The 144,179-nt window shown below is 47.4% G+C and overlaps 2 protein-coding genes across 3 annotated transcripts in view; one reads left to right on the top strand and one right to left on the bottom strand.

Moving 5' to 3' along the window:
- LOC121568500 (small G protein signaling modulator 2-like) overlaps positions 1-20,161 on the top strand; it is a 148,254-nt gene extending 128,093 nt beyond the window's left edge. Inside the window, exons 14-21 of the mRNA XM_045220933.1 lie at positions 10,651-10,779; positions 11,032-11,208; positions 11,774-12,154; positions 12,550-12,674; positions 12,862-12,944; positions 17,737-17,847; positions 17,959-18,055; positions 20,075-20,161. Coding sequence (XP_045076868.1) covers positions 10,651-10,779; positions 11,032-11,208; positions 11,774-12,154; positions 12,550-12,674; positions 12,862-12,944; positions 17,737-17,847; positions 17,959-17,981 — 1,029 coding nt within the window. The 3' untranslated portion in view covers positions 17,982-18,055; positions 20,075-20,161. The remainder of the gene's footprint in view (positions 1-10,650; positions 10,780-11,031; positions 11,209-11,773; positions 12,155-12,549; positions 12,675-12,861; positions 12,945-17,736; positions 17,848-17,958; positions 18,056-20,074) is intronic.
- Positions 20,162-32,372: 12,211 nt separating this feature from the next.
- LOC121567676 (protein-tyrosine sulfotransferase 1) lies at positions 32,373-128,168 on the bottom strand. Of its 2 annotated transcripts, XM_041877887.2 has the most exons (6): positions 127,802-128,168; positions 94,864-95,932; positions 63,051-63,249; positions 34,572-34,622; positions 33,798-33,858; positions 32,373-33,035 (listed from the first exon to the last, which is right to left on the bottom strand). In XM_041877887.2, exons 2-5 carry the CDS (start codon positions 95,730-95,732, stop codon positions 33,823-33,825), a joined length of 1,155 nt encoding a protein of 384 aa, XP_041733821.1. In that variant the 5' UTR covers positions 95,733-95,932; positions 127,802-128,168; the 3' UTR covers positions 32,373-33,035; positions 33,798-33,822. The 2 variants fall into 2 exon arrangements, with proteins under 2 accessions (XP_041733821.1, XP_041733822.1); XM_041877888.2 differs by lacking the exon at positions 34,572-34,622.
- Between the last annotated feature and the right edge of the window lie 16,011 nt (positions 128,169-144,179).

Raw genomic sequence — 144,179 nt, 5'->3', positions numbered from 1 at the left:
TATCCCCCCAACTCTCTCCTGTCTCTCATAGATACCCCCAACCCTCTCCTGTCTCTCATAGATACCCCCAACCCTCTCCTGTCTCTCAGAGATACCCCCTAACCCTCTCCTGTATCTCATAGATACCCCCAACCCTCTCCTCTCTCTCATATATACCCCCAACCCTCTCTTCTCTCTCATATATACCCCCAACCCTCTCATAGATACCCCCTAACCCTCCCTCTCTCTCATAGATACCCCCAACCCTCTCCTCTCTCTCATATATACCCCCAACCCTCTCCTGTCTCTCATAGATACCCCCAACCCTCTCCTGTCTCTCATAGATACCCCCAACCCTCTCCTATCTCTTATAGATACCCCCAACCCTCTCCTGTCTCTCATAGATACCCTCAACCCTCTCCTCTCTCTCATAGATACCCCCAACCCTCTCCTCTCTCTCATAGCTACCCCCAACCCTCTCTTAACTCTCATAGATACCCCCAACCCTCTCCTGTCTCTCATAGATACCCCCAACCCTCACATATCTCTCATAGATACCACCAACCCTCTCCTCTCTCTCATAGATACCCCCAACCCTCTCATATCTCTCATAGATACCCCCAACCCTCTCCTCTCTTTCATCTCTCTTCCTCCATCCTAGTCTCATCCATCCTAGTCTCATCAATTTCATTGAAATTATGTGCAAACCAACGTTGATTTCAACCAGTGTGTGCCCAGTGGGATGTCTTCCAGTGTGTTAACACATTAGTAGATTGTCTGAAGCAGCAGTTGTAGTATATGCTGTGATGTATACATAACCACAGCTGTGATATATACATAACCACAGCTGTGATATATACATAACCACAGCTGTGATATATACATAACCAGCTGTGATATATACATAACCAGCTGTGATATATACATAACCAGCTGTGATATATACATAACCAGCTGTGATATATACATAACCAGCTGTGATATATACATAACCACAGCTGTGATATATACATAACCAGCTGTGATATATACATAACCACAGCTGTGATATATACATAACCACAGCTGTGATATATACATAACCACAGCTGTGATATATACATAACCAGCTGTGATATATACATAACCAGCTGTGATATATACATAACCACAGCTGTGATATATACATAACCACAGCTGTGATATATACATAACCAGCTGTGATATATGCATAACCACAGCTGTGATATATACATAACCACAGCTGTGATATATACATAACCAGCTGTGATATATACATAACCAGCTGTGATATATACATAACCACAGCTGTGATATATACATAACCAGCTGTGATATATACATAACCACAGCTGTGATATATACATAACCAGCTGTGATATATACATAACCAGCTGTGATATATACATAACCAGCTGTGATATATACATAACCACAGCTGTGATATATACATAACCACAGCTGTGATAGATACATAACCAGCTGTGATATATACATAACCAGCTGTGATATATACATAACCACAGCTGTGATATACAGTGAGGGAAAAAAGTATTTGATCCCCTGCTGATTTTGTACGTTTGCCCACTGACGAAGACATCATCAGTCTATAATTTTAATGGTAGGTTTATTTGAACAGTGAGAGACAGAATAACAACAAAAAAATCCAGAAAAACGCATGTCAAAAATGTTATCAATTGATTTGCATTTTAATGAGGGAAATAAGTATTTGACCCCTCTGCAAAACATTACTTAGTACTTGGTGGCAAAACCCTTGTTGGCAATCACAGAGGTCAGACGTTTCTTGTAGTTGGCCACCAGGTTTGCACACATCTCAGGAGGGATTTTGTCCCACTCCTCTTTGCAAATCTTCTCCAAGTCATTTAAGGTTTTGAGGCTGACGTTTGGCAACTCGAACATTCAGCTCCCTCCACTGATTTTCTATGGGATTAAGGTCTGGAGACTGGCTAGGCCACTCCAGGACCTTAATGTGCTTCTTCTTGAGCCACTCGTTTGTTGCCTTGGCCATGTGTTTTGGGTCATTGTCATGCTGGAATACCCATCCACGACCCATTTTCAATGCCCTGGCTGAGGGAAGGAGGTTCTCACCCAAGATTTGACGGTACATGGCCCCGTCCATCGTCCCTTTGATGCGGTGAAGTTGTCCTGTCCCCTTAGCAGAAAAACACCCCCGAAGCATAATGTTTCCACCTCCATGTTTGACGGTGGGGATGGTGTTCTTGGGGTCATAGGCAGCATTCCTCCTCCTCCAAACACCGCAAGTTAAGTTGATGCCAAAGAGCTCGATTTTGGTCTCATCTGACCACAACACTTTCACCCAGTTTCTCCTCTGAATCATTCAGACGGCCCTGTATATGTGCTTTCCTGAGCAGGGGGACCTTGCGGGCGCTGCAGGATTCCAGTCCTTCACGGCGTAGTGTGTTACCAATTGTTTTCTTGGTGACTATGGTCCCAGTTGCCTTGAGATCATTGACAAGATCCTCCCGTGTAGTTCTGGGCTGATTCCTCACCGTTCTCATGATCATTGCAACTCCACGAGGTGAGATCTTGCATGGAGCCCCAGGCCGAGGGAGATTGACAGTTATTTTGTGTTTCTTCCATTTGTGAATAATCGCACCAACTGTTGTCACCTTCTCACCAAGCTGCTTGGCGATGGTCTTGTAGCCCATTCCAGCCTTGTGTAGGTCTACAATCTTGTCCTTGACATCCTTGGAGAGCTCTTTGGTCTTGGCCATGGTGGAGAGTTTGGAATCTGATTGATTGATTGCTTCTGTGGACAGGTGTCTTTTATACAGGTAACAAGCTGAGATTAGGAGCACTCCCTTTAAGAGTGTGCTCCTAATCACAGCTCGTTACCTGTATAAAAGACACCTGGGAGCCAGAAATCTTTCTGATTGAGAGGGGGTCAAATACTTATTTCCCTCATTAAAATGCAAATCAATTTATAACATTTTTGACATATGTTTTTGTTGTTATTCTGTCTCTCACTGTTCAAATAAACCTACCATTAAAATTATAGACTGATCATTTCTTTGTCAGTGGGCAAATGTACAAAATAAGCAGGGGATCAAATACCTTTTTCCCTCACTGTATACATAACCAGCTGTGATATATACATAACCAGCTGTGATATATACATAACCAGCTGTGATATATACATAACCAGCTGTGATACATACATAACCAGCTGTGATATATACATAACCAGCTGTGATATATACATAACCAGCTGTGATATATACATAACCAGCTGTGATATATACATAACCAGCTGTGATATATACATAACCAGCTGTGATATATACATAACCAGCTCTTGATGTTAATGGAAGAACACCAGGATTATTTTATGTAGAAACACACCCCTCCTGTTGCTTTACCGTTAATTGACAGGTCACGGTCTGCACGAATCGGACCATAAAAGGTCATTGACAGGTCACGGTCTGCACGAATCGGACCATAAAATCCATAACATTTCAGGGTTTGTTAAAAGGATGGTAAGAGAGTGTGGGATTGTTAAAAGGATGGTGTACAATGTTCTTCCGTTGTATATTCCATGTGTCATTAACCCCTATGGGGGCAGTGTGCTTGTGTCATAGTTTTTTCAGCCGGTCCATGACGATGTGATATCAACAAGCATGTGTCTGGTGTACCTGATAGTCCATTCATGTGTTCCACCTGCGTCTCCAAACACTCTCTACTGATCTGTCTCTTTGTCTTGGTCTCTCTCTCTCTACTGATCTGTCTCTTTGTATCGGTCTCTCTACTGATCTGTCTCTTTGTCTTGGTCTCTCTCTCTCTACTGATCTGTCTCTTTGTATCGGTCTCTCTCTCTCTACTGATCTGTCTCTTTGTATCGGTCTCTCTCTCTCTACTGATCTGTCTCTTTGTCTTGGTCTCTCTCTCTACTGATCTGTCTCTTTGTCTTGGTCTCTCTCTCTCTACTGATCTGTCTCTTTGTATCTGTCTCTCTCTCTCTACTGATCTGTCTCTTTGTCTTGGTCTCTCTACTGATCTGTCTCTTTGTCTTGCTCTCTCTTTCTCTACTGATCTGTCTCTTTGTCTTGGTCTCTCTCTCTCTCTACTGATCTGTCTCTTTGTCTTGGTCTCTCTCTCTCTACTGATCTGTCTCTTTGTCTTGGTCTCTCTCTCTACTGATCTGTCTCTTTGTCTTGGTCTCTCTCTCTCTCTACTGATCTGTCTCTTTGTCTTGGTCTCTCTCTCTCTCTACTGATCTGTCTCTTTGTCTTGGTCTCTCTCTCTCTCTACTGATCTGTCTCTTTGTCTTGGTCTCTCTCTCTCTACTGATCTGTCTCTTTGTATCGGTCTCTCTACTGATCTGTCTCTTTGTCTTGGTCTCTCTCTCTACTGATCTGTCTCTTTGTCTTGGTCTCTCTCTCTACTGATCTGTCTCTTTGTCTTGGTCTCTCTCTCTCTACTGATCTGTCTCTTTGTCTTGGTCTCTCTTTCTCTACTGATCTGTCTCTTTGTCTTGGTCTCTTTCTCTACTGATCTGTCTCTTTGTCTTGGTCTCTCTCTACTGATCTGTCTCTTTGTCTTGGTCTCTCTGTCTCTACTGATCTGTCTCTTTGTCTTGGTCTCTCTACTGATCTGTCTCTTTGTATCGGTCTCTCTCTCTCTACTGATCTGTCTCTTTGTCTTGGTCTCTCTCTACTGATCTGTCTCTTTGTATCGGTCTCTCTCTCTCTACTGATCTGTCTCTTTGTCTTGGTCTCTCTACTGATCTGTCTCTTTGTCTTGGTCTCTCTCTCTCTACTGATCTGTCTCTTTGTCTTGGTCTCTCTCTCTACTGATCTGTCTCTTTGTCTTGGTCTCTCTCTCTCTCTACTGATCTGTCTCTTTGTCTTGGTCTCTCTCTCTCTACTGATCTGTCTCTTTGTCTTGGTCTCTCTCTCTCTACTGATATGTCTCTTTGTCTTGGTCTCTCTCTCTCTACTGATCTGTCTCTTTTTCATGGTCTCTCTCTCTCTACTGATCTGTCTCTTTGTCTTGGTCTCTCTCTACTGATCTGTCTCTTTGTATCGGTCTCTCTCTCTCTACTGATCTGTCTCTTTGTCTTGGTCTCTCTACTGATCTGTCTCTTTGTCTTGGTCTCTCTCTCTCTACTGATCTGTCTCTTTGTCTTGGTCTCTCTCTCTACTGATCTGTCTCTTTGTCTTGGTCTCTCTCTCTCTCTACTGATCTGTCTCTTTGTCTTGGTCTCTCTCTCTCTACTGATCTGTCTCTTTGTCTTGGTCTCTCTCTCTCTACTGATATGTCTCTTTGTCTTGGTCTCTCTCTCTCTACTGATCTGTCTCTTTTTCATGGTCTCTCTCTCTCTACTGATCTGTCTCTTTGTCTTGGTCTCTCTCTACTGATCTGTCACTTTTTCATGGTCTCTCTCTCTACTGATCTTTCTCTGTCTTTGTCTCTCTCTACTGATCTGTCTCTTTGTCTTGGTCTCTCTCTCTTTACTGATCTGTCTCTTTGTCTTGGTCTCTCTCTCTCTCTACTGATCTGTCTCTTTGTCTTGGTCTCTCTCTCTCTACTGATCTGTCTCTTTGTCTTGGTCTCTCTCTCTCTCTACTGATCTGTCTCTTTGTCTTGGTCTCTCTCTCTCTACTGATCTGTCTCTTTGTCTTGGTCTCTCTCTCTCTACTGATCTGTCTCTTTGTCTTGGTCTCTCTCTCTCTACTGATATGTCTCTTTGTCTTGGTCTCTCTCTCTACTGATCTGTCTCTTTTCATGGTCTCTCTCTCTCTACTGATCTGTCTCTTTGTCTTGGTCTCTCTCTACTGATCTGTCACTTTTTCATGGTCTCTCTCTCTACTGATCTTTCTCTGTCTTTGTCTCTCTCTACTGATCTGTCTCTTTGTCTTGGTCTCTCTCTCTTTACTGATCTGTCTCTTTGTCTTGGTCTCTCTCTCTCTCTACTGATCTGTCTCTTTGTCTTGGTCTCTCTCTCTCTACTGATCTGTCTCTTTGTCTTGGTCTCTCTCTCTCTCTACTGATCTGTCTCTTTGTCTTGGTCTCTCTCTCTCTACTGATCTGTCTCTTTGTCTTGGTCTCTCTCTCTCTACTGATCTGTCTCTTTTTCATGGTCTCTCTCTCTACTGATCTGTCTCTTTGTCTTGGTCTCTCTCTACTGATCTGTCTCTTTGTCTTGGTCTCTCTCTCTCTACTGATCTGTCTCTTTGTCTTGGTCTCTCTCTCTCTCTACTGATCTGTCTCTTTGTCTTGGTCTCTCTCTCTACTGATCTGTCTCTTTGTCTTGGTCTCTCTCTCTCTACTGATCTGTCTCTTTGTCTTGGTCTCTCACTCTCTACTGATCTGTCTCTTTGACTTGGTCTCTCTCTCTCTACTGATCTGTCTCTTTGTCTTGGTCTCTCACTCTCTACTGATCTGTCTCTTTGTCTTGGTCTCTCACTCTCTACTGATCTGTCTCTTTGTCTTGGTCTCTCTCTCTCTACTGATCTGTCTCTTTGTCTTGGTCTCTCACTCTCTACTGATCTGTCTCTTTGACTTGGTCTCTCTCTCTCTACTGATCTGTCTCTTTGTCTTGGTCTCTCACTCTCTACTGATCTGTCTCTTTGACTTGGTCTCTCTCGCTCTACTGATCTGTCTCTTTGTCTTGGTCTCTCTGTCTCTACTGATCTCTCTTTTTCATGGTCTCTCTCTCTACTGATCTGTCTCTTTGTCTTGGTCTCTCTCTACTGATCTGTCTCTTTGTCTTGGTCTCTCTCTCTCTACTGATCTGTCTCTTTGTCTTGGTCTCTCTCTCTCTCTACTGATCTGTCTCTTTGTCTTGGTCTCTCTCTCTCTACTGATCTGTCTCTTTGTCTTGGTCTCTCTCTCTCTACTGATCTGTCTCTTTGTCTTGGTCTCTCTTTCTCTACTGATCTGTCTCTTTGTCTTGGTCTCTTTCTCTACTGATCTGTCTCTTTGTCTTGGTCTCTCTCTCTACTGATCTGTCTCTTTGTCTTGGTCTCTCTCTACTGACCTGTCTCTTTGTATCTGTCTCTCTCTCTCTGCTGATCTGTCTCTTTGTCTTGGTCTCTCTCTACTGATCTGTCTCTTTGTATCGGTCTCTCTCTCTCTACTGATCTGTCTCTTTGTCTTGGTCTCTCTACTGATCTGTCTCTTTGTCTTGGTCTCTCTCTCTCTACTGATCTGTCTCTTTGTCTTGGTCTCTCTCTACTGATCTGTCTCTTTGTATCGGTCTCTCTCTCTCTACTGATCTGTCTCTTTGTCTTGGTCTCTCTACTGATCTGTCTCTTTGTCTTGGTCTCTCTCTCTCTACTGATCTGTCTCTTTGTCTTGGTCTCTCTACTGATCTGTCTCTTTGTCTTGGACTCTCTCTCTCTACTGATCTGTCTCTTTGTCTTGGTTTCTCTCTTTACTGATCTGTCTCTTTGTCTTGGTCTCTCTCTCTCTCTACTGATCTGTCTCTTTGTCTTGGTGTCTCTCTCTACTGATCTGTCTCTTTGTCTTGGTCTCTCTCTCTACTGATCTGTCTCTTTGTCTTGGTCTCTCTCTCTCTACTGATCTGTCTCTTTGTCTTGGTCTCTCTCTCTCTACTGATCTGTCTCTTTTTCATGGTCTCTCTCTCTACTGATATGTCTCTTTGTCTTGGTCTCTCTCTACTGATCTGTCTCTTTTTCATGGTCTCTCTCTACTGATCTGTCTCTGTCTTTGTCTCTCTCTACTGATCTGTCTCTTTGTCTTGGTCTCTCTCTCTTTACTGATCTGTCTCTTTGTCTTGGTCTCGCTCTCTCTCTACTGATCTGTCTCTTTGTCTTGGTCTCTCTCTCTCTACTGATCTGTCTCTTTGTCTTGGTCTCTCTCTCTCTACTGATCTGTCTCTTTGTCTTGGTCTCTCTGTCTCTACTGATCTCTCTTTTTCATGGTATCTCTCTCTACTGATCTGTCTCTTTGTCTTGGTCTCTCTCTACTGATCTGTCTCTTTGTCTTGGTCTCTCTCTCTCTACTGATCTGTCTCTTTGTCTTGGTCTCTCTCTCTCTCTACTGATCTGTCTCTTTGTCTTGGTCTCTCTCTCTACTGATCTGTCTCTTTTGTCTTGGTCTCTCTCTCTCTACTGATCTGTCTCTTTGTCTTGGTCTCTCACTCTCTACTGATCTGTCTCTTTGTCTTGGTCTCTCTCTGTCTACTGATCTGTCTCTTTGTCTTGGTCTCTCTCTCTCTCTACTGATCTGTCTCTTTGTCTTGGTCTCTCTCTCTCTACTGATCTGTCTCTTTGTCTTGGTCTCTCTCTCTCTACTGATCTGTCTCTTTGTCTTGGTCTCTCTGTCTCTACTGATCTCTCTTTTTCATGGTCTCTCTCTCTACTGATCTGTCTCTTTGTCTTGGTCTCTACTGATCTGTCTCTTTGTCTTGGTCTCTCTCTCTCTACTGATCTGTCTCTTTGTCTTGGTCTCTCTCTCTACTGATCTGTCTATTTGTCTTGGTCTCTCTCTCTCTCTACTGATCTGTCTCTTTGTCTTGGTCTCTCTCTCTCTACTGATCTGTCTCTTTGTCTTGGTCTCTCTCTCTACTGATCTGTCTCTTTGTCTTGGTCTCTCTCTCTCTACTGATCTGTCTCTTTGTCTTGGTCTCTCTCTCTCTACTGATCTGTCTCTTTTTCTTGGCCTCTCTCTCTCTACTGATCTGTCTCTTTGTCTTGGTCTCTCTCTACTGATCTGTCTCTTTGTCTTGGTCTCTCTCTCTACTGATCTTTCTCTGTCTTTGTCTCTCTCTACGGATCTGTCTCTTTGTCTTGGTCTCTCTCTCTACTGATCTGTCTCTTTGTCTTGGTCTCTCTCTCTCTCTCTCTACTGATCTGTCTCTTTGTCTTGGTCTCTCTCTCTCTACTGATCTGTCTCTTTGTCTTGGTCTCTCTCTCTCTACTGATCTGTCTCTTTGTCTTGGTCTCTCTCTCTTTACTGATCTGTCTCTTTGTCTTGGTCTCTCTACGGATCTGTCTCTTTGTCTTGGTCTCTCTCTCTACTGATCTTTCTCTGTCTTTGTCTCTCTCTACGGATCTGTCTCTTTGTCTTGGTCTCTCTCTCTACTGATCCTTCTATTTGTCTTGGTCTCTCTCTCTCTCTACTGATCTGTCTCTTTGTCTTGGTCTCTCTCTCTCTACTGATCTGTCTCTTTGTCTTGGTCTCTCTCTCTACTGATCTGTCTCTTTGTCTTGGTCTCTCTCTCTCTACTGATCTGTCTCTTTGTCTTGGTCTCTCTCTCTCTACTGATCTGTCTCTTTTTCATGGTCTCTCTCTCTCTACTGATCTGTCTCTTTGTCTTGGTCTCTCTCTACTGATCTGTCTCTTTGTCTTGGTCTCTCTCTCTACTGATCTTTCTCTGTCTTTGTCTCTCTCTACTGATCTGTCTCTTTGTCTTGGTCTCTCTCTCTTTACTGATCTGTCTCTTTGTCTTGGTCTCTCTCTCTCTCTACTGATCTGTCTCTTTGTCTTGGTCTCTCTCTCTCTACTGATCTGTCTCTTTGTCTTGGTCTCTCTCTCTCTACTGATCTGTCTCTTTGTCTTGGTCTCTCTGTCTCTACTGATCTGTCTCTTTGTCTTGGTCTCTCTCTCTCTACTGATCTGTCTCTTTTTCATGGTCTCTCTCTCTCTACTGATCTGTCTCTTTGTCTTGGTCTCTCTCTACTGATCTGTCTCTTTTTCATGGTCTCTCTCTCTACTGATCTGTCTCTTTGTCTTGGTCTCTCTCTACTGATCTGTCTCTTTGTCTTGGTCTCTCTCTCTACTGATCTGTCTCTTTGTCTTGGTCTCTCTCTCTCTCTACTGATCTGTCTCTTTGTCTTGGTCTCTCTCTCTACTGATCTGTCTCTTTGTCTTGGTCTCTCTCTCTCTACTGATCTGTCTCTTTGTCTTGGTCTCTCTCTCTACTGATCTTTCTCTTTGACTTGGTCTCTCTCTCTACTGATCTGTCTCTTTGTCTTGGTCTCTCTCTCTACTGATCTGTCTCTTTGTCTTGGTCTCTCTCTACTGATCTGTCTCTTTGTCTTGGTCTCTCTCTCTCTACTGATCTGTCTCTTTGTCTTGGTCTCTCTCTCTACTGACCTGTCTCTTTGTCTTGGTCTCTCTTTCTCTACTGATCTGTCTCTTTGACTTGGTCTCTCTCTCTACTGATATTTTTTATGTGGCCTGGTCTCTCTCTTTTCAACCTTCTCGCTTTATCCCTCTTTCTCTCTCTCTCCCTCTCTTTCTCCTTCTCTCTCTCTCTCTCTCTCTCTCTCTCTCTTTCCCGTTCTCTCTCTCTCCCCTCTCTCTCTCCCCTCTCGTTCTCTCTCCCTGTCTCTCTCTCTCTCTATTTCTCTCTCTCTCTCTTTCTTTCTCTACTCTATCTCTTTCTCTCCCCCTTTCCTTCTCTACTCTCTCTCTCTCTCTTCTCCTCTCTCTACTGTATATTTTTCTCTCTCCCACCCTCCCCTCTCCCCCTCTCCTCCTCTCTTGCTCTACTATATCTCTTTCTCTCTCTCCCCCTCTCTTTATTTCTCCCCCTCTCTTTATCTCTCTCTCTCTTTCTCTCTTTCTCTCTCTCTCCCCCTCTCTTTCTCTCTCTCTCTCTCACTCTCTCTCTCTCGCTCTCTCTCTTTCTCTATCGCTCTCTCTCACCCCCCTCTATAGAACTATAAGGAGTTGGAGTTGTTGTGGCTGGTGTATTATGGAGGTGTACAGCATGAGATCAGGAAGGAAGTCTGGCCCTTCCTACTGGGTCACTACAAGTTTGGCATGGGCAAGAAGGACATGAGCCAGGTAGCTAACAATACGTCTGTCTGTCTGTCTGTCTGTCTGTCTGTCTGTCTGTCTGTCTGTCTGTCTGTCTCTGTGTTTTAACACCTTGCCCATGTACTAATCCCACCGGAGACGGGGTTCAATACTTGTTTCCAGCCCTTCCTACTGTCTTCCCACTTTACTGTAACCCCCTCAGTTTCCAACTGTCTGAATAAAGCGTCAAATGTAATAAATATATTTTAAAATATCTTGTCATACCATGTTCATCTGTAGATCGATGAGAAGATCAGTGCACGGTACCAGCAGGTGATGAAGGAGTGGAAGGCCTGCGAGGTGATAGTCAAGCAGAGAGAGAAAGAGATGCAGTCGGCCATCTTTGCTAAGCTGTCTTCAGGAAGCAGCATAGACAGCCACGTCCTCCGACTCAGACAATCCACTCTCTGCAACGAGGTGGGTGACACTGATTGATTGGTTGGTTGATTAATTTGTTGGCTGGTTGGTTGATTAATTCGTTGATTGGTTGGTTGATTGATTGATTGGTTGATTGAATAAATGTTTTTCTTTTTGTCATTATAAAAACACCATAACATAAAACTAGAACGGGTTGTTTTTCTGAGGAGAAATTGTGTTTGTTGTAGCTGTTTATATAAAACCTACCTCTACCACCACCTTCTCATCCTCCTCCTCCCCACCTTCTCCCTCCTCCTCCTCCCCCCTTCTCCCTCCTCCTCCCACCTTCTCCATCCTCCTCCCCCCTTCTCCATCCTCCTCCCCCCTTCTCCCTCCTCCTCCCCCCTTCTCCCTCCTCCTCCCCTTCTCCCTCCTCCTCCCCCTTCTCCTCCTCCTCCCCCTTCTCCATCCTCCTCCCCCCTTCTCCATCCTCCTCCCCCCACCTTCTCCCTCCTCCTCCCACCTTCTCCCTCCTCCTCCCCCCTTCTCCCTCCTCCTCCTCCCACCTTCTCCCTCCTCCCCTCCCCTTCTCCCTCCTCATCCCCCCATTCCTCCCTCCTCCTAGGTGTTCATGTCAGTGGATGAGCCCGACGCGGGGGGGCAGGACACCCCTAGGGGGGGCGGAGGAGACACCCCCGGCCTCTCTACAGTTGTACCTCTTGCAGCCGGTGGAGCACTAGCTCCTGATGAGCGCCCCCTAGTGGAGTTTGACTCCCCTGACTCCGGCCTCCCGTCCTCCCGGAACTACTCTGTCACCTCCGGGATTCTCTCCTCTATCGACGACGGCACGGAGGAGGAGGAGGCCCGGACACACTCCCACAGTGAGATGGAGGAGGAGGTGCGACAGGAGTCGTTGAGTGAGGAGAGGCTGTGCAGTCAGCTGGATAAGTTGATGACCAATGGGAATGGAGGAGCAGAGGGGATGCCTTCACTGTCCTCCTATACGGTAGGCACTGGGGACAGACGCACGCACGCACGCACGCACGCACGCACGCACGCACACACACACACACACACACACACACACACACACACACACACACACACACACACACACACACACACACACACACACACACACACACACACACACACACACACACACACACACACACACACACAGGGAGATACTCAATAAAGAGTCCCTACACTCACAGGGAACATCATTGAATTGCATATCCAAACACGTAGATCACATTTTAATACTGTTCTGAATACTGTTCTGAATACTGTTCTATAAAGGCTTTACTGCATTTATATTTACTCTTCAAGTGAACTGAAGTGAATTGAAACGGATCAAATGAATTGAATTGAATTGAATTGAAGTGTGTGTGTGTGCAGATTGAGTTGTTGGACACAGTGGCTCTGAACCTCCACAGGATAGACAAGGATGTCCAGCGCTGTGATCGTAACTACTACTACTTTACGACCGCTAACCTGGAGAAACTACGCAACATCATGTGCAGGTAAACACGCGCATACACACACACACACACACACACACACACACACACACACACACACACACACACACACACACACACACACACACACACACACACTTTTATTTGCTCACTCATTATTTCATGACTCCTCTTCGTGTTTCCCCCCTCGATCCCCCTTCGATCCCCCCTCTTCCCCATCCTGTTCCAGCTATGTGTGGGAGCACCTGGAGATGGGTTATGTCCAGGGGATGTGTGACCTGCTGGCCCCGCTCATGGTCATCCTGGACGATGGTAGGAACCTCAGACACCATGGCTGCCTTCCAAATACCACCCTATTCCCTATACTGTGCACCTCTTTTGACCAGGGCCCTATGGAGCCCATAAACAGTTTGCTGTTAGCTGTTAGCTATTAGCTGTTAGCTAGCTATTAGTAATGTACCATTAAATCAAATCAAATCAAATCAATTTTTATTGGCCACATGCGCCGAATACAACAGGTGCAGACATTACAGTGAAATGCTTACTTACAGCCCTTAACCAATAGTGCATTTATTTTTAACAAAAAAAGTTAAAATAAAACAACAACAAAAAAGTGTTGAGAAAAAAGAGCAGAAGTAAAATAAAATAACAGTAGGGAGGCTATATATACAGGGGGGTACTGTGCAGAGTCAATGTGCGGGGGCACCGGCTAGTTGAGGTAGTTGAAGTAATATGTACATGTGGGTAGAGTTAAAGTGACTATGCATAAATCATTAACAGAGTAGCAGCAGCGTAAAAGGATGGGGTGGGGGGCAGTGCAAATAGTCCGGTAGCCATGATTAGCTGTTCAGGAGTCTTATGGCTTGGGGGTAGAAGCTGTTGAGAAGTCTTTTGGACCTAGACTTGGCACTCCGGTGCCGCTTGCCGTGCGGTAGCAGAGAGAACAGTCTATGACTAGGGTGGCTGGAGTCTTTGACAATTTTGAGGGCCTTCCTCTGACACCGCCTGAGTAGTAGAGGTCCTGGATGGCAGGAAGCTTGGCCCCCAGTGATGTACTGGGCCGTACGCACTACCCTCTGTAGTGCCTTGCGGTCGGAGGCCAAGCAGTTGCCATACCAGGCGGTGATGCAACCAGTCAGGATGCTCTCGATGGTGCAGCTGTATAATTTTTTGAGGATCTGAGGACCCATGCCAAATCTTTTCAGTCTCCTGAGGGGGAATAGGCTTTGTCGTGTCCTCTTCACGACTGTCTTGGTGTGTTTGGACCATGATAGTTCGTTGGTGATGTGGACACCAAGGAACTTGAAGCTCTCAACCTGTTCCACTACAGCCCCGTCGATGAGAATGGGGGCGTGCTCAGTCCTCTTTTTTTTCCTGTAGTCCACAATCATCTCCTTTGTCTTGGTCACGTTGAGGGAGAGGTTGTTGTCCTGGCACCACACGGCCAGGTCTCTGACCTCCTCCCTATAGGCTGTCTCATCGTTGTCGGTGATCAGGCCTACCACTGTTGTGTCGTCGGCAAACTTAATGATGGTGTTGGAGTCGTGCCTGGCCATGCAGTCATGGGTGAACAGGGAGTACAGGAGGGGACTGAGCACGCACCCCTGAGGGGCCCCCGTGTTGAGGATCAGTGTGGCAGATGTGTTGTTACCTACCCTTACCACCTGGGGGCGGCCCGTCAGGAAGTCCAGGATCCAGTTGCAGAGGGAGGTGTTTAGTCCCAGGATCCTTAGCTTAGTGATGAGCTTTGAGGGCACTATGGTGTTGAATGCTGAGCTGTAGTCAATGAATAGCATTCTCACGTAGGTGTTCCTCTTGTCCAGGTGGGAAAGGGAAGTGTGGAGTGCAATAGAGATTGCATCGTCTGTGGATCTGTTGGGGCGGTATGCCAATTGGAGTGGGTCTAGGGTTTCTGGGATAATGCTGTTGATGTGAGCCATGACCAGCCTTTCAAAGCACTTCATGGCTACAGACGTCAGTGCTACGGGTCGGTAGTCATTTAGGCAGGTTATCTTAGAGTCGTTGGGCACGGGGACTATGGTGGTCTGCTTGAAACATGTTGGTATTACAGACTCAGTCAGGGACATGTTGAAAATGTCAGTGAAGACACTTGCCAGTTGGTCAGCACATGCTCGGAGTACACGCCTGGTAATCCGTCTGGCCCTGCGGCCTTGTGAATGTTGACCTGCTTAAAAGTCTTACTCACATCGGCTACGGAGAGCGTGATCACATAGTCATCCGGAACAGCTGGTGCTCTCATGCATGCTTCAGTGTTGCTTGCCTCGGGCGAGCATAGAAGTGGTTTAGCTCGTCTGGTAGGCTTGTGTCACTGGGCAGCTCGCGGCTGTGCTTCCCTTTGTAGTCTGTAATAGTTTTCAAGCCCTGCCACATCTGACGAGCATCAGAGCCAGTGTAGTACGATTCAATCTTAGTCCTGTATTGACTCTTTGCCTGTTTGATGGTTCGTCGGAGGGCATAGCGGGATTTCTTATAAGCGTCCGGGTTAGAGTCCCGCTCCTTGAAAGCGGCAGCTCTACCCTTTAGCTCAGTGCGGATGTTTCCTGTAATCCATGGCTTCTGGTTGGGGTATGTACGTACGGTCACTGTGGGGACGACATCATCGATGCACTTATTGATGAAGCCAGTGACTGATGTGGTGTACTCCTCAATGCTATCCGAAGAATCCCGGAACATGTTCCAGTCTGTGCTAGCAAAACAGTCCTGTAGCTTAGCATCTGCGTCATTAGCAATTACAGTGAGGGGAAAAAAGTATTTGATCCCCTGCTGATTTTGTACGTTTGCCCACTGACAAAGAAATTATCAGTCTATAATTTTAATAGTAGGTTTATTTGAACAGTGAGAGACAGAATAACAACAACAAAATCCTGAAAAACGCATGTCAAAAATGTTATAAATTGATTTGCATTTTAATGAGGGAAATAAGTATTTGACCCCCTCTCAATCAGAAAGATTTCTGGCTCCCAGGTGTCTTTTATACAGGTAACGAGCTGAGATTAGGAGCACACTCTTAAAGGGAGTGCTCCTAATCGCAGCTTGTTACCTGTATAAAAGATACCTGTCCACAGAAGCAATCAATCAATCAGATTCCAAACTCTCCACCATGGCCAAGACCAAAGAGCTCTCAAGGATGTCAGGGACAAGATTGTAGACCCTACACACGGCTGGAATGGGCTACAAGACCATCGCCAAGCAGCTTGGTGAGAAGGTGACAACAGTTGGTGCGATTATTCGCAAATGGAAGAAACCCAAAATAACTGTCAATCTCCCTCGGCCTGGGGCTCCATGCAAGATCTCACCTCGTGGAGTTGCAATGATCATGAGAACGGTGAGGAATCAGCCCAGAACTACACGGGAGGATCTTGTCAATGATCTCAAGGCAGCTGGGACCATAGTCACCAAGAAAACTATTGGTAACACACTACGCCGTGAAGGACTGGAATCCTGCAGCGCCCGCAAGGTCCCCCTGCTCAAGAAAGCACATATACAGGCCCGTCTGAAGTTTACCAATGAACATCTGAATGATTCAGAGGGAGAACTGGGTGAAAGTGTTGTGGTCAGATGAGACCAAAATCGAGCTCTTTGGCATCAACTCAACTTCGCCGTGTTTGGAGGAGGAGGAATGCTGCCTATGACCCCAAGAACACCATCCCCACCGTCAAACATGGAGGTGGAAACATTATGCTTTGGGGGTGTTTTTCTGCTAAGGGGACAGGACAACTTCACCACATCAAAGGGACGATGGACAGCGCCATGTACCGTCAAATCTTGGGTGAGAACCTCCTTCCCTCAGCCAGGGCATTGAAAATGGGTCGTGGATGGGTATTCCAGCATGACAATGACCCAAAACACACGGCCAAGGCAACAAAGGAGTGGCTCAAGAATAAACACATTAAGGTCCTGGAGTGGCCTAGCCAGTCTCCAGACCTTAATCCCATAGGAAATCTGTGGAGGGGAGCTGAAGGTTCGAGGTTGCCAAAGCGTCAGCCTCGAAACCTTAATGACTTGGAGAAGATCTGCAAAGAGCAGTGGGACAAAATCCCTCCTGAGATGTGTGCAAACCTGGTGGCCAACTACAAGAAACGTCTGACCTCTGTGATTGCCAACAAGGGTTTTGCCACCAAGTACTAAGTCATGTTTTGCAGAGGGGTCAAATACTTATTTCCCTCATTTAAAATGCAAATCAATTTATGACATTTTTGACATGCGTTTTTCTGGATATTTTTTGTTGTTATTCTGTCTCTCACTGTTCAAATAAACCTACCATTAAAATTATAGACTGATCCTCTGTAGCTCAATTGATAGAGCATGGCGCTTGTAACGCCAGGGTAGTGGGTTCGATCCCCAGGACCACCCATACGTTAAAATGTATGCACACATGACTGTAAATCGCATTGGATAAAAGCGTCTGCTCAATGGCATATTATTATATTATATAATGTCTTTGTCAGTGGGCAAACGTACAAAATCAGCAGGGGATCAAATACTTTTTTCCCTCACTGTATAGCCATTTGCAATGAGCTTTTACCCATTAGTCGTTAGCCGTTGCATTACACAGTGATCAGTGAGTGAAGGGAAATGTATGGGTGTAATCCTTGGCCACAATAGACAGAAAAAGGACCCCCCTCTCTCCCTGTCTCCCCCATCCCTCCCTGTCTCCCCCCTCCCTGTATACCCCTCCATGTATCCCCCTCCCTCCCTGTCTCCCCCATCCCTCCCTGTCTCCCTCCCTGTCTCCCCCATCCCTCCCTGTCTCCTCCCTGTCTCCCCCCTTCCTCCTGTCTCCCCCCTCCTCCCTGTCTCCCCCCTCCTCCCTGTCTCCTCCCCTGTCTCCCCCCTCCCTCCCTGTCTCCCCCATCCCTCCCTGTCTCCCCCATCCCTCCCTGACTCCCTCCATGTCTCCCCATCCCTCCCTGTCTCCCTCCCTGTCTCCCCCCTTCCTCCCTGTCTCCCCCTCCCTCCCTGTCTCCCCCTCCCTCCCTGTCTCCTCCCCTGTCTCCCCTGTCCCTCCTCCCTGTCTCCCTCCCTGTCTCCCCTGTCCCTCCCTCCCACCTTCCCTCCCTCCCTCCCTCCCTCCCTCCATCAGAGTGTCTGAGCGTACAGCTGTTTCACCCAGCTGATGAAGAGGATGAGCCAGAACTTCCCCAACGGCGGAGCCATGGACACACACTTCGCCAACATGAGGTCCCTTATACAGGTAGGGTGTGTGTTTGTGGTGTGTGCACAGAAGTGAGTGTTCAAATGATACTAACATGACCCCTGACCTCTGGTCTCATCTGGTGTGGTCTCTGTTTGATGATGTCATCAGATCCTAGATCCGGAGCTGTTTGAGCTGATGCATCAGAATGGAGACTACACCCACTTCTATTTCTGTTACCGCTGGTTCCTGCTGGACTTCAAAAGAGGTACGATACGCTTCACAAACTACACTATTTTTATTCATTTAATTACATTTTTGAGGGGGTATTTTGAAGCTTTACTTAGACAGTTATGAAAGGAGAGGGGGTTCCAGGCAGGTAGGAGAAACAGTGTGACCATAGGGACAAAGTGGCTCAGACACCAGACGGATGTAGCAGGGACTCTGGACTCACGGATTATGAAGGGAAAGCCAGCCACGCTGCGGACAGTGATGCCTCGCTCCCGGACAAGCTAAACACCTTTTTCCCCCGCTTCGAAGACAACACAGAGCCACCGACGCGGACCACCGCCGCTCATGAGGACTGTGAGCTCTCGTTCTCCGTGGCCGACGTGTGTAAGACGTTTAAACGTGTTAACCCTCGCAAGGCTGCCAGCCCAGACAGCGTCACAATCCGCGTCCTCAGTGTATGCGCAGACCAGCTGGCTGGAGTGTTTACGGACATCCCTATCCCAGTCTGCTGTCCCCACTTGCTTTAAGATGTCCACCATTGTTCCTGTACCCAAGAAAGCAAAGGTAACTGAACTAAATGACTATCGCCCTGTAGCACTCACTTCTGTCATCATGAAGTGCTTTGAGAGACTAGTTAAGGATCATATCACCTCTACCTTACCCGACACCCTAGACCCACTACAATTTGCATACCGCCCCAACAGATCCACGGATTACGCAATCGCCCTCCCACTGCCCACTGCCCAGTACCCACTGCCCAGTACCCACTACCCACTACCCACTGCCCAGTACCCACTACCCACTACCCACTGCCCACTACCCACTACCCACTACCCACTACCCAGTACCCACTACCCACTGCCCACTGCCCACTGCCCACTACCCACTACCCACTACCCACTACCCACTACCCACTGCCCACTGCCCACTACCCACTACCCACTGCCCACTACCCACTACCCACTGCCCACTACCCACTGCCCACTACCCACTGCCCACTACCCACTACCCACTGCCCACTGCCCACTGCCCACTACCCACTGCCCACTACCCACTACCCACTACCCACTACCCACTGCCCACTGCCCAGTACCCACTACCCACTGCCCACTACCCACTACCCACTGCCCACTGCCCAGTACCCACTACCCACTGCCCACTACCCACTGCCCACTGCCCACTGCCCACTACCCACTACCCACTACCCACTACCCTATCCCATCTGGACAAGAGGAATACCTACAGTATATATTTATATTCCGGACTCATTCATGCTCATTCTGATATTTCTTAATTTCTTTCTTTTTTGTGGGGGGTATTTGTGTGTATTGTTTTGTATTGTTAGGTATTACTGCACTGTTGGAGCTAGAAACATAAGCATTTCACTGCACCTGCAATAACATCTGCAAAATATGTCTACGATACCAATCAAATTTGATTTGATTTGAACAGTGGGAAGGGTGTAATGCTGGGATTGAACCATGGTCTTCAGTGGCACAGTACTAGCTGTGCCACTAGAGATCCTGGTTCGATTCCAGGCTCTGTCGTAGCCGGCCGCGACCGGGAGACCCATGGGGCGGCGCACAATTGGCCCAGCGTCATCCAGGGTAGGGGAGGGAATGGCAGGCAGGGATGTAGCTCAGTTGGTAGAGCGTGGCGTTTGCAACGCCTGGGTTGTGGGTTCGATTCCCACGGGGGCCAGTATGAAAAAAACAAACATGTATGCACTCACTAACTGTAAGTCGCTCTGGATAAGAGCGTCTGCTAAATGACTAAAATGTAAAATGTACCAGGAGGCTCTGCACAGTAACTCAACGTTTCTATTTTCTAGTGTGGGAACATAGTACACTGGATTTCTGTATGACATTTCAGATTGGAGTTGAAATACAACTCAAGTATCTGTGTGTGTGTGTGTCCTCTGTATGTGTGTGTCTGTGTGTGGATCTCCTCTGTGTGTGTGTGTGTGTGTGTGTGTGTGTGTGTGGATCTCCTCTGTGTGTGTGTGTGGATCTCCTCTGTGTGTGTGTGTGTGTGCGTGTGTGTGTCTCCCCTCCAGAGATGCTGTACCAGGATGTGTTCTCAGTATGGGAGGTGATCTGGGTGGCCCCCCGTATCTCCTCTCAGCACTTCGTCCTGTTTCTGGCGCTGGCTCTGGTAGAGGTCTACAGGGAGATCATCAGAGATAACACCATGGACTTCACTGACATCATCACATTCTTCAATGGTGACAGACAGACAGACATACAGATGTTTAGTCCCAATTGACACCCTATTCCCTTTATAGTGCACTACTTTGGACCAGGGCCCTATGGATCCGGTCAAAGTAGTGCACGATGTAAGGAATAGGGTGCCAGTTAGGACCCCAACAAGGACATGGTCAAATGTGTTGTGATGGAGCAGAAAGGTGTAGGCAGACTGTGTTCATTGTATAAAACCATCTCCCTGACTTCCTGTGTGTATAAAACCATCTCCCTGACTTCCTGTGTGTATAAAACCATCTCCCTGACTTCCTGTGTGTATAAAACCATCTCCCTGACTTCCTGTGTGTATAAAACCATCTCCCTGACTTCCTGTGTGTATAAAACCATCTCCCTGACTTCCTGTGTGTATAAAACCATCTCCCTGACTTCCTGTGTGTATAAAACCATCACCCTGACTTCCTGTGTGTATAAAACCATCTCCCTGACTTCCTGTGTGTATAAAACCATCTCCCTGACTTCCTGTGTGTATAAAGCCATCTCCCTGACTTCCTGTGTGTATAAAACCATCTCCCTGACTTCCTGTGTGTATAAAACCATCTCCCTGACTTCCTGTGTGTATAAAACTATTTCCCTGACTTCCTGTGTGTATAAAACCATCTCCCTGACTTCCTGTGTGTATAAAACCAACTCCCTGACTTCCTGTGTGTATAAAACCATCTCCCTGACTTCCGGTGTGTATAAAACCAGTTCCCTGACTTCCGGTGTGTATAAAACCAGCTCCCTGACGTCCGGTGTGTATAAAGCCATCTCCCTGACTTCCTGTGTGTATAAAACCATCTCCCTGACTTCCTGTGTGTATAAAACCATGTCCCTGACTTCCTGTGTGTATAAAACCATCTCCCTGACTTCATGTGTGTATAAAACCATCTCCCTGACTTCCTGTGTGTATAAAACCACCTCCCTGACTTCCTGTGTGTATAAAACCATCTCCCTGACTTCCTGTGTGTATAAAACCATCTCCCTGACTTCCTGTGTGTGTTTGTATAACAGAGATGGCAGAGCGTCATGACGTGCAGCACATCCTTCAGATCGCCAGAGAGCTGGTGCACAAGGTCCAGTCTCTCATCGAGAACAAGTGATGAGGAGGAGGAGGATGAACAGGGCCAGAGGGAGGAGGAGGAGAAGAGGAGAGGTAGAGAGGAGCCAGATACCATCACAGCACCCCTGTACCTCTCCACCCCTTGATCCACCCACCCATCCTCTGCATCCAGCACAGCTCCCTCCCTCTCTTACCCCTCTTTCCCTCTCCCAAACCTGGGGAAGAGAGAGAGACATGAGCCCTCTATCCCTCCAGCCGGACCAGTGAAGGGTGAAGCTCCAGGTGACCATCCTGGCCTGGATGCAGGAGAGAACAGGGGGAAAGGGATGCTGTCTGGGCCCAGGTTTAGATCTGGTTCCAATGCTAGGTCTAGGTCTGGACCTGGTTTGTAGATGTTGTTTACAAGCACCCGGTAACAGAATGCCATGCTTGGTTGGTGGTTGCTGTCAGATGTGTGGAGTTGTCTGCATGCTGGGTAGTTTGATCACACTGTGACTGCCCCATCTTATTATTCTCCACTAAACTCCATTATCAGTACATACCCTTCTCCATAAACCAGAGACCCCTGACCTCCTCATCACAGAGACCAGAGACCCCCTGACCTCTCCATCACAGAGACCAGAGACCCATGACCTCCTCATCACAGACACCAGATACCCCTGACCTCCTCATCACAGAGACCAGAGACCCCCTGACCTCTCCATCACAGAGACCAGAGACCCCCTGACCTCTCCATCACAGAGACCAGAGACCCCCTGACCTCCTCATCACAGAGACCAGAGACCCCCTGACCTCTCCATCACAGAGACCCATGACCTCCTCATCACAGAGACCAGAGACCCCCTGACCTCTCCATCACAGAGACCAGAGACCCATGACCTCCTCATCACAGAGACCAGAGACCCCTGACCTCCTCATCACAGAGACCAGAGACCCCCTGACCTCTCCATCACAGAGACCAGAGACCCCCTGACCTCTCCATCACAGAGACCAGAGACCCATGACCTCCTCATCACAGAGACCAGAGACACCCTGACCTCTCCATCACAGAGACCAGAGACACCCTGACCTCCTCATCACAGAGACCAGAGACCCCCTGACCTCTCCATCACAGAGACCAGAGACCCCCTGACCTCCTCATCACAGAGACCAGAGACCCCCTGACCTCCTCATCACAGAGACCAGAGACCCCCTGACCTCCCCTCATCACAGAGACCAGAGACCCCCTGACCTCTCCATCACAGAGACCAGAGACCCCCTGACCTCTCAATCACAGAGACCAGAGACCCCTGACCTCCTCATCACAGAGACCAGAGACCCCCTGACCTCTCCATCACAGAGACCAGAGACCCATGACCTCCTCATCACAGAGACCAGAGACCCCTGACCTCTCCATCACAGAGACCAGAGACCCCCTGACCTCTCCATCACAGAGACCAGAGACCCCCTGACCTCTCCATCACAGAGACCAGAGACCCATGACCTCCTCATCACAGAGACCAGAGACCCCTGACCTCTCAATCACAGAGACCAGAGACCCCTGACCTCCTCATCACAGAGACCAGAGACCCCCTGACCTCTCCATCACAGAGACCAGAGACCCATGACCTCCTCATCACAGAGACCAGAGACCCCTGACCTCTCAATCACAGAGACCAGAGACCCTGACCTCCTCATCACAGAGACCAGAGACCCCCTGACCTCTCCATCACAGAGACCAGAGACCCATGACCTCCTCATCACAGAGACCAGAGACCCCTGACCTCTCCATCACAGAGACCAGAGACCCCTGACCTCCTCATCACAGAGACCAGAGACCCCCTGACCTCTCCATCACAGAGACCAGAGACCCCCTGACCTCCTCATCACAGAGACCAGAGACCCCCTGACCTCTCCATCACAGAGACCAGAGACCCCCTGACCTCCTCATCACAGAGACCAGAGACCCCCTGACCTCTCAATCACAGAGACCAGAGACACCCTGACCTCTCCATCACAGAGACCAGAGACACCCTGACCTCTCCATCACAGAGACCAGAGACCCCCTGACCTCTCCATCACAGAGACCAGAGACCCCCTGACCTCTCAATCACAGAGACCAGAGACCCATGACCTCCTCATCACAGAGACCAGAGACCCCTGACCTCTCAATCACAGAGACCAGAGACCCCTGACCTCCTCATCACAGAGACCAGAGACCCCCTGACCTCTCCATCACAGAGACCAGAGACCCATGACCTCCTCATCACAGAGACCAGAGACCCCTGACCTCTCCATCACAGAGACCAGAGACCCCCTGACCTCCTCATCACAGAGACCAGAGACCCCCTGACCTCTCCATCACAGAGACCAGAGACCCCCTGACCTCCTCATCACAGAGACCAGAGACCCCCTGACCTCTCCATCACAGAGACCAGAGACCCCTGACCTCCTCATCACAGAGACCAGAGACCCCCTGACCTCTCAATCACAGAGACCAGAGACACCCTGACCTCTCCATCACAGAGACCAGAGACACCCTGACCTCTCCATCACAGAGACCAGAGACCCTCTGACCTCTCCATCACAGAGACCAGAGACCCCCTGACCTCTCAATCACAGAGACCAGAGACCCCTGACCTCCTCATCACAGAGACCAGAGACCCCTGACCTCTCCATCACAGAGACCAGAGACCCATGACCTCCTCATCACAGAGACCAGAGACCCCTGACCTCTCCATCACAGAGACCAGAGACCCCCTGACCTCTCCATCACAGAGACCAGAGACCCCCTGACCTCTCCATCACAGAGACCAGAGACCCCTGACCTCTCCATCACAGAGACCAGAGACCCATGACCTCCTCATCACAGAGACCAGAGACCCTGACCTCTCAATCACAGAGACCAGAGACCCCTGACCTCCTCATCACAGAGACCAGAGACCCCCTGACCTCTCCATCACAGAGACCAGAGACCCCCTGACCTCTCAATCACAGAGACCAGAGACCCATGACCTCCTCATCACAGAGACCAGAGACCCCTGACCTCTCAATCACAGAGACCAGAGACCCCATGACCTCCTCATCACAGAGACCAGAGACCCTGACCTCTCCATCACAGAGACCAGAGACCCCCTGACCTCTCCATCACAGAGACCAGAGACCCCCTGACCTCTCCATCACAGAGACCAGAGACCCATGACCTCCTCATCACAGAGACCAGAGACCCCTGACCTCTCAATCACAGAGACCAGAGACCCCTGACCTCCTCATCACAGAGACCAGAGACCCCCTGACCTCTCCATCACAGAGACCAGAGACCCATGACCTCCTCATCACAGAGACCAGAGACACCCTGACCTCTCCATCACAGAGACCAGAGACCCCCTGACCTCCTCATCACAGAGACCAGAGACCCCCTGACCTCTCCATCACAGAGACCAGAGACCCCCTGACCTCCTCATCACAGAGACCAGAGACCCCCTGACCTCTCAATCACAGAGACCAGAGACACCCTGACCTCTCCATCACAGAGACCAGAGACCCCCCTGACCTCCTCATCACAGAGACCAGAGACCCCCTGCCCTCTCCATCACAGAGACCAGAGACACCCTGACCTCTCCATCACAGAGACCAGAGACCCCCTGACCTCTCCATCACAGAGACCAGAGACCCCCTGACCTCCTCATCACAGAGACCAGAGACCCCCTGCCCTCTCAATCACAGAGACCAGAGACCCCCTGACCTCCTCATCACAGAGACCAGAGACCCCCTGACCTCTCAATCACAGAGACCAGAGACCCATGACCTCCTCATCACAGAGACCAGAGACCCCTGACCTCTCCATCACAGAGACCAGAGACCCCCTGACCTCCTCATCACAGAGACCAGAGACCCCCTGACCTCTCCATCACAGAGACCCATGACCTCCTCATCACAGAGACCAGAGACCCCCTGACCTCTCCATCACAGAGACCAGAGACCCATGACCTCCTCATCACAGAGACCAGAGACCCCCTGACCTCTCCATCACAGAGACCAGAGACCCCCTGACCTCCTCATCACAGAGACCAGAGACCCCCTGACCTCTCCATCACAGAGACCAGAGACCCCCTGACCTCTCCATCACAGAGACCAGAGACCCATGACCTCCTCATCACAGAGACCAGAGACACCCTGACCTCTCCATCACAGAGACCAGAGACACCCTGACCTCTCCATCACAGAGACCAGAGACACCCTGACCTCTCCATCACAGAGACCAGAGACCCCCTGACCTCTCCATCACAGAGACCAGAGACCCCCTGACCTCTCCATCACAGAGACCAGAGACCCCCTGACCTCCTCATCACAGAGACCAGAGACCCCCTGACCTCTCCATCACAGAGACCAGAGACCCCCTGCCCTCTCAATCACAGAGACCAGAGACCCCCTGCCCTCTCCATCACAGAGACCAGAGACCCCCTGACCTCCTCATCACAGAGACCAGAGACCCATGACCTCCTCATCACAGAGACCAGAGACCCCCTGACCTCTCCATCACAGAGACCAGAGACCCCCTGACCTCCTCATCACAGAGACCAGAGACCCCCTGACCTCCTCATCACAGAGACCAGAGACCCCCTGACCTCTCCATCACAGAGACCAGAGACCCCTGACCTCCTCATCACAGACACCAGATACCCCTGACCTCCTCATCACAGAGACCAGAGACCCCCTGCCCTCTCCATCACAGAGACCAGAGACCCCCTGACCTCCTCATCACAGAGACCAGAGACACCCTGACCTCTCCATCACAGAGACCCAAGTATTTTATACCAATCAGTGAGATTGAGATTCCTCCAAGTGTTGAATTAGACTATCGGCTAAATGATATACTGTGTGTTGCTTCATCAAGTGTGACATTGCTTTAGAGTGACACAACTTTAGTGTGAATGACCAAGCAAGCTAGTAGCCAGAGACTGAGTACAGTACATTATACACTTAGTGGCCAGTTTATTAGGTACAGTGAGTCACGTGGTCTTGGCTTGCTATATAAAGCAGCCAGTCAGGCATCGAGGCATTCAGTTACTGTTCGATTGAACATTAGTGGACAAAACGAGTGACCTAAGCGATGTTGAGCGTGGTGTGATCGTCGGTGCTAGGCGCGTCAGTTTCCAGTATCTCAGAAACAGCCGGCCTCCTGGGTTTTTCACGCACGGCAGTGTCTAGGGTTTACAGAGAATGGTGCGACAAACAAAAAAACATCCAGTCAGCGGCAGTCCTGTGGGCGAAAACAGCTTGTTGGTGAGAGAGGTCGAAGGAGAATGGCAAGAATCGTGCAAGCTAACAGGCGGGCCACAAACAGGCAAATAACAGCGCAGTACAACTGGTGCAGTACAACTGGTACAGTGAGGGGAAAAAGTATTTGATCCCCTGCTGATTTTGTACGTTTGCCCATTGACAAAGAAATGATCAGTCTATAATTTTAATGGTAGGTTTATTTGAACAGTGAGAGACAGAATAACAACAACAAAATAATATAAACGCATGTCAAAAATGTTATAAATTGATTTGCATTTTAATGAGGGAAATAAGTATTTGACCCCCTCTCAATCAGAAAGATTTCTGGCTCCCAGGTGTCTTTTATACAGGTAACGAGCTGAGATTAGGAGCACACTCTTAAAGGGAGTGCTCCTAATCTCAGTTTGTTACCTGTATAAAAGACACATGTCCACAGAAGCAATCAATCAATCAGATTCCAAACTCTCCACCATGGCCAAGACCAAAGAGCTCTCCAAGGATGTCAGGGACAAGATTGTAGACCTACACACGGCTGGAATGGGCAACAAGACCATCGCCAAGCAGCTTGGTGAGAAGGTGACAACAGTTGGTGCGATTATTCGCAAATGGAAGAAACACAAAATAACTGTCAATCTCCCTCGGCCTGGGGCTCCATGCAAGATCTCACCTCGTGGAGTTGCAATAATCATGAGAACGGTGAGGAATCAGCCCAGAACTACACGGGAGTATCTTGTCAATGATCTCAACCAGCTGGGACCATAGTCACCAATAAAACAATTGGTAACACACTACGCCGTGAAGGACTGAAATCCTGCAGCGCCCGCAAGGTCCCCCTGCTCAAGAAAGCACATATACAGGCCCGTCTGAAATTTGCCAATGAACATCTGAATGATTCAGAGAAGAACTGGGTGAAAGTGTTGTGGTCAGATGAGACCAAAATCGAGCTCTTTGGCATCAACTCAACTCGCCGTGTTTGGAGGAGGAGGAATGCTGCCTATGACCCCAAGAACAGCATCCCCACCGTCAAACATGGAGGTGGAAACATTATGCTTTGGGGGTGTTTTTCTGCTAAGGGGACAGGACAACTTCACCGCATCAAAGGGACGGGGCCATGTACCGTCAAATCTTGGTGAGAACCTCCCTTCCCTCAGCCAGGGCATTGAAAATGGGTCGTGGATGGGTATTCCAGCATGACAATGACCCAAAACACACGGCCAAGGCAACAAAGGAGTGGCTCAAGAAGAAGCACATTAAGGTCCTGGAGTGGCCTAGCCAGTCTCCAGACCTTAATCCCATAGAACATCTGTGGAGGGAGCTGAAGGTTCGAGTTGCCAAACGTCAGGCTCGAAACCTTAATGACTTGGAGAAGATCTGCAAAGAGGAGTGGGACAAAATCCCTCCTGAGATGTGTGCAAACCTGGTGGCCAATTACAAGAAACGTCTGACCTCTGTGATTGCCAACAAGGGTTTTGCCACCAAGTACAAAGTCTTGTTTTGCAGAGGGGTCAAATACTTATTTCCCTCATTAAAATGCAAATAAATTCATAACATTTTTGACATGCGTTTTTCTGGATTTTTTTGTTGTTATTTTGTCTCTCACTGTTCAAATAAACCTACCATTAAAATTATAGACTGGTCATGTCTTTGTCAGTGGGCAAACGTACAAAATCAGCAGGGGATCAAATACTTTTTTCCCTCACTGTATGCAGAATGGCATCTCGGAATTCACAACTCGTCAGTCCTTGTCACAGATGGGCTATTGCAGCAGACGACCACACTGGGTTCCACTCCTATCAACTAAAAACTAGAAGAAGCTGCTCCAGTGGGCACTCGATCACCAACACTGGACAATTGAGGAGTGGAAAAACATCCGCCGTTCCGACGAATCCCAGTTCCTGTTGCCTCATACTGATGGCAGAGTCAGGAGTTAGCGTAAGCAGCATGATTCCATGGCTCCATCCTGCCTGGTGTCAACGGTACAGGTTGGTGGTGGTGGTGGTGTAATGGTGTGGGGGAATGTTTTCCTGGCACACGTTAGGTGCCAATTGATAAATGTTTGAACGCCACATCGTATCTGAACATTGTTGCTGACCAGGTGCATCCCTTCATGGCTACAGGTGGGTCCGACCCGGTACTAGATGGTTATACCCAATAAACTGGCCACTGAGTGTGTAATATCAGAGACTGGGGACAGTACAGTACATTAAATACAGTTGATGTCGGAAGTTTACATACACCTTAGCCAAATACATTTAAACTCAGTTTTTCCACAATTCCTGACATTTAATCCTAGTAAAAAATTCCCTGTTTTAGGTCAGTTAGGATCACCACTTTATTTTAAGAATGTGAATAGTAATAGTAGAGAGAATTAGTAGAGATAATTATTTATTTCAGCTTTTATTTCTTTCATCACATTCCCAGTGGGTCAGAAGTTTACATACACTCAATTAGTATTTGGTAGCATTGCCTTTAAATTGTTTAACTTGGGTCAAACGTTTCGGGTAGCCTTCCACAAGCTTCCCACAATAAGTTGGGTGAATTTTGGCCCATTCCTCCTGACAGAGCTGGTGTAACTGAGTCAGGTTTGTAGGCCTCCTTGCTCGCACACACTTTCAGTTCTACCCACACATTTTCTATAGGATTGATATCAGGGCTTTGTGATGGCCACTCCAATACCTTGACTTTGTTGTCCTTAAGCCATTTTGCCACAACTTTGGAAGTATGCTTGGGGTCATTGTCCAGTTGGAAGACCCATTTGCCACCAAGCTTCAACTTCCTGACTGATGTCTTGATGTTGCTTCAATATATCCACATAGTTTTCCTTCCTCATGATGCCATCTATTTTGTGAAGTGCACCAGTCCCTCCTGCAGCAAAACACCCCCACAGCATGATGCTGCCACCCCCGTGCTTCACGGTTGGGATGGTGTTCTTCGGCCTGCAAGCACCCCCTTTTTCCTCCAAACATAACGATGGTCATTATGGCCAAACAGTTCTATTTTTGTTTCATCAGACCAGAGGACATTTCTCCAAAAAGTACGATCTTTGTCCCCATGTGCAGTTGCAAACCGTAGTCTGGCTTTTTTATGGCGGTTTTGGAGCAGTGGCTTCTTCCTCGCTGAGCGGCCTTTCAGGTTATGTCGATATAGATACTTTTGTACCTGTTTCCTCCAGCATCTTCTAGTGGGGTGGAGGTACTGCCAAGGTGGGCTTCGTTGACTTGCAGATAGGTATTGGAGTATAGCCTTTTCCTTCCTGTCGAAATTCCATTCTATGTTGTGCTACTGACCACGACTGACCAATGAGGATAAAGTAATATTGAGTCTAATGATGATAATAGAACCAGAATCAGATTTTAGAATGATTGTGACTTTGTCTTTGTCCCAAATGACACCCTATCCACTATATAGTGCACTACTTTTGACTAGGGCCCATAGGATGGCCATTTGGGACATACACGTCCCCACTAGTCTCCAGTGGCTCCCAATAATAACCTGAACTCTTCATTCCAAAATGGCTGCCACGGAGGGGTCCGATCCATAGAAGACCCTACGTCTGTGACCACACTGCCCAGTCTTCCCCAATCCTGAGGTGTTGTGGAGAAATCAGCTTTTCAGAATGGAGAGTTACAGGCCAATGGTATTAAGGAAGGTGTTGTAGTGGAATGCTCCCAAATGACACCCCATTCCCTTTATAGTGCACTACCTTTGACCAGGGCACTGGGCAGTGGTTCTCAACCCTTTTTTTTCGTTACTGTACCACCAAGTACATTTGGTTATGCCCTGAAGTACCCCCTTATGTGCATTTGACCAGGAAGCCTACAGGCTCATGAATCTTCTCAAGTAGCCCCTGTGGATAGGCCAAGTACCCTCTGTGGGTAGGCCAAGTACCCCCTGTGGGTAGGCTAAGTAGCCCCTGTGGGTAGGCCAAGTACCCCCTGTGGGTAGGCCAAGTACCCCCTGTGGGTAGGCCAAGTACCCCCTGTGGGTAGGCCAAGTACCCCCTGTGGATAGGCCAAGTAGCCCTAGTTGAGAACCACTGGTAAAGGGAATAGGTTCTATTTGAAACACACACATGGTTTAAGTAGATCTCACTACATGTGGTAGTTTATGATTGAAGTGGGGAGGAGGGGAAAGTTTAGTAGCCTGGAATCCAAACTGACTTTGTGAGGTTTCTCCGTTGTTACAATGGTGAGCACAGTGTTTCAGTCTGGTTGAACCAGGCTAGAGTGGAGCTATTTTCTTCCAATCAGGACCACGTGTACCAAAGCCTCGAAACAGCACCCTCTGTGGCACGATGATAATGTGCAATTTAATACCGTATCTCAAAGACTGTTTACTAGGTGTAAATTTAAATATATATTATAACTACTGTGCAATTTATGTTGTTTGAAATTCTCTGAAGTCTGTAAATAAATAGAACAAAACTGTATTTCTATGAGGACGGTATATCAGGACACGTAGTGGATTTGTATGTCTATTTTTTATCTTGGTTTTAGAGCAGCGTGTATAACTGAATGCCCGTTGCTGTGTATAACTGAATGCCCGTTGCTGTGTATAACTGAATGCCCGTTGCTGTGTATAACTGAATGCCCGTTGCTGTGTATAACTGAATGCCCGTTGCTGTGTATAACTGAATGCGTGGAGCCTTTGTTACACTTAGTTGACTTATATTCTCTCAATGTCGTGCACTGCTGATGATTTAGAAAAATAATAATTTCAAAATATTATTTTGTTTTGAAAAGCCAACGTTTGAATTGCAGAGTATTGTATGTAAAAGGATGCATCTTTTGCCTTGAATGTAATGTATTACTATAAAAAGATTGTTCCTTATTATTAAAATATCTCCATGTCTATTGTAACTCATTTGAAACATACAGGGTACGTCCCAACTGTCACCCAATTCCCTATATACACTGAGTGTACAAAACATTAGGAACACCTGCTCTTTCCATGGCAGACTGACCAGGTGAAAGCTATGATCCCTTATTGGATGTCACTTGTTAAATCAGGTTAAAGAAGGATTTTTTTTAAAGCCGAAACAATTGAGAAATGGATTGTATGTGTGCCATTCAGAGGGTGAATGGGCAAGACAAAAGATTTAAGTGCCTTTGAACGGGTTATGGTAGTAGGTGCCAGGCACACCGGGTTGAGTGTGTCAAGAACTGCAACGCTGCTGGGTTTTTCCACGCTCAACCGTTTCCCGTGTTTATCAAGAATGGTCCACCACCTAATGGACCTTCAGCCAACTTGACACAACCGTGGGAAGCATTGGAGTCAGCATGGGCCAGCATCCCTGTGGAGCGCTTTCGAGTCCATGCCCCGAGGAACTGCGGCTGTTCTGAGGGCAAAAGGGGGGGTAGCAACTCAATGTTAGGAAGGTGTTCCTAATGTTTGGTATACTCAGTGTATAGTGAACTAATTTTGACAAAGGGCCCATTGGTAGTGCACTATAACGAGAATAGGTTGCCATTTGGGAAGCTTGAATTAACACATTGCCCCGATCATGTTATTGATTTTAAGCTAGCTACGGCTAAAGTTAGGGGAAGTTTGTAGTGGCCGTTTACAGAAAACCGAACGATGGATTACATTCTCCCCTGGCCCATAGGCCACTTTCAGTCTGAGGAACCATCTAACATCAAGTTGTATAATTCTGAATTTCCCCTATAACGATTTTCCCTTGTTATTTCCTCTGTCTACCTCAGCTGAAACTCCCTCCACTGCTGTGGCTTACGGCCATACCACCCTCTTTCACAATTCATCATACCATCGCCGTTAACAAAAACAAACACAGGTTACAAAATGCCATCTTTATCACTGTCAATACTTAAAAAACTGGGATCTTGTACATCAGTACTCATGGAATTGCACGAAACAAAAAGGCATGAAAAACAAAAATGTAACTTTAAAATAGATATTGCATCTTCAAAAAGCTCAATTTAAATCTATAAATACTGTATGTCCTTTTTTAGATTTACATTTTAAGTCCACTGTAGTTTCTTACAACAGAATCACAGATTTCTATATAGCCAGGAGAAATCACAAAAACTACAAATCCAGATGAGCATGGTGTGACAAGAATAGGGTTGATAAATTCTGGTAACTTTCTCAAATTTCCCAGAAATCCTGGTTGTAGGATTCCAGATGTCCTGCTGATCTCAGGAATCTTCCAACTGGGATTTCTGGAAAATCTTTTTAAAATTTGCCGGAATGTTGCAGCCCCTAGACAAGAGGAAGGAAACATGACAGCAACATTCTCTGGTCACCATTTTGTGACAAACACATCATTAGTTTACAGTACAACATCGAAGGCCAAGAGAGTTCTCCAAGTCAGGGTGGTCCGGTCCCCACTAACACAGGCCGACTGTGTGTGTGTCCATGGAAGAGGATGAGGTCCCCTAAAGGTGGTGGTGAGTTTATTGGATGTCTTCCTCTGTCCATCGGTGCCTTGTCTGGCTCTAAAACACACAGCATTAGAAGTCTCACACAGACACACACTGTATTTCACAATCCATGGAAACTACAAGAAAGATTATGAATACATCCCAAATGGCACCCTATTCCCTATGTGGTGCACTACTTTTGACCAGAGGGATAGAGAGATGGAGCGGTAGTGGGAGACTGATAGGGAGAGGTAGAGCGATGTAGAGTGAGAGGGGTAGAGAGAGAGAAGGAGAGAAGGAAAGAGGGAGAAAGAAAGAGGTAGAGAAAGAAAGAGGTAGAGGGAGGGAGAGAGGGAGATGTAGAGGGAGAGGGAGAGAGAGAGATGGAGAGGGAGAGAGAGATGTAGAGGGAGAGAGGGAGAGGTAGAGCGATGTAGAGTGAGAGGGGTAGAGAGAGAGAAGGAGAGAAGGAAAGAGGGAGAAAGAAAGAGAGGTAGAGGGAGGGAGAGAGGGAGATGTAGAGGGAGATGTAGAGGGAGAGCAGGGCATGAAGGGGTTAGTATCATAAGCTTCTTGATAACTGCTGTTTTCTAAACCCATACCAGATGTGAATCAGTACTGGAATCGATCAAGAAGGAAAATTGTTGGGGGTACTCGAGGAGAGGTTTAGGAAAAAGTATTTTAAGTAAAGCATCTACGATGAGGGCTGAATCGATTAAGTCTTATGTCCCAAATGGCACCCTGTTCCCTATATAGTACACTGCTTTTGACCAGGGCCCATATAGGGAATAGGGCGCCATTTGGGACACAAACCTATGATTGGGTTATGCTACCCACCTGCGTGGTGTGTTGGCTGCTTCTCCTAACTGGGGTTAAGTTTCTCTGGAGTCTTCTGAAGCTGGAGAGAGAAGATAGACTTTTGTTAGACTTGTAGGCATTATGGGAATTCTCTCGTCTGGGACTGGAGGAGCGGGATTGGTTCATTATGGGAGGAGGTAAAACATGATCAGTGTGGGACTGTGTGTTGTAAATCAACGGTTTGTGTCAAAAGGTATGAACTGTTGAAAGAAGTCAAATTCGTCATGGCTCTGCACTTCACAAAACCAGTATTCACATGCAGTGTTGCTGGCTGCATGTCATGTGTGCTCGCTGCCACACGGTGGCAGTAGTACTCTTCCAGAAAAACAACCATCAGTTCAGAGACAAATCAATGGGCCGACAGGAGACGGACAATGTGGCTAGCGCACAAACCGCTAATGTGAGAGGAAGCATTCCAAAAAACATGAACACAAGGTGAGAAATGAGACCATAGAACAACAGTCAGACTACAGTACAGCAGACAGCATGTTGGTGAGGAAAAGCCAGTCATAGGCAGCATGTCATCATGACCAACAACAACAAAAAAACAAGACAAGAGAGAAATTCATAACTAAAAGCAGATGGAAAATTGTAACCAGATTTCCAATGAACAGCGGCCACCATTTTGTCACTAATATAGATAGCTGCAGAACAGAACTACAAGCCACTAATATAGATAGCTGCAGAACAGAACTACAAGCCACTAATACAGATAGCTGCAGAACAGAACTACAGGCAGAATAGCTACTGTACCTGAGATTGTTCTCTTAGAAACTCAGGTAGCTGAAATTCACCTTTAAAGACCTGGGGAAACAAAGGACTGGGTTTAGAGGCTAGGTAACCTATAAAGACCTGGGGAAACAAAGGACTGGGTTTAGAGGTAGGTTATGTAAAGGAACACAAAGGACTGGGTTTAGAGGTAGGTTATGTAAAGGAACACAAAGGACTGGGTTTAGAGGTAAGTTAGGTAAAGGAACACAAAGGACTGGGTTTAGAGGTAAGTTATGTAAAGGAACACAAAGGACTAGGTTTAGAGGTAAGTTATGTAAAGGAACACAAAGGACTGGGTTTAGAGGTAAATTATGTAAAGGAACACAAAGGACTGGGTTTAGAGGTAAGTTATGTAAAGGAACACAAAGGACTGGGTTTAGAGGTAAGTTATGTAAAGGAACACAAAGGACTGGGTTTAGAGGTAAGTTAGGTAAAGGAACACAAAGGACTGGGTTTAGAGGTAAGTTATGTAAAGGAACACAAAGGACTGGGTTTAGAGGTAAGTTATGTAAAGGAACACAAAGGACTGGGTTTAGAGGTAAAGTTATGTAAAGGAACACAAAGGACTGGGTTTAGAGGTAAGTTATGTAAAGGAACACAAAGGACTGGGTTTAGAGGTAAGTTATGTAAAGGAACACAAAGGACTGGGTTTAGAGGTAAGTTATGTAAAGGAACACAAAGGACTGGGTTTAGAGGTAAGTTATGTAAAGGAACACAAAGGACTGGGTTTAGAGGTAAGTTATGTAAAGGAACACAAAGGACTGGGTTTAGAGGTAAGTTATGTAAAGGAACACAAAGAACTGGGTTTAGAGGTAAGTTATGTAACGGAACACATGGGCAGAAGATCCAGAGATCCAGACTTTCAATCTCTATCCAACTACAGAGCTAGTGCAAACTAAACTATAGATTATTTGACTTACAACCCTGATGAAAGCTAAAATCCGATAACACGTTGGTTTTGACTTTCAACAATAAAGAAGCACTCATCAACTTCCAACGTTCTCCAAGAGTTGCTGAATTTCCTCTTTACTTAAGATTATTAGACTCCACATGATTCAACCTTTCTCCTGTTATCTTGCAATCAATTATAACGCAGCCTCGGAGCTGGCGTCAATGTATCAAATGTCCATTTCCTCTCACTAAGTCCAGAAGGATGAGCAGTGTAGCTTTAACGCTGTTGTTCTGACTGACGTGTTTTTTTTCTTCCATCGCTAAGGAAACATTGACAGCCTCCTGTGACACGTTTTGGCATGTTAGTGACTTAGAAGTGTAGCATTCAGGACACATGCAAGTATGTTCCTTCCCCCCTGTCTTGGCGATGGGGAGAGCGTTTGACTGGGGACTTGGCACAGTGTTCAGAGATGACAATACAGAGAGAAGAGAGGGAGCGAGAGAGAGGAAGAGAAAGAGAGAAAAGAGAGGGAGGGGAGTTGGCCAGCACCGAAGCCCAGAACAGCAAAGGTAGGGGGAAGAGAAAGAGGCAGACAGACAGACTACAGAGAGAGGAGGAGAGTGACAGAGCCATGAAGAGGGAGAGCAGGGCATGAATGGGTTACGGTTATCCTGGTGACTGTTGACATAGGAAGCAGCCAACATGTCGACATCTGGCTGACGGAGCGTTTCAAAGTACTGTGTCCACAGGGGGACAACATCAGAGAGAGAGAGAGGAGGGAGGGAGATGGGGAGAGAAGGAGAGACTGAGGAAAGGAGGGAGAGAGGAGGGAGGGAGATGGGGAGAGAAGGAGAGACTGAGGAAAGGAGGGAGAGAGGAGGGAGGGAGATAGGGAGAGAAGGAGAGTGAGGAAAGGAGGGAGAGAGGAGGGAGGGAGATAGGGGAGAGAAGGAGAGACTGAGGAAAGGAGGGAGAGAGGAGGGAGTAGGGAGAGAAGGAGAGTGAGGAAAGGAGGGAGAGAGGAGGGAGGGAGATGGGGAGAGAAGGAGAGACTGAGGAAAGGAGGGAGAGAGGAGGGAGGGAGATGGGGAGAGAAGGAGAGAGTGAGGAAAGGAGGGAGGGGGTCAGTATCCTTAACCAGGGTCAGAGTGACCTCATATCCTGGCTTCCACTACTGGCTTCGCAGTGGGTGTGTGTGTGTGTGTATGCGTGCGAAAGTGTGCATTGCTACGTCTCAGCTGGTCGCACAGACTCATTCTAAGATGAAGGCTCTCCTGACTTAGATTACCCTTAAATAAACTCCTGGGCCAGGATTCTTAGAAACCAAAAATGGTGAGAGAGGAAGGAAAGGGTGGGGAGAGGGAGAGAGAGAGGGAGGAAGAGAGGGAGAGGAAGAGAGAGAGAGGGGGTAGTTCTGAGTATCTAGACATGGCAGACAGAGAGGGGGTAGTTCTGAGTATCTAGACATGGCAGACAGAGAGGGGGTAGTTCTGAGTATCTATCTAGACATGGCAGACAGAGAGGGGGTAGTTCTGAGTATCTAGACATGGCAGACAGAGAGGGGGTAGTTCTGAGTATCTAGACATGGCAGACAGAGAGGGGGTAGTTCTGAGTATCTAGACATGGCAGACAGAGAGGGGGTAGTTCTGAGTATCTAGACATGGCAGACAGGCAGCTGTAACAACCTCCCCTTTTGAACATGGTTCAACACTAGAACACAACATTGTCTGCTTTTCCATATGTTCTGGTGTGTTACTGTGTTTAACACAACCCCGCGGCCAGCTGTTGACAGGATGCTCTGAAGGAGAGAGATCACCGCAAGGATGCGTCCCAAATGGCACCCTATTCCCTACATAGTGCACTACTTTTGAGTAGTGGACTATATAGAGCATAAGGGCACCATTTGGAACAGCCAGAGAGCAAGGGCTCTTCTTCTCAATGCACCAGAGGCTTGGCACCAACCGCCCTCCCGCCTGCTGGATGGATTTCTCTGACCCAGCCACGAGGCACGAACCGCCTGGTGTAGCCCAGCCCTCAAGCTCCCTGTGGGTGTGGCTGCTTGACTGCCCTAGCTGGTGCCTGGTGGTGCCCAAATGGCACCATTTAGGATATATCCTGGAACTGTACCCTGGGTGAGGCTGTGCCACGGTGGAGCATCCCTCCCTCCCTCCGTGTGTCTATCTGTACTGCTCTCTGTTTATTCTGAATCTGATTCCCATGGGTGTTGGTTACCTTGTCTCTTTCTCTAGAATCTGATTCCCATGGGTGTTGGTTACCTTGTCTCTCTCTCTAGAATCTGATTCCCATGGGTGTTGGTTACCTTGTCTCTCTCTCTAGAATCTGATTCCCATGGGTGTTGGTTACCTTGTCTCTCTCTCTAGAATCTGATTCCCATGGGTGTTGGTTACCTTGTCTCTCTCTCTAGAATCTGATTCCCATGGGTGTTGGTTACCTTGTCTCTCTCTCTAGAATCTGATTCCCATGGGTGTTGGTTACCTTGTCTCTCTCTCTAGAATCTGATTCCCATGGGTGTTGGTTACCTTGTCTCTCTCTCTAGAATCTGATTCCCATGGGTGTTGGTTACCTTGTCTCTCTCTCTAGAATCTGATTCCCATGGGTGTTGGTTACCTTGTCTCTCTCTCTAGAATCTGATTCCCATGGGTGTTGGTTACCTTGTCTCTTTCTCTAGAATCTGATTCCCATGGGTGTTGGTTACCTTGTCTCTCTCTCTAGAATCTGATTCCCATGGGTGTTGGTTACCTTGTCTCTCTCTCTAGAATCTGATTCCCATGGGTGTTGGTTACCTTGTCTCTTTCTCTAGAATCTGATTCCCATGGGTGTTGGTTACCTTGTCTCTTTCTCTAGAATCTGATTCCCATGGGTGTTGGTTACCTTGTCTCTTTCTCTAGAATCTGATTCCCATGGGTGTTGGTTACCTTGTCTCTTTCTCTAGAATCTGATTCCCATGGGTGTTGGTTACCTTGTCTCTCTCTCTAGAATCTGATTCCCATGGGTGTTGGTTACCTTGTCTCTTTCTCTAGAATCTGATTCCCATGGGTGTTGGTTACCTTGTCTCTTTCTCTAGAATCTGATTCCCATGGGTGTTGGTTACTTTGTCTCTCTCGCTCTAGAATCTGATTCCCATGGGTGTTGGTTACCTTGTCTCTCGCTCTAGAATCTGATTCCCATGGGTGTTGGTTACTTTGTCTCTCTCTCTAGAATCTGATTCCCATGGGTGTTGGTTACTTTGTCTCTCGCTCTAGAATCTGATTCCCATGGGTGTTGGTTACCTTGTCTCTCGCTCTAGAATCTGATTCCCATGGGTGTTGGTTACTTTGTCTCTCTCTCTAGAATCTGATTCCCATGGGTGTTGGTTACCTTGTCTCTCTCTCTAGAATCTGATTCCCATGGGTGTTGGTTACTTTCTCTCTCTCTCTCTAGAATCTGATTCCCATGGGTGTTGGTTACTTTGTCTCTCTCTCTCTAGAATCTGATTCCCATGGGTGTTGGTTACCTTGTCTCTCGCTCTAGAATCTGATTCCCATGGGTGTTGGTTACTTTGTCTCTCTCTCTAGAATCTGATTCCCATGGGTGTTGGTTACTTTGTCTCTCTCTCTCTAGAATCTGATTCCCATGGGTGTTGGTTACTTTGTCTCTCTCTCTAGAATCTGATTCCCATGGGTGTTGGTTACTTTGGCATGTGACTAACCCAAGCCCCGTGCCCTGCTATAAAGCAACCCTCTCTCTGGTCTCACAGTAAGGGGTCTGTTGGGTCACTAATGAGTATCGCGATACTGGTATCTTTACTTTTAACCCTAGGTAATGTACTGTATAAACAAACCATACAGTCAGTTAAATGACAGGTCTTGACTTTAGAGTGGAAGTAATGATTTAAAGAAGCAGAGTCTGTACCAAATGGCACCCTATTCCCTACATAGTGCACTACTTTTGACCAGAGTCCTATGGGGACACAGCCAGAGACCTGTCAGTCAGCCAATCAGTGCACAGAGTTGGCTGCCTGCCTTTCAAGCCTTTCATCACAGTTCAGCTCTTTTCCCTCGATAGGAACAACACATCCCAAATAACACCCTATTCCCTACATAGTGCACTACTTTTGACCAGGTTCCATAGGGAATAGGGTGCCATTTGGGACACTGACTGGATCCTCTCAGCCGGCTGCGTTTCATTCAGTTTTAATAGGCTGCGCCATCGTTTTTTTATGACCTCTTTAAGGAGAGCGGTTGACAGGGAGAGGCCTTATGAACTGGACTGAAAGACTGGTCTGCAGTGGATTTGGGAATATTGTTGGGAGTGACGATGGTCCCGTTACCTTGTTCCTTGTGTTTTGGCAAGTCAATCTCTAACTGTGGATAGTCGGATACAGTCTTGAGCGTTTACTCCGGACAGACTTCCCTCTCTGTACCGGCAGTTTCCCGGGAGGACAGAAAATAAGGGGGTAGACAAGACCAGCCTCAGAATTCTGGCTCAGTTTCCACACTGCAGCGCGTTCCGAAGGGAAGATCTGTAACATCCGTAATATGTGAGGAGGCCAGAAGACCCGGACGCCTCCCCAGATCCACCTGTCAGATGGATCCATTCCAACCCCCAGCTAGCGTGTGGCTGGCGGACTGGAATAGTCCTATTCCACCTCTATGTGAATATATAGAATATCATCTATTTACCCAGACTGCATGGCGATATTACAGGCAGGACGTGCGCCCAAACCCCCAAACCCCCAGACCCCCAAACCCCAGGCCATTTCATCAAACTCTAGTTGTTATCATTCCTGAGAAGTGATGAGTAAAGAGGAAAATCAAACCGTTGACCCTACCCTGAGGCCAGTAATCATAGGGCTGAGATATACCTCTAAAGTAAACTATTTACACATGAAACCCTGACGCAAAGCAGCTCTGACAAGATACCACAGCTAACGTTGACCGTGCGCAGTAGATCATCTGCTGGGTGTCAACGAACGCTGACGATTCAACATGTAGAATAGTCAGGAAATGAACAGAAAACGACGTCCGTTGTTCTGTGGTCAGAGGCGCTGCTTTGATACCGTAGGTTAATAGGTTTCTAATTTCTCTCCAATCATTCTCAACCTCATCGTCCTGGTCTTCTCAGTGTTGCTGTGGGGCGAGCAGAGAGGTCGGAGAACACTCTGATCCCAATTGTCATCATGGGATCAGAGACAATGCAAAGTAACTTCAAATATATTGATTGTGGCTTTGGAGCTCATCCAGGAATCCATCATTTACATTTAGGAACAGACATTTAGGCCTGGGCATTTCTGAAACACCGGCACAAACATTTTTCCTCGAAGCCCCCAATATTAGCCAAACAAACGATAATTTAGATCAAGATGCCCAAACTGCCCTATAGCCAGTCTGGTTCTGTTGCCCTATAGCCAGTCTGGTTCTGTTGCCCTATAGCCAGTCTGGTTCTGTTGCCCCCCTATAGCCAGTCTGGTTCTGTTGCCCCCCTATAGCCAGTCTGGTTCTGTTGCCCCCCTATAGCCAGTCTGGTTCTGTTGCCCTATAGCCAGTCTGGTTCTGTTGCCCTATAGCCAGTCTGGTTCTGTTGCCCTATAGCCAGTCTGGTTCTGTTGCCCTATAGCCAGTCTGGTTCTGTTGCCCTATAGCCAGTCTGGTTCTGTTGCCCTATAGCCAGTCTGGTTCTGTTGCCCTATAGCCAGTCTGGTTCTGTTGCCCTATAGCCAGTCTGGTTCTGTTGCCTTATAGCCAGTCTGGTTCTGTTGCCCTATAGCCAGTCTGGTTCTGTTGCCCTATAGCCAGTCTGGTTCTGTTGCCCCCCTATAGCCAGTCTGGTTCTGTTGCCCTATAGCCAGTCTGGTTCTGTTGCCCTATAGCCAGTCTGGTTCTGTTGCCCTATAGCCAGTCTGGTTCTGTTGCTCTATAGCCAGTCTGGTTCTGTTGCTCTATAGCCAGTCTGGTTCTGTTGCCCCTATAGCCAGTCTGGTTCTGTTGCCCTATAGCCAGTCTGGTTCTGTTGCCCCCTATAGCCAGTCTGGTTCTGTTGCCCCCTATAGCCAGTCTGGTTCTGTTGCCCCCTATAGCCAGTCTGGTTCTGTTGCCCCCTATAGCCAGTCTGGTTCTGTTGCTCTATAGCCAGTCTGGTTCTGTTGCCCTATAGCCAGTCTATATCTGTTGCCCTATAGCCAGTCTGGTTCTGTTGCCCTATAGCCAGTCTGGTTCTGTTGCCCTATAGCCAGTCTGGTTCTGTTGCCCCCCTATAGCCAGTCTGGTTCTGTTACCCCCCTATAGCCAGTCTGGTTCTGTTGCTCTATAGCCAGTCTGGTTCTGTTGCCCTATAGCCAGTCTGGTTCTGTTGCCCTATAGCCAGTCTGGTTCTGTTGCCCTATAGCCAGTCTGGTTCTGTTGCCCTATAGCCAGTCTGGTTCTGTTGCCCTATAGCCAGTCTGGTTCTGTTGCCCTATAGCCAGTCTGGTTCTGTTGCCCTATAGCCAGTCTGGTTCTGTTGCCCTATAGCCAGTCTGGCCCTATAGCCAGTCTGGTTATGTTGCCCTATAGCCAGTCTGGTTCTGTTGCTCTATAGCCAGTCTGGTTCTGTTGCCCTATAGCCAGTCTGGTTCTGTTGCTCTATAGCCAGTCTGGTTATGTTGCCCTATAGCCAGTCTGGTTCTGTTGCCCTATAGCCAGTCTGGTTCTGTTGCCCTATAGCCAGTCTGGTTCTGTTGCCCTATAGCCAGTCTGGTTCTGTTGCCCTATAGCCAGTCTGGTTCTGTTGCTCTATAGCCAGTCTGGTTCTGTTGCCCTATAGCCAGTCTGGTTCTGTTGCCCTATAGCCAGTCTGGTTCTGTTGCCCTATAGCCAGTCTGGTTATGTTGCTCTATAGCCAGTCTGGTTCTGTTGCCCTATAGCCAGTCTGGTTCTGTTGCCCTATAGCCAGTCTGGTTCTGTTGCCCCTATAGCCAGTCTGGTTCTGTTGCCCCCCTATAGCCAGTCTGGTTCTGTTGCCCCCCTATAGCCAGTCTGGTTCTGTTGCTCTATAGCCAGTCTGGTTCTGTTGCCCTATAGCCAGTCTATATCTGTTGCCCTATAGCCAGTCTGGTTCTGTTGCCCTATAGCCAGTCTGGTTCTGTTGCCCTATAGCCAGTCTGGTTCTGTTGCCCTATAGCCAGTCTGGTTCTGTTGCCCCCCTATAGCCAGTCTGGTTCTGTTACCCCCCTATAGCCAGTCTGGTTCTGTTGCCCTATAGCCAGTCTGGTTCTGTTGCCCCTATAGCCAGTCTGGTTCTGTTGCCCCTATAGCCAGTCTGGTTCTGTTGCCCTATAGCCAGTCTGGTTCTGTTGCCCTATAGCCAGTCTGGTTCTGTTGCTCTATAGCCAGTCTGGTTCTGTTGCCCTATAGCCAGTCTGGTTCTGTTGCCCTATAGCCAGTCTGGTTCTGTTGCCCTATAGCCAGTCTGGTTCTGTTGCCCTATAGCCAGTCTGGCCCTATAGCCAGTCTGGTTCTGTTGCCCTATAGCCAGTCTGGTTCTGTTGCTCTATAGCCAGTCTGGTTCTGTTGCCCTATAGCCAGTCTGGTTCTGTTGCTCTATAGCCAGTCTGGTTCTGTTGCCCTATAGCCAGTCTGGTTCTGTTGCCCTATAGCCAGTCTGGTTCTGTTGCCCCCCTATAGCCAGTCTGGTTCTGTTGCCCTATAGCCAGTCTGGTTCTGTTGCCCTATAGCCAGTCTGGTTCTGTTGCTCTATAGCCAGTCTGGTTCTGTTGCCCTATAGCCAGTCTGGTTCTGTTGCCCCCCTATAGCCAGTCTGGTTCTGTTGCCCCCCTATAGCCAGTCTGGTTCTGTTGCCCTATAGCCAGTCTGGTTCTGTTGCCCTATAGCCAGTCTGGTTCTGTTGCCCTATAGCCAGTCTGGTTCTGTTGCCCTATAGCCAGTCTGGTTCTGTTGCTCTATAGCCAGTCTGGTTCTGTTGCCCTATAGCCAGTCTGGTTCTGTTGCCCTATAGCCAGTCTGGTTCTGTTGCCCCTATAGCCAGTCTGGTTCTGTTGCCCTATAGCCAGTCTGGTTCTGTTGCTCTATAGCCAGTCTGGTTCTGTTGCCCTATAGCCAGTCTGGTTCTGTTGCCCTATAGCCAGTCTGGTTCTGTTGCCCTATAGCCAGTCTGGTTCTGTTGCTCTATAGCCAGTGGAACAACCAACCAATCGCTCCTTTATTTTACTGTCCAGTGTGACTAAGGGTTCGCCTGATATGGCACCCTATTCCTCATATAGTGCACTACTTTTGATCAGATCCCTATTGGGCCCAGGTTCAAAGTAGTGCACTATGTAGGGAATAGGGTGCCATTTGGGATGCAGCCTAACGGGCCGTTGTCACACAATAAAGTGATCAATATAAATATCGATAGAGGCCAGATCATTACTAATTGAGGGTTGTTGAAGAATGTTCTTTTAAAATTATTATATTGTCAGTTTAAAGTGTAATGTTTTAACTACTTTGCAGATATGAAATAAATAGACAATCATAATATCAGTAAAAAATATACAATTCCAAGTTTATGCTTCAAAACCAATCACAGCTGGCCTGGTACATTGTCTGCTGCCGCCACCCATTAGGGATGCACCATTTCAGTTTCAATGACTCAATAGTTGGTTGGGAATGTCGATACAATCAAACTAGCCAGGGCAGTGATCACAAGTCAGTCATAACGTGGCTAGTAGGCTAGCGCACATGTGTCAAACACCAGGCCCGCGGGCCGAATAGGTCTAAATGAGTCAACAGTTGAGTCATTTACTTTATGAAATTACAGCCTGATGCGCTCGCATCTGTAAATTCAACTTCAATTGCGCTGCTTTCGTGTGTCCGGTTTACAGCGCGCAGCGGAGGGAGAGCGTACGTCGCAGTATGGCTTCGGTTTTTAAAGCTTGACAATGAATAACCAAAAAACAAAACCTGCAATAAAACACAATGCAAAAGAGAAACATGTAAAGCCTATTACAGCAACCTTTGAGCAGTAGCCTTGGCTGGCTACTCATCTACAATACATTTTGAGTGCACCATACAGCAATGCTGCGTTCAACCGCACCGGTGATCCCATTCAGTGCAAAAAAAAAATGAAAAACATGTTTTAAGTTTAAACGTTACAACAACCTGTAGCAAAATGTTTGCTATTTAGAGTTATTAGCTACTTTTTGGGGTCGCAGTATATTATGCACATCTGCAAGCATAGCAGCAAAGGCTTTTTTAATATGTTAAAATGCTATATACAGCATCCTATCTACATAGGTAGACATAAAAAGGGCCATATTTTAAAAAATAAAACAATGACCAGTTTCAGTCGCAAGTTTTTTTGTAAAAACAAATAGGTTATGTCTGGTCTGCGAATTCTTTTTTTTTTTTCTTCCAATATGGCCCGTGCGCTGATTTAGTTTGACACCCCTGGGCTAGCATATCCATTTATGGAACTAGCTATTTATTTAGCCAGCTAAAAACATGGAGCCTAATGTTAGCTAGCTAGCTAGCTGCTGGGAGGATGTCATGTCATTGGAGAAGTTGGTGAGCGACCGACTTTTCCCCCTCATATCGTTTTTTTGATGGCTACAGCTAGAGATGCTGCAGGTGTCATTTGGTTAGCTAGCAAGAAATGTGAATCGCTTTGCTAGCTAGCTGTGCTGAACTTGAACAACTGATATCCACAGTTAGCGTCTCTCTTAGTTGACAATCAAATGAACGTTAGAAAGTGCAAAACGAGTGACCTAAGCGACTTTGAGCGTGATATAATCGTCAGTTTCCAGTATCTCAGAAACGGCCGGCCTCCTGGGCTTTTCACGCACAACAGTGTCTATGGTTTACAGAGAATGGTGCGACAAACAAAAAACATCCAGTCAGCGGCAGTCCTGTGGGCAAAAACAGCTCGTTGATGAGAGGTCGAAGGAGAATGGCAAGAATCGTGCAAGCTAAAAGGCGGGCCACAAACAGGCAAATAACAGCGCAGTACAACAGTGGTGTGCAGAACGGCATCTCGGAATTCACAACTCGTCAGTCCTTGTCACAGATGGGCTATTGCAGCAGACGACCACACCGGGTTCAACTCCTATCAGCTAAAAACAAGAAGAAGCGGCTCCAGTGGGCCTGCGATCACCAACACTGGACAATTGAGGAGTGGAAAAACATCGCCTGTTTCGACAAATCCCGGTTCCTGTTGCATCATGCCGACAGCAGTCAAGATTTGGCTTCAAAACTTGAGACTTCTGAAGCATTGTGTTGTGTGACAAAATTGTCCCCAGCACAAGGTGCACCTGTGTAATGATAATGCTGTTTAATCAGATTCTTTATATGCCACACCTGTCAGGTGAATGGATTATCTTGGCAAAGGAGAAATGCTCACTAACAGGGATGTAAACACATTTGTTCACAAAATTTGAAAGAAATAAACGAAACACTTCAGTAAATAAAGGATACTAAGCATACTGAACAAAAATATAAAACACAACATGCAACAATTTTAACGATTTTACTGAGTTACAGTTCATATAAGGAAATCAGTCAATTGAAATAAATTCATTAGGCCCTAATCTATGGATTTCACATGACTGGGAATACAGATATGCATCTGTTGGTCACAGATACCGTTAAAAAAAAAAGTAGGGGCGTGGATCAGAAAACCAGTCAGTATCTGGTGTGACCACCATTTACCTCAAGCAGCGCGACATCTTTTTGATCAGGCTGTTGATTGTGGCCTGTGGAATGTTGTCCCGCTCTTCTTCAATGGCTGTGCGAAGTTGCTGGATATTGGCAGGAACTGGAACACCCTGTCGTACACGTCCATCCAGAGCATCCCAAACATGCTCAATGGGTGACATGTCTGGCCAGGGAAGAACTGGGAATTCCAGGAAGTGTGTACAGATCCTTGTGTCATGGGGCCATGCATTATCATGCTGAAACATGAGGTGATGGTGGCAGATGAATGGCACGACAATGGGCCTCAGGATCTCGTCGAGGTATCTCTGTGCATTCAAATTGCCATTGATAAAATGCAATTGTGTTCATTGTCCGTAGCTTATGGCTTCCCATACCATAACCCCACCGCCACCATGGGGCACTCTGTTCACAACGTTGCCGTCAGCAAATCTCTCGCCCACACGATGCCATACATGTGGTCTGCGGTTGTGAGGCCGGTTGGACGTACTGCCAAATTCTCTAAAACGGCTTATGGTAGAGAAATGAACATTAAATTATCTGGCAACAGTTCTGGTGGACATTCCTGCAGTCAGCATACCAATTGCATGCTCCCTAAAAACTTGAGACATCTGTGGCATTGTGTTGTGTGACAAAACTGCACATTTTAGAGTGGCCTTTTATTGTCCCCAGCACAAGGTGTACCTGTGTAATGATCATAATGTTTAATCAGCTTCTTAATATGTCACACCTGTCAGTTGGATGGATTATATTGGCAAAGAAGAAATGCTCACTAACAGGAATGTAAAAAAAATTGTGAACAACATTTTAGAGAAAAAAAAAGCCTTTTGTGCATATGGAACATTTCTGGGATCTTTTTATTTCAGCTCATAAAACATGGGACCAACACTTTCCATGTTGCGTTGATATTTCTGTTCAGTGTAGATATAGAGATATGACGTTCTATACAGTAGCTGTGGATAACCCTGTTAAAGGGGTTTGAATATGTCATGGCTATCCTTCGCATGCCTTATACATTCATCTGAAAATCCTGTACCTACTATATGTCGCCAACCACAGGGCTCAATTCATCTCAACTGTCTTTTTCGAAAACCAACTGCCCAGCTCAACTCTGACAAGCTGTGTCTGACAAGGAAGTGATTGTTTCTCCTCTCTCTTGTCATGGCCACATCCTTGGTACCTTGTTTAGGTAAGTCAGTATAAGTACAGACGGGTTTAGGAGGTCTGTATATATGCCTTGAGATCACCATAACTCCCTAGAAAACCACAGGAATCAGGGAAAACAACACTTTAGGATTACATTTAATCCAAAGGGAACATCAAAACATCAAAGCAATCATGAGACAAGACATGGAAGACTTCCCAGTCCCTTCCTCTGGTAAATGGCACCCTATTCCCCATGTAGTACAGTACTTTTTGACCAGGGCCGTGGACGACTTCCAGATCTCGTTATCTTTCCCTCTGCTTGATACATGGCCTGGTCCAACATGTCGCCGACCATAGGAGTTTGCTATACAGCACACACAGACCTGGGACCAGGCTACTAGATACACTGGTTAAATAAATGTCAAAATAAAACTACAACACTGTAGTACCCTCTGCTCAACTGCTATGTAGGCCTTTTAAAGGGTTATAATAGGTTTATCAAGGCTTCATTAAGCCTTATAAGTTGTACTGTTGTTAAAGTGTGAGTTATAAACTACATATGTTAGCAGTCAGTCCCATAGAGATGACATTGATATGAAACAGAGGGTAAATATTTGGGATGGGGCTGCCCTAGGCTCTGGGCAAGTATTCAAGACCCAGAGAGAAAGAGAGCATTTCCACATGTGGCTCGGTTCCATCATATGGTGACAGTTAAAAGCCAGATGCAACATTAACTGAGGGGGAGAGAGACTGCCCCCAATAATGACCACAGGGTATTGATCACAGCATGGATGCATCCAAAATGGCACCCTATTCCCTATATAGTGAACACTTTTGACCAGAGCCCTATGGGGTAAGTAGTGCACTATATAGGGAATAGGGTGCCATTTGAGACCGAGCCCATATTCATTGATTGCTTTGAGAGTCTTGATATATCCACCGCATTTAAATGTGGGTGGTGTGGATTCAACAGTCACTCAGTCCTGTAGGTCTAAATGCAAACCCACAGCACAGAAGGCAATATTCCTGAATATAAACGTGTGCACAGCAACTAAGTAAATCAAGCACTGATGTACAATGAGAGATTATGTATCAAATTAGTATTAATAGACATTAATCCAATTACATAGAATTAGAATACTAGAATGGACATGAACCTTCTCATTATTGTATAAAGGTCAGCCTTTTTGGTCAGGGAGTTAGTCAACCACGGTTTGCCAGTGCTGTGATAAGATAGTGTAAAATAATGAATTTGAAGAATTTATCTGCACGGTATGGTTGTTAGCTAGCTAGCCAGACAGTTTTAGAGGAATGATTCCATTTTTTTATTTTTTTATTAACTGCCAATACAGTGGGGGAAAAAAGTATTTAGTCAGCCACCAATTGTGCAAGTTCTCCCACTTAAAAAGATGAGAGGGGCCTGTAATTTTCATCATAGGTACACGTCAACTATGACAGACAAAATGAGAAAAATAAATCCACAAAATCACATTGTAGGATTTTTAATGAATTTATTTGCAAATTATGGTGGAAAATAAGTATTTGGTCAATAACAAAATTCTCTCAATACTTTGTTATATACCCTTTGTTGGCAATGACACAGGTCAAACGTTTTCTATAAGTCTTCACAAGGTTTTCACACACTGTTGCTGGTATTTTGGCCCATTCCTCCATGCAGATCTCCTCTAGAGCAGTGATGTTTTGGGGCTGTTGCTGGGCAACACGGACTTTCAACTCCCTCCAAAGATTTTCTATGGGGTTGAGATCTGGAGACTGGCTAGGCCACTCCAGGACCTTGAAATGCTTCTTACGAAGCCACTCCTTCGTTGACCGGGCGGTGTGTTTGGGATCATTGTCATGCTGAAAGACCCAGCCACGTTTCATCTTCAATGCCCTTGCTGATGGAAGGAGGTTTTCACTCAAAATCTCACGATACATGGCCCCATTCATTCTTTCCTTTACACGGATCAGTCGTCCTGGTCCCTTTGCAGAAAAAACAGCCCCAAAGCATGATGTTTCCACCCCCATGCTTCACAGTAGGTATGGTGTTCTTTGGATGCAACTCAGCATTCTTTGTCCTCCAAACACGACGAGTTTAGTTTTTACCAAAAAGTTATATTTTGGTTTCATCTGACCATATGACATTCTCCCAATCCTCTTCTGGATCATCCAAATGCACTCTAGCAAACTTCAGACGGGCCTGGACATGTACTGGCTTAAGCAGGGGGACACGTCTGGCACTGCAGGATTTGAGTCCGTGGCGGCGTAGTGTGTTACTGATGGTAGGCTTTGTTACTTTGGTCCCAGCTCTCTGCAGGTCATTCACTAGGTCCCCCCGTGTGGTTCTGGGATTTTTGCTCACCGTTCTTGTGATCATTTTGACCCCACGGGGTGAGATCTTGCGTGGAGCCACAGATCGAGGGAGATTATCAGTGGTCTTGTATGTCTTCCATTTCCTAATAATTGCTCCCATAGTTGATTTCTTCAAACCAAGCTGCTTACCTATTGCAGATTCAGTCTTCCCAGCCTGGTGCAGGTCTACAATTTTGTTTCTGGTGTCCTTTGACAGCTCTTTGGTCTTGGCCATAGTGGAGTTTGGAGTGTGACTGTTTGAGGTTGTGGACAGGTGTCTTTTATACTGATAACAAGTTCAAACAGGTGCCATTAATATAGGTAACGAGTGGAGGACAGAGGAGCCTCTTAAAGAAGAAGTTACAGGTCTGTGAGAGCCAGAAATCTTGCTTGTTTGTAGGTGACCAAATACTTATTTTCCACCATAATTTGCAAATAAATTCATTAAAAATCCTACAATGTGATTTTCTGGAATTTATTTTCTCAATTTGTCTGTCATAGTTGACGTGTACCTATGATGAAAATTACAGGCCTCTCATCTTTTTAAGTGGGAGAACTTGCACAATTGGTGGCTGACTAAATACTTATTTTCCCCACTGTATGCCAACATTCCATTCAAACAATGCAGTCAATCCACAGCTATACACTGGCTGACATCAGTAGATGATAGGTACTGATATTGTATCATACAATAGCATTCACAGCTTTCCTCAAAAATGTATTGTTTGTTTACATATATTTTAGAGGCTATTTGTACAGAAAATGTATATAAAACCCGTATAAACTGTATTTATAATTATATGACTATTGTAGGTTGACAATAATTATATTACACCATTTCTAATATATCACGTCTTACTTTTATTGTCCTGCATAGTAAAATCAGGATTCTGCCTCTACTGCCATTCATTCCAATTAGACTGGTTTGGATTTCTCCCTGACCAATATGGCTGCCATTTTCACCCCATTCTGGAACTTTAATGACATAGGGTTTATGACATAGCCCCTCTAGTAATTTAATAGGATCTCTATGGTAGCAAGGATGTATATAAACACATCATAAGATATGTACAGTGGGGAGAACAAGTATTTGATACACTGCCGATTTTGCAGGTTTTCCTACTTTACAAAGCATGTAGAGGTCTGTAATTTTTATCATAGGTACACTTCAACTGTGAGAGACATAATCTAAAACAAAAATCCAGAAAATCACATTGTATGATTTTTAAGTAATTAATTTGCATTTTATTGCAAAATTACAGACCTCTACATGCTTTGTAAGTAGGAAAACCTGCAAAATCGGCAGTGTATCAAATACTTATTCTCCCCACTGTATGTATGAGTCTGTCTCTCTGTCTGTGACCATAGCCTGTCTGTCTGTCTGCCTGTGACCATAGCCTGTCTGTCTGTCTGTCTGTGACCATAGCCTGCCTGTCTGCCTGTGACCATAGCCTGCCTGTCTGCCTGTGACCATAGCCTTCCTGTCTGCCTGTGACCATAGCCTTCCTGTCTGCCTGTGACCATAGCCTGTCTGCCTGTGACCATAGCCTGCCTGTCTGCCTGTGACCATAGCCTTCCTGTCTGCCTGTGACCATAGCCTGCCTGTCTGCCTGTGACCATAGCCTGCCTGTCTGCCTGTGACCATAGCCTGCCTGTCTGCCTGTGACCATAGCCTGCCTGTCTGTCTGTGACCATAGCCTGCCTGTCTGTCTGTGACCATAGCCTGTCTGTCTGTCTGTGACCATAGCCTGTCTGTCTGCCTGTGACCATAGCCTGTCTGCCTGTGACCATAGCCTGCCTGTCTGCCTGTGACCATAGCCTGCCTGTCTGCCTGTGACCATAGCCTGCCTGTCTGCCTGTGACCATAGCCTGTCTGTCTGCCTGTGACCATAGCCTGTCTGCCTGTGACCATAGCCTGTCTGCCTGTGACCATAGCCTGTCTGCCTGTGACCATAGCCTGTCTGCCTGTGACCATAGCCTGTCTGCCTGTGACCATAGCCTGCCTGTCTGTCTGTGACCATAGCCTGTCTGTCTGCCTGTGACCATAGCCTGCCTGTCTGCCTGTGACCATAGCCTGTCTGCCTGTGACCATAGCCTGCCTGTCTGCCTGTGACCATAGCCTGTCTGCCTGTGACCATAGCCTGTCTGTCTGCCTGTGACCATAGCCTGCCTGTCTGTCTGTGACCATAGCCTGTCTGTCTGCCTGTGACCATAGCCTGCCTGTCTGCCTGTGACCATAGCCTGTCTGCCTGTGACCATAGCCTGCCTGTCTGTCTGTGACCATAGCCTGTCTGTCTGCCTGTGACCATAGCCTGCCTGTCTGCCTGTGACCATAGCCTGCCTGTCTGCCTGTGACCATAGCCTGCCTGTCTGCCTGTGACCATAGCCTGTCTGCCTGTGACCATAGCCTGTGCCTGTGACTACAGCCTATATGGCTGCGTATGTGATGCTAAGAGCATACGTCTGTAGCCTTGGAAGAGGAGGAGGACACATCGCTTCCTGGTGACGTCAAGGCGTCGCTACAGAGGGAGGGACGACAACATCTCTCTTAAAAGACATCAGGCTCTGCTACCATGGCAACACGTTCCAGAGAACCGCCCACGTCGTCAATACAAGGATACAAGAACAGAACTAGGAGAGCTTGTTGCCGCTTCTGAAAGGTTTGAATGGTTCTCAAGGTAACCCAGGATACACATCACATCACACAGTTTCACTCTCTTCAACTACCTGTTCTGTCTCACTAATACAACCAAACAGAGAGCACCCCCTCCCTCCTGTGTAACCCATTGTCTATTAACAGAGAGCACCCCCTCCCTCCTGTGTAACCCATTGTCTATTAACAGAGAGCACCCCCTCCCTCCTGTGTAACCCATTGTCTATTAACAGAGAGCACCCCCTCCCTCCTGTGTAACCCATTGTCTATTAACAGAGAGCACCCCCCTCCCTCCTGTGTAACCCATTGTCTATTAACAGAGAGCACCCCCTCCCTCCTGTGTAACCCATTGTCTATTAACAGAGAGCACCCCCTCCCTCCTGTGTAACCCATTGTCCATTAACAGAGAGCACCCCCTCCCTCCTGTGTAACCCATTGTCTATTAACAGAGAGCACCCCCCTCCCTCCTGTGTAACCCATTGTCTATTAACAGAGAGCACCCCCTCCCTCCTGTGTAACCCATTGTCTATTAACAGAGAGCACCCCCTCCCTCCTGTGTAACCCATTGTCTATTAACAGAGAGCACCCCCTCCCTCCTGTGTAACCCATTGTCTATTAACAGAGAGCACCCCCTCCCTCCTGTGTAACCCATTGTCTACATAGCACACCCTGTTAGCAGATCTAGGGGGTTGTCTTTCTCCTGATCTAATCCACGTAGTGTACTGTAGCAGGGAGCAGGGAGGAGAGGGAGGAGAGCAGGGAGGGGAGGGAGGAGAGGTAGGAGAGAGCAGGGAGGAGAGGGAGGAGAGGGAGGAGAGAGCAGGGAGGACAGCAGGGAGGAGAGAGCAGGGAGGAGAGCAGGGAGGAGAGCAGGGAGGAGAGAGCAGGGAGGAGAGAGCAGGGAGGAGAGGGAGGAGAGGGAGGAGAGCAGGGAGGAGAGGGAGGAGAGGGAGGAGAGCAGGGAGGAGAGAGCAGGGAGGAGAGCAGGGAGGAGAGAGCAGGGAGGAGAGAGCAGGGAGGAGAGGGAGGAGAGGGAGGAGAGAGCAGGGAGGACAGCAGGGAGGAGAGCAGGGAGGAGAGAGCAGGGAGGAGAGAGCAGGGAGGAGAGAGCAGGGAGGAGAGAGCAGGGAGGAGAGAACAGGGAGGAGAGCAGGGAGGAGAGAGCAGGGAGGAGAGAACAGGGAGGAGAGCAGGGAGGAGAGAGCAGGGAGGAGAGAGCAGGGAGGAGAGCAGGGAGGACAGCAGGGAGGAGAGAGCAGGGAGGAGAGAGCAGGGAGGAGAGAACAGGGAGGAGAGAGCAGGGAGGAGAGCAGGGGAGGACAGCAGGGAGGAGAGAACAGGGAGGAGAGCAGGGAGGAGAGAACAGGGAGGACAGCAGGGAGGAGAGAACAGGGAGGAGAGAGCAGGGAGGAGAGAGCAGGGAGGACAGCAGGGAGGAGAGCAGGGAGGAGAGAACAGGGAGGACAGCAGGGAGGAGAGAGCAGGGAGGACAGCAGGGAGGAGACAGCAGGGAGGAGAGAGCAGGGAGGAGAGAACAGGGAGGAGAGAGCAGGGAGGGAGAGCAGGGAGGAGAGCAGGAGGGGAGAACAGGGAGGAGAGCAGGAGGGGAGGGAGGACAGCAGGGAGGAGAGAACAGGGAGGACAGCAGGAAGGAGAGAGCAGGGAGGACAGCAGGGAGGAGAGCAGGAGGGGAGAACAGGGAGGACAGCAGGAAGGAGAGCAGGAGGGGAGAACAGGGAGGACAGCAGAGAGGAGAGCAGGGAGGACAGCAGGGAGGAGAGCAGGGAGGACAGCAGGGAGGAGAGAACAGGGAGGACAGCAGAGAGGAGAGCAGGGAGGACAGCAGGGAAGAGAGCAGGGAGGACAGCAGGGAGGAGAGAACAGGGAGGACAGCAGGGAGGAGAGAACAGGGAGGACAGCAGAGAGGAGAGCAGGGAGGACAGCAGGGAGGAGAGAACAGGGAGGACAGCAGGGAGGAGAGAACAGGGAGGACAGCAGGGAGGAGAGAACAGGGAGGACAGCAGGGAGGAGAGCAGGAGAAGAGGGTAATAAGGAAAAAAACATGCAGCTGTGTTTGCTCTGATGGTGAAACTCTATTACTCAGCAGATGTGGTATGCACACAGGGAGGGACACACACACACATTTACATTTGAGTCATTTAGCAGATGCTCTTATCCAGAGAGACTTACAGTAGTGCGTGCATACATTTTCATACTGTTCCCCCGTGGGAATCAAACACAACCCTGACATTGCAAGCGCCATGCTCTACCAACTGAGACAGACACTCTCACACACACACACACACACACAATAGTGTGGTAGAGATGTTAACTGTAACCATGTTGGTGAGACCAGAGACAGAGCAGGGTCTAGGGAATGTGTATACACACTGAGACAGCAACATGTCAGCCTCCCACAGGCTTTACACACGTCACAGATGATGACATGAATGCACAAACACAGACTGACATATACATTTGCAGTCTGTACACAAGCATGTGCGCACACACACACACACACACACACACACACACGCACACACGCACACACGCACACACGCGCACACACACACACATTTTTGTGGAGACAAAGAGACAGGGGGTTAGTCCAGACAAAGAGACAGGGGGTTAGTCCAGGAACCAATCATTAACCCCCCCTTTTCAATTTATGAAACGTTAAAATATTTGTGACCGTGTCCAATTTCATCCAGAGCTCCTGAGTCCTCCCTCTCTGTCTCCATCGCTCCCTCTCTGTCTCCATCGCTCCCTCTCTGTCTCCATCGCTCCCTCTCTGTCTCCATCGCTCCCTCTCCTCTCTCCCTCATCTCTCTCCCTCATCTCTCCATCTCTCTCTCTCTTTGTCCATCTTTCTCTCTGTCAACCTGTCAATCATATATTACCCCTTTAACTGAGGCGTTCCAACACAACTGGGAATTCCCCCAGAAGTAGCAAAACACCTTTGATCAATACACTGGAGGGCTGTGGTCAAAACTACTGCACTAGAATAAGGAGGCTGCTGTTTGGGATGCTCCCTAGGTTAACGAAGGGTAGCTTATCTGCCCATTAGTCAATATGACAGAGTGCCTCATGCCAAAGGTGAGGGTGTATACTGTAGAACTGTGTGTGTGTGTGTGTGTGTGTGTGTGTGTGCATTGTTGATCTTTAGGAAGAAGAATTTGCCCTAGATGAACTGAATGAACTGAGAGAATGAGAACATTCTGACAGCCAGGAGGTCTGCTACATATCGGCCTTCCTCCAAACCTCCCTCCCCTCCCATCCCTCTCTCCCCCAAACTACCCCCCCCCATCAAACCTCCCCCAAACACCCTCTCTCAACCAAACTACCCCCCCATCTCCCTCAAAACTCCTCCTCTCTCCCCCTCCCCCTCTCTTCCCCTATAAACCTCTCCGACATTTGCAACATTCTTTCAATATTCAAACTCGATCTCCAGCTGTCCCATAGTAATGAACGTGTCGGGAGTTGGGACGAGACAGATAGGCAAGCAGCGTTTCTCAGCCAGTCGAAATCATGAATCAGCTGGCATCATCAGAACAGTGGTCCTCTGTAGCTCAGCTGGTAGAGCACGGCGCTTGTAACGCCAAGGTAGTGGGTTCGATCCCCGGGACCACCCATACACAAAAAAATATATATGTATGCACGCATGACTGTAAGTCGCTTTGGATAAAAGCGTCTGCTAAATGGCATATTATTATATTATTATTATTATATTTATGGATATATACAAATAAATGTCAATTGAAAAAAGGTAGTTTGCAGTCTTTCCAGCTTCAGTGTTTCAAGTGATTGTGTTCGCTGTGTTGTTGGCTAGCTCCTCTGAACAACAGTGTCCTGACGAGAGAGCACATTTTCTATGCCAGGTGAAATCGCGCCTCATTAGCTCATTGTTATGGATGTATCCAAATAAATGTCACTCGAAAACAGCTTAAACAAACGCAAATGCAGCTACTTTTGTTATTCTTTTTGACGTTTGACGTGACTGTAAGTTAGCCGTAGTTGGCTAGCTAGCAAACAAGGGATAAGAACGTTGCTAGCCAGTATGGCAATGGAACATTTAGAACGAACGACTGGGTCGCGTCCATAGATTCAGAACGACTGGGTCGCGTCCATAGATACAGAACAAAAAGACTGAACGACTGGGTCATGTCTCTGGCAACCAAACCAATAGAACGAACGACCAGCCAGCTTGGGTAGCAACCCTAGATTTGTGTCGGGACTATATCTTGTGGAAGGATGAAATAGTATGAATAAATTCATCAAAATAACGTTTTTTATTCAAATATGTCAATCATTATTTGAATAAGTTGGTAACCCGTTGTATAAAAGTGATAATGCCCTCGAAGCCGGTGTTTGGACTTCGTCTCGTGCCAATATATCCTCCAAACACCGGCTCCTCGGGCATTATCACTTAAATAAAAACACACACTAATTACACAACATGTAACAGAGGTCACTTCTTTACACCCAACTTGTTTAGAGAGGGGCATGCCCTAAACACACACGTACAAGATAGCGTGTGTGTGTGCGTAAGCATGTGTTTGCTATCGCCCAGTTTGTTCTTTGGACTTTAGCCACTAGAGAATAATCAATAATGTATCAAGACAAATGGAAAACAGATTGAGAGTTAAAGAGTAGCTGGCCATCTGATCTCCTTACTGTAATACCCTTCATACAGTTCGGTGCATCAAAACTTCACGACGCCCGTTCTCCTCTGAGAGCCAATTAGGATAACAAGAGATCAATACAGACTGTTATTAAAAAAAGGAGTGCTGCTGCATGTTGGTTTCTCAGATCATAAATTGAAGTTACTGCTCCAAGCCAACAGACCAAACCCTGTCTGCATGCCAAATGACACTCTATTCTCTATTTTGTGCACACATTTTGACCAGGAAATGGACCTCACAGTCAACTTTCAAGGCAGAACTCATCTGCAGCACAGCAGTCAGTTAGTTTGTTCAGCGGTTATAAAATGTGAGAGAGGAAGTTGTGATGTTACATTTCTCTCAAGACTACTGGGGTCACTTCTTTCTGCTGACAAGACAGAAAAACAGACACGCTAACATCAAACACTCTGACAGGCGGCTCTCTCTACCTTCCCTGGTAAAGACTCCTCTCCCTCGCCACCCTCTCTGGTAAAGACTCCTCTCCCTCGCCACCTTCCCTGGTAAAGACTCCTCGCGTTCTCACCCTCTCCCTCTTCCCTGGTAAAGACTCCTCTCGCGTTCTCTCCCTCGCCACCTTCCCTGGTAAAGACTCCTCTCCCTCTCCATCTTCCCTGGTAAAGACTCCTCTCCCTCTCCACCTTCCCTGGTAAAGACTCCTCTCCCTCGCCACCTTCCCTGGTAAAGACTCCTCTTGTGCAAAGCAGAAAACATAAAAACACTGTCTGCATCCCAAATTGCACCCTATTCCCTCTGTAGTGCACTCCTTTTGACCAGGGCCCAGAGTGTGCGATTTGGGACGAACCCACTGTGAAATACACCGTTCCCTGAGCATAGAAGGCTCTTAACTTGGATAACATCCAGATACCTTGTAAGTCTCTCTGGCTGGGGAAAATATCTAGTATATATAAATATCTAGTACAGTGGGGAAAAAAAGTATTTAGTCAGCCACCAATTGTGCAAGTTCTCCCACTTAAAAAGATGAGAGAGGCCTGTAATTTTCATCATAGGTACACCTCAACTATGACAGACAAATTGAGAAAAAAAAATCCAGAAAATCACATTGTAGGATTTTTAATGAATTTATTTGCAAATTATGGTGGAAAATAAGTATTTGGTCACCTACAAACAAGCAAGATTTCTGGCTCTCACAGACCTGTAACTTCTTCTTTAAGAGGCTCCTCTGTCCTCCACTCGTTACCTGTATTAATGGCACCTGTTTGAACTTGTTATCAGTATAAAATACACCTGTCCACAACCTCAAACAGTCACACTCCAAACTCCACTATGGCCAAGACCAAAGAGCTGTCAAAGGACACCAGAAACAAAATTGTAGACCTGCACCAGGCTGGGAAGACTGAATCTGCAATAGGTAAGCAGCTTGGTTTGAAGAAATCAACTGTGGGAGAAATTATTAGGAAATGGAAGACATACAAGACCACTGATAATCTCCCTCGATCTGGGGCTCCACGCAAGATCTCACCCTGTGGGGTCAAAATGATCACAAGAACGGTGAGCAAAAATCCCAGAACCACACGGGGGGACCTAGTGAATGACCTGCAGAGAGCTGGGACCAAAGTAACAAAGCCTACCATCAGTAACACACTACGCCGCCAGGGACTCAAATCCTGCAGTGCCAGACGTGTCCCCCTGCTTAAGCCAGTACATGTCCAGGCCCGTCTGAAGTTTGCTAGAGTGCATTTGGATGATCCAGAAGAGGATTGGGAGAATGTCATATGGTCAGATGAAACCAAAATATAACTTTTTGGTAAAAACTAAACTCGTCGTGTTTGGAGGACAAAGAATGCTGAGTTGCATCCAAAGAACACCATACCTACTGTGAAGCATAGGGGTGGAAACATCATGCTTTGGGGCTGTTTTTCTGCAAAGGGACCAGGACGACTGATCCGTGTAAAGGAAAGAATGAATGGGGCCATGTATCGTGAGATTTTGAGTGAAAACCTCCTTCCATCAGCAAGGGCATTGAAGATGAAACGTGGCTGGGTCTTTCAGCATGACAATGATCCCAAGCACACCGCCCGGGCAACGAAGGAGTGGCTTCGTAAGAAGCATTTCAAGGTCCTGGAGTGGCCTAGCCAGTCTCCAGATCTCAACCCCATAGAAAATCTTTGGAGGGAGTTGAAAGTCCGTGTTGCCCAGCGACAGCCCCAAAACATCATTGCTCTAGAGGAGATCTGCATGGAGGAATGGGCCAAAATACCAGCAACAGTGTGTGAAAACCTTGTGAAGACTTACAGAAACGTTTGACCTGTGTCATTGCCAACAAAGGGTATATAACAAAGTATTGAGAAACTTTTGTTATTGACCAAATACTTATTTTCCACCATAATTTGCAAATAAATTCATTAAAAATCCTACAATGTGATTTTCTGGAATTTTTTCCCTCATTTTGACTGTCATAGTTGACGTGTACCTATGATGAAAATTACAGGCCTCTCTCATCTTTTTAAGTGGGAGAACCTGCACAATTGGTGGCTGACTAAATACTTTTTTTCCCCCACTGTATATATAAATATACAGTATATATAAATATACAACTGCGGTGGTCTTGATGTTTAAGATTCTTTTTTTAATGATCCTTTTTCCTATTACAGCATATTGGATGACTGTCATTCATATTCCATTCACCCAGCTCAATGTAACATCGATAGGTTTAGGCTACTACATGATACTCACATTTTCCCTATACCCATCATGAGGTTGCTACAACCTAGCCTATGAATGAAAGTTTACAACGTAGGTGCACAGGTCGAGAGAAACATTTGACTAATCAAGGTGACAGACAGTGACACATTCAATACCGCCTTCCACACTCCTGCCTGCATCTAGCTGATCTAGGATGTAATCATTAGTCCAACAGTTGCAAAGAGAGTTTCTATTGGACAAATTCAGGAATGTTAATTCCCGTTTAGTTCCGTTTGCTTCCGTTTAAGAAACGTCTTTCAACAGAATCGGCGGAATGAATACACCCCTGATCACACGCAAACACAGTTCACTTTCATAGCAGCCACATACAAACAGTATGATCACATGCTCGATAATTCCTTCTCTCATCTACGCACTCTCCTCCTCCTACCTTTTCCCTTCGCTTGTGGACGTCAGTGCACAACACATCAGCTGTCTGTGACCAGGTCAAAGCCAAACCTTCATATCATAACCGCTAACCGCTACACACAGCCTACATCGTTGTCACCATATTAGCTAACGTCATAGTCAACATAGCTACTAGAACTAACGCGTTAGTAAACCCGCTACAATCATGCATTACAGTGTACAATCAGCAAGCAGTTTAGCAGTTACACCGGCGGGCCCCGGTGGCAATAAATTAATAAAACCAAAAGCTTACCTTGACTTGGAAGAGTTCCAGTGTTGGATAGCCATAGCCAGCTAGCTAACATAGCATCTCTCTCTGTTTGAGCCGGGTGTTTCAGTAGGCTAAACTAGCTAGCTTAGTGAAAGTGATACGAAATATAGCTAGCTCTCTCTCTCGCTTTTCGTTCATTTCTAAATAAATGAATTTGTTCAAAACTGTTCAACTATTGTCTCTCTCTCTCTTTGAGTCAACTACTCACTACATTTTATGCACTGCAGTGCTAGCAAGCTGAAGTTTATGGTTTCAGTACTAGACTCATTCTCTGATCCTTTGATTGGGTGGACAACATGTCAGTTCATGCTGCAAGAGCTCTGATAGGCTGGAGGACGTCTTCCGGAAGTTGTCATAATTACTGTGTAAGTCTATGGAAGGGGGTGAGAACCATGAGCCTCCTAGGTTTTGTATTGAAGTCAATGTACCCAGAGGAGGATGGAAACTAGCTTTCCTCCAGCTACACCATGGTGCTACCCTACAGAGTGCTATTGAGGCTACTGTAGACCTTCATTGCAAAACAGTGTGTTTTAATCAATTATTTGGTGACGTGAATATATTTAGTATAGTTTTATCTAAAAAGGATAACTTTAATGTTTCACTATTTGTATTTTTATGACTGAGGAGGATGCCCCCCCCCCTCCTCTTCCTCTGAGGAGCCTGCACTGTTGTACAAATACATATTTTTAAAGACTGTATAGAACCTGGAACTGAAGCCAAACAGGGTGGTGAGGTTTAGAGATCACATTCGAACATGTCGAAGGAGAGATGCTAATCAGATTAACGTTCACACCAAGACGTGTTAAGATCACACAACAAATAAAGCTGATCGCTTTTCAACACACAGGTCACTGGTCTTCTGGGGCCTACAGTACTGGAATGTATCAGTTTAAATACTGAACAAGAAACAAAAAAATAACTGCGATAGACTGAATATGTTCCATAGGCTCAGAGATATGAAAATCTAAAAAGAGGGAGGGACACCTGATACAAGGGCTCCTCGCTGAAAAAGAGTATTTAATCAAACATTCTGCTCCAGATGTGGATGGCCGTGTGCTCGTCACTTTCCAGCTACGATGATGGCTGGCTGGGTCAGTGAGTGTAGCAAAGAAGGACGTCCTAATTTAGAGCAGAAGGAGTCTCACATACAGGTCTGTCTGGTAGATGTGGAGGATGGGTTCAGACAGATGCTGTCAGCAGGAGCCATTCAAATGGGAATTCATTATTTGAATACAGCTATTAATTCAACAGGAAATTTAACTAGAGGAAGATGATTGGACAGGTCATTTAATGAGAGTCAGAGATTGGACAGGTCATCTAATTAAAAAGGGCAGCGATTGGAAATGTGATGAGAAAGACAGTCCTTAGATCTGCTTTCTGCTTCAGAGGATACTTCAGATACGTTGTGCAATGCATTGTTTGTCTGTGTGTGTGGGTGTTTAGGGTCAGTGTTTGTACATGTGTCATTGGTTAACACGTGTCCCAGTGTTTCCCAGTTCCCTACACTTGTGTGGGTGAGTGTGTTTGGGGTCTGTGTGTTCTGCGGTGAGTGTGTTTGGGGTCTGTGTTTGTGTATTCTGCGGTGAGTGTGTTTGGGGTCTGTGTTTGTGTGTTCTGGGATGACGTGTGTTTGGGGTCTGTGTTTGTGTGTTCTGGGGTGAGTGTGTTTGGGGTCTGTGTTTGTGTGTTCTGGGGTGTGTGTGTTTGGGGTCTGTGTTTGTGTGTTCTGGGGTGTGTGTGTTTGGGGTCTGTGTTTGTGTGTTCTGGGGTGACGTGTGTTTGAGGTCTGTGTTTGTGTGTTTTGGGGTGAGTGTGTTTGGGTTCTGTGTTTGTGTTCAGGGGTGACGTGTGTTTGGGGTCTGTGTTTGTGCATTCTGGGGTGACGTGTGCTTAGGGTCTGTGTTTGTGTGTTCTGGGGTTAGTGTGTTTGGGGTCTGTGTTTGTGTGTTCTGGGGTGACGTGTGTTTGGGGTCTGTGTGTTTGGGGTCTGTGTTTGTGTGTTCTGGCATGAATGTGTTTGGGGTCTGTGTTTGTGTGTTCTGGCATGAATGTGTTTGGGGACTGTGTTTGTGGTTTCTGGGGTTAGTGTGTTTGGGGTCTGTGTTTGTGTGTTCTGGGGTGTGTGTGTTTGGGGTCTGTGTTTATGTGTTCTGGGGTGTGTGTGTTTGGGGTCTGTGTTTATGTGTTGTGGGGTGAGTGTGTTTGGGGTCTGTGTTTATGTGTTGTGGGGTGAGTGTGTTTGGGGTCTGTGTTTGTGTGTTCTGGGGTGACGTGTGTTTGGGGTCTGTGTTTGTGTGTTCTGGGGTGACGTGTGTTTGGGGTCTGTGTTTGTGTGTTCTGGGGTGAGTGTGTTTGGGGTCTGTGTTTGTGTGTTCTGGGGTGAGTGTGTTTGGGGTCTGTGTTTGTGTGTTCTGGGGTGAGTGTGTTTGGGGTCTGTGTTTGTGTGTTCTGGGGTGAGTGTGTTTGGGTTCTGTGTTTGTGTTCAGGGGTGACGTGTGTTTGGGGTCTGTGTTTGTGTGTTCTGGGGTGAGTGTGTTTGGGGTCTGTGTTTGTGTGTTCTGGGGTGAGTGTGTTTGGGGTCTGTGTTTGTGTGTTCTGGGGTGAGTGTGTTTGGGGTCTGTGTTTGTGTGTTCTGGGGTGTGTATGTTCCGGTCATTCTTTTCCCTACTCACCCTCCTGGTGTTGTCCAGGACCTTGGGGTCCGGCCGGCCGTAGTTGGGAGGGTTGGCGTGGGGGTCGTACCCCAGACGGGACAACATGGGGGCGATGACGGGCATGTCCCTCAGTACGTCCGCAGGGATCTTGCCCACCCACTTGGATAAGGCCTCCACATTGACCGGCTTGATCACCTGGTCTGTAGACCTCTCCACCCTGCAGAGAGAGAGAGAGCGAGCGAGAGAGAGAAAGAGAGAGAGCGAGATAAACCACAGTTAGCAAGGAGTTAGCATTGCAGTGTGTCCCCAGAAGATCGTTGACTAGCTAACATCATTCAAGGCATCCTTGCTTGAGGTACTGGTACTCACTGATAGTTGGATTAGTGAGAGTAATGAGATGGAAACCTACTTCCTGATGACCTCTCTTGCTAGAGGAAGAAAGGCTGCTTTTTTGAAGGTGATCTAAAAGATGAACATCCACCAGCATCCTCTAAGGCACTGCTAGTTGAACAGCACCATTGTCAGCCATGTTGATAGCATGATGTTAGCATTAATAAGGAATGGTTCAACATTATCCCTTGATAGCATGATGTTAGCATTATTAAGGAATGGTTCAACATTATCCCTTGATAGCATGATGTTAGCGTTATTAAGGAATGGTTCAACATTATCCCTTCATAGCATGATGTTAGCATTATTAAGGAATGGTTCAACATTATCCCTTGATAGCATGGTTTTAGCATTATCAAGGAATGGTTCAAATTATCTCTTGATAGCATTGTTTTAGCAGTGGACCAGTGACCAGCCCTTGTCACTGCATGCAGATAACTGCAAACTAATTGGCTCTAACTGGATCATGGGACAGAATTAAAAAGATGGCCCCCAAGCTCCAGCCTCTCTCCAGCTCCAGGCCTCACAGTTCTAATGGGTTGAATGAATGGCCTCTCCATAGAGATATGGGTCTCTCACTATCAGATCACGCCCCTGTCCCCATGTCTGTCTGTCTGTCTGTCTGCCTGCCTGTCTGTCTGCCTGTCTGTCTGCCTGTCTGTCTGCCTGCCTGCCTGTCTGTCTGTCTGCCTGTCTGTCTGTCTGTCTGTCTCCATGCATCACATTTCACTCTGGACCCTTTATATGAGCACAGACACAAGACATTGGGGACATTGGGGCAGTATTACCGAGCTACGCTGAGTGCTGCTGGGCCTGAGGTTTTCCCCAATGACCCACAGATTTGGAGGAGCGATATTAAAAATGAATCAACCATTACCTCAAACTACCTTGGGTTAAATTATTCATAATTTCTGAAATATTTAATATGCGGGGGGGTAAAAGGGAACGGCCACCCAACCATGAGGTGGAACATCACTGACTTGCATAGCTCTGGATGATGCAGCAGATATCAGCAGTCATCAGTATTATAGACATACAAGACTTAAGCATTGAGCTTTAAACTGTAAGGCACAACCATTGCCATCAATTTCGTGAGTCGTTCCTCCAGCGACGAAATCCATCAATTGACAGAAATCCGTCATTTTTCATAATGTCTGTAAGTGCACATGAAAAGTTGCTTTAAATTTTGATAATGATCTGAAATAAGATTACTATTGGTTGGGAATAGGTTCCTGGGCAGTTGTCGAGTTGTTTTGTAGCAGTCGTTTGTTAAAAGGTTTTCATATAATTCCTTCCTTCATCAACATAGAATGGGCATATAACCTGAATACAGTCAGCGTACAGCATATCATATATGGATCCGCATGTAAGCCATGTTGGCCACCAGAGACTAAAATGATGATCTATAGAAAGAGAGATTCTTAGTTGAGGAGTTGTGAGAGTTTAGTGGGTGGGGAGAGACCAAAGTCTGGGGTGTAAGGACCTGCTGAACGTATTACACCATCGCTGTGAGAAAGACCAGGAGCGCACACAGACAGACTTGAAGCTGGTTGAGAGAATGCCAAGAGAGTCCAAAGCTGTCATCAAGTCAAAGGGTGGCTACTTTAAAGAATCTCAAATATAAAATATATTTTGATTTGTTTAACACTTCTTTGGTTACTACATGATTCCAGATGTGTTATTTCATAGTTTTTGATGTCTTCAGTATTATTCTACAATGTAGGTCGGAGTCATTAAATCTCGTTTTTCAACCACTCCACAAATTTCTTGTGACAACACACAGACAACACAAACACAAACTCCTACAAGAACGCTGCACGCGTGCACACATTACATGTAAGACCCGTGTTGATGAAGCCAGGCAAAGCTCTACAGACCACAGCCCCCGTTTGAAACAGCCCCCGCTCCTGCTCCTACTCCTCTTTAGAACTGACAGACAGAGTCCATATGGAGAACAGATGACAGCCGAGTTCTGTGTTCAGTTGACCCAGCACGCAGGGTCCGCGTCCCAAATAGTACCCTATTCCCTTTATAGTGCACTACTTTAGACCAGAACCCTGTGGGCCTTATCGGGTACCACCTGAGACATCCAGATGGGCTGGAGGTGTCAGCACGCTTTGGTTCGGCTGGGGCCTGGCTGAACTCGGCTAGGCGAACTGAACGACTGTGCTAGCATAGTCCCTTACAAATACCTTCGCTTGAAAAACAAAATAAAAGCGGCAATAGTACCGTTTGTCCATTTAGTTTGACGCCATAGCCTGTATACACTTCCTCAAAATGGTCAGAATTTATCTAATGTGATGTCACGAGAGGCTGTGTCCTGGAGGGACGTTACATCCCCCTGAGGTGGCTGCAAACCCAGACAGCTATGGCTCCATCTGCTGGTATGGTCGGGAACTCCACCCCTCTATGGCCAATCTTCCCACGCAGCTGAAACAAATGAGGAGCTGATGAGCTGAAGGTTTGGGAAGGGAAGAGACACAGTCTCCAAGCTGGGCTCTCTGGAGGACAAGAGTGCTGCACGTCCACTTCCAGGAGGAATATAAGGATTTGGAGATACTTACCTTTGGGGAAATACTCACCTTTGGATATATGCACCGGTGGAAATACGTGTGGGACATTTGGAAGGACGTTTTGCTGGGTTGGCCACTAGCTGCAACGTGGAATACAGTAAGACTGGGGAAAAGTTATTTGAGCGAGTGAGAGTTATGATTTTGGATGTGGAAGAGACATCCCTGAACTGTTAACCCTTAAAGAGCCACAAGAGAACAGAATTGTGTTATACTTTCGTTAGTTTCCCAAGACCTTTAATAAAATCCTTGTTTTGATTGAACCTGGTCTCCTTGCACTACTTGAGCAATCCCGCTGAAAGCTGTGTAGCCTCTCGTGACGTCACAGATGGTGGAGAATACGGGCACGCTCAAGCGTTAATAGTGCATGTCAGAGGAGGATACCGAAGGTTTGATCACCCAGTTTTCCAAGTTGGCCGTAGGCTCCCCGCCCGACTGAAATGGAGGACATATTGAAAGCCCTTGTTGCTGGCCAGCAAGCCCAGATGCAAGCAAACGTGGCTCTCTTGGAGGAGCAAAAGAAAGCCAACCTTCTGAAGGCAGAGGAGTTGCAGTTGCAGAGACAGAGGGTGGTCCAAAATACCCGCCCAATAAAGGCAAGTGACTTTATATCTAAGATGGGAGCTACCGATGACATTGAGGCATACCTGCATGCATTTGAGGCCACGGCCACTAGGGAAGCCTGGCCCAAGCAACAGTGGGTTGGTCTGTTAGCCCCCTTTCTAACCGGGGGAATCGCTGAATGCTGTCCGGGACCTGGGCCCTGACCAGGTTACTGACTATGATGCCCTGAAGTCTGAGATCCTCAGCAGATATGGACTCACAAAGTTTGGTATGGCCCAGCGCTTTCACAGCTGGACCTTCCAACCAGACCAACCTCCTCGGGCGCAGATGCATGAACTGGTCCGAATCGCAAGGAAATGGCTGGATCCGCAGAGGAATACAGCAGCGGCGGTGGTGGAGGCCGTTGTGGTGGATCGTTACCTACGCGCCCTGCCTTATGAGGCAAAACGGTTCATCAGTCAACAGGCCTTGACCACGGCTGATCTGACCGTGGAAGCTGTGGAAAAGTACCAGGCCACAGCGGAGATGCTGAATGCTTCCCGAAAAGACCCCAGGAGTGCGGCCCCACCACAAATGAAAAGAACCCGTCCAAAGGACCCCAAGGTCTCGAACCCAGCCACGTCAGGACTTATCCCGGCTCCAGGGGGAGCCAGAAACCAGGCGGGTCCAAGAAGAGTACACCAGGAGGGGGGAAACTCGACAGTGTTACCGGTGTGGGGAGATGGGACATATCTCCTGGCAGTGTGGGAAACCAGCCGATGAACCTATGCCCACTGCGGAGTCCCCCAGCTCAGCACCCACACACCGTTTTGCCTCGCTCTTGGGAGTCGTAGATGGCGGCCCAGATCGACCCCCCACCTGCCCGGTAACTGTGAATCACCATGATGTGGAGGCCTTACTGGATTCTGGTAGCCGGGCCACCCTGGTGCGTAAGGATTTGGTGGGCCCAACGTGTCTGACCCCCGGGGAAAGTCCTCCCAGTTTCCTGTGTCCATGGGGACACCAGAGAATACCCCATTACTGAACTTACAATGACCAGCACACGGGGAACCATACACACGACGGCGGGGGTGGTTGATTCCCTCCCCGTCCCTGTCCTAATTGGGACGAGACTGCCCAGCCTTTTACCCACTCTGGGAGAGTCTCAGGAGAGGATAACCCGAGTACCTCGGAACCGGAGAGGCAAGACTCATCCTGGGAAGGCTCCGGTGCAATCCTCCGAGTTACTCACTCCCGCCCGGGCTCTGATAGGGATGGCAGGTGCCCAGACCGACACAGAGACGGAGCTACAGAATCTGGACAAAGAACTGTCTGGTCTGAAGGGGACCGCTGAGAGGTATCGTTTGTTAAAGCAACAGTTAGACATGAAGACAGAAGAGTTAGATATCCTCCAGGCTAAACTCCAACAGAGCTCCTTCCATAAGCAACAGGGGGAGCTGGAGAGGCTGCGCAGGACCATCGAGGAGTGTGAGGAGACCCTGCGCAGTAGTAAGGAGGTCCAGAAGAAGGCAGAGGAGAAGTACAAGGTGTTGGAGAACAAGAGGAAGAATGCGGAGGCAGAGAGAGAGAAGGAACTGAAAGCTGCTCAACAGAAGCTAAACTCTGCTAAAACCAAGGCTGATGCGTTCAGTAAGAAACTCAAGGAGAGACAACAGGAGGCTGAGTCCCTGGTCCTAGAGGTGGAGGAGTTGAAGAGAGAGCAGGCTGGCAAGCACCACGGCAATGCGGACGCCCTCTCCCGGCGTGATGCCTGCTTCGCTGCCTTTACCCCGACGAGGACGTCGGTCCCAAGGAGGGGGATGTGTGATGTCACGAGAGGCTGTGTCCTGGAGGGACGTTACATCCCCCTGAGGTGGCTGCAAACCCAGACAGCTATGGCTCCATCTGCTGGTATGGTCGGGAACTCCACCCCTCTATGGCCAATCTTCCCACGCAGCTGAAACAAATGAGGAGCTGATGAGCTGAAGGTTTGGGAAGGGAAGAGACACAGTCTCCAAGCTGGGCTCTCTGGAGGACAAGAGTGCTGCACGTCCACTTCCAGGAGGAATATAAGGATTTGGAGATACTTACCTTTGGGGAAATACTCACCTTTGGATATATGCACCGGTGGAAATACGTGTGGGACATTTGGAAGGACGTTTTGCTGGGTTGGCCACTAGCTGCAACGTGGAATACAGTAAGACTGGGGAAAAGTTATTTGAGCGAGTGAGAGTTATGATTTTGGATGTGGAAGAGACATCCCTGAACTGTTAACCCTTAAAGAGCCACAAGAGAACAGAATTGTGTTATACTTTCGTTAGTTTCCCAAGACCTTTAATAAAATCCTTGTTTTGATTGAACCTGGTCTCCTTGCACTACTTGAGCAATCCCGCTGAAAGCTGTGTAGCCTCTCGTGACGTCACACTAAGATAACTCTGTCATTAATGTTGATGTTTTTGCCGAGATCTTAGTCTCACTAAGATATTTGGTGCAGTGTTTCTCAATGAAAAAATTTGTATGAAAATGAATCGTCTCTCGTTTAATTACAAAGACTTTATTAAAGAATCCCTACTGTTGACCAATCACTGACGAAGGGGCGTAGACTTCAGCTCTGAACTTTTGCTTGCCTCTAGAAAAACAATGTGTGCGCCCGAACAGCCGAAAAACCCTCGCCGAAGTCCAAAACTAACGAAAACGTCACAAAATGTTGTCATAATATATGCACAAACTCTTTCGAACGGTTTGGTCTGGGAAGCGGACACCTTTAGAGTTGGGTAGGGAGGGAAGGAGGGCTCTACCGTTAACTCGGCATGGTTACAGCACAGCCGGGCCTCTCCACAGCTTCTCTCTCTCTCTCTGTGTGCGCGGCGTGTGTGTGTGTGTCCAAGATCAATCTGCCTGCCACACAATGTCCTCCCTGCCAGCAGGAGAGAGAGTGGAGAGCCAACCCTAGCCTTGATTCAAATCATTTACATTTACATTTTAGTCATTTACCAGACGCTCTTATCCAGAGCGACTTACAGTTAGTGAGTGCATACATTTTTCATACTGGCCCCCCCGTGGGAATCAAATCAGCACCATGGTATTGTGAAGAAAGCTTATTTTCTCAAACCGTGTCCCAAATAGCACACTATTCCCTATGTAGTGACCTACTTTTGACAAGGGCTCTGCCATTTGGGGACGCAGACAGTCTAGATGGATTCTGGAGACGGTTGAATTCTTTTTTTTTTCCTGTTGATAATTGAGCCTATTAAGGCAAGGTCTGAGGTAGGAATCATGTTGGCATTCAGCCCGTCTGTCATAGCTTTTCTTTCTACTGTACTCTGCTGTAACGGCACGGCCACAAGCCAAGCTGTACTGTGTGTAGCTATGAGCTGGTTCCTGGTACTGTTTTGTTTTTGACTTGCCATAAGTGAATTACTCCTTCTCTACACATGGGGACCCATCAGCCGATAAAAGCTTCCTTTTTCTCATCCCTCCCTCACCATCCCAGGTGGTTTATTCTCTCTCTCTCTCTCTCTCTCTCTCTCTCTCTCTCTCTCTCTCTCTCTCTCTCTCTCTCTCTCTCTCTCTCTCTCTCTCTCTCTCTCTCTCTCTCTCTCTCTCTCTCTCTCTCTCTCTCTCTCTCTCTCTCTCTCTCTCTCTCTCTCTCTCTCTCTCTCTCTCTCACACCTCAATAATGCCTGACAATTCACTTCACTAATCCATTTACTTTGGGAATTCAATCTTTACACTGTTGAACTAGGATATGTCTCAAATGGCAACCTATCCCCTCCCCTATATAGGAGCTCTGGTCCGATGTAGTCCACTAGATAGGGAACAGGGTGCTATTTAGGACACACCCCTTACAGGGTCTACTGCATGATTAATAGACAACTGCTTTTGTTCATCTCTGGAGGAATAATATAGGGAGGAGAATAATATAGTTTCTGAAAGAGAGAGAGAGAAGAGAGAGAAGAGAGAGAAGAGAGAGAGAGAGAGAGCCTAGCAAATAAATATATTTTGAGAAACGACAAGAACGGAAAGGAAAGTGAGACTCTTCCTCCTCTCCTCGGTGATTTCAGTTAGCTACGCTGTTAAGATAACCAACAATTACCAAGAAATGACAATAAAGAAAGAAAAGAGTCTCAGCTGTGTTGTCAGCTAGCTACACTGTAAAAGTAGGTCGAAACCACAGTTAGCATTGCAGTGCATCCCCAGAAGATCATTGACTAGCTAGCGTCATTCATCCAAGCCTTCTTTTTTCCCTTGCTTGAGGTGAGTGAGGCAGCAGTCGAAAACAAAGGAGAGAGAGAGAGAGGGGGAGGTTGTTGAATGTTGAGAGGTATATAGCATAAACTGATAAGGACAGGCTCTGGGAAACAAATGTGACTCATTCTGACCAGACAGAGAGCAAGCGCGAGAGCGAGACATCTGCTTGTCCTTGGTATCTCCAGTAGCAGTGGGTGGGTAATAATCACTGGGGGAAAAAATGCCATATTCATTGCATTGTTTGCGCTATAACCTGTTAGTTCATCTGTCTTGACACCGTGATATACTGTATAGGCCTAAAGGCCGAGACAATAAGAAGACACAGTGGCAGAATAAATTCAACCAAACCTGTGTTTCACCACAAAAACCCGGAGAGCAACATCTGTCTATCCACAAAGCACATAGCAAGTAACAGACAGTCACATGACCTACATCATGGTCAAGCAAGTTAATGTTTCTGACATTTTCAGACCACTAAACAACTATTGATTTAGTACCGCGGAGAGAGTTACCGCAAGTCGCAAAGAAAACAGGAGCTGCCTCCACTATTCCAGCACCATTTCAACATCATCAAATCACCTCTGCTTAGTCTAGTACAATGACAACTAAAAAGAAACCAAAAACTATTTGGTCCAATCAACGTAAGCTAAATATGATGTGGCTGTCCATGTTTCTGATTTCTGTGTGTGTGTGTGTGTGTGTGTGTGTATGCATGCATGCATGCAAGTAGAAAAACATGTTGAAACACCAATGCCATCCTCCTCTCATGTTGACGAAACGGTCTATCACTCTGTCATACAGTACACACTTTTATTTTTTGTTGTCCTAGGCTACCTGGCTAAAATGCTTGCTCGCTAGCCTAACTTCCTTTCATGGGCAACGTTAGCTAGTTAACATTAGCCTTCTACATCCTCTCAGTCCAGGGGCACAATGTACGAATTAATGGTTGGATCAGAATCGCCGTTATAATCATTGGCCAGTAAAGAGAATTAAGTAAAAACACAAGTCCAAATCCCTATCTCCATCCATGGCTAATTTAGGAAAGGGACCATTTTAGCTAGCTAGCTAGCCACCGGAGGACAACACAACGATATGCAACAATTCAAGTTGTTTCTGTCAAATGACATTTCTCTTGATGCGATAGGAGTGAAGCAAAATCCAAACTGGCTTCCCTTGACACTTTTTTTGGTGCGCCAGGACCATTCACGCTGATTGGCTATTATTTTAATACTTTTTTTAAATCATGGGGGGCCAAATGCTCGCTGGCTTCCCTTGCATTCAATGCCACTGACGGCAACAACGTCACACTCTGTATGACCAGACAGCATCAGATAGATGCGTTGTTTCGCTCTCTCGGATGCTTTCTCCGGTGAGAAACATCTTGCTAAATGAAGGAAAATTATGAAATACAGAGACGAAAGAGAATTTTTTTTGGTACATTTTTTGGGGGAAGCCTGGCTTCCCTTGGCATCCATGAAAACACTGCACTGGGTATCTCATGAACAGATTGGAAGCCAACTAATAAAAAAATTGTGAGAAATGCCAGAGATAAAAGAAAGAGTCCCTGCCTCATCTCCTCATGATCTCAGCCACATTGTCAAAACAACTTCACTGTATGTCATGAACAGATGAACCTAGCAAATAAATACATTTCGAGAAACGACAAGAACGGAAAGGAAAGTGAGACCCTTCCTCCTCTCCTCGGTGATGTCAGTTAGCTACGCTGTTAAGATAACCAACAATTACCAAGAAATGACAATAAAGAAAGAAAGAGAGTCTCAGCTGTGTTTGTCAGCTAGCTACACTGTAAAAGTAGGTCGCATCTGGAGGCCTACTTCTTCAGGTTGTTGCCACGGCCACCATATTGGGGAGGAGCTACTGCTCATCTTGCATGTTTAAAGCACAGTCTATACATATAAAAACACAGTAGCAGTCAAACGTTTGGACACACCTACTCATTCAAGGGTTTTTCTTTATTTGTACTATTTTCTACATTGTAGAATAATAGTGAAGACATCAAAACTATGCCAAGAGTGTCCAAAGCTGTCATCAAGACAAAGGGTGGCTATTTGAAGAATATAAAATATATTTTGATTCCTTTAACACTTCTTTGGTTACTACATGATTCCATATGTGTTATTTCATGTTTTTGATGTCTTCACTATTATTCTACAATTTAGAAAATAGTAAAAATAAAGAAAACCCTTGAATGAGTAGGTGTGTCTAAACTTTTGACCGGTAGACACATACATACATACATACATTAGGTTAAACAGTTTGAAGTGAGTCTCCATGAACAAGGACTTGTGAATGGATGACACGGCGTCCTCCTTGAACAATTCAACCACCCGACTCAAGAATTTGGAATGGAAATAGAATTTAGCCTATACCTCCATGTCATTTTATGTAAATAATTATACAGTACACGTCTAAAACAGGTTAAGTACATTGTTGTACACAGTGTGACCTATTTCATCAGTGTGTGTTCTGTGTCATGGCCGTGTGTCTAAAGTCTTGTCTGGCCCTTAGGCCCAACTCCACGCTCTATCTCACTACCTCTTCATCGGGGTGTCTCTGCTCACCGTCCTGGTCTTCATGGAGCTGGGGAGTCTGTGGCTCGAAAGGTAAGACAGCTCACCTCAATGGGTTTGTGAGAAATGGTCTGTATTCTACTTTTAGGTTAAACAGTTTGAAGTGAGTGTGTCAGCTAGTAGGTACTCTGAATAGAAAGATGTGTAGACTTCTACATACTACTGAATATACACTACCGTTCAAAAGTTTGGGGTCCCACTTAGAAATGTCCTTGTTTTTTAAAGAAAAGCAATTTTTTTGTCCATTTTAAAATAACATCAAATTGATCAGAAATACAGTGTAGACATTGTTAATGTTGTAAATGGCTATTGTAGCTGGAAACGGCAGATTTTTAATGGAATATCTACATAGGCGTACAGAGGCCCATTATCAGCAACCATCAGTCCTGTGTTCCAATGGCATGTTGTGTTTGCTAATCCAAGTTTATCATTTTAAAAGGCTAATTGATCATTAGAAAACCCTTTTGCAATTATGTCAGCACAGCTGAAAACTGTTGTGCTGATTAAAGATGCAATAAAACTGGCCTTCTTGAGACTAGTTGAGTATCTGGAGCATCAGCAATTGTGGGTTCGATTACAGGCTCAAAATGGCCAGAAACAAATAACTTTCTTCTGAAACTCATCAGCCTATTCTTGTTCTGAGAAATGAAGGCTATTCCATGCGAGAAATTTCCAAGAAACTGAAGATCTCGTACAACGCTGTGTACTACTCCCTTCACAGAACAGCGCAAACTGGCTCTAACCAGAATAGAAACAGGAGTAGGAGGCCCCGGTGCACAACTGAGCAAGAGGACAAATACATTAGTGTCTAGTTTGAGAAACTGACACCTCACAGGTACTCAACTGGCAGCTTAATTAAATAGTACCCGCAAAACACCAGTCTCAACGTCAACAGTGAAGAGGCATCTCCGGGATGCTGACCTTCTAGGCAGAGTTGCAAAGAAAAAGCCATATCTCAGACTGGCCAATAAAAATAAAAGATTAAGATGGGCAAAAGAACACTGGACAGAGGAAGATTGGAAAAGTGTTATGGACAGACGAATCGAAATTTGAGGTGTTCGGATCACAAAGAATAACATTTGTGAGACGCAGACCAAATGAAAAGATGCTGGAGGAGTGCTTGATGCCATCTGTCAAGCATGGTGGAGGCAAATGTGATGGTCTGGGGGTGCTTTGGTGGTGGTAAAGTGGGAGATTTGTACAGGGTAAAAGGGATCTTGAAGAAGGAAAGCTATCACTCCATTTTGCAACGCCATGCCATACCCTGTGGACGCCGCTTGATTGGAGCCAATTTCCTCCTACAACAGGACAATGACCCAAAGCACAGCTCCAAACTATGCAAGAACTATTTAGGGAAGAAGCAGTCAGCTGGTATTCTGTCTATAATGGAGTGGCCAGCACAGTCACCGGATATCAACCCTATTGAGCTGTTGTGGGAGCAGCTTGACCGTATGGTACGTAAGAAGTGCCCATCAAGCCAATCCAACTTGTGGGAGGTGCTTCAGGAAACATGGGGTGAAATCTCTTCAGATTACCTCAACAAATTGACAACTAGAATGCCAAAGGTCTGCAAGGCTGTAATTTCTGCAAATGGAGGATTCTTTGACGAAAGCAAAGCAAATAAATGATTTATATTAAAAATCATTATTTCTAACCTCGTCAATGACTACATGTCCTATTCATTTTGCTAGATTTCCTATTCAAACTCAATTCATGTATGTTTTCATGGAAAACAAGGACATTTCTAAGTGACCCCAAACTTTGAACGGTAGTGTATATACACAAAGAGCATTCAGAAAGTATTCAGACTCCTTCCCTTTTTCCACTTTATTACTTTAGAGCCTTATTCTACAATGGATTAAATTATTGATTTTTCCTGATCAATCTACACACAACACCCCATAGTGACAAAGCGAGAACAGGTTTTCAGAAATGTTATATATGTATAAAAAAGAGATAAAACAGAAATACCTTATTTACATAAGTATTCAGGCCCTTTGCTATGACACTCAAAATTGAGCTCAGGTGCATCCTGTTTCCATTGATCATCCTTGAGATGTTTTTGCAACTTGATTGGAGTCCACCTGTGGTACATTCAATTGATTGGACATGATTTGGAAAGGCACACACCTGTCTATATAAAGGTCCCACAGTTGACAGTGCACGTCAGAGCAAAAACCAAGCCATGACCAAACCAATCCGAGACAGGATTGTGTCGAGGCACAGATCTGGGGAAGGGTACCAAAACATTTTTGCAGAATTAAAAAAGGTCCCCAAGAACACAGTGGCCTCCATCAATCTTTTAAAAAAATATATGTTTTTTGTCATTTAGCAGACGCTCTTATCCAGAGCGACTTACAGTGAGTGCATACATTTTCATACTGGCCCCCCGTGGGAAACCCACAACCCTGGCATTGCACAACCCTGGCGTTGCAAGCGCCATGCTCTACCAACTGAGCTACAGGGGACCAATGGAAGAAGTTTAGAACCACGAAGACACTTCCTAGAGCTGGCCGCCCGGCCAAACTGAGCAATCGGAAGAGAAGGGCCTTGGTCAAGGAGGTGACCAAGAACTCGATGGTCACTCTGACAGAGCTTCAGAGTTCCTCTGTGGAGATGGGAGAACCTTCCAGAAGGACAACCATCTCTGCAGCACTCCACCAATCAGGCCTTTATGGTAGAGTGGCCAGACGGAAGCCACTCCTCAGTAAAAGGCACGACAGACCGCTTGGAGTTTGCCAAAAGGCACCTAAAGGACTCTCAGACCATGAGAAACAAGATTATTTTGTCTGATGAAACCAATATTGAACTCTTTGGCCTGAATGCCAAGTGTCACGTCTGGAGGAAACCTGGCATCATCCCTACGGTTTAGCATGGTGGTGGCTGCATCATGCTGTGGATATGTTTTTCAGATGCAGGGACTGGGAGACTAGTCAGAATCGAGGGAATGATGAACGGCGCAAAGTACAGAGAGATCCTTGATGAAAACCTGCTCCAGAGCGCTCAGGAACAGCGCCGGAGAAGATGGCTGCAGTTTTACAGCCCTCTAACCAATTGTACTATTATGTGTGTTTTTCCGCGTTATTTGTAATTTATTTTGTACATAATGTTTCTGCCATCGTCTCTTATAACCAAAAAGAGCTTCTGGATATCAGGACAGCGATTACTCACCTTGTATTGGACGAAGATTTTTTCTTCAACGAGGCGGCCGCGAAGGATATCATACAGACACCCGACAAGGCCCAAATCCCTGTCATTCGCGTGAGGAAGAGACAGAGATATCGTGGACGTAGATCGGGGTGCCTTGTAAGGATCCGACGGCGAGCGAGTAAACTGCCTCTTCCATCAATCCTATTAGCCAACGTTCAATCATTTGAAAATAAATTGGATGATGTAAGATTACGGTTATCCTACCAACGGGACATTAAAAACTGTAATATCTTATGTTTCACCGAGTCGTGGCTGAACGACGACATGGATTTCATACAGCTAGCGGGCTATACGCTACATCGGCAGGATAGAACGGCTGACTCCGGTAAGACAAGGGGTGGCAGTCTGTGTATATTTGTAAACAACAGCTGGTGCACAAAATCAAATACTAAGGAAGTCTCGAGGTTTTGCTCGCCTGAGGTAGAGTATCTTATGATAAGCTGTAGACCACACTATTTACCAAGAGAGTTTTCATCTATATTTTTCATAGCTGTCTATTTACCACCACAAACCAATGCTGGCATTAAGATTGCACTGAATGAGTTGTACAAGGCCATAAATCAACAGGAAAACGCTCATCCAGATGCAGCGCTCCTAGTGGCCGGGGACTTTAATGCAGGGAAACTTACATCCGTTCTACCTAATTTCTACCAGCATGTTAAATGTGCAACCAGAGGAAAAAAAACTCTAGACCACCTTTACTCCACACACAGAGACGCATACAAAGCCCTCCATTTGGCAAATCTGACCATAACTCTATCCTCCTGATTCCTGCTTATAAGCAAAAACAAAAGCAGGAAGCACCAGTGACTCGGTTAATAAAAAAGTGGTCAGATGACGCAGATGCTAAGCTACAGGACTGTTTTGCTAGCACAGACTGGAACATGTTCCGGGATTCTTCAGACAACATTGAGGAGTACACCACATCAGTCACTGGCTTCATCAATAAGTGCATCGATGATGTCGTCCCCACAGTGACCGTACGTACATACCCCAACCAGAAGCCATGGATTACAGGAAACATCCGCACTGAGCTAAAGGGTAGAGCTGCCGCTTTCAAGGAACGGGACTCTAACCCCGGACGCTTATAAGAAATCCCGCTATGCCCTCAGACGAACCATCAAACAGGCAAAGAGTCAATACAGGACTAAGATTGAATCGTACTACACTGGCTCTGATGCTCGTCGAATGTGGCAGGGCTTGAAAACTATTACAGACTACAAAGGGAAGCACAGCCGCGAGCTGCCCAGTGACACAAGCCTACCAGACGAGCTAAACCACTTCTATGCTCGCTTCGAGGCAAGCAACACTGAAACATGCATGAGAGCACCAGCTGTTCCGGATGACTATGTGATCACGCTCTCCATAGCCGATGTGAGTAAGACTTTTAAGCAGGTCAACATTCACAAGGCCGCAGGGCCAGACGGATTACCAGGACGTGTACTCCGAGCATGTGCTGACCAACTGGCAAGTGTCTTCACTGACATTTTCAACATGTCCCTGACTGAGTCTGTAATACCAACATGTTTCAAGCAGACCACCATAGTCCCCGTGCCCAAGGACTCTAAGATAACCTGCCTAAATGACTACCGACCCGTAGCACTGACGTCTGTAGCCATGAAGTGCTTTGAAAGGCTGGTCATGGCTCACATCAACAGCATTATCCCAGAAACCCTAGACCCACTCCAATTTGCATACCGCCCCAACAGATCCACAGATGATGCAATCTCTATTGCACTCCACACTGCCTTTTCCCACCTGGACAAGAGGAACACCTACGTGAGAATGCTATTCATTGACTACAGCTCAGCATTCAACACCATAGTGCCCTCTAAGCTCATCACTAAGCTAAGGATCCTGGGACTAAACACCTCCCTCTGCAACTGGATCCTGGACTTCCTGACGGGCCGCCCCCAGGTGGTAAGGGTAGGTAACAACACATCTGCCACACTGATCCTCAACACGGGGGCCCCTCAGGGGTGCGTGCTCAGTCCCCTCCTGTACTCTCTGTTCACCCATGACTGCATGGCCAGGCACGACTCCAACACCATCATTAAGTTTGCCGACAACACAACAGTGGTAGGCCTGATCACCGACAACGATGAGACAGCCTATAGGGAGGAGGTCAGAGACCTGGCCGTGTGGTGCCAGGACAACAACCTCTCCCTCAACGTGACCAAGACAAAGGAGATGATTGTGGACTACAGGAAAAAAAGAGGACTGAGCACGCCCCCATTCTCATCGACGGGGCTGTAGTGGAACAGGTTGAGAGCTTCAAGTTCCTTGGTGTCCACATCACCAACGAACTATCATGGTCCAAACACACCAAGACAGTCGTGAAGAGGGCACGACAAAGCTTATTCCCCCTCAGGAGACTGAAAAGATTTGGCATGGGTCCTCAGATCCTCAAAAAATTCTACAGCTGCACCATCGAGAGCATCCTGACTGGTTGCATCACCGCCTGGTATGGCAACTGCTTGGCCTCCGACCGCAAGGCACTACAGAGGGTAGTGCGTACGGCTCAGTACATCACTGGGGCCAAGCTTCCTGCCATCCAGGACCTCTATACCAGGCGGTGTCAGAGGAAGGCCCTCAAAATTGTCAAAGACTCCAGCCACCCTAGTCATAGACTGTTCTCTCTGCTACCGCACGGCAAGCGGTACCGGAGTGCCAAGTCTAGGTCCAAAAGACTTCTCAACAGCTTCTACCCCCAAGCCATAAGACTCCTGAACAGCTAATCATGGCTACCCAGACTATTTGCACTGCCCCCCCACCCCATCCTTTTTACGCTGCTGCTACTCTGTTAATTATTTATGCATAGTCACTTTAACTCTACCCACATGTACATATTACCTCAACTAGCCGGTGCCCCCGCACATTGACTCTGCAACGGTACCCCCCTGTATATATAGCCTCCCTACTGTCACTTTATTTTACTTCTGCTCTTTTTTCTCTCAACACTTTTTTTGTTGTTGTTTTATTTTAACTTTTTTTGTTAAAAATAAATGCACTGTTGGTTAAGGGCTGTAAGTAAGCATTTCACTGTAATGTCTGCACCTGTTGTATTCGGCGCATGTGACCAATAAAATTTGATTTGATTTGATTTGACCTCAGACTGGGGGGGAAGGTTCACCTTCCAACAGGACAACGACCCTAAGCACACAGCCAAGACAACGCAGAAGTGGCTTCGGGACAAGTCTCTGAATGTCCTTGAGTGGCCCAGCCAGAGCCTGGACTTTAACCCGATTGAACATCTCTGGAGAGACCTGAAAATAACTGTGCAGCGACGCTCCCATCCAACCTGACAGAGCTTGCAAGGATCTGCAGAGAAGAATGGGAGAAACTCCCCAAATACAGGCGTGCCAAGCTTGCAGCGTCATACCCAAGAAGACTCGAGGCTGTAATCGCTGCCAAAGGTGCTTCAACAAAATACTGGGTAAAGGGTCTGAATACTTATGTAAATCTGATATCAGTTTTTTATATTTGAATACATTTGCTAAAAAAAAATTTAAACCTGGTTTTGCTTTGTCATTATGGGGTATTGTGTGTAGATTGATGAGGAAAAATGCCAAGGGGGGATGAATACTTTCGCAAGCCACTGTAGCAGATGCTTTTATCCAAAGTGACTTAAAGTACAGTGAGTGCATACATTTTGTTTGTTTATGTGATTCCTCTGGGAGTTGAACCCACAACCCAACTTTGCCACACAGGACCACAAGCATTGCTCCGTTCCTACTTATCAGTGCCCAGCCTTCTGCTTGCTTTCTGAGTCTGACTAAACAGCATGGTCCTCCAGGGGCAGTCTGTCTGCCATCATACCTCATCTCTAAACTGCTCCTGATATGATTTTAGGAGGGAGGAGGGCACCCACAGGGCCTCAGGGAAGCCTTTTACTAGCCTCAGCACGAGACCCCACTACGTTAACTCCAGTCACCGGGCAGAGCAGAGGGCCTCCATCTTTACCTACTAAAACCGTGCACGGGCGCTTGCGCACGCATTCGCTCAGACCCTCTGTAGTGGGCTGCGCTGGGCCCTCAGCCCCCCTCTCTCTCTCTGTCTGTCCCCCATTACCATCAATGACATGGCTGATTTAGGGAAGGAACGGCTAGGAGGGGGACCAGAGAGACCTAGCGCTCTCTTTTGACTCTCCCCTCCTCCCCCTCACCTTATTTCCCCCTACCCATCTCCCCCAGCCTAGTAGTACTGTCACGCCCTGGCTCTGGGGACTCTTAAATGTTGAGCCAGGGTGTGGAGTTTCTATGTTATATTTTCTATGTTAGTTTCTAGATCGTGTGGATCTATGTTGGCCAGGGTGGTTCCCAATCAGAGGCAGCTGTATCTCGTTGTCTCTGATTGGGGACCATACTTAGGCAGCCTGTTTGGCACTAGTCGGTGTGGGATCTTGTTCCGTAGAGGGTATGTCATTAGTCTACCTTGGACTTCACGTATCGTTTGTTTGTTGTTTTGTTTGTGTTAAGTACTTTAATAAATATGTACGCTTATCACGCTGCGCCTTGGTCCGTCTCATCCGTTGACGACCGAGACAGAAGATCCCACCAAGCCTGGATCAAGCAGTGTGATGAGGAGAGAGGATGGACTTGGGAGGAGATGAGAGAGAGTCTGGCTAGAGGGATGGAGGCCATGATCACGGGGGAGAGACACGCCCAGACATTTTTTAGGGGGGGGGGCTCACGCCGTGGATGACGAGGCTACAGGAGGCGACAAGGGAGAAGGAGAGTGTAGGGGCACGGCGAGAGGAGCTGGTTAGGCAGCAGAAGGAGCGGAGGTTTATAAGGGAACCCAGTCCCGCTCCTCGCACCAAGCAAGTGGTGTGTGTCGCCAGTCCGGTCCGGCCCGTTCCAGCTCCCCGCACCAAGCCAGTGGTGCGCGTCGCCAGCCCGGTCCGGCCTGTTCCTGCCCCTCGCACCAAGCCAGTGGTGCGCGTCGCCAGCCCGGTCCGGCCTGTTCCTGCCCCTCGCACCAACCAGTGGTGTGCGTCGCCAGCCCGGTCCGGCCCGTTCCTGCTCCCCGCACCAAGCCAGTGGTGCGCGTCGTCAGCCCGGTCCGTTGCTGCTCCCCGCACTAAGCCAGTGGTGCGCGTCGTAAGCCCGGTTCGGCCCGTTCCTGCTCCCCGCACCAAGCCAGTGGTGCGTGTGTCCAGTCCGGCACAGCCCGTGCCTGTTCCACCGGTGTCTGGTCCGGCACCGGTCAGCTGCTCCACTCCGGAGCCAGAGCAATCCACTCCACCGGGGTACGGTCCAACTCCAGTCAGCGGATCCACTCCGGAGCCAGAGCAATCCGCTCCACCGGTGTCCAGTCCAGTGGAGCAGCTGAGCCTGTACGGTTTGATCCACCGTCGTCGGGTCCAGCTCCAGTCAGCGGTGCCAGACCAGACCAGGGGCGCAACGGGGAGGTGGAGAGAAAGTGGTGGTCACGTCCGGAGCCGGATCCGCCTCCGAGGCGGAATGCCCACCCGGCCCCTACCCTGTTGTGTTTGTGTGGCGCGGTCGCAGTCCGCGCCTTGGGGGGGTACTGTCACGCCCTGGCTCTGGGGACTCTTAAATGTTGAGCCAGGGTGTGGAGTTTCTATGTTATATTTTCTATGTTAGTTTCTAGATCGTGTGGATCTATGTTGGCCAGGGTGGTTCCCAATCAGAGGCAGCTGTATCTCGTTGTCTCTGATTGGGGACCATACTTAGGCAGCCTGTTTGGCACTAGTCGGTGTGGGATCTTGTTCCGTAGAGGGTATGTCATTAGTCTACCTTGGACTTCACGTATCGTTTGTTTGTTGTTTTGTTCGTGTTAAGTACTTTAATAAATATGTACGCTTATCACGCTGCGCCTTGGTCCGTCTCATCCGTTGACGATCGTGACAAGTACACTATGTAGGGAATAGGGTGCCATTTGGGACGCAGTCTGTGTTTTGTTGTTCTGCATATGGTCGGTAGGTGGAAAGGATGGAAGATGTCTGGTGAATCCAGGCTCTGTCGTAGCCGGCCGCGACCGGGAGACCCATGGGGCGGCGCACAATTGGCCCAGCGTCGTCCAGGGTAGGGGAGGGAATGGCCGGCAGGGATGTAGCTCAGTTGGTAGAGCATGGCATTTGCAACGCCAGGGTTGTGGGTTCGATTCCAGTATAAAAAAAAAAAATGTATGCACTCACTAACTGTAAAGTCGCTCTGGATAAGAGCGTCTGCTAAATGACTAAAATGTAAATGTAAATGGTGACTCACAACCACCCAGGGGGGTGAAAGGGGGAGGGGTGAAGGGGGGGTGAAAGGGGGACAGAGGAGGGGGGATGTATGCACTCACTAACTGTAAGTCGCTCTGGATAAGAGCGTCTGCTAAATGACAAAAATGTAAAAATGGGGAGGGGGTGAAAGGGGGAGGGGTGACAGAGGAGAAGGTGGGGGTTACAGAGGTAACAGAGGAGAAGGGGGGAGGGGTGACAGAGGGGGAGGGGGTGAAAGGTCAGTTTATGACGACAACAGTGACAAACAAAACACATCTATACGTCTTTCTCTCTCACTTACCTCCTTGCTCATCTCTCTCTTGGAGGTCGTTGAGGCTGGAAAGATTTTTTCAGTTGTATTTTTTACATCTATTTGGATCTTCTCCAAGTGATTTACTGTTCAATATTCATGTCTTTCTCTCTCTGATGCCACCATTATGCCACCCTGAAGAGGGTTGATGCATTGTTCAATATTCATGCATATTATATATATATAACACACACACAGTGCATTCAGAAAGTATTCATACCCCTCGACTTTTTCCACATTTTGTTACATTACAGCCTTATTCTAAATTTGATCAATAGTGTTTTTTTCATTTTTTGTCTTATTTGTTGTTTGTTTCACAATAAAAAATATTTTGCATCTTCAAAGTGGTAGGCATGTTGTGTAAATCAAATGATACAAACCCCCAAAAAATCCATTTTAATTTCAGGTTGTAAGGCAACAAAATAGGAAAAATACAGCAATCTTTAAGTCATACTACAGATTCTCAATTGGATTGATGTCTGGGCTTTGACTAGGCCATTCCAAGACATTTAAATGTTTCACCTTAAACCACTCAAGTGTTGCTTTAGCAGTATGCTTAGGGTCATTGTCCTGCTGGAAGGTGAACCTCCGTCCCAGTCTCAAATCTCTGGAAGACTGGAAAAGGTTTCCCTCAAGAATTTCCCTATATTTAGCGCCATCCATCATTCCTTCAATTCTGACCAGTTTCCCAGTCCCTGCCGATGGCAAAACATCCCCACAGCATGATGCTGCCACCACCATGCTTCACTGTGGGGATGGTATTCTCGGGGTGATGAGAGATGTAGGGTTTGAGCCAGACATAGCGTTTTCCTTGATGGCCAAAAGGCTCAATTTTAGTCTCATCTGACCAGAGTACCTTCTTCCATATGTTTGGGGAGTCTCCCACATGCCTTTTGGCAAACACCAAACGTGTTTGCTTATTTTTTTCTTTAAGCAATGACTTTTTTCTGATCACTCTTCTGTAAAGCCCAGCTCTGTGGAGTGTACGGCTTAAAGTGGTCCTATGGACAGATACTCCAATCTCCGCTGTGGAGCTTTGCAGCTCCTTCAGGGTTATCTTTGGTCTCTTTGTTGCCTCTCTGATTAATGCCCTCCTTGCCTGGTCCGTGAGTTTTGGTGGGCGGCCCTCTCTTGACAGGTTTGTTGTGATGCCATATCCTTTCAATTTTTTAATAATGGATTTAAATGGTGCTCCGTGGGATTTTCAAAGTTTCTGATCTTTTTTTATAACCCAACCCTGTTCTGTACTTCTCCACAACTTTGTCCCTGACCTGTTTGGAGAGCTCCTTGGTCTTTATGGTGCCGCTTGCTTGGTGGTGCCCCTTTCTTAGTGGTGTTGCAGACTCTGGGGCCTTTCAGAACAGGTGTATACAGTGAGGGAAAAAAGTATTTGATCCCCTGCTGATTTTGTACGTTTGCCCACTGACAAAGAAATTATCAGTCTATAATTTTAAATGGTAGGTTTATTTGAACAGTGAGAAACAGAATAACAACAAAAAAATCCAGAAAAACGCATGTCGAAAATGTTATAAATTGATTTGCATTTTAATGAGGGAAATAAGTATTTGACCCCTCTGCAAAACCTGACTTGGTGGCAAAACCCTTGTTGGCAATCACAGAGGTCAGACGTTTCTTGTAGTTGGCCACCAGGTTTGCACACATCTCAGGAGGGATTTTGTCCCACTCCTCTTTGCAGATCTTCTCCAAGTCATTAAGGCTTCGAGGCTGACGTTTGGCAACTCGAACATTCAGCTCCCTCCACAGATTTTCTATGGGATTAAGGTCTGGAGACCGGCTAGGCCATTCCAGGACCTTAATGTGCTTTTTCTTGACCCACTCCTTTGTTGCCTTGGCCGTGTGTTTTGGGTCATTGTCATGCTGGAATACCCATCCACGACCCATTTTCAATGCCCTGGCTGAGGGAAGGAGGTTCTCACCCAAGATTTGACGGTACATGGCCCCATCCATCGTCCCTTTGATGCGGTGAAGTTGTCCTGTCCCCTTAGCAGAAAAACACCCCCAAAGCATAATGTTTCCACCTCCATGTTTGACGGTGGGGATGGTGTTCTTGGGGTCATAGGCAGCATTCCTCCTCCTCCAAACACGGCGAGTTGAGTTGATGCCAAAGAGCTCGATTTTGGTCTCATCTGACCACAACACTTTCACCCAGTTCTCCTCTGAATCATTCAGATGTTCATTGGCAAACTTCAGACGGGCCTGTATATGTGCTTTCTTGAGCAGGGGGACCTTGCGGGCGCTGCAGGATTTCAGTCCTTCACGGCGTAGTGTGTTACCAATTGTTTTATTGGTGTCTATGGTCCCAACTGCCTTGAGATCATTGACAAGATCCTCCCGTGTAGTTCTGGGCTGATTCCACACCATTCTCATGATCATTGCAACTCCACAAGGTGAGATCTTGCATGGAGCCCCAGGCCGAGGGAGAGTGACAGTTATTTTGTGTTTCTTCCATTTACGAATAATCGCACCAACTGTTGTCACCTTCTCACCAAGCTGCTTGGCGATGGTCTTTTAGCCCATTCCAGCCTTGTGTAGGTCTACAATCTTGTCCCTGACATCCTTGGAGAGCTTTTTGGTCTTGGCCATGGTGGAGAGTTTGGAATCTGATCGATTGATTGCTTCTGTGGACAGGTGTCTTTTATACAGGTAACGAGCTGAGATTAGGGGCACTCCCTTTAAGAGTGTGCTCCTAATCCCAGCTCGTTACCTGTATAAAAGACACCTGGGAGCCAGAAATCCTTCTGATTGAGAGGGGGTCAAATACTTATTTCCCTTTTTAAAATGCATTTTATAACATTTTTGACATGCGTTTTTTTGGATTTTTTTGTTGTTATTCTGTCTCTCACTGATCAAATAAACCTACCATTAAAAATAGACGGATCATTTCTTTGTCAGTGGGCAAACATGCAAAATCAGCAGGGGATCAAATACTTTTTTCCCTCACTGTATATACTGAGATCATGTGACACTTAGATTGCACACATTATTTAACTAATTATATGACTTCTTTTGAATTATATGATTTTGTTGAATTTTCTTAAACAAGTTATTTTTTTCATTTCACTTCACCAATTTTGACTATTTTGTGTATGTCCATTACATGAAATCCAAATAAAAATCAATTTAAATTACAGGTTGCAATGCAACAAAATAGGAAAAACGCCAAGGGGGATGAATACTTTTGCAAGGCCCTGTAAGTGGCATATACAGTCGTTCTGGATAAGAGCGTCTGCTAAATGACTAAAATGTAAATGTAAGTCGGAAGTTTACATACACTTAGGTTGGAGTCATTAAAACTCGTTTTTCAACCACTCCACACATTTCTTGTTAACGAACTATAGTTTTGGGAAGTTGGTTACGACATCTACTTTGTAGACAGATTATTTCACTTATAATTCACTGTATCACAATTCCAGTGGGTCAGAAGTTGACTGTGCCTTTAAACAGCTTGGAAAATTCCAGAAAATGATGTCATGGCTTTAGAAGCTTCTGATAGGCTAATTGACATAATTTGAGTCAATAGGAGGTGTACCTGTGGATGTATTTCAAGGCCTACCTTCAAACTCAGTGCCTCTTTGCTTGACATCATGGGAAAATCAAAAGAAATCAGCCAAGACCTCAGAAAAAAATGTGTAGACCTCCACAAGTCTGGTTCATTCTTGGGAGCAATTTCCAAACGCCTGAAGGTACCACATTCATCTGTACAAACAATAGAACGCAAGTATAAACACCATGGGACCACGCAGCCGTCATACCGCTCAGGAAGGAGATGCGTTCTGTCTCCTAGAGATGAATGTACTTTGGTGCGAAAAGTGCAAATCAATCTCAGAACAAACAGCAAAGGACCTTGTGAAGATGCTGGAGGAAACAGGTACAAAAGTATCTATATCCACAGTAAAAACGAGTCCTATATCGACATAACCTGAAAGGCCGCTCAGCAAGGAAGAAGCCACTGCTCCAAAACTGCCATAAAAAAGCCAGACTACGGTTTGCAACAGCACATGGGGACGAAGATCGTACTTTTTGGAGAAATGTCCTCTGGTCTGATGAAACAACAATAGAACTGTTTGGCCATAATGAACATCTTTATGTTTGGAGGAAAAAGGGGGTTGCTTGCAAGCCGAAGAACACCATCCCAACCGTGAAGCACGGGGGTGGCAGCATCATGCTGTGGGGGTGCTTTGCTGCAGGAGGGACTGGTGCACTTCACAACATAGATGGCATCATGAGGAAGGAAAATTGTGTGTATATATTGAAGCAACATCTCAAGACATCAGTCAGGAAGTTTAAGCTTGGTCGCAAATGGGTCTTACCAAATGGACAATGACCCCAAGTTTACTTCCAATGTTGTGACAAAATGGCTTAAGGACAACAAAGTCAAGGTATTGGAGTGGCCATCATAAAGCCCTGACCTCAATCCTATAGAAAATTTGTGGGCAGAATTGAAAAAGTGTGTGCGAGCAAGGAGGCCTACAAACCTGACTCAGTTACACCAGCTCTGTCAGGAGGAATGGGCCAAAATTCACCCAACTTATTGTGGGAAGCTTGTGGAAGGCTACCCAAAATGTTTGACACAAGTTAAACAATTTAAAGGCAATGCTACCAAATACTAATTGAGTGTATGTAAACTTCTGACCCACTGGGAATGTGATGAAAGAAATAAAAGCTGAAATAAATAATTCTCTCTACTATTATTCTGACATTTCACATTCTTAAAATAAAGTGGTGATCCTAACTGACCTAAGACAGGGAATTTCTACTAGGATTAAATGTCAGGAATTGTGAAAAACTGAGTTTAAATGTATTTGGCTAAGGTGTATGTAAACTTCCGACTTCAACTGTATATCGTTTTTTCATAAATGTTATATTGTTAAAGAATGGAGGAACAACACCCTGTGTCTGTACTCTTAACTTCCTGTTACATTTACATTAGGTTATGGACCCACTACATCTGTAAAGTCTGTCTCAATCCCAGTATTTATGTATTTGTTTGTTTAATAAAAAAGATCACAAAAAAGGACCTGATGGATATAGCAAGAGTATGTTTATCAGTAGTCTGGTTGACTGATTTGGTAACACTGAGTATGAGCGAAGCTTCATTGTTTTTTATATAAAGGAGGCAGATGGCGATACAACGATGTGTGATTTCCGGTGTGAGCCAGGAATAGTTCAGAACATTATTATTTATTTTTTTGCATGCAATCACACAACATTTAGACTTCTCCGCTAAGCCCCGTAACTTGCAACAATTAAAGTCCAAGAAGCATAAATTAAACATGAAGACAGACAGAAATTCAAGCTTTTCCTTTGAAATGTGAGGATCATTGTTTTGTGGTGAAACAAGGCAACTTGGAGGTACAATATTATACAATACCCCCTTTGGTAGCGCAAATATAATATATTTTGTCGTCCTTGCCAAGGACACACCAGAACATTTCTGGCTTGCCCTGGTACAGCAAAGCTGGCTTCTCAGTAGTTTGCTGAGCTCAGGGCAAAGATACTAATCCTGTTGAGACTTGTGCTGTTTACTAAAAGAGCTATTCTTCATCTTTTACAGTCCCAGTCTGTACTCTATGGCCACATGACCATGTATGGAATCTCATCTCTGCTGCCTGTCTTCAGCTGTGTCCAGAGAGCCCGACAGCCAGCCAGCCAGACAGAGAGCCCGACAGCCAGCCAGCCAGACAGAGAGCCCGACAGCCAGCCAGACAGACAGAGAGCCCGACAGCCAGACAGCCAGACAGAGAGCCCAACAGCCAGCCAGCCAGACAGAGAGCCCGACAGCCAGCCAGCCAGACAGAGAGCCCGACAGCCAGCCAGCCAGCCAGACAGAGAGCCAGCCAGACAACAAGCCAGCCCGACAGCCAGCCAGACAGAGAGCCAGCCAGACAACAAGCCAGCCCGACAGCCAGCCAGCCAGAGAGCCCGACAGCCAGCCAGCCAGACAGAGAGCCCGACAGCCAGCCAGACAGACAGAGAGCCCGACAGCCAGCCAGCCAGACAGAGAGCCAGCCAGACAACCAGCCAGCCAGCCAGCCAGAGAGCCCGACAGCCAGACAGAGAGCCCGACAGCCAGCCAGACAGACAGAGAGCCCGACAGCCAGCCAGTCAGACAGAGAGCCAGCCAGACAACAAGCCAGCCCGACAGCCAGCCAGCCAGAGAGCCCTAAGCCAGCCAGCCAGACAGAGAGCCCGACAGCCAGCCAGACAGACAGAGAGCCAGCCAGACAACAAGCCAGCCAGAGAGCCCGACAGCCAGCCAGACAGACAGAGAGCCCGACAGCCAGCCAGCCAGACAGAGAGCCAGCCAGACAACCAGCCAGACAGAGAGCCCGACAGCCAGCCTGCCAGAGAGCCCGACAGCCAGCCAGACAGACATGGCTACAGTGGCCAGAGAGCATTCCTAAGAATTATGGAGAGGAGGGCTTAACAAGGACATTTGGCTTCTTCTGGAACACTCCAGAACACTCTACAGAACACTCTAGGGCCCTTACAGTTTTGTAAGGAGGTGTAAAAACATTTGAAATAATCATGAGGGGCTGCAGTGGGTCTGCTACTCTCATATGCAGTCAGAGTTGGCTGTAGTGTTTTAGGGGCCCTGAGCAAAATGTTGTTGGGCCAACCCAACAATTGCAATTGTATTACACATTTCATGCAATTCTACACCTTTTGCCATTGGGTGGAGAGAAATGTTTGCCGTTTTTTAATATGATATCTGAGTGACTAACACAATCAAATCCCCCCCGCCCCCGGTCGATAATTCGACCATCGTTACTACAAGTTCAGATAGCTGGCCGCTAGACTAATTTACGCCCAAAAAAAGTTTCAGATGACATGGCTAATTGAGTGACTGTCGTTGGCTGACATAACAAGAGAGAAACTGTTGATGCACAACCACATTTAGAAATGTCACCTTGTTGTATTCTACTGTTCTAACTCTCAACAGTAACTTGAGACCCCGATTGAGTCCCCCCCCCCAAAAAAATAAAAAAATAAAAATAAAATGTATTCGTGGGTATACAAATGTTCTAGAGCCTTGGGGGTCCACTCCTGTGTCTTTACAGAGTGACAGCTAAACTCTGTGTTCCGGCACCTGTCTCCCCATAGCATGGCAGTAGTTAAAATGAGGACCTGGCAACAATAACATCTAGAGCCTTGGGTCCTTGTTTACAATATTAACCTGTTCACTGCCTCCCCGTCTATTACACGTGGACTTAAAAACCAGTCAACCGCTGCGTCTGAAATGCTACCCTCTTCCCTACACAGTGCACTACTTTTGACCAGAGCTCTATAGGCACTGGTCAAAGAGTAGTGCACTAAATAGGGATATATAATGTATACTGTATGTATCCAAGGGCTTTTGTCATGACTGTGGGAGTTTGTCATGATCGTCGGTGGGGACTCTTCTATTGCTTTATGGTTTGCTGAAGAGTGGAGACCTCATTGAATTCATAAACGATTTATTGTAAACAGTAGAATTAGGACATTAGTTGACCAAGTACCAAGTATCATGTTGTATTTGTTACAGAGAACCACTAATAGGGGATTCCTTATTGTTTCTACCTTGAGTCCGTTTGTGGGATAGTGAATCAGATGTTTGTGTCCGTTTGTGGGATAGTGAATCAGATGTTTGAGTCCGTTTGTGGGATAGTGAATCAGATGTTTGAGTCCGTTTGTGGGATAGTGAATCAGATGTTTGAGTCCGTTTGTGGGATAGTGAATCAGATGTTTGAGTCCGTTTGTGGGATAGTGAATCAGATGTTTGAGTCCGTTTGTGGGATAGTGAATCAGATGTTTGTGTCCGTTTGTGGGATAGTGAATCAGATGTTTGAGTCCGTTTGTGGGATAGTGAATCAGATGTTTGAGTCCGTTTGTGGGATAGTGAATCAGATGTTTGAGTCCCTTTGTGGGATAGTGAATCAGATGTTTGAGTCCGTTTGTGGGATAGTGAATCAGTTGTTTGTGTCCGTTTGTGGGATAGTGAATCAGATGTTTGAGTCCGTTTGTGGGATAGTGAATCAGATGTTTGAGTCCGTTTGTGGGATAGTGAATCAGATGTTTGAGTCCCTTTGTGGGATAGTGAATCAGATGTTTGAGTCCGTTTGTGGGATAGTGAATCAGTTGTTTGTGTCCGTTTGTGGGATAGTGAATCAGATGTTTGAGTCCGTTTGTGGGATAGTGAATCAGATGTTTGAGTCCGTTTGTGGGATAGTGAATCAGATGTTTGAGTCCCTTTGTGGGATAGTGAATCAGATGTTTGAGTCCCTTTGTGGGATAGTGAATCAGATGTTTGTGGCCTTATTGGGGTGATCACTTTAGTGCCATCTCAGAGAGGGTCAATATGGAGCCAACCAGGAAGTCAGACAGACAGCTGGGGTAAACAAAAATCAATGCACCACAGAACAGCTCCCCCTCTATCTGCATCTCTCCATCCATCCCCCTCTATCTGCATCTCTCCATCCATCCCCCTCTATCTGCATCTCTCCATCCATCCCCCTCTATCTGCATCTCTCCATCCATCCCCCTCTATCTGCATCTCTCCATCCATCCCCCTCTATCTGCATCTCTCCATCCATCCCCCTCTATCTGCATCCCTCCACCCATCCCCCTCTATCTGCATCTCTCCATCCATCCCCCTCTATCTGCATCTCTCCACCCATCCCCTCTATCTGCATCTCTCCACCCATCCCCCTCTATCTGCATCTCTCCATCCATCCCCCTCTATCTGCATCTCTCCACCCATCCCCCTCTATCTGCATCTCTCCATCCATCCCCCTCTATCTGCATCTCTCCATCCATCCCCCTCTATCTGCATCTCTCCATCCATCCCCCTCTATCTGCATCTCTCCATCCATCCCCCTCTATCTGCATCTCTCCATCCATCCCCCTCTATCTGCATCTCTCCATCCATCCCCCTCTATCTGCATCTCTCCATCCATCCCCCCTCTATCTGCATCTCTCCATCCATCCCCCTCTATCTGCATCTCTCCATCCATCCCCCTCTATCTGCATCTCTCCACCCATCCCCCTCTATCTGCATCTCTCCATCCATCCCCCTCTATCTGCATCTCTCCACCCATCCCCCTCTATCTGCATCTCTCCATCCATCCCTCCCTGGAGTGTAAAGAAAAAATTAATTTCCAATTAATGAGGTAGTTCCCTGTCAGTGGTGACCCGTTGCTGCCTGGCTGGTTCCTAGGACGGTGTGTGTGTCCCGTTGCTGCCTGGCTGGTTCCTAGGACGGTGTGTGTGTGTGTGTGTGTGTGTGTGTGTGTGTGTGTCTCTCTCTCGGAAGATGCTGCCTGGCTTCCCTACAGACCAGTGCACCCTTGTTTATATACTATCAGCTAAATAAACCAATCAATACAAACAACCACTAATCCCCCACAATCCTCCACTAACCACTACTCATGTGACTACTACTGTGACCTCTGACCTGGGTAGCGTTGAAGAGGCTGCAACGTTTTCAGCTTTGCAGATAAAAATGTATTGTGACGATCTGACATGGTTTCATGTTCGTACTTACACAGCACGTTGGTTCTCTATAAAATATTCTGGCCCCGCTTTAAACAAATTAGAACCTAAGGCTTAATGAAGCCTTCATTATATCTTTATAAGAAACTATAGACATTCATAAGTAAAATGTCATGCTATTCTCTGGATTTATAGGCTGCAGATATCTGGCTGGCGAACTCCCCATCTGTTTGGTTGCATCCCAAATCACTCACTCAATCAATCAAATTTTATTTATAAAGCCCTTTTTACATCAGCAGATGTCACAAAGTGCTATACAGAAACCCAGCCTAAAACCCCAAACAGCAAGCAATGCAGATGTAGAAGCACCTTGGCTAGGAAAAACTCCCTAGAAAGGCAGAAACCTAGAGAGGAAACAGGCTCTGAGGGGTGGCCAGTCCCCTTCTGGCTGTGCCGGGTGGAGATTATAACAGTACATGGACATTAAAGACACTCTATTTCCGATGTAGCAAACTACTTTTGACCAGGGCCCATACGGTTCTTATCAAAAGCAGTGCACTACATACCCCCCCCCCATTGATTGGCCTGCACAGAGCCCCGACCTCAACCCCACTGACCACCTTTGGGATGAATTGGAACGCTGACTGCGAGCCAGGCCTAATCGCCCAACATCAGTGCCCGACCTCACTAATGCTCTTGTGGCTAAATGGAAGCAAGTCCCTGCAGCAATGTTCCAACATCTATTGGAAAGCCTTCCCAGAAGAGTGGAGGCTTTTATAGCAGCAAAGGGGGGGGCAACTCCATATTTATACCCATGATTTTGGAATGAGACGTTGGACGAGCAGGTGTCCACATACTTTTGGTCATGTGGCGTAGCTCTGTTCAGCCCCAGAATGCATCCCAAATGACACCCTATTTCATATCTACTGCACTAGTTTTGACCAGAGCCCATAGGGACACAGCCTGAGAAATGGGTTAGGAAGGTTACTTTCCCCTCTTCTACGGTGTGTAGCTGACTAACGAGTGAGGTTTCTCACCTAGATCCACTCTAGGATGATGAATACCCAACAGATGGACAGTAAATTAATGTTTGGAGGCTCCCTGGAAACACGAGGCTGTTATACATTGTTATTTCAGGCCCTTTCAGAAACTGGCCTGGAGTGAGAAATGTGTGTTGTTGGCTCTGTATCAGCAATAAAGTTTCCTACTGAACTACCTACTCAACTACTAGACTTGCTATCCTTCCTTCCCCCTGTACCATCACCATTTCATCCCTCTCTCTCTTTCCCCTCTGGGAGGAACAATAGTTGCGAACCAGCGAGAGCGAGAGCGAGAGCGAGAGCGAGGGAGAGCGAGGGAGAGAGAGAGAGAGGTGGAACAGTCCTAACTTGTCTCACTGCACCAGGAAGGGAATGTGTTAAGGAGAGCCTGACCTGTTCACCACTCACACCTCGTCAGCCTGGTGATGAACGGTGCTTGCTCACCATAACGCTGTGCTAAGGGTGCGTCCCAAATGACTCCCTATCCCCCTGTGGGCCCTGGTCAAAAGTAGCGCACTATCTAGGGAATAGGGTGCCATTTGGTACGCAGATCTGTGATTCAACCACAGCATTGAGTATTTTGACTACATGACCAATGTAGTGAAGGAGGAGACAGTGTCTTGTAAACAGGAAACATCCCCAGGGATAACTGCTTGTTATTGGCTAGATCACAGTCAACAGGAATGCATTAGTTATCAGCAGCAGAACAGAGCAGAGCAGACAGCTTTCAGAACCAGAAGCTAAGAACAGAGGCCTGTGTTCTAGAACCAGAACCAAAATGGCAGCTGAGCTTCACTGAGAATGAGGAGTGGGAGAGCCACTGTGACCCAGATAGCTCAGTGAGGTGATGCATGGAGGTTCTGCCTGGCTGCGTCCTCATTTTTCAGCCCCTAAAAACCTTGAAGATTCTGCCTGCCCAAACGTAATCTCTCCACTAAATCACGGGAAGTATTACAGAGTGTGTGGCTTTTTGTTTCTTCAGGTTGTCTGGTTTTGTTATCTAACAGCACAAAGCCTTGTTTCACCCTTCATAGACTACAAGGTCACTGACCCCTGATTTACAAGCTAATTGAGTAGAAATTTTATTCACTTTAGACACTGACAAAAATTAACAGGGAGGGAGACAGGCATGCCTGAAGTTCAACAACATGCAGGCTCAGGGTACGCACACACACACACACCCCCCCAACACCACTACTTACTTGGAGAGGGATACACCTCCTGCTTTCCCTATGAGTTCCTCGTGGTGAAGCACCGCCTCGTTCCAGGGAATGTCCAGGAATTTGAGCAGCGTCCTCATCCACTTCTCTGGATGGAGGACCAGCTGTTCATAATGCACCGGCAGACACTTGTCTGAGGCCTCCAGGCACTGAGTGTACATGGTCTCTATGGCCCTGTTCCACTTGGTCAGGCAGTCTCTGTAGCTGCCCAGGTCAAAGCCAGCGATCGTCACCTTACGTGAGATCATCGAGTGGACAGAGGCGCGTCCGTCCCGGATCATGAGCACGAACTTGGCGTGCGGGAAGATCTTAGCCAGGTAGGAGAGGGACTTCAGAGCGAAGGGGTCCTTGTTGCAGAGGAAGTTGGCGGGCTCGCCGTGCTTCACGATGATCTCCAGGAGGAAGGCCTGCATGGCCGCGTCCAGGACCTCGTCCGTCACCCCGGCCTCGTCCAGACGCATCTTCTCCCTCCCCGACCGCGACCACATCTGTTTCATGGCCAGGATACGAGGAATAACCCTGGTCTCCTCTCCACACCGAACCTCAGGGTGAGCGTCCAGCATGGCTCTCATTAACGTTGTCCCACTCCTGGGAACCCCTCCAATGAACACTAGGGGCATGTCCTTGTTGTAGACGAATGGAGCGGAGAGGTTGTGGCCCCTGGGTCTGGAGCCACGCAGGACGGTGGAGGAGCCCAACGAGCCCCCCAGGAGGACCCCAGGCTGGCTGCTGCGCTCCTCGATGCGGTGGTGGCACTCCATGGCGTGACGGCCTAAGTAGAAGACTGTGACTGAGCTGATGACCAGACAGGCCACCAGCAGGTTCTGCTTCAGCTTCCCCATCATCACCATCTCAGGACCAGGGAGAGGGGGGTGGATGGAGGGAGGTGGAGGTGTACCAGAGGAGGTAGTGTGGAAGTGGAGGAGGAAGAGGGGAGAAGGGAAGGGGAGAGTAGTGGAGGGTCCCTCCCTTCAAGGTTGGCAGTAGGGGGCAGAGTGTGGTGTGTGTTCCCCAGTGGTCAGCGCTCGTCGACTGCCCAGCTCCATCAGGCCTGGGGAAGGACAGAACAGAACAATGGTATTATTATACACTGCTCAAAAAAATAAAGGGAACACTTAAACAACACAATGTAACTCCAAGTCAATCACACTTCTGTGAAATCAAACTGTCCACTTAGGAAGCAACACTGATTGACAATAAATGTCACATGCTGTTGTGCAAATGGAATAGACAACAGGTGGAAATTATAGGCAATTAGCAAGACACCCCCAATAAAGGACTGGTTTTGCAGGTGGTGACCACAGACCACTTCTCAGTTCCTATGCTTCCTGGCAGATGTTTTGGTCACTTTTGAATGCTGGCGGTGCTTTCACTCTAGTGGTAGCATGAGACGGAGTCTACAACCCACACAAGTGGCTCAGGTAGTGCAGCTCATCCAGGATGGCACATCAATGCGAGCTGTGGCAAGAATGTTTGCTGTGTCTGTCAGCGTAGTGTCCAGAGCATGGAGGGCGCTACCAGGAGACAGGTCAGTACATCAGGAGACGTGGAGGAGGCCGTAGGGAGGGCAACAACCCAGCAGCAGGACTGCTACCTCCGCCTTTGTGCAAGGAGGAGCAGGAGGAGCACTGCCAGAGCCCTGCAAAATGACCTCCAGCAGGCCACAAATGTGCATGTGTCTGCTCAAACGGTCAGAAACAGACTCCATGAGGGTGGTATGAGGGCCCGACATCCACAGGTGGGGGTTGTGCTTACAGCCCAACACCGTGCAGGACGTTTGGCATTTGCCAGAGAACACCAAGATTGGCAAATTCGCCACCGACGCCCTGTGCTCTTCACAGATGAAAGCAGGTTCACACTGAGCACGTGACAGAGTCTGGAGACGCCGTGGAGAACGTTCTGCTGCCTGCAACATCCTCCAGCATGACCGGTTTGGCGGTGGGTCATTCATGGTGTGGGGTGGCATTTCTTTGGGGGGCCGCACAGCCCTCCATGTGCTCGCCAGAGGTAGCCTGACTGCCATTAGGTACCGAGATGAGATCCTCAGACCCCTTGTGAGACCATATGCTGGTGCGGTTGGCCCTGGGTTCCTCCTAATGCAAGACAATGCTAGACCTCATGTGGCTGGAGTGTGTCAGCAGTTGCTGCAAGAGGAAGGCATTGATGCTATGGACTGGCCCGCCCTTTCCCCAGACCTGAATCCAATTGAGCACATCTGGGACATCATGTCTCGCTCCATCCACCAACGCCACATTGCACCACAGACTGTCCAGGAGTTGGCGGATGCTTTAGTCCAGGTCTGGGAGGAGATCCCTCAGGAGACCATCCGCCACCTCATCAGGAGCATGCCCAGGCCAGGCGTTGTAGGGAGGTCATACAGGCACGTGGAGGCCATACACACACTACTGAGCCTCATTTTGACTTGTTTTAAGGACATTACATCAAAGTTGGATCAGCCTGTAGTGTGGTTTTCCACTTTAATTTTGAGGGTGACTCCAAATCCAGAACTCCATGGGCTGATACATTTGATTTCCATTGATAATTTGTGTGATTTTGTTGTCAGCACATTCAACTAACATTCTCTTTGTCTGACAAGGTTACGCACCGCATGCAAAAAACCACTATGCTGTAAGAAAACAAGGTTCACTGCACAACTACGGTGTAAAAGAAACAAGGTTAAGGCCGACATCATAAAGTTGTCATAAAAAAAAGAAACGTTTTCAGACACAATCAAGGCCCTCAGTTGACACAAGCTCAGAGGAATGAGGATCAAGGCCGCATCAAGTGAAAACAGAGAGAGAGACAGAAAGTAGCTCCAGTATTCAGCACTCAGTCATAAGCATTTAAGACTTCCCCAGTGACACATTTAGCAAAAAAACTCCCTAAAAACAAGACACTAAGATAACTCTTATTTTTTCTTTATTGTTTTGTTCGTCTTTTTACTCAGGCTTTTACTCCCAGGCGTCAGTTTGTTTCTGAGAGAGACGATCCTGACCAGGAACAAGACCTCTGGTCTCAAATTTGGCCCTGAGCAGTTCCACAGGCTCTGATTGGGCATTGTGACACATCGGGGCATGCAGAGCCTCCACCAGATCACTCTGGGTCATTTCCATGTGAAAGTACCAATGAGCACCAGCATGTGAAGTTTATAGGAGTACATCGAATTTGGTGTCAAATGAAAGCTAAGAGTCTATATATTTTGGGGAAATAAGGCATAGATATGTTTTTTTTAAAATCCATTTTCCATCTTAGAAATTAGGAATAAGCAAAGGCTTGGTCACACGGATGGAAAAAGGGGTCTTAAAAAACATCTACTAGAAAAAGTATTGGGGTATTAGAAACACATGAAAACACAACAATGTTGAAGGCCCCTGCCAACTAATATCAACATTTCTATTTAGTTTTGCAGAAATGATTAGCCTTCTGTAACTTTAAGAAATATTGCCTAGTGTCTTGTCATTCTGATCCAAAAAAAACACATATCTTTAAGATATTGATAAGATATTTGATACTTGATAAGATAAGATATTTATTCTCTGAATCTTTTGACTCTCTATGTCCCCTATCCTCCCGGCCGGCTCGGTCCTCCCCTCCTGCTCCGTGGCTTGACGACTCATTGCGAGCTCACAGAACAAGACTCTGGGCAGCCGAGCGGAAATCGAAGAAAACTAGACTCCCTGCGGACCTGTCATCTTTCCACTCCCTCCTCTCTACATTCTCTTCCTCCGTTTCTGCTGCTAAAGCCACTTTCTACCACTCTAAATTTCAAGCCTCTGCCTCTAACCCTAGGAAGCTCTTTGCCACCTTCTCCTCCCTGCTGAATCCTCCTCCTCCTCCCCCTCCCTCATCCCTCTCTGTGGATGACTTTGTCAACCATTTTGAAATGAAGGTTGACGACATCCGATCCTCATTTATTAAGTCAAATGACACCGCTGGTCCTGCTCACACTGCCCTACCCTATGCTTTGACTTCTTTCTCCCCTCTCTCTCCAGATGAAATCTTGCGACTTGTGACGGCCGGCCGCCCAACAACCTGCCCGCTTGACCCTATCCCCTCCCCTCCTCTCTTCTCCAGACCATTTCCGGAGACCTTCTCCCTTACCTCACCTCGCTCATCAACTCATCCTTGTCCGCTGGCTATGTCCCTTCCATCTTCAAGAAAGCGAGAGTTGCACCCCTCCTCAAAAAACCTACACTCGATCCCTCCGATGTCAACAAGTACAGACCAGTATCCCTTCTTTCTTTTCTCTCCAAAACTCTTGAGCGTGCCGTCTATAGCCAACTCTCCTGCTCTCTCTCTCAAAATGACCTTCTTGATCCAAACCAGTCAGGTTTAAAGACTGGTCATTCAACTGAGACTGCTCTTCTCTGTGTCACGGAGGCTCTCCGCACTGCTAAAGCTAACTCTCCTCTGCTCTCATCCTTCTAGACCTATCTGCTGCCTTTGATACTGTGAACCATCAGATCCTCCTCTCCAACCTCTCCGAGTTGGGCATCTCTGGTGCTGCTTACTCTTGGATTGCGTCCTACCTGACAGGTCGCTCCTACCAGGTGGCGTGGCGAGAATCTGTCTCCACACCACGTGCTCTCACCACTGGTGTCCCCCAGGGCTCAGTTCTAGGCCCTGTCCTATTCTCTCTATACACCAAGTCACTTGGCTCTGTCATATCCTCACATGGTCTCTCCTATCATTGCTACGCAGATGACACACAATTAATCTTCTCCTTTCCCCCTTCTGATAACCAGGTGGCGAATCGCATCTCTGCATGTCCTGCCTTACACAGGAAGCGGAACAGGTCCTAATCCAGGCACTTGTCATCTCCCGTCTGGATTACTGCAACTCGCTGTTGGCTGGGCTCCCTGCCTGTGCCATTAAAGGGGTTTAAATGGCATATTAAACCCCTACAACTCATCCAGAATGCTGCAGCCTGTCTGGTGTTCAACCTTCCCAAGTTCTCTCACGTCACCCCACTCCTCCGCACACTCCACTGGCTTCCAGTTGAAGCTCGCATCTGCTACAAGACTATGGTGCTTGCCTACGGAGCTGTGAGGGGAACGGCACCTCCTTACCTTCAGGCTCTGATCAGTCCCTACACCCAAACGAGGGCATTGCGTTCTTCCACCTCTGGCCTGCTGGTCCCCCTACCTCTACGGAAGCACAGTTCCCGCTCAGCCCAGTCAAAACTGTTCGCTGCTCTGGCACCCCAATGGTGGAACAAGCTCCCTCACAACGCCAGGACAGCGGAGTCACTGACCACCTTCCGGAGACACTTGAAACCCTACCTCTTTAAGGAATACCTGGGATAGTATAAAAGTAATCCTTCTCCCCCCCACCCCCCTATCCCACCCCACCAATAAAAATAATAATAACAATACAAAAAAAAAGAAGTATATATATATATATATATACACATACATACAGTGGGGAGAACAAGTATTTGATACACTGCCGATTTTGCAGGTTTTCCTACTTACAAAGCATGTAGAGGTCTGTAATTTTTATCATAGGTACACTTCAACTGTGAGAGACAGAATCTAAAACAAAAATCCAGAAAATCACATTGTATGATTTTTAAGTAATTCATTTGCATTTTATTGCATGACATAAATATTTGATCACCTACCAACCAGTAAGAATTCCGGCTCTCACAGACCTTAGTTTTTCTTTAAGAAGCCCTCCTGTTCTCCACTCATTACCTGTATTAACTGCACCTGTTTGAACTCGTTACCTGTATAAAAGACACCTGTCCACACACTCAAACAAACAGACTCCAACCTCTCCACAATGGCCAAGACCAGAGAGCTGTGTAAGGACATCAGGGATACAATTGTAGACCTGCACAAGGCTGGGATGGGCTACAGGACAATAGGCAAGCAGCTTGGTGAGAAGGCAACAACTGTTGGCGCAATTATTAGAAAATGGAAGAAGTTCAAGATGACGGTCAATCACCCTCGGTCTGGGGCTCCATGCAAGATCTCACCTCGTGGGGCATCAATGATCATGAGGAAGGTGAGGGATCAGCCCAGAACTACACGGCAGGACCTGGTCAATGACCTGAAGAGAGCTGGGACCACAGTCTCAAAGAAAACCATTAGTAACACACTACGCCGTCATGGATTAAAATCCTGCAGCGCACGCAAGGTCCCCCTGCTCAAGCCAGCGCATGTCCAGGCCCGTCTGAAGTTTGCCAATGACCATCTGGATGATCCAGAGGAGGAATGGGAGAAGGTCATGTGGTCTGATGAGACAAAAATATAGCTTTTTGGTCTAAACTCCACTCACCGTGTTTGGAGGAAGAAGAAGGATGAGTACAACCCCAAGAACACCATCCCAACCGTGAAGCATGGAGGTGGAAACATCATTCTTTGGGGATGCTTTTCTGCAAAGGGGACAGGACGACTGCACCGTATTGAGGGGAGGATGGATGGGGCCATGTATCGCGAGATCTTGGCCAACAACCTCCTTCCCTCAGTAAGAGCATTGAAGATGTGTCGTGGCTGGGTCTTCCAGCATGACAACGACCCAAAACACACAGCCAGGGCAACTAAGGAGTGGCTCCGTAAGAAGCATCTCAAGGTCCTGGAGTGGCCTAGCCAGTCTCCAGACCTGAACACAATAGAAAATCTTTGGAGGGAGCTGAAAGTCCGTATTGCCCAGCGACAGCCCCGAAACCTGAAGGATCTGGAGAAGGTCTGTATGGAGGAGTGGGCCAAAATCCCTGCTGCAGTGTGTGCAAACCTGGTCAAGACCTACAGGAAACCTATGATCTCTGTAATTGCAAACAAAGGTTTCTGTACCAAATATTAAGTTCTGCTTTTCTGATGTATCAAATACTTATGTCATGCAATAAAATGCAAATGAATTACTTAAAAATCATACAAATGTGATTTTCTGGATTTTTGTTTTAGATTCCATCTCTCACAGTTGAAGTGTACCTATGATAAACATTACAGACCTCTACATGCTTTGTAAGTAGGAAAACCTGCAAAATCGGCAGTGTATCAAATACTTGTTCTCTCCACTGTGTGTGTGTATATATATATATATATATATATATATATATATATAAAAAAATATATATATTTTTACAAAATGAAAAAATAAAAAAATTATGTGACTGATGGGGCTGGCTTTGATGGGGCTGGCTTTGATGGGGCTTTCTCAGCAAGGCATCATTCATCTGCTCTGACCACTGACGCTGCTCAACAAGGCCTCATTCATCTGCTCTGACCACTGACGCTGCTCAACAAGGCCTCATTCATCTGCTCTGACCACTGACGCTGCTCAACTAGGCCTCATTCATCTGCTCTGACCACTGACGCTGCTCAACAAGGCCTCATTCATCTGCTCTGACGCTGCTCAACAAGGCATCATTCATCTGCTCTGACCAACGACTGACACCGCTCAACAAGCCTGAGCAGAGATGTAAATCAAAAACACCCACGCATGGTGACGCACAGTAACACCAGTCACAACGCACACCTTATGAAACAAGCACAAAAACACACGTTATCTGTGATGCAGACACATATCTAACATAATTGAAAAGAGCGGGAACACACACAGACACACGACGATGTCATCCTCCTCTTCCCCTCATTTTTTTAAAGCAATTATTACAGGCTAAGCTCCCTATTACAGATGTCCTTATTACAGACCTGTGCCTCTGCATCGTTCAGTATGTTAGTGTGTGTGGCATCCCTAAATAGTAGTAATATGCCGCTTAGCAGACGCTTTTATCCAAAGCGACTTACAGTCATGCGTGCATACATTTTTGTGTATGGGGTGGTCCCGGGGATCGAACCCACTACCTTGGCGTTACAAGCGCCGTGCTCTACCAGCTGAGCTGAAGAGGACCACATCCTTACAGCTAGTAACAACTGATAAGATGGAGGGAAATGCAAAAAGAGGGGAAAGCACTCTCTCAAGGTCTTCTCCTCCACAGACAAGACTAGATGCTATATTTAGAAACAGAAACGCAGGCTCACGTCAGAAGCTGAGTCTTTGCCCTTCGTCTGGAGCGGCTGGCTTCTGTCTGACCACGGTGGAACGCTTCTGTCTGACCACGGTGGAACGCTTCTGTCTGACCACGGTGGAACGCTTCTGTCTGGTGGAACGTGAAGATTCCCAACTACAGCCTCTCAGAAACACCTACAGTCCCCATCATAAGTATTCACCCCTCTTGGATTCCTTCACATTTTCCTGTGTTACAAAGTGGGATTCAAATGGATTTGTCGTTTTTTTTTGTCAACGATCTACTAAAAATACTCGGTAAATGTCAAAGTAAAGAAAAATGATAATAAATGAACAATAAATCACTAATATACCTTTGCTTAGATAAGTATTCACCCCCGAGTCAATATATGTTAGAATCACCTTTGGCAGCTATTGAAGCAGTGAGTTTTATTAGGTAAGTCTCTAAGATCTTTTCACATCTGGATTGTGCAATATGTTCCCATTATTATTTTCATAATTCTTCAAGCTCTGTCAAATTGTTGGGAATCGTGACTAAACATCAATTCTTTAAGTCCAAACTGTAACTTGGCCACTCAGGAACATTCCCTGTCTTCTTGGTAAGCAACTCCAGTGTAGATTTGGCCTTGTGTTTTAGGTTATTGTCCTGCTGAAAGGTGAATTCCTCTCCCAGTGTCTGGTGGAAAGCAGACTGAACCAGGTTTTCCTCCAGGATTTTGCTACATTCTGATTATTTTTATCCTGAAAAACTCCCCAGTCTTTGCCAACGTCAAGCAAACCCATTAGGGGTGTGAACATTTAAAAAACGTTACAACGTTTAAATGAAATTGGGATCCTTAATGCTAAGAAAAATCCCTAACCGAAAAACGATGCTTAATCCCCCCCCCCCACCCCACCAAATTACAATCACAGTGCAGTTAACACAAAACATATTATTTTCCTTGTTATAGCCTAACTAGACAATAGGCTATAAAGACCAGGGGAAATCTTTGTATTTTAAATAAAACCAGAGAGGAAGAGGTGAATTTGTGAGGTATAGAAGCCAAGACATTGTGAGATTCAGATTACCAAGACATATGTGCACCACGGTTCTTTATGCCCCCTGCTCTCCCTGCACTCCTCCTCTCCACTCCTCCTCTCCTCCTCTCCTTCCCTCCACTCCACTCCTCCTCTCCTCTCCTTCTCTCCCTCCACTCCTCCTCTCCTCCCCTCCACTCCCCTCCTCCTCTCCTCCCCTCCCCTCCACTCCTCCACTCCTCTCCTCTCCACTCCACTCCTCCTCTCCTCCACTCCACTCCTCCTCTCCTTCTCTCCACTCCACCTCTCCTCCTACCCACTCCACTCCTCTCCTCCACCTCTCCTCCCCTCCCCTCCACTCCTCCTCTCCCTCCACTCCTCTCCTCTCCACTCCTCTCCTCTCCTCTCCACTCCTCCTCTCCTCCACTCCACTCCACTCCTCCTCTCCTTCTCTCCACTCCACCTCTCCTCCTACCCACTCCACTCCTCTCCTCTCCTCCCCTCCACTCCTCCTCCACTCCACTCCTCCTCTCCTTCTCTCCACTCCACTCCTCCTCTCCTCTCCACTCCTCCTCTCCTCTCCTCTACTCCACTCCTCCTCCCCTCCACTCCACTCCTCCTCTCCTCCACTCCTCCTCTCCTTCTCTCCCCCTCACTCCTCCTCTCCTTCTCTCCCCCTCCTCTCCCCCTCCACCCTTTCGCTGGCTCGCCTGGGGTGTATTCACTACGCCGATTCTGTTCCAAAACGTTTCGGAATGGAAGCAAAACGGAACGAGAACGGGGAGGGAACTGCCTGAATTTGTCCAATAGAAACTCTTGTTGTTGTTTTTTTTGCAAACTGTTTGGACTCACCATCACACCCCTGCTCTTACGCTACGCTAATTTATACGTTGCTACGCTAATTTATACTTTGCTACGCTAATGACGCCAGTGTGTGTTCAGTCTTCGGCCTGTTGTGTGTAGAGTATCCTAGCCTATTCACTGATGATGGGCCCTGCTTTACTGAAGTTGCGAGACATTGCAAGCTAAGAAATTGTGAGATACAGCATTCCATTGCGAGATACAGCGTTTGATTACCGATGGATAGGCTATAACTCCGTCGGCCTGGTGGCTGAACTGTGACCCTCTACGATGTAACAACTATGAAAACAGAAAGCATACGTGTTGGAATACGATAACAACTTATTTTTATAACGACGAAATACAAAATAAAAAACAAGACGCGCGGTCAGATGACGAAAACGTCAGTAGCCTAAACATCATTATAAGCACCAAGTGGCCTTGATAAATAGTGAAACTCAGCACAAAAGCAATAATGGCATTATAATGAATGTAAAGTGTCGATATGACAGCAGTCAAAAATAGTCGATTATTTATACGTCAGACACCATGGGAATCTGTTGATTTTTCATCAAAATGGGAGGTAACGCATGATCTCTGAAGCGATCCTGTGACATGGTTTCTCCAAAGAAATGTATCCCATACAGGTCTTGACCAGAAGCTCTCCATATACACGCCATTTCCACCGACATACAGGATTGAAATGAACGCTTCCAGCTCCTCAGACAGACAGATCCAAGGCAGTGACTCCGTGTGCCCCTCAGCCATGTCCATGTCCTGTAAACAACGAAAGCCGGTGAGTGTATTACTGACGTGCGGGGCCGTCCTGTTCTTTACACGTGCGGGGCCGTCCTGTTCTTTACACGTGCGGGGCCGTCCTGTTCTTTATACGTGCGGGGCCGTCCTGTTCTTTGCACGTCGCGGGGGCCGTCCTGTTCTTTACACGTGCGGGGCCGTCCTGTTCTTTACACGTGCGGGGCCGTCCTGTTCTTTACACGTGCGGGGCCGTCCTGTTCTTTACAAGTGCGGGGCCGTCCTGTTCTTTACACGTGCGGGGCCGTCCTGTTCTTTACACGTGCGGGGCCGTCCTGTTCTTTACAAGTGCGGGGCCGTCCTGTTCTTTACACGTGCGGGGCCGTCCTGTTCTTTACAAGTGCGGGGCCGTCCTGTTCTTTACACGTGCGGGGCCGTCCTGTTCTTTACAAGTGCGGGGCCGTCCTGTTCTTTACACGTGCGGGGCCGTCCTGTTCTTTACAAGTGCGGGGCCGTCCTGTTCTTTACACGTGCGGGGCCGTCCTGTTCTTTACACGTGCGGGGCCGTCCTGTTCTTTACAAGTGCGGGGCCGTCCTGTTCTTTACAAGTGCGGGGCCGTCCTGTTCTTTACACGTCGCGGGGCCGTCCTGTTCTTTACACGTGCGGGGCCGTCCTGTTCTTTACACGTCCGGGGGCCGTCCTGTTCTTTACACGTGCGGGGGCCGTCCTGTTCTTTACACGTCGGGGCCGTCCTGTTCTTTACAAGTGCGGGGCCGTCCTGTTCTTTACAAGTGCGGGGCCGTCCTGTTCTTTACAAGTGCGGGGCCGTCCTGTTCTTTACAAGTGCGGGGCCGTCCTGTTCTTTACAAGTGCGGGGCCGTCCTGTTCTTTACAAGTATTCTTTATTAGCTCAGCACTTACTTTTTTTAAGGATGGTGTTTGGTCCCGCCATGTGATTGCACCTCGTTCACCCCTGAGTGACATCTGTTCCCTCTCTGGCACTGTGGTGTTAGACAGCCACAGGTTGTTTACCATTGGGGTAGTTAGTTAGCACTAAGGAGCAAGTGTGTGTGTGTTTGTTTGTTTAACTACCCTTGTGGGTACCAGAAGTCCTCACAAGGATTGTAAAACAAGGAAAATTCTGACAAGTGGGGACATTTTGCCGGTCCCCATGAGGAAAAAATGCTATTTTAGGCTTAGGGTTACGGTTAGGTATAGTTTCAGGGTTATATTAAAGGGAAAATAGGATTTGGGATGGGAATCAATTCCTTGGTCCCCACAAGGATAGCAATACAAACGTGTGTGTGTGTGTGGGGTAGTCAGCACTGAGGAGCCAAGTGGTTTTAGTACATCTCAGCACACTCCCTCTAATGACCGATGGAAACAGATGAACAACTCTGGTAGTGAACCTACATCTAATGAGACAAAACACTTGGATATCAAGTGGATATCATTTGAACATTTAGGCTACTGCATTTCTGTCTGAGGAACTTACATAGCCATCTCTTAACGTCGCAGGAGAAGGTTGACGTCTCTTAACGTCGCAGGAGAACGTCTCTTAACGTCGCAGGAGAACGTCTCTTAACGTCGCAGGAGAACGTCTCTTAACGTCGCAGGAGAACGTCTCTTAACGTCGCAGGAGAACATCTCTTAACGTCGCAGGAGAACGTCTCTTAACGTCGCAGGAGAACGTCTCTTAACGTCGCAGGAGAACATCTCTTAACGTCGCAGGAGAACGTCTCTTAACGTCGCAGGAGAACGTTGATGTGCAAATAGTAGCAGTGTTTTTTTGTTTTTTTGTTTTTACGGTATTCCAGTTAACAGTACCCATCTCCCTCCTTCCCCATCTCCCTCCTTTCCCATCTCCCTCCTTTCCCATCTCCTTCCTTTCCCATCTCCCTCCTTTCCCATCTCCTTCCTTTCCCATCTCCTTCCTTTCCCATCTCCCTCCTTTCCCATCTCCCTCCTTTCCCATCTCCTTCCTTTCCCATCTCCCTCCTTTCCCATCTCCCTCCTTTCCCATCTCCTTCCTTTCCCATCTCCCTCCTTTCCCATCTCCTTCCTTTCCCATCTCCTTCCTTTCCCATCTCCTTCCTTTCCCATCTCCCTCCTTTCCCATCTCCCTCCTTTCCCATCTCCTTCCTTTCCCATCTCCCTCCTTTCCCATCTCCCTCCTTTCCCATCTCCCTCCTTTCCCATCTCCTTCCTTTCCCATCTCCCTCCTTTCCCATCTCCTTCCTTTCCCATCTCCTTCCTTTCCCATCTCCTTCCTTTCCCATCTCCCTCCTTTTCCCATCTCCTTCCTTTCCCATCTCCTCCTTTCCCATCTCCTTCCTTTCCCATCTCCTTCCTTTCCCATCTCCTTCCTTTCCCATCTCCCTCCTTTCCCATCTCCCTCCTTTCCCATCTCCTTCCTTTCCCATCTCCTTCCTTTCCCATCTCCTTCCTTTCCCATCTCCCTCCTTTCCCATCTCCCTCCTTTCCCATCTCCTTCCTTTCCCATCTCCCTCCTTTCCCATCTCCCTCCTTTCCCATCTCCCTCCTTTCCCATCTCCTTCCTTTCCCATCTCCCTCCTTTCCCCATCTCCCTCCTTTCCCATCTCCTTCCTTTCCCATCTCCTTCCTTTCCCATCTCCTTCCTTTCCCATCTCCTTCCTTTCCCATCTCCCTCCTTTCCCATCTCCTTCCTTTCCCATCTCCTTCCTTTCCCATCTCCCTCCTTTCCCATCTCCCTCCTTTCCCATCTCCCTCCTTTCCCATCTCCTTCCTTTCCCATCTCCTTCCTTTCCCATCTCCTTCCTTTCCCATCTCCTTCCTTTCCCATCTCCCTCCTTTCCCATCTCCTTCCTTTCCCATCTCCTTCCTTTCCCATCTCCCTCCTTTCCCATCTCCTTCCTTTCCCATCTCCTTCCTTTCCCATCTCCCTCCTTTCCCATCTCCCTCCTTTCCCATCTCCTTCCTTTCCCATCTCCTTCCTTTCCCATCTCCTTCCTTTCCCATCTCCTTCCTTTCCCATCTCCCTCCTTTCCCATCTCCTTCCTTTCCCATCTCCCTCCTTTCCCATCTCCCTCCTTTCCCATCTCCCTCCTTTCCCATCTCCTTCCTTTCCCATCTCCCTCCTTTCCCATCTCCCTCCTTTCCCATCTCCTTCCTTTCCCATCTCCCTCCTTTCCCATCTCCCTCCTTTCCCATCTCCTTCCTTTCCCATCTCCTTCCTTTCCCATCTCCCTCCTTTCCCATCTCCCTCCTTTCCCATCTCCTTCCTTTCCCATCTCCCTCCTTTCCCATCTCCTTCCTTTCCCATCTCCCTCCTTTCCCATCTCCCTCCTTTCCCCATCTCCCTCCTTTCCCATCTCCTTCCTTTCCCATCTCCCTCCTTTCCCATCTCCCTCCTTTCCCATCTCCCTCCTTTCCCATCTCCCTCCTTTCCCATCTCCTTCCTTTCCCATCTCCCTCCTTTCCCATCTCCCTCCTTTCCCATCTCCTTCCTTTCCCATCTCCCTCCTTTCCCATCTCCTTCCTTTCCCATCTCCCTCCTTTCCCATCTCCTTCCTTTCCCATCTCCCTCCTTTCCCATCTCCTTCCTTTCCCATCTCCCTCCTTTCCCATCTCCTTCCTTTCCCATCTCCCTCCTTTCCCATCTCCCTCCTTTCCCATCTCCTTCCTTTCCCATCTCCCTCCTTTCCCATCTCCCTCCTTTCCCATCTCCCTCCTTTCCCATCTCCTTCCTTTCCCATCTCCTTCCTTTCCCATCTCCCTCCTTTCCCATCTCCCTCCTTTCTTGTCTAAGTTCTTGTTCAGCCCAGAATAGGGTCTGTGTCCCAAATGGTACCCTATTCCCTATGCAGTGCACTAGTTCTGGTCAAAAGTAGTGTACTAAATATTAAGGAATAGGGTACCATTTGGGACATAGCCATGGTAAAGCAGACAGTCAACCATTCCTCGAACTTCGAGGAAAGGAGGACTTTCCCAGAGGTAGGAGCATTCCTAAAAAGCTGAAAGCCACTGGTCTGAATTACAACTTGCGGTCAAGCTTTAGCGGCAGGCAGATTGGTTTCCGGTTTCACCTGGCTGGGACCAAGCTGAAGTAAAGAATGTGTTGGTGGTACTTCCTGTTACAGATACTGTATCCTCCTCTGGAGTTCTCTTTGATCTGTGAAGGAGGGTTGACATTCTCTACGGGACCATGCTGAAACCAGACCACCACATCAACACTTAATAACAAGGGAGGAGGTCAGTGCGTGTAACAAGTGTGGAGGCTCCAACACTGAGGCCCTGCCATGACCTACCGTATTGGTCCGAATATAAGACGGCCTTTTTTCCCCTCGAAATAGGTCCAAAAAAGTCGGGTCGTCTTATATTCGGGGTCTAGTATTCAGAGCGCAGTTTCTCTTCTTCGGCGCTCCCTTTAAATGTCAATACACATTCGCGGGCACAGATGGCGCCAAAAATTCGTTCCGGACGGAGGGAAGAGGCGTCCTTAACAACCAGCCCGTTACCGGTGTTTAAAGATGGAAAGACAGGCTGACCATTTAGAGACAAGTGGCTCAAAAAGTGGGCCAGGTCAATAAACAACAGCGGAGGAGCTATGATGCCAATTTCAAAATAATGGTTGTCAATAAGGCAGAGTCATCTAACAACTGCCAAGCTGCCAAGACATTCGGGGTCACTGAGTGTAATGTAAGAAGATGGCGAGCAGAAAAACAACGTCTAAAAGATGCTAACAGTCAGCGAAAATCCTTCCGTGGTCCTCAAAGTGGTCGTTTCATTGAGGTTGACCGGAGGGTTTTTGAATATGTCAGGGAAAAAAGAAGTGAGGGAATGCCCATTACCAGAGCTGTCATCCAGGTTAAGGCCCTGGAAATCGCCAGAGAGCTCAACATCACTGGATTTAAAGCCAGCCTCGGCTGGTGTCGTGGGGATGATGCGGCGTAATGGACTGTCACTTAGACGGAGAACGAAGTTTGGCCCTAACGCCTGCCGTCAGACTTCGGAGAGAAGCTGCTTCGTTTCAGCGCTTTGTTATCAACCTGAGGAAGAAGCACTCCTACCCGCTGGATCAGATCGGCAATGCTGATCAGACACCCGTTTATTTCGACATGCCAACATCGGTGACTGTCAATAGAAAGGGAGAAAAGTCTGTGTTGGTGAAATCAACGGGCAACGAGAAGAGCCGCGTCACTGTCATGTTGACATGTCTCGCTGGTGGCAGCAAACTCCCCCGTATGTCATTCTTAAGCGTAAGACTGTGCCAAAGGACCCAATGCCAGCTGGCATTATTGTGCGCGCCAGGAGAAGGGCTGGATGGAGTCGGGGCTTGTAGTGGACTGGCTAAAGGTTGTGTGGGGCGCACGCTACGGGGGACTGAGGAAGAGGAGGAACATGCTCGTTCTGGATGCGTTCCGCGGACATCTGACTGAGCCCGTGAAAAGTCAGGTGCGAGCAATGAACGGGGATCTTGTGATCATACCAGGGGAATGACAAGCCAGCTACAGGTGTTGGACGTAGTTGTGAACAAGCCTTTCAAGGATAACCTGCGAAAAAAATACACAGAGTGGCTCCTGTCTGGCAACCACGCACTCACACCCGACCCGGGAAAATACAGAAGCCGTCAGTCCGTCTACTGTGTGAATGGATCCTGCATGCATGGGATGCTATTCCCTCACAGAGCATCATCGATGGCTTTAAAAAATGTTGCATCTCAAATGCATTGGACGGCAGCGAGGACGACGTGCTTTGGGAGGAGCCGGTGGAAGCGGAGCAGCTGGGGAGCGATGACAGCGAGCGAACACAGCGGGGCAGAGGACGTGTGTGAGGGATAGAGAGACATCGGAGGAGAAGTTTGGCGAATTTTTGTTAAGTTTAGTTAAATGTGTGGCCTGTATTTTCTCTGTTATTTAAAAATGTTGCTTTATTATTGCTTGATATTAATTTTGAATCATACTGTACATAGTTTGCCTTTGTGTTTAATTCACTGTGTTTTTAATATTGTTATTTTAAAATAAAATGAAGTTCTTTGTTCGGCAAATCTAGTCTGCAAATCTGTTTTTCTAAATGTTTGTGTTGAAAAACGGGGGGTCGTCTTATAATCAGGGTCGTCTTATATTCGGACCAATACGGTACCTTGATGGACAAGACCTGAATTTAAAAAGGGTCTTCTTTGCCCAACGGGGGGGGAGGGAGGGAGGGGAGAGGGGGAAAGGGGGAGGTGGCTTTAGGACTTTTTGATTGACATTTAAGCCTATGCTAGAAGCTGTAAAGGACCCATAGTTACTGTTTAAAAGGTGTGAAATGTCATCTTGGCCCCTTTCGTCTCCCCCAGGGACCTGGGAGGCTGTAGCGTACACTTCATTCAGGGATCACCTTACAAACCATTTCCATTTTAAAATGCAGGCAATAGCATCAGGCCTGCCAGCTCCCGGGAAAGGTCAGTCAGTCTTCCAGTAGAAACCATTAGTGGCCCGGGGAAGAAGAAATGGTGCGACGACAACAACTTTCCTCTCAGTTCCAACTGACTGAGTGCCGGAGGAAGGCCCTTTTCAGAGTCAACTCAAAACCCAACACTTGAACTGAACAGGACAGCGGAGTCACTGACCACCTTCCGGAGACACTTGAAACCCTACCTCTTTAAGGAATACCTGGAATAGTCTAACAGTAATGCTTCTACCCCCCATAAAAATAAATTTAATAAATGAAGAAAAAAAGTGGTTGTCCCACTGGCTATCATAAGTTGAATGCACCAATTTGTAAGTTGCTCTGGATAAGAGCGTCTGCTAAATTATGTAAATGTAAATTAACTGTGGAATATAATATATGATGTTTCTCAAACTCAGGAGGACTGGACTCCACTAACACTTGTACTGATAGAAACTTCCACATAATGTGAGTAGATAACCCTACAGAGACTATAGAGACTCCACTACCTAGCAGGCAGAGACAATGGGAGTAGATAACCCTACAGAGACTATAGAGACTCCACTACCTAGCAGGCAGAGACAATGGGAGTAGATAACCCTAGACTGACTATAGAGACTCCACTACCTAGCAGGCAGAGACAATGGGAGTAGATAACCCTACACTGACTATAGAGACTCCACTACCTAGCAGGCAGAGACAATGGGAGTAGATAACCCTACAGAGACTATAGAGACTCCACTACCTAGCAGGCAGAGACAATGGGAGTAGATAACCCTACACTGACTACAGAGACTCCACTACCTAGCAGGCAGAGACAATGGGAGTAGATAACCCTACACTGACTACAGAGACTCCACTACCTAGCAGGCAGCACCCGGCTGAACCAGCCAGTCGGGGTGTGTGTGTGTGTGTGTGTGTGTGTGTGTGTGTGTGTGACAGTTGCGGAGAGAGGAGAGCGAAGCACCAATTCATTCGTACGTGTACATGTTAATGAACAGTGTGTAGCCGGGCGGTGGCCTGGCTGACATCAATCAGTCATTTCAAATCAACCACTAGAGCTCTGTACAGAGCAGAGCCAACGGGTACCGACAACATCCCACGATGCTCCCCGCCACCGCCCCGGCTACACACTGTTCATTAGCATGTACACGTACGAACGAATTGGTGCTTCGCTCTCCTCTCTCCGCAACCGTCACACACAGCAACATTAAATCATCATCACGTTCATTTTAGGTTAGCGATGATGATGATGATGATGCACCATTCAAACAGGATGATCAGTCTGACAGCAGCTGAGAAGGAGGAAGACTGCACGTTGTTTAACGCCTCCCAGGGTTTGGTGCAGTTCTCTGAGCCCTATGAACGGATTAGCTGAACTCTTTCAGTGTTTATCATACTGCTGGGTTGAATGTCCAGGGTTTAGAGCACTCTGACCTAGCACTGGTAAATAACTGTGGGAGAAAGAGAGAGGGATAGATAGATAGAGAGAGCGCTAGAGCGAGAACTAGTGAGAGAGAGAAAGATCAATATGGTATTGCCACATCATCACGCCATGCTAAGTCCATTTGGCACACAGATGCCTGGGAGGCCAACCATTCTGTTCCATATTAAAACAGACCCTCATTTCCCACGCCAAATCAATGGGCCAGACCACAGGAAGAGGCGGAGCCTCCTAAAATTGGGGCCTGAAGATGAAAACTCCTAAACTGACACTCAGGTTACAACAGTCTCTTTTAATCAAGATGGAAGAGGATATCAACATCTAACCACACGCAATATTTCACAAGTTAGGGAAACTAAAAATTACGGGGTGCGTACCAATAATATTTCCTTTCTCCTGAAGTGTACACTTGTTCACTACTTCAAACAAATCTAAAAGCATTGGATTGGTAGAGGAACGGGCTAGCTAGAGGGAGTTTCCACAATATGTGGAATACCAGGCATGTATACCAGTCATTTCCTTTCAAAAATCAGCGAAGGGAACCAGTTCACTCTTTGGGAGGACGGAGCCACGGTCTAAAGGCCCAAACCTTTAGCCTAGTGTGATCTTCATCTGCTACAGTATCAGCACGATCATGAAGAGTTTATATGGTATAACTCACATAAACCTTCTGGATACATTTCTTCTTTCTCTATGACAGAGTCGCCAGCCATCTTGTCCTCCTTTCTTCTCACAACCCCCCACAGACAGACAGACAAGACAGAGAGCCCGACAGACAGACAGACAAGACAGAGAGCCCGACAGACAAGACAGAGAGCCCGACAGACAGACAGACAAGACAGAGAGCCCGACAGATAGACAGACAAGACAGCTTAACTGGACATTACAGAGGGAACTGGTTGGACTATAGGTGCAAGGGGGCCCACATGGCTCTGGTCATAAATGTGTATACTCAATAGGGCATAGGGTGCCATTTTGGACTCAGCCAGGGAGTCAACCAAACCTGACAGTTTAAAAACTCATTGAGGTGGCAGAGAACTTACAGGAGTTGGACACCTTTAGAAACACTACATGACCAAAAAAAGCTTTCCAATTGACGTTGGAACATTGCTGCGGGGACTTGCTTCCATTCAGCCACAAGAGCATTAGTGAGGTCGGGCAATTAGGCATGGCTCGCAGTCGGCATTCCAATTAATCCCAAAGGTGTTTGATGGGGTTGAGGTCAGGGCCAGTCAAGGTCTTCCACACTGATCTCGACAAACCGCTTCTGTATGGACCTCGCTTTGTGCATGGGGGGGATTGTCATGCTGAAACAGGAAAGGGCCTTCCCCAAACTGTTGCCACAAAGTTGGAAGCACAGAATCGTCTTCACTGGAACTAAGGGGCCTAGCCCGAACCATGAAAAACAGCCCCAGACCATTATTCCACCTCCACCAAACTTTACAGTTGGCACTATGCATTCGGGCAGGTCGTGTTCTCCTGGCATCCGCTAAACCCAGATTCGTCTGTCAGACTGCCAGATGGTGAAGCGTGACTCATCACTCCAGAGAATGCGTTTCCACTGCTCCAGAGTCCAATGGCGGCGAGCTTTACACCACACCAGCCAACGCTTGCATTGCACATGGTGATCTTAGGCTTGTGTGCGGCTGCTCGGCCATGGAAACCCATTTCATAAAGCTCCCAACGAACAGTTCTTGTGCTGATGTTGCTTCCAGTGGCAGTTTGGAACTCGGTAGTGAGTGTTGCAACCGAGGACAGACGATTTTTACGCTCTACGCAGTTCAGCACTCGGCGGTCCCGTTCTGTGACCTTGTCTGGCCTACCACTTCGCGGCTGAGCCGTTGTTGCTCCTAGACATTTCCACTTCACAATAACAGTTGACCGGGGCAGCTCTAGCAGGGCAGAAATGTTGACGAACTGACTTGTTGGAAAGTTGGCATCCTATGACGGTGCCACGTCAAAAAATCACTGAGCTCTTCAGTATGGGCCATTCTACTGCCAATGTTAGTCTATGGAGATTGCATGGCTGTGCGCTCGATTTTATACACCTGTCAGCAACGGGTGTGGCTGAAATAGCCGAATCCACTCCTCTGTAGCTCAGCTGGTAGAGCATGGCGCTTGTAACGCCAAGGTAGTGGGTTCGATCCCCGGGACCACCCATACACAAAAAAAAATTATGCACGCATGACTGTAAGTCGCTTTGGATAAAAGTGTCTGCTAAATGGCATTATTATCATATTATAAATTTAAAGGGATGTCCAAATATTTTGTATATATGAATGCATAGTGACAGTCCTTGGTGGTACACAGGAAGTTATGAGTTTCACATTGGTTGCACCCTCCTACTGTAGGCTATACAACACCACATCACACTCTGAGCAATAACAACAAACTGACTGTGGAAGAATCCCAACATAGAACTGACGGGTTCTGACTTCTAGAATGGATATGTCCTTATTCATGTTACTGAGGGAGAGAGGGGAATGCAGAAAGGTGTTCGTTCTGTCAGAACATGTCATTGTTAGATATTAGGTGTCCTATGGAGAGGAGAAGGGCCACCGCCTGGTTTCAGTTGTTGGGTTGTAATTTGAAATACTTGCTACACCAGAAGTTAATGGTTTTATGCAAACCATTTTATAACATTTTTGACATGCGTTTCTCTGGATTTTTGTTGTTGTTATTCTGTCTCTCACTGTTCAAATAAACCTACCATTAAAATTATAGACTGATCATGTCTTTGTCAGTGGGCAAACGTACAAAATCAGCAGGGGATCAAATACTTTTTTCCCCCTCACTGTAGGAGGAATGTATATGATGAGGTCAATGCAGGTTGGATATGAGCCAGGGGGCTTGGAATGCTACTAAGGCATAAAAGGCAATCACATGGTCGCGGTCACTGATAAGGGTGGAGAGCTGTGGATTAGTGAGGAATGTGGGCCGAGATCAGATCAGGTCACACGAAGGGAGAAGGAGCAGTTTATTACCCATTTCACTTAACTTCCTGTCTAGCAACAGAGATGTATTGGCTGTCCAGATGTGTAAGGAGGAGACTCGGCATAGGAGGAAGTTATAAATACATGTGCTTGTGTAAACATGTTTATGTCTTTTCAGCTGTTTGACCCAGTGGGTGAATAAACTTGGTTTGAGCTTTTTGTAGTCCGTTAGGTTCTAAAGAAACAGAGTAAAAACTAACAGAACCGTTCTACGGTCTGTGTATCATTAGCAGAGGTGATAGCCCAAATAAAAAAAAAACTACAAAATCAGTAAAGCTCAATGGCTAGAATACATGGACATGATATAAACCTGCCAATGAATAGAGGATGATGCAGTGTCAGCCTGGATGCAGCAGTGGTGTGTGGGTGGACATCATATATCAGTGATGTTAGTCAACTAAACAGGATGAACACACATCCGTGGGCAGGTAGCTAAGAGAGGTATTTACAAAACAGCGTACAAAATAATGTGATCATATCATCTGTTAGCGGCAGGGGTGATACGGACTTCACAGACCAGAAAAAGGAGCAGAACAGAGTGGCCCCAGCGTCCCAAATGGCACCCTATTCCCTATATAGTGCACTACTTTAGACCAGAGAATGGCACCCTATTCCCTATATAGTGCACTACTTTAGACCAGAGAATGGCACCCTATTCCCTATATAGTGCACTACTTTAGACCAGAGAATGGCACCCTATTCCCCATCTAGTGCACTACTTTAGACCAGAGAATGGCACCCTATTCCCTATATAGTGCACTACTTTAGACCAGAGAATGGCACCCTATTCCCCATAGTGCACTACTTTAGACCAGAGAATGGCACCCTGTTCCCTATATAGTGCACTACTTTAGACTAGAGAATGGCACCCTATTCCTATATAGTGCACTACTTTAGACCAGAGAATGGCACCCTGTTCCCTATATAGTGCACTACTTTAGACTAGAGAATGGCACCCTATTCCCTATATAGTGCACTACTTTAGACCAGAGAATGGCACCCTATTCCCTATATAGTGCACTACTTTAGACCAGAGAATGGCACCCTATTCCCCATCTAGTGCACTACTTTAGACCAGAGAATGGAACCCTATTCCCTATATAGTGCACTACTTTAGACTAGAGAATGGCACCCTATTCCCTATATAGTGCACTACTTTAGACTAGAGAATGGCACCCTATTCCCTATATAGTGCACTACTTTAGACTAGAGAATGGCACCCTATTCCCTATATAGTGCACTACTTTAGACCAGAGAATGGCACCCTATTCCCTATATAGTGCACTACTTTAGACTAGAGAATGGCACCCTATTCCCTATATAGCGCACTACTTTAGACCAGAGAATGGCACCCTATTCCCTATATAGTGCACTACTTTAGACCAGAGAATGGCACCCTATTCCCTATATAGTGCACTACTTTAGACCAGAGAATGGCACCCTATTCCCCATAGTGCACTACTTTAGACCAGAGAATGGCACCCTGTTCCCTATATAGTGCACTACTTTAGACTAGAGAATGGCACCCTATTCCCTATATAGTGCACTACTTTAGACCAGAGAATGGCACCCTATTCCCTATATAGTGCACTACTTTAAACTAGAGAATGGCACCCTATTCCCTATATAGTGCACTACTTTAGACCAGAGAATGGCACCCTATTCCCTATATAGTGCACTACTTTAGACCAGAGAATGGCACCCTATTCCCCATCTAGTGCACTACTTTAGACCAGAGAATGGAACCCTATTCCCTATATAGTGCACTACTTTAGACCAGAGAATGGCACCCTATTCCCTATATAGTGCACTACTTTAGACCAGAGAATGGCACCCTATTCCCTATATAGTGCACTACTTTAGACCAGAGAATGGCACCCTATTCCCTATATAGTGCACTACTTTAGACCAGAGAATGGCACCCTATTCCCCATCTAGTGCACTACTTTAGACCAGAGAATGGCACCCTATTCCCTATATAGTGCACTACTTTAGACCAGAGAATGGCACCCTATTCCCCATAGTGCACTACTTTAGACCAGAGAATGGCACCCTGTTCCCTATATAGTGCACTACTTTAGACTAGAGAATGGCACCCTATTCCCTATATAGTGCACTACTTTAGACCAGAGAATGGCACCCTGTTCCCTATATAGTGCACTACTTTAGACTAGAGAATGGCACCCTATTCCCTATATAGTGCACTACTTTAGACCAGAGAATGGCACCCTATTCCCTATATAGTGCACTACTTTAGACCAGAGAATGGCACCCTATTCCCCATCTAGTGCACTACTTTAGACCAGAGAATGGAACCCTATTCCCTATATAGTGCACTACTTTAGACTAGAGAATGGCACCCTATTCCCTATATAGTGCACTACTTTAGACTAGAGAATGGCACCCTATTCCCTATATAGTGCACTACTTTAGACTAGAGAATGGCACCCTATTCCCTATATAGTGCACTACTTTAGACCAGAGAATGGCACCCTATTCCCTATATAGTGCACTACTTTAGACTAGAGAATGGCACCCTATTCCCTATATAGCGCACTACTTTAGACCAGAGAATGGCACCCTATTCCCTATATAGTGCACTACTTTAGACCAGAGAATGGCACCCTATTCCTATATAGTGCACTACTTTAGACCAGAGAATGGCACCCTATTCCCCATAGTGCACTACTTTAGACCAGAGAATGGCACCCTATTCCCTATATAGTGCACTACTTTAGACCAGAGAATGGCACCCTATTCCTCTATAGTGCACTACTTTAGACCAGAGAATGGCACCCTGTTCCCTATATAGTGCACTACTTTAGACTAGAGAATGGCACCCTATTCCCTATATAGTGCACTACTTTAGACCAGAGAATGGCACCCTATTCCCTATATAGTGCACTACTTTAGACTAGAGAATGGCACCCTATTCCCATCTAGTGCACTACTTTAGACCAGAGAATGGCACCCTATTCCCTATATAGTGCACTACTTTAGACCAGAGAATGGCACCCTATTCCCTATCTAGTGCACTACTTTAGACCAGAGAATGGCACCCTATTCCCTATATAGTGCACTACTTTAGACCAGAGAATGGCACCCTATTCCCTATATAGTGCACTACTTTAGACCAGAGAATGGCACCCTATTCCCTATATAGTGCACTACTTTAGACCAGAGAATGGCACCCTATTCCCTATATAGTGCACTACTTTAGACCAGAGAATGGCACCCTATTCCCTATATAGTGCACTACTTTAGACCAGAGAATGGCACCCTATTCCCTATATAGTGCACTACTTTAGACCAGAGAATGGCACCCTATTCCTATATAGTGCACTACTTTAGACCAGAGAATGGCACCCTATTCCCTATATAGTGCACTACTTTAGACCAGAGAATGGCACCCTATTCCCTATATAGTGCACTACTTTAGACCAGAGAATGGCACCCTATTCCCATATAGTGCACTACTTTAGACCAGAGAATGGCACCCTATTCCCTATATAGTGCACTACTTTAGACTAGAGAATGGCACCCTATTCCTATATAGTGCACTACTTTAGACCAGAGAATGGCACCCTATTCCTATATAGTGCACTACTTTAGACCAGAGAATGGCACCCTATTCCCTATATAGTGCACTACTTTAGACTAGAGAATGGCACCCTATTCCCTATATAGTGCACTACTTTAGACCAGAGAATGGCACCCTATTCCCTATATAGTGCACTACTTTAGACCAGAGAATGGCACCCTATTCCCTATATAGTGCACTACTTTAGACCAGAGAATGGCACCCTATTCCCTATATAGTGCACTACTTTAGACCAGAGAATGGCACCCTATTCCCTATATAGTGCACTACTTTAGACCAGAGAATGGCACCCTATTCCCTATATAGTGCACTACTTTAGACTAGAGAATGGCACCCTATTCCCTATATAGTGCACTACTTTAGACCAGAGAATGGCACCCTATTCCCTATATAGACAGAATAATAGTACTAATAATATGGTGGGTGTTTATATTTGTGTGTTTTAATACGCATGTGTGAATTGGAAATGTGTTGTCTTTGCATATCCCAACTCTCCCCCCGAGACACCCTCGGAGAGTGGGGTAACAGCCAAGGTCTGCCATTATCAATCACCCTCGTGCAGCTGTGAAAAGCAGAGTAGCACAGAGCTCAGACAGAGGTTGACTTGGGCCGGAGCCGGGCCGGCACTTCAAATTATTTTGGGGGAAACTGCGTACCGGCTCCTCTATAAAAAAAAGAAATAAAATTTTAAAAAAAAGTGGCCCCATCACCCGCCCGGATTCACACACAGCGTCAAAAAAGGTTGATCAAAGCAGAACGAAGGCGGGATCTGAATAGCGATGGAGACATTCACATCCTGATTCCCTCTTGGTTGTAGTTTATTTGTCTGTGTGAATCCGGTGTATGCGTAGACCGTTCGAGTTTGAGAATGCACAGATTGAGAAAACGCAAGCTTGAATGTTGTCAAACGAGGGTTCTTACGGTCATGAAAATCCTGGAAAAGGCATGGAATTTTTATATTGTGTTTTAAAATATATGAACAATAAAAATTTACACAGCCGCCACGATCAGAATTATGCCTACCCTTCAGCACCTCTGTGTGTGCTGTACATCACCTCTGTGTGTGCTGTACATCACCTCTGTGTGTGCTGTACATCACCTCTGTGTGTGTGTGCTGTACATCACCTCTGTGTGTGTGTGCTGTACATCACCTCTGTGTGTGTGTGCCAGGGGGCCGTTGCCTGAGGTGGGGGAGGAGACAGCAGGTAGCCTATAGAATAATGATAGACTATATAGCCAATTCTAAACATAAACTAGCCATACTTCAAGCTATCTCGCCAGTTAAACTATAAGTGTTAATGTCGTCGACGTCTTCTTTCTCTGTGTGTGTGCCGTAATAGGAAAGCTGGCATTCCTCTCTATTAAAACAGTAGGCTAGCCATGTCGTTTCGACAACGTAAAAAAAATATTCTAATCGCCTAATTGACAAATAATGTTCCATGCTGTGCATAGATATCCCCTGAAATATGAATATTTTAGCCTTATAAAAAAGGTTACAGATAAACATGTCTTAGCTTTGAAGTAGCCTGCCTCATCCATTTTTATCCCAGATTCATTGAATGAGGGAATAATTGTATATAAAAAGTATTTGGTTGTAATATTGTATATTAAAGGGTGGCCCACCATCCTCCAGGAGTCCCGCTCTAACACACCACATCTGCTGCTCAACAGGACCTTGGTAAGCAGACACACCCAGCAGCTCTCCAGATGGAGGCTCAACAGGACCTTGGTAAGGAGACACACCCAGCAGCTCTCCAGATGGAGGCTCAACAGGACCTTGGTAAGCAAGACACACCCAGCAGCTCTCCAGATGGAGGCTCAACAGGACCTTGGTAAGGAGACACACCCAGCAGCTCTCCAGATGGAGGCTCAACAGGACCTTGGTAAGCAGACACACCCAGCAGCTCTCCAGATGGAGGCTCAACAGGACCTTGGTAAGGAGACACACCCAGCAGCTCTCCAGATGGAGGCTCAACAGGACCTTGGTAAGGAGACACACCCAGCAGCTCTCCAGATGGAGGCTCAACAGGACCTTGGTAAGGAGACACACCCCAGCAGCTCTCCAGATGGAGGCTCAACAGGACCTTGGTAAGGAGACACACCCAGCAGCTCTCCAGATGGAGGCTCAACAGGACCTTGGTAAGGAGACACACCCAGCAGCTCTCCAGATGGAGGCTCAACAGGACCTTGGTAAGGAGACACACCCAGCAGCTCTCCAGATGGAGGCTCAACAGGACCTTGGTAAGGAGACACACCCAGCAGCTCTCCAGATGGAGGCTCAACAGGACCTTGGTAAGGAGACACACCCAGCAGCTCTCCAGATGGAGGCTCAACAGGACCTTGGTAAGGAGACACACCCAGCAGCTCTCCAGATGGAGGCTCAACAGGACCTTGGTAAGGAGACACACCCAGCAGCTCTCCAGATGGAGGCTCAACAGGACCTTGGTAAGGAGACACACCCAGCAGCTCTCCAGATGGAGGGTTGACCACATGTGTTTTATACAGTAGCCTAGCAGTGCGGTTATTCTACTTTGTGGGAGGTTAAGTGCCTTGATCAAGGGCACAACGGCAGGAGATGGTAGGCTACATGGGGTCAGAGAGCAGCAGCCTTCTAGTGTCAATACTACATTTATCCTGACTTTTTCCATGTAGGCTACTTTGACTGCATTTACACAGGCAGACCAATTCTGATAATAAATTTTTTTCACTAATTAGTCCTTTGACCAATCAGATAAGCTCTGGAAAAAGATATTCTGTGAGAAGATCTGATGTGATTGGTCAAAATACCAATTAGTGGAAAACAATATCAGAATTGGGCTGCTTGTCTAAACACAGCCATAGAGATGCCACCAATTATTGGTATTGGATATTTGGTTAAAAGTCAAGGAGAAGTCATGGAAAAAGTCATGCAATTCCATTAGTCAAAATGTGTATAAACCCTTAACAGCATAATCACACCATGACATGCTTAAAAAACATAAGGACAGGATAGAGTGGTTAACAAGGGACAGATGCATGACTAAGCAGAACAATAATAAAGGACTATGATGACAGAGAGGGAGAGAGGATGACAGAGAGGGGGAGAGGATGAGGGGGAGAGGATGACAGAGAGGGGGAGAGGATGACAGAGAGGGGGAGAGGATGACAGAGAGGGAATTTCTGTGAACATAGTCTAATGGACCGACTTGGAAAAAGACAGCTCCTGCACCTCTTCAGTCCCAAGTCAAGCACTGTAAAATGCACCCTATTTCATATATAGTGCACTAGCTCCTACCAGGCTCCGGTCAAAAGTAGTGCACTAAGAAGGGAACAGGGTGTCATTTGCTGCAGCTAGCGACTGGAATTAGCAACAACAACAACAAAAAACACAGTCAAACTGGACAGTTTTATCTCCATCTCTTCATTCAAAGACTCAGTCATGGACTCTCTTACTGACATATTGTGGGTGCTTCGCGTGACGTATTGTCGTCTCTACCTTCTTGCCCTTTGTGCTGTTGTCTGTTGCCCAATCATGTTTGTACCATGTCTTGTGCTGCTATATTTTTACATTTTCAGTCATTTAGCTGACGCTCTTATCCAGAGCGACTTCCTGCTACCATGTTGTTCTGCTGACGCTCTTATCCAGAGCGACTTCCTGCTACCATGTTGTTCTGCTGACGCTCTTATCCAGAGCGACTTCCTGCTGCCATGTTGTTCTGCTGACGCTCTTATCCAGAGCGACTTACTGCTGCCATGTTGTTCTGCTGACGCTCTTATCCAGAGCGACTTACTGCTACCATGTTGTTCTGCTGCCGTGTTGTTCTGCTACCATGTTGTGCTGCTGCCGTGTTGTTCTCATGTCCTGTTTCTGCCATGCTATGTTGTGGTCTTAGGTCTCTCTTTATGTAGTGTTGTCTCTCTTGTCGTGATGTGTGCTTTGTCATTATATATATATATATATATATATATATATATATATATATATATATATATATACACATATATACACACTGCTCAAAATTTTTTAAGGGAACACTTAAACAACACAATGTAACTCCAAGTCAATCACACTTCTGTGAAATCAAACTGTCCACTTAGGAAGCAACACTGATTGACAATAAATGTCACATGCTGTTGTGCAAATGGAATAGACAACAGGTGGAAATTATAGGCAATTAGCAAGACACCCCCAATAAAGGACTGGTTTTGCAGGTGGTGACCACAGACCACTTCTCAGTTCCTATGCTTCCTGGCTGATGTTTTGGTCACTTTTGAATGCTGGCGGTGCTTTCACTCTAGTGGTAGCATGAGACGGAGTCTACAACCCACACAAGTGGCTCAGGTAGTGCAGGTCATCCAGGATTACACATCAATGCGAGCTGTGGCAAGAAGGTTTGCTGTGTCTGTCAGCGTAGTGTCCAGAGCATGGAGGCGCTACCAGGAGACAGGCCAGTACATCAGGAGACGTGGAGGAGGCCGTAGGAGGGCAACAACCCAGCAGCAGGACTGCTACCTCCACCTTTGTGCAAGGAGGAGCAGGAGGAGCACTGCCAGAGCCCTGCAAAATGACCTCCAGCAGGCCACAAATGTGCATGTGTCTGCTCAAACGGTCAGAAACAGACTCCATGAGGGTGGTATGAGGGCCCGACGTCCACAGGTGAGGTTGTGCTTACAGCCCAACACCGTGCAGGACGTTTGGCATTTGCCAGAGAACACCAAGATTGGCAAATTCGCCACTGGCGCCCTGTGCTCTTCACAGATGAAAGCAGGTTCACACTGAGCACGTGACAGACGTGACAGAGTCTGGAGACGCCGTGGAGAACGTTCTGCTGCCTGCAACATCCTCCAGCATGACCGGTTTGGCGGTGGGTCAGTCATGGTGTGGGGTGGCATTTCTTTAGGGGCCGCACAGCCCTCCATGTGCTCGCCAGAGGTAGCCTGACTGCCATTAGGTACCGAGATGAGATCCTCAGACCCCTTGTGAGACCATATGCTGGTGCGGTTGGCCCTGGGTTCCTCCTAATGCAAGACAATGCTAGACCTCATGTGGGTGGAGTGTGTCAGCAGTTCCTGCAAGAGGAAGGCATTGATGCTATGGACTGGCCCGCCCGTTCCCCAGACCTGAATCCAATTGAGCACATCTGGGACATCATGTCTCGCTCCATCCACCAACGCCACGTTGCACCACAGACTGTCCAGGAGTTGACGGATGCTTTAGTCCAGGTCTGGGAGGAGATCCCTCAGGAGACCATCCGCCACCTCATCAGGAGCATGCCCAGGCCAGGCGTTGTAGGGAGGTCATACAGGCACGTAGAGGCCACACACACTACTGAGCCTCATTTTGACTTGTTTTAAGGACATTACATCAAAGTTGAATCAGCCTGTAGTGTGGTTTTCCGCTTTAATTTTGAGGGTGACTCCAAATCCAGACCTCCATGGGTTGATAAATTTGATTTCCATTGATAATTTTTGTGTGATTTTGTTGTCAGCACATTCAACTATGTAAAGAAAAAAGTATTTAATAAGATTATTTCATTCATTCAGATCTAGGATGTGTTATTATAGTGTTCCCTTTATTTTTTTGAGAAGTGTGTATATATATATATATATATATATTTATTTTTATCCCAGCCCCCGTCCCCGCAGGAGGCCTTTTACCTTTTGGTAGGCCGTCATTGTAAATAAGTATTTGTTCTTAACTGACTTGCCTAGTTAAATAAAAAAACAATATTCAATTACATTTGCGACACATCCTGACACTAATTGGACTGTGTTTGTAGACGGACCACCTGCGGGAACAGATGTGTGGGGTGGGCTGTGGGGTGGGCTGTGGTGGGGTGTGGGGTGTGGTGGGCTGTGGGGTGGGCTGTGGGGTGGGCTGTGGGGTGGGGTGGGCTGTGGTGGGGGGTGGGCTGTGGTGGGGGGTGGGCTGGGGTGGGGTGGGCTGTGGGGTGGGCTGGGGGCTGGGCTGTGGGGTGGGCTGTGGGGTGGGCTGTGGGCTGGGCTGTGGGGTGGGCTGTGGGCTGTGGGCTGTGTGGTGGGGTGGGCTGTGGGGTGGGGTGGGCTGTGGGGTGGGGTGGGGTGTGGGGTGGGCTGTGGGCTGTGGGGTGGGGTGGGCTGTGGGGTGGTGGGGGTGGGCTGTGGGGGTGGGGTGGGGGGGTGGGCTGTGGGGTGGGGTGGGGTGGGCTGTGGGGTGGGCTGTGGGGTGGGCTGTGGGGTGGGCTGTGGGGTGGGCTGTGGGGTGGGCTGTGGGGTGGGGTGGGCTGTGGGGTGGGCTGTGGGGTGGGCTGTGGGGTGTGGGGGTGGGGTGTGGGGTGGGCTGTGGGGTGGGGGTGGGCTGTGGGTGTGGGGTGGGCTGTGGGGTGGGGTGGGGGGGTGGGCTGTGGGGGTGGGGTGGGGTGGGCTGTGGGGTGGGCTGTGGGGTGGGCTGTGGGGTGGGCTGTGGGGTGGGGGGGTGGGGTGGGGGGGTGGGGTGGGGTGGGCTGTGGGGTGGGGGTGGGCTGTGGTGGGGTGTGGGGTGTGGGGTGGGGGGGGTGGGGTGTGGGGTGGGGGGGTGGGGTGTGGGGTGGGCTGGGGTGGGGTGGGCTGTGGGGTGCGCTGTGGGCTGTGGGGTGGGGTGGGCTGTGGGGTGGGGTGGGGGGTGGGGTGTGGGGTGGGCTGAGGGGTGGGCTGTGGGGTGTCACCAGAATATGAATAAAACACATAATAGAAACAGGACAGAAACAGGACAGAAACAGGACAGCGTACTCGTTAGATTAGAGCGTACTCGTTCTATTTCTATGAAACTAATATCAACCACTTTCTACCAACACCTCCATTGCTATAACAGCCATGGGGTTCAAAATGTGATGTAATATTAATAATATGTATTCTATACCAGACAAAGACATCCTACCATCCTCTCCCTCCCTGTCTTTGGCTGTTGCTAGTAGAGAGTAAAACTGGAGGATCCTTTGATGCATATGCCAAATAGCCTATCTGTCATCATCATTTATTTTCAACATGACACAGAGAAGATCATAAGTTGTCAACAGCTGTAGGAATGGCCTGCAGTGGGAAATACATTTAATACGTTAAATGTTAGGCCCATTCCCTTCAGTTATGGTTATTACAGGCAGCTGATGGCAAAATATCTGAGGTAGACCTACTTCATGGCTGGTTGCCGAGACTCGTAATATTGTCTCGAGCAATTAGGCTACACATAGTCCTGGAGGTCAAGCTCGTTTGCATAATTCCGTCCAATATTTCCTATGCCCTGTTGACCAGTAGGTATTCCACATCAATAGTCTACATACAGGATATCATCTGATGTGGACATATCCAAGGTAAAAGACTGACGACGTGATTTTAACTACGGTTGCTATGTCAGTCTTCTGTTCACTCAAACCCCCCGCTACAGATACATAGGAGACGCCAATATCAGCAACATTTGCTGTTTTAGTTGTGCGCACATAAACAGTTACAGTTGATTTCAATGTAATAGCATTTATTGATAGGCTAAAAAAGAATCTGGTTAAAACACGGAAACATAACTGCCAACACGGAGACACAAGACTCGATAAATGTAGTTGTCTATTTGACATGGGCTTGACAGATCATGGTTATTGTTGTGCCAAGATGCATGATTCATTTTCCGCCTTCATACACCGGGTGGCACGTGCCAAAACATTCTAAAATAATGCAAAGCTATCAGCGTATTTCACAGATTCACTAATTATAGAAATGTCTGAGCTAAAACGACGTTGACGGGCGGCTTTTCATAAAGACTTCCAAATTGGTTATGCTCAAAATGTGTAGAGGTAACCTACTAGCTAGACAGCCGCTGACGCCGGAAGAGAAGAGGAAAACAGAGGTACATCGCTACACCGTCGCAGTCTTTCACTTGAAACAATATAACCACCCACCTAACGTAGCGGATCCAGCGCTGGAGACAGTTGATCAAACTGCTTATCTAATAGTTGAACACTGTTGCTCGTACGTTCCATCCGTTCTGTTTGCTCGCTGTTGTTCCACTGATCCGACACACGATATTACTTGTTACTGCTTTCTCTTCAGTTGTATCGATGCAAACGCCTATCACCTACTTTACGAGACTGTGGTGTAATCATCAGTCCAACGAAAACGAGAGTTTCTATTGGACAAATTCAGGTAGGTCCTTCCCCGTTTCGTTCAGTTTGCTTCCGTTTAAGAAACATTTTTCAACAGAATTGGCATAATAAATATGCCCCTTGTACCCTGAAATTGCCAGCCGGTTTGCGATTGGACCACCTGCAGAAGACCAATTCGTAATGTGTCATTGCAGAGGGTTGGTTTAACGCGTCGAAGGGCGGGATTAGAACGTACCAATGCTTTTAAAGAGACAGTCAACTCCATTTGAAATATTTGTGCAACAGCTCACTGCCAAATATTGGAGCATTATAAAGCTAACAGTATTTTGATGAATACAAACGTAATATTTAATTTACTCTTCCAATGATTTGAGGCCACAACCACAACTGTGTGTATGCCAGTCCAATTATAGTTACATTTGCATACTGGAAAAAAATAGCATTTGCATATTCACACCCATAGAATTTAAGATAACGTTGAGTTTTAATCAATTTGGACATTTTAATCAAGTGAATTGAATAAGTAATCAACCACAGTATATTATAGGATAAATCTCAACACAGTTGATTGATTTACCAGGTTTAGGTATCCAGTTGTGCATGCCCTTGAGGTTTTGTTGCTCTGTATCTGAAAAACATGGATATAAAAACAGCAGACCACAGGAGGTTGGTTGCACCTTAATTGGGGAGGACGGGCTTGTGGTAATAAGGGGGTGGAATAAGTGGAATGGTATCAAATACATCAAACACATGTGTTTGATGCCATTCCATTGGCTCCGTTCCAGCCATTATTATGAGCCGTCCTCCCCTCAGCAGCCTCCACTCTTGTGGACAGAGAGTCCACTGAACACCCATATAGATACTGTTGCACTACTGTATGGATGGAACTGCTGACTTTGCATGGAACATGGTAGATGGGGAGTTACTGGCATCCCCTGGGTGTTTTATGGAGAATGTTTATTAAACTGAGTCTCTCTCTCTCTCTCTCTCTCTCTCTCTCTCTCTCTCTCTCTCTCTCTCTCTCTCTCTCTCTCTCTCTCTCTCTCTCTCTCTCTCTCTCTCTCTCTCTCTCTCTCTCTCTCTCTCTCTCGCTCTCTGTCTCTCTCTCTCTCTCTCTCTCTCTCTCTCTCTCTCTCTCTCTCTCTCTCTCTCTCTCTCTCTCTCTCTCTCTCTCTCTCTATCTCCTCTCTCTCTCTCTCTCTCTCAATTCAATTCAATTCAATTCAATTCAATTCAATTCAATTCAATTTAAGGGCTTTATTGGCATGGGAAACATACAGTGGGGCAAAAAAGTATTTAGTCAGCCACCAATTGTGCAAGTTCTCCCACTTAAAAAGATGAGAGAGGCCTGTAATTTTCATCATAGGTACACGTCAACTATGACAGACAAATTGAGGAAAAAAAATCCAGAAAATCCCATTGTAGGATTTTTAATTAATTTATTTGCAAATTATGGTGGAAAATAAGTATTTGGTCACCTACAAACAAGCAAGATTTCTGGCTCTCACAGACCTGTAACTTCTTCTTTAAGAGGCTCCTCTGTCCTCCACTCGTTACCTGTATTAATGGCACCTGTTTGAACTTGTTATCAGTATAAAAGACACCTGTCCACAACCTCAAACAGTCACACTCCAAACTTCACAATGGCCAAGACCAAAGAGCTGTCAAAGGACACCAAAAACAAAATTGTAGACCTGCACCAGGCTGGGAAGACTGAATCTGCAACAGGTAAGCAGCTTGGTTTGAAGAAATCAACTGTGGGAGCAATTATTAGGAAATGGAAGACATACAAGACCACTGATAATCTCCCTCGATCTGGGGCTCCATGCAAGATCTCACCCCGTGGGGTCAAAATGATCACAAGAACGGTGAGCAAAAATCCCAGAACCACACGGGGGGACCTAGTGAATGACCTGCTGAGAGCTGGGACCAAAGTAACAAAGCCAACCATCAGTAACACACTACGCCGCCAGGGACTCAAATCCTGCAGTGCGAGACGTGTCCCCCTGCTTAAGCCAGTACATGTCCAGGCCCGTCTGAAGTGCATTTGGATGATCCAGAAGAGGATTGGGAGAATGTCATATGGTCAGATGAAACCAAAATATAACTTTTTGGTAAAAACTCAACTCGTCATGTTTGGAGGACAAAGAATGCTGAGTTGCATCCAAAGAACACCATACCTACTGTGAAGCATGGGGTTGGAAACATCATGCTTTGGGGCTGTTTTTCTGCAAAGGGACCAGGACGACTGATCCGTGTAAAGGAAAGAATGAATGGGGCCATGTATCGTGAGATTTTGAGTGAAACCCTCCTTCCATCAGCAAGGGCATTGAAGATGAAACGTGGCTGGGTCTTTCAGCATGACAATGATCCCAAACACACCGCCCGGGCAACGAAGGAGTGGCTTCGTAAGAAGCATTTCAAGGTCCTGGAGTGGCCTAGCCAGTCTCCAGATCTCAACCCCATAGAAAATCTTTGGAGGGAGTTGAAAGTCTGTGTTGCCCAGCGACAGCCCCCAAAACATCACTGCTCTAGAGGAGATCTGCATGGAGGAATGGGCCATAATACCAGCAACAGTGTGTGAAAACCTTGTGAAGACTTACAGAAAACGTTTGACCTGTGTCATTGCCAACAAAGGGTATATAACAAAGTATTGAGAAACTTTTGTTATTGACCAAATACTTATTTTCCACCATCATATGCCAATAAATTCATTAAAAATCCTACAATGTGATTTTCTGGATTTTTTTCCCTCAATTTGTCTGTCATAGTTGACGTGTACCTATGATGAAAATTACAGGCCTCTCTCATCTTTTTAAGTGGGAGAACTTGCACAATTGGTGGCTGACTAAATACTTTTTTTCCCCACTGTATGTTAACATTGCCAAAGCAAGTGAAGTAGATAGTAAACAAAAGTGAAATAAACAATAAATATTAACAGTAAACATTACACTCAGAAGTTCCAAAATAATAAAGACATTTCAAATGTCATATTATGTATATATACAGTGTTGTAACAATGTGCAAATAGTTAAAGTACAAATGGGAAAATTAATCAACATAAATATGGGTTGTATTTATAATGGTGTTTGTTCTTCACTGGTTGCCCTTTTCATGTGGCAACAGGTCACAAATCTTGCAGCTGTGATGCACACTGTGGTTTTTCACCCAGTAGATAAGGGAGTTTATCTCTCTCTCTCTCTCTCTCTCTCTCTCTCTCTCTCTCTCTCTCTCTCTCTCTCTCTCTCTCTCTCTCTCTCTCTCTCTCTCTCTCTCTCTCTCTCTCTCTCTCTCTCTCTCTCTCTCTCTCTCTCTCTCTCTCTCTCTCTCTCTCTCTCTCTCTCTCTCTCTCTGTCTCTCTCTCTCTGTCTCTCTGTCTCCCTCTCTCTGAGGAGGCAGTGTAGTGGGCTGTGTGGTTTCCCTGGTGCATCCAAAATGGCACCCTGTTCCCTTTATAGTGCACATAGGGCTCCGGTCAAAAGTAGCGAACTATATTATAGGGAATAGGCAGCCATTTGGGACACACACACAACCTTGACCCTTTCAACAGCAAGAAAACGCGGGACGCTACCTGTTCCCTCCGAAAGATCTCTTTTGATTTGAAAGAATGTGTACTTCTTTTAAGAATGCAGCCTGGCACATACTGTAGGTGCCCCCTATCAGAAGAAAATAAAAGACCGGAGCTGCGCCCACAATGGCATACTGTTCTCTTTACAGTGCAGGGCTTTGGTCAAAAGTAATACACTTTTTATAAGTAAAAGGGTGCCATTAGGATGTACCCCATGGACAGGTCATTTGGGGCTTGTCAGCTCGATGCCAACCAGTCCAGTCCAGTTTTTATTTTAGAGTACCGGTAAGTCAAACTCTAACTACGAAGCGAGGGCAGTCATTCCAGTAGTTCTGGTATGTTTTTCTCTTCTTTGTTTTTGGGAACAGCTATCAGCATAGCTCTGCCACCTCCAATAAAGATCATGGTGTCTCAGGGAATACAAGGTGGGTTTGAAGCAGCTAGGAGCAGGACCAACCAGTAATCAGCACTGGAATCTAGTCACATTGTCTCCATTTATTCACATAACATTCTAACATTCAATATACACAATAACATCACACATCCCCTACTTCTCTTTCTCTCTGGAGTTGAGCTTTATTTGAGAGAGAGAAAGAGGAGTGAGAAAGAGAGAATGAGAGAGAAATACGTTTTTTTTTTTTTTTACTGTTCTTCAACAGGACATTGTGGGATAAGGAAAGGGACTGTCCCTTCTTATTCCACTAGTGCAGCCTGAGCAGGGGTTCTTAAACCCTTTTCAGCCTGAGACCCAAATGAGAAACTGTCCGTCCTCCTGTGACCCAAATCGTCCTCCTGTGACCCAAATCGTCCTCCTGTGACCCAAATCGTCCTCCTGTGACCCAAATCGTCCTCCTGTGACCCAAATTAAGAAGAACTAGAGTGTGATTCTAGATCTATTCTCATATGCCCAGGCCTCACTAGAATAATAACAAAAACAGCTTCATTACCATTAGATGTTTATTCATTTAGCAGGTGCTCAATTTTAGGAGGGCTTAGTCAATGTCTATCGTCTTTGTGTAACACACAGAGAGATACAGAAAGAGAGAGAGAGAGAGAGAGAGAGAGAGAGAGAAAGAGAACAGCCCTTCAAAAAGGAACAATAAAAGTACCCATTAGCCCTTGGAGGACAGAGATGAGATGACACATCTAGGCAGCATCCCAAATGGTACATAGTGCATTATCTTTGAAAGGGAATCGTGTGCCATTTGGGACACACAACCTAGTCTTCTATCACATGGTAAACAGATTGCTTTCTCTCAGTCACGGAGACATTTGTCACGGCAGAAGTCGTTTGAACCGACACAGTCGAGAGATGGAGGGGGAAAAGAGATGGCATTGTAGGAGATCCTCTGGTTTCAGTCGAACTGAGGCACCGAGTGCCCGGTCAGCAGGGCTATCTGTTGCTCTGTGAGATGGAACAGGGCTATCTGTTGCTCTGTGAGATGGAACAAGGCTATCTGTTGCTCTGTGAGATGGAACAAGGCTATCTGTTGCTCTGTGAGATGGAACAAGGCTATCTGTTGCTCTGTGAGATGGAACAGGGCTATCTGTTGCTCTGTGAGATGGAACAAGGCTATCGGTTGCTCTGTGAGATGGAACAAGGCTATCGGTTGCTCTGTGAGATGGATCAAGGCTATCGGTTGCTCTGTGAGATGGTCAAAGAGATTAAAAAATATACAATGTATGGTTTGATGGAACACGGCTGTCACGATCGTCATAAGAGACGGACCAAGGCGCAGCGTGATATGCGTACATCTTTTAATGAGTACTTTAAATCACAACAACAAAACAATAAACGATACGTGAAGTCCTAAGGTTAACAAAACACAAACCTCTCCGCAACAAGATCCCACAAATGACAAGTGCAAAACAGGCTGCCTAAGTATGGTTCCCAATCAGAGACAACGAGCCACAGCTGTCTCTGATTGGGAACCACCCTGGCCAACATAGAAATAAATGATCTAGAAAGAAACACATAGAAAACAAAACATAGACACTACACACCCTGGCTCAACATTTAAGAGTCCCCAGAGCCAGGGCGTGACAGTACCCCCCCCCAAAGGCGCGGACTGCGACCGCGCCACACAAACTCAAGAGGGTAGGGGCTGGGTGGGCATTCCGCCTCGGAGGCGGATCCGGCTCCGGGCGTGACCACCACTCTCTCGCTACCCCCCCGTAGCGCCCCTGGTCTGGTCCCGCTGGCCGGAGCTGGACTGGACACCGGTGGAGCGGAATGCTCAGGCTTCGGTGTGGAGCAGCTGAGGCACCGGTGGAACAGGCACGGGCTGTGCCGGACTGACGACGCGCACCACTGGCTTGGTGCGGGGAGCAGGAACGGGCCGGACCGGGCTGACGACGCGCACCCCTGGCTTGGTGCGGGGAGCAGGAACAGGCCGGACCGGGCTGACGACGCGCACCACTGGCTTGGTGCGGGGAGCAGGAACAGGCCGGTCGGGCTGGCGGCAGCGCACCACTGGCTTGGTGCGGGAGCAGGAAGAGGCCGGACCGGGCTGGCGACGCGCACCAATGGCTTGGTGCGGGGAGCAGGAACAGGCCGGACCCGGGCTGGCGACGCGCACCACTGGCTTGGTGCGGGGAGCAGGAACAGGCCGGACCGGGCTGGCGACGACGTACCACTGGCCCGGTGCGGGGAGCAGGAACAGGCCGGACCGGGCTGGCGATGCGCACCACTGGCTTGGTGCGGGGAGCAGGAACAGGCCGGACCGGGCTGGCGACGCGCACCACAGGCTTGGTGCGAGGGGCAGGAACAGGCCGGGCCGGGCTGGCGACGCGCACCACTGGCTTGGTGCGGGGAGCAGGAAGAGGCCGGACCGGGCTGGCGACGCGCACCACTGGCTTGGTGCGGGGAGCAGGCACAGGCCGGACCGGGCTGGCGACGCGCACCACAGGCTTGGTGCGAGGGGCAGGAACAGGCCGGGCCGGGCTGGCGACGCGCACCACTGGCTTGGTGCGAGGGGCAGGAACGGGTCGGGCCGGACTGGGAACACGCACCACTAACTTAGTGCGGGGAGCGGGAACGGGTCGGGCCGGACTGGGAACACGCACCACTAACTTAGTGCGGGGAGCAGGAACGGGTTGGGCCGTACTGGGAACACGCACCACTAACTTAGTGCGGGGAGCAGGAACGGGCCGGACCGGACTGGTGACACACACCACTGGCTTGGTGCGGGGAGCAGGAACAGGCCGGACCGGGCTGGCGACGCGCACCACTGGCTTGGTGCGGGGAGCAGGAACAGGCCGGACCGGGCTGGCGACACGCACCACTGGCTTGGTGCGGGGAGCAGGAACAGGCCGGACGGGCTGGCGACACGCACCACTGGCTTGGTGCGGGGAGCAGGAACAGGCCGGACCGGGCTGGCGACGCGCACCACTGGCTTGGTGCGGGGAGCAGGAACAGGCGGACCGGGCTGGCGACGCGCACCACAGGCTTGGTGCGAGGGGCAGGAACAGGCCGGGCCGGGCTGGCGACAGCGCACCACTGGCCTTGGTGCGGGGAGCAGGAAGAGGCCGGACCGGGCTGGCGACGCGCACCACTGGCTTGGTGCGGGGAGCAGGAACAGGCCGGACCGGGCTGGCGACGCGCACCACAGGCTTGGTGCGAGGGGCAGGAACAGGCCGGGCCGGGCCGGGCTGGCGACGCGCACCACTGGCTTGGTGCGAGGGGCAGGAACGGGTCGGGCCGGACTGGGAACACGCACCACTAACTTAGTGCGGGGAGCAGGAACGGGTTGGGCCGTACTGGGAACACGCACCACTAACTTAGTGCGGAGAGCGGGAACGGGTCGGGCCGGACTGGGAACACGCACCACTAACTTAGTGCGGGGAGCAGGAACGGGTTGGGCCGTACTGGGAACACGCACCACTAACTTAGTGCGGGGAGCAGGAACGGGCCGGACCGGACTGGTGACACACACCACTTGCTTGGTGCGAGGAGCGGGACTGGGTTCTTCATAAACCTCCGCTCCTCTGCTGCCTACTCAGTTCCTCTCGCCGTGCCTCCACACTCTCCTTCTCCCTCCTGACCAATGGCCCCCGTAACCTGGTGGCCTCCTCTCCTAGTCCACAAAATCGCCCTGTAGCTGCCTCCAGCAGCCCCGTCGTCCATGCCGTGTGCCCCCCCCAAAAAATGTCTTGGGGTTGCCTCTCGCCTGTCCGACGACGGCCCGGTTGGTGCCGCTTCTCCTCTCCTTCCTGGGCATCCTCCCTCATCGCCCTCCGGTAGCGGACGGCCTCCTCCTCAGTGATCTTCCCCCAACCGAGGAGGACATCCACTAGCGTTACCTCCGGCGTTTGCTCCTGGACACGCTGCTTGGTCCTTAATTGGTGGGACCTTCTGTCACGATCGTCATAAGAGACGGACCAAGGCGCAGCGTGATATGCGTACATCTTTTAATGAGTACTTATTAACAATAACAAAACAATAAACGATACGTGAAGTCCTAAGGTTAACAAAACACAAACCTCTCCGGAACAAGATCCCACAAATGACAAGTGCACAACAGGCTGCCTAAGTATGGTTCCCAATCAGAGACAACGAGCCACAGCTGTCTCTGATTGGGAACCACCCTGGCCAACATAGAAATAAATGATCTAGAAAGAAACACATAGAAAACAAAACATAGACACTACACACCCTGGCTCAACATTTAAGAGTCCCCAGAGCCAGGGCGTGACAACGGCGCTATCTCACTCAAGGCTTTGTAATGTATCTCTCTGTCTGATGGTCACAGGGCTGTTCTGTATCTATCCAGTACACTCTTTTTTAAAAAAAGGTTCCTTATAGATCCAAAAAGGGTTCTATCACTTGCTTCATATATAGAACCCTTTTATAGGGTTCTTTGATCAGAACCCTAGAGGTTATTTTTCGCTGAACCAACATGGTTCCATATAGAACCCTGCATGGTGCCATTTATGAATTATGGCTACTACTATTAAATAACCATATTTTTTAGCTAAGAATATAATGTAATATACAATTAAATAGTGGACAAAAGAATACCAGCATAGTTTTAAAAATGTATTATCATTATATGTAAACATAGCTTGGAAATATGCGCTGCTGGCCAGGGAGGCATTTCTTTGTTTGAATGATGGCCCACGTCAACTCTGGCTGACTCCTTTACAATACAACTGTATCCATTAGTTACAGTGAACCACAAAAATGTGTGTTCTGCTCTGTTGTCAACCCCCCACAGCAGACTGAACACATACAGATAAGATGAGCACAGGTTCAAGCAGCGCTCCTAAATGGAAAGCATGTTGTGAGGTTAAGGTCCTTGCTCAAGGGCCCAACGGGAGGGGAATGTTTTGAGGATGTGAACCCAGCAGCCCTCCAGTTGTCAGATCAATTCCGTCCGGGATTGGAACTAGCCACCTTTCGGCCACAGGTCCAACTTCTTAGCCTCTGGGCTACCTACCGCCAGGACAGTATGGGTTGTTGCTAGACTGGTTCCAGAGAAGAACAACAGAGAAGCTAAAACAAGAGTTAATATGCAGAAATAAACATGAGTTAATATGCAGAAATAAACATGAGTTAATCTGCAGAAATAAACATACATTATTTTTACATTTACGTCATTTAGCAGACGCTCTTATCCAGAGCGACTTACAAATTGGTGCATTCACCTTATAGCCAGTGGGATAACCACTTTACAATATTATTATTTTTTTGGGTGGGGTAAGGGGGGGTAGAAGGATTACTTTATCCTATCCCAGGTATTCCTTAAAGAGGTGGGGTTTCAAGTGTCTCCGGAAGGTGGTGAGTGACTCCGCTGTCCTGGCGTCGTGAGGGAGTTTGTTCCACCATTGGGGTGCCAGAGCAGCGAACAGTTTTGACTGGGCTGAGCGGGAACTGTGCTTCCGCAGAGGTAGGAGGGCCAGCAGGCCAGAGGTGGATGAACGCAATGCCCTCGTTTGGGTGTAGGGTCTGATCAGAGCCTGAAGGTAAGGAGGTGCCGTTCCCCTCACAGCTCCGTAGGCAAGCACCATGGTCTTGTAGCAGATGCGAGCTTCAACTGGAAGCCAGTGGAGTGTGCGGAGGAGTGGGGTGACGTGAGAGAACGGGAAGGTTGAACACCAGACGGGCTGCGGCATTCTGGATGAGTTGTAGGGGTTTAATGGCACCGGCAGGGAGCCCAGCCAACAGCGAGTTGCAGTAATCCAGACGGGAGATGACAAGTGCCTGGATTAGGACCTGTGCCGCTTCCTGTGTAAGGCAGGATCGTCCTCTCCGAATGTTGTAGAGCATGAACCTACAGGATCGGGTCACGGCCTTGATGTTAGCGGAGAACGACAGGGTGTTGTCCAGGGTCACGCCAAGGCTCTTTGCACTCTGGGAGGAGGACACAACGGAGTTGTCAACCGTGATGGCGAGATCATGGAACGGGTAGTCCTTCCCCGGGAGGAAGAGCAGCTCCGTCTTGCCGAGGTTCAGCTTGAGGTGGTGATCCGTCATCCACACTGATATGACATGATTAACATGAGTTAATCTGCAGAAATAAACATGAGTTAATATGCAGAAATAAACATGAGTTAATCTGCAGAAATAAACACGAGATAATAGGCAGAAATAAACACGAGTTAATCTGCAGAAATAAACACGAGTTAATATGCAGAAATAAACATGAGTTAATATGCAGAAATAAACACGAGTTAATCTGCAGAAATAAACACGAGTTAATCTGCAGAAATAAACACGAGTTAATCTGCAGAAATAAACACGAAACTGCAGCAAAAAAAATTTTATATAGCCCTTCTTACATCAGCTAATATCTCGAAGTGCTGCAAAACCATAAAACCCCAAAAGCGGGAAGAAGCACGGGAAACTCCTAGAGGCAAAAATAAAGAGTTAATCTGCAGAAATGAAGACAAAATGCTATGCAGACTAATTGTTATGATGTAGAAGAACAATTTACATGCAGTTGTCAGTAGCAGCCAAAAGAGAGATCCTCTGCCTCTCATAGTTCTGGGTTACTGCCAGACTGAGCAGAACATAGATAGTGTGTTAAAAGTCATGTAAAGGGTAACTAGCCTATTGAATCACCAAGACATGCAGTGGTAGAAAAAGTACCCAATTATCATACTTTAGTCGAAAGTAAAGATACCTTGATATAAAATGACTCAATTAAAAGTGAAAGTCACCCAGCAAAATACTACTTGAGTAAAAGTGAGTCACCCAGCAAAATACTACTTGAGTAAAAGTCTAAAAGTATTTAGTTTTAAATATACTTAAGTATCAAAAGTAAAAGTATAAATCATTTCAAATTCCTAATATTAAGCAGACGGCTCCATTTTCTTGTTTTAAAAATGCACGGATAGCCAGGAGCACACTCAGACATTATTTAAAAAATATTTTGTGTGCATTTGTGTTTAGTGAGTCCGCCAGATCAGAGGCAGTAGGGATGACCACGTGTTCTCTTGATAAGTGCATGAATTTCACAATTTTCTTGTCCTGCTAAACATTCAAAATGTAATGAGTAGTTTTGGTTGTCAAGGAAAATTAATGGAGTAAAAAGTACAATATTTTCATTAGGAACGTAGTGAAGTAAAATTTTTCAAAAATATACAGTTGAAGTTGGAAGTTTACATACACCTTAGCCAAATACATTTAAACTCACTTTTTCACAATTCCTGACATTTAATCATAGTAAAAATTCCCTGTCTTAGGTCAGTTAGGATCACCACTTTATTTTAAGAATGTGAAACCAAAGTACGTTCATCTCTAGGAGACAGAACGTGTCTTATTCCTGAGCGGTATGACGGCTGCGTGGTCCCATGGTGTTTATACTTGCATACTATTGTTTGTACAGATGAACGTGGTACCTTCAGGCGTTTGGAAATTGCTCCCAAGGATGAACCAGACTTGTGGAGGTCTACAATCTTCTTTCTGAGGTCTTGGCTGATTTATTTTGATTTTCCCATGATGTCAAGCAAAGAGGCATTGAGTTTGAAGGTAGGCCTTGAAATACATCCACAGGTACACCTCAATTGACTCAAATGATATCAATTAGCCTATCAGAAGCTTCTAAAGCCATGACATCATTTTCTGGAATTTTCCAAGCTGTTTAAAGGCACAGTCAACTTAGTGTATGTACATTTCTGACCCACTGGAATTGTGATACAGTGAATTATAAGTGAAATAATCTGTCAGTAAATAATTGTTGGAAAAATGACTTGTGTCATGCACAAAGTAGATGTCCTAACCGACTTGGCAAAACTATAGTTTGTTAACAAGACATTTGTGGAGTGGTTTTAATGACTCCAACCTAAGTGTATGTAAACTTCCAACTTCAACTGTAAATAGTAAAGTAAAGTACAGATAACCCCAAAACATACTTAAGTAGTATTTTAAAGTATTTTTACTTAAGTACTTTACACCACTGGCTAGAGGGAGTTGCAACTACTGTTTAATCCATGATGGGAAGTGTTCAATTGTACACCTTGGAAGAAAGGACTGAGTCATGGTCTACTACCATTTATATCTTGATCCATAGTGCTGCTAATGACTTGTAAATAGTCTTGATCCATAGTGTTGCTAATGACTTGTAAATAGTCTTGATCCATAGTGCCGCTAATGACTTGTAAATAGTCTTGATCCATAGTGCCGCTAATGACTTGTAAATAGTCTTGATCCGTAGTGCTGCTAGTGACTTGTAAATAGTCTTGATCCATAGTGTTGCTAATGACTTTTAAATAGTCTTGATCCATAGTGCTGCTAATGACTTGTAAATAGTCTTGATCCATAGTACTGCTAATGACTTGTAAATAGTCTTGATCCATGGTGTTGCTAATTACTTGTAAATAGTCTTGATCCATAGTGCTGCTAATGACATGTTAACAGTCTTGCGAGACTAGTTTTTTTTTCAACAATAGCACGATCTGTTACATACAGCATAGAAAATCTTAACAGCTCCAAGTCTCTTGGGACACACAGAATAGGGTGCTATTTGGGACGCAGGTAGTATATGCTGTGTGAGGCGAGAGCCTGAAAGAGGGACGTAGGGAGGTGAAAGGAGGGATGGAGGGAGATGGAGAAAAGTGTAAGGAGGGAGGGAGTGAGTGAGACAGAGGGAGGTGAAAGGAGGGAGGGAGAGGGAGGGAGAGGGAGGGAGGGAGGTGAAAGGATGGATGGAGGGAGATGGAGAAAAGTGTAAGGAGGGAGGGAGTGAGACAGAGGGAGGTGAAAGGAGGGAGGGAAATGGAGGAAGGTGAAAGGAGGGAGGGAGACGGAGGGAGGGGAAAGGATGGATGGAGGTAGATGGAGGGAGGGAGACGGAAGGACGGAGACAGAGAGAGGTGGAGGGAGGGAAGAAGACATAGGGAGGTGAAAGGAGGGACGAGACAGAGGGAGGTGGAGGGAGGGAAGGAGACAGAGGGAGGTGGAGGGAGGGAAGGAGACAGAGGAAGGTGGAGGGAAGGAAGGAGACATAGGGAGGTGAAAGGAGGGACGAGACAGAGGGAGGTGGAGGGAGGGAAGGAGACAGAGGGAGGTGGAGGGAGGGAAGGAGACAGAGAGAGGTGAAAGGAGGGAAGGAGACAGAGGGAGTTGGAGGGAGGGAAGGAGACATAGGGAGGTGAAAGGAGGGAAGGAGACGGAGGGAGGTGAAAGGAGGGACGAGACAGAGGGAGGTGGAGGGAGGGAAGGAGACAGAGGAAGGTGGAGGGAGGGAAGGAGACAGAGGGAGTTGGAGGGAGGAAGGAGACAGAGGAAGGTGGGGGAGGGAAGGAGACAGAGGGAGGTGGAGGGAGGGAAGGAAACAGAGGGAGGTGAAAGGAGGGAAGGAGATGAGGGAGGTGAAAGAAGGGAGACGGCAGGGAGGAGGTGAAAGGAGGGATTGACAGAGGGAGGTGGAGGAGGAAGGAGACAGAGGGAGATGGAGGGAGGGAAGGAGACAGAGAGAGGTGAAAGGAGGAAGGAGACAGAGGGAGTTGGAGGAGGGAAGGAGACAAGGGAGGTGAAAGGAGGGAAGGAGACGGAGGGAGGTGAAAGGAGGGACGAGACAGAGGGAGGTGGAGGGAGGGAAGGAGACAGAGGAAGGTGGAGGGAGGGAAGGAGACAGAGGGAGTTGGAGGGAGGGAAGGAGACAGAGGAAGGTGGGGGAGGGAAGGAGACAGAGGGAGGTGGAGGAGGGAAGGGAAACAGAGGGAGGTGAAAGGAGGGAAGGAGATGAGGGAGGTGAAAGAAGGGAGACGGCAGGAGGGAGGTGAAAGGAGGGATTGAGACAGAGGGAGGTGGAGGGAGGGAAGGAGACAGAGGGAGATGGAGGGAGGGAAGGAGACAGAGAGAGGTGAAAGGAGGGAAGGAGACAGAGGGAGTTGGAGGGAGGGAAGGAGACAGAGGGAGATGGAGGGAGGGAAGGAGACAGAGAGAGGTGAAAGGAGGGAAGGAGACAGAGGGAGTTGGAGGGAGGGAAGGAGACATAGGGAGTTGGAGGGAGGGAAGGAGACAGAGGAAGGTGGAGGGAGGGAAGGAGACAGAGGGAGGTGGAGGGAGGGAAGGAGACAGAGGGAGGTGGAGGGAGGGAAGGAGACGGAGGGAGGTGAAAGGAGGGAAGGAGACGGAGGGAGGTGGATGGAGGGATTGAGACAGAGGGAGGTGAAAGGAGTGAGGGAGGCATAGGGAGGTGACAGGAGGGAAGGAGACGGAAGGATGTGAAAGGAGGAAGGGAGATGGTTGGAGATGGAGGGAGGAGGTGAAAGTAATCAAATCAAATGTTATTGGTCACATACACATATTTAGCAGATGTTATTGCGGGTGTAGTGAAATGCTTGTGTTCCTAGCTCCAACAGTGCAGTAGTATCTAACAATTCACAACAATACACACAAATCTAAAAGTAAAAGATTGGAATTAAGAAATATGTAAACATTAGGACGAGCAATGTCGGAGTGGCATTGACTAAAATACAGTACAATAGAATACAGTATATACATTTGAGATGAGTAAAGCAGTATGTAAACATGATTAAAGTGACTAGTGTTCCATTATTAAAACGACCAGTGATTCCATGTCTATGTACATAGGGCAGCAGCCTCTAAGGTGCAGGGTTGAGTAACTGGGTGGTAGCCAGCTAGTGATAGCTATTTAACAGTCTGATGGCCTTGAGATAGAAGCTGGTTTTCAATCTCTTGGTCCCAGCTTTGATGCACCTGTACTGACCCTGCCTTCTGGATGATAGCGGGGTGAACAGGCCGTGGCTCGGGTGGTTGATGTCCTTGATGATCTTTTTGGCCTTCCTGTGACATCGGGTGCTGTAGGTGTCCTGGAGGGCAGTCAGTGTGCCCCCAGTGATGCGTTGGGCAGACCGCACCACCCTCTGGAGAGCCCTGCGGTTGTGGGTGGTGCAGTTGCCATACCAGGTGGTGATACAGCCCGACAGGATGCTTTCAATTGTACATCTGTAAATGTTTGTGAAGGTCTTTTTTCATTTCAGATTGTCAGTGATGTGTACTCCGAGGAACTTGAAGCTTTTTACCTTCTCCACTGCGGTTCCGTCAATGTGGATAGGGGTGTGCTCCCTCTGCTGTTTCCAGAAGTCCATGATCAGCTCCTTCGTTTTGTTGACGTTGAGGGAGAGGTTATTTTCCTGTCACCACTCCACCAGGGCCCTCACCTCCTCCCTGTAGGCTGTCTCGTCATTGTTGGTAATCAGGCCTACTACTGTTGTGTCGTCTGCAAACTTGAGGATTGAGTTGGTGGCGTGTGTGGCCACAAAGTCATGGGTGAACAGGGAGTACCCCTGTGTTGAGGATCAGCGTAGTGGAGGTGTTGTTTCCTACCTTCACCACCTGGGGGCAGCCCGTCAGGAAGTCCAGGACCCAGTTGCACAGGGCGGGGTTCAGACCCATGGCCTCGAGCTTAATGATGAGCTTGGAGGGTACTATGGTGTTGAATGCTGAGCTATAGTCAATGAACAGCATTCATACATAGGTATGCCTCTTGTCCAGATGGGATAGGGCAGTGTGCAGTGCGATGGCGATTGCATCATCTGTGGATCTATTGGGGCGGTAAGCAAATTGAAGTGGGTCTATGGTGACAGGTAAGGTAGAGGTGATATGATCCTTGACTAGTCTCTCAAAGCACTTCATGATGCCAGAAGTGAGTGCTACGGGGCGATAGTCATTTAGTTCAGCTACCTTTGCTTTCTTGGGTACAGGAACAATGGTGGACATCTTGAAGCAAGTGGGGACATCAGACTGGAATTGGGAGAGATTGAATATATCCGTAAACACACCAGCCAGCTGGTCTGCGCATCCTCTGAGGACGTGGCTAGGGATGCCATCTGGGCCGGCAGCCTTGCGGGGGTTAACATGCTTAAATGTCTTAATCACGTCGGCCACGGAGAAGGAGAGGCCACAGTCCTTGGTAGCGGGCCGCGTCGGTGGCACTGTATATCCTCAAAGTGGGCGAAGAAGGTGTTTAGCTTGTCTGGAAGCAAGATGTCGGTGTCTGCGATGTGGCTAGTTTTCCCTTTGTAGTCCGTGATTGTCTGTAGACCCTGCCACATACGTCTCATGTCTGAGCCGTTGAATTGCGACTCCACTTTGTTTCTATTCTGATGTTTTGCCTGTTTAATTACCTTGCGGAG

This window comes from Coregonus clupeaformis, chromosome 6, assembly GCF_020615455.1.
Source record: "Coregonus clupeaformis isolate EN_2021a chromosome 6, ASM2061545v1, whole genome shotgun sequence".
In the NCBI taxonomy this organism is placed as follows: Eukaryota; Metazoa; Chordata; class Actinopteri; order Salmoniformes; family Salmonidae; genus Coregonus; species Coregonus clupeaformis.
Note: the sequence above shows the minus strand (reverse complement) of the source record. Positions and strands in the feature narration are given on the sequence as shown.

Bases quoted from the DNA above. Each gene is read 5' to 3' on its own strand.
- LOC121567676 (XM_041877887.2), bottom strand. From the start codon at position 95,732: ATGGTGATGATGGGGAAGCTGAAGCAGAACCTGCTGGTGGCCTGTCTG. The intron at 63,250-94,863 runs GTAAGTAGTGGT...CTCTCTCTGCAG, and splicing joins GGAGGTGTATCCCTCTCCAA to GGTGGAGAGGTCTACAGACC. The intron at 33,859-34,571 runs GTACAGTAGCTA...TTCTCTCTCCAG, and splicing joins TTCTAAGAGAACAATCTCAG to CTTCAGAAGACTCCAGAGAA.